This window comes from Rhipicephalus sanguineus, chromosome 4 (assembly GCF_013339695.2).
Source record: "Rhipicephalus sanguineus isolate Rsan-2018 chromosome 4, BIME_Rsan_1.4, whole genome shotgun sequence".
NCBI lineage: Eukaryota > Metazoa > Arthropoda > Arachnida > Ixodida > Ixodidae > Rhipicephalus > Rhipicephalus sanguineus.
The window spans coordinates 210,066,039-210,210,217 of NC_051179.1; the positions used below are offsets into that span (position 1 = coordinate 210,066,039).

General features: G+C 45.6%; 1 protein-coding gene across 1 annotated transcript; it reads left to right on the top strand.

The window, feature by feature from the left end:
- Positions 1-1,647: 1,647 nt before the first annotated feature.
- On the top strand, positions 1,648-87,465 carry LOC119392025 (uncharacterized). The gene is made up of 5 exons (XM_049415480.1): positions 1,648-1,764; positions 18,713-18,870; positions 20,438-20,511; positions 28,089-28,172; positions 87,338-87,465. The coding sequence occupies exons 1-5, from the start codon at positions 1,648-1,650 to the stop codon at positions 87,415-87,417; spliced, it is 513 nt and encodes a 170-aa protein (XP_049271437.1). The 3' UTR covers positions 87,418-87,465.
- The last annotated feature ends 56,714 nt before the right edge of the window (positions 87,466-144,179 follow it).

Genomic DNA, 144,179 nt, shown 5'->3' on the forward strand with positions numbered 1-144,179 from the left:
GCCACCAAGGGAACGCGGCAGACGTCTGACATTGCCTACCAGAGAAGCGGTCCCTCTGGCGGACCATAACTACGCACTAGAACCCTGCCGAAAAGTGTGCCGTAGAGGTTGCCAAATTCTTCGTTGAGAACATTCTCCTGCGTCACGATGCTCCGGAAGTCCTTATTACCAGCAGCGGTGTGGCTTCTATGGCAGACCTAATTCAAGTGATCCACTCAGGCAAGTTACTGCAGTGCAACCGCCTACCACCGGTGGACGAATGGCCTCACCGAGCGTCTAAATAAAATAAAAGCGTCGCCGTCGTGCTGTCTATCAGGTTTTCCAGGTTTGACTACTTTGTGTTAATATGGCTACTTTTTTTATGCCGGTGGCGGCAGAAAAACATCTTGGCGGCAAAAAAACAAACAAAAAAAAACAGTGTTGTTGGAAGTGAACAGGCTTTCGAAAGCGATCCGCATCCAGGACGCTCTGCAGGCATCGATGTTAGAATTAGAGTATCCGACAAGTTGTCTGTGTTATTTCTTAGAATTAGGCACGGACTGCCACCCGTGACATTCAGCTGCTCGGACTTTGTCATCGCTCCACAAACGGTTGCAAAGCTGACTACAACATAGGTTTCAGTCCCGGCAACTGTGCTTTTGAGCACACTGATCAAGTACGTATTTTTATTGCAGACACAAGGATCGTACATCTAGTACTTTTAAGAAAAGTCGTGCATTACGCGTGAATGGAGTGTCATTTCTTCTACTGCGCAAGAAACATGATGATTGTTAAAATCAACAATTTATGCTTGGCTCTCAGTAATTATGATTTTGAAGCCTTCTTAGTCCACTTATTTACATTTCCAACAAAAAGGCACTTGCATTTGGTCATTTAACTAAAAACCTCGACGTTGTTTTCACACACGCGTGGCTACTTTTGCGGCCTTTCGATCGCGTTGGACACTTTCCGACAAACTTTTTTCCAATTCATTGGTTTTTTGTCTTTTCAACCTGAATTTTCTGCCTGTTTTTTTTTTTGCTGTCTTTTCCTGTCTTTTCAACCAAATGAAATTATTAAGTATATTTCCGCTTCACTGCACGCCAGCCTGCACGCAAGCCGGGTTTCAGCCAGCTGCACTCGGCTGAAGGTAAGATAACGGACATTTTATGATGCGAGCTGCGAAAGCAAGCAGTGCTCTTTGCGCGCATACAAAAAAAAATAATGATAAGCGTTTCCTCCACGTGCACATCGGCAAGTAAATATAGCAACATAGAGCCTGCAGTTAAATCCACGCATTTTTTTTTGGGGGGGGGGGGTAGGGGGGGGGGGCATCGGTGCTACTTTCCATCGGTGCATTGGAGCTCTTGCAACGATGTATGCGGGTGCATGGAGCATAACTCCTGTGCCACGTCAAGCCGCATTATTACTGTTTTTCTCTAAAAGTTCGTCCCCTTGTTACGACATGGTTGCGGCAGTTGTAAGGGGAACAGCCAAAAAACCACGCAGCAAGTAATTTAGCTGCTAAAAGCGAGGGCACGAGACGGCGACCATTCATTTCATCCTTTCGGCCTCCCACATATCACTCTGAGCGGGCACTTTGTTTATTCGGCTCCCTTACACCTACACCCCGGTTCTTCACCACAAGTTAAAGCTGATCAGGTAGAAATGGCTCCTTCGGCTGCTATCATGATCCTTTCCTTTGCAGCAACTATTTTCCAGACGCACTGTCAAGGTTTACCTGAGAGACAGCCGGATTTGGGCGTTTATCAAGACGAATCAAAGGTAAATAACCTCCCTTGAAAGCTCCAATAGTGAACTGAGTGCTTTCCTTCGACAGTCACTGTTCGCAGGCTTCACTGAAGCAGCCCTGCGAAAACCTAACTATTCAGCGTGATGCTCTCATTTCGGGCAGTAAGACTTCGCTGAAGCTACTGCATCCCGCATTCCTCCTTGACAAGTGCATCTAGCGTGCATTTTGTGCTAATAACAAATCACAGTAACATATAACTGCAGTGGGTTACTTTACGTATCGTCACAGCATGAAACGACGCCGCTAATAGGCTTGCGCGAAGCCTTGTACTTCAAGCAAACGAAAAACGTCCCTCATGTTGCAAAAAGAGACGTGGAACATGTAACCTTAGCCCACTACGAGTCAGTGCGGTCTCTACCGGGTTCGCGGTTCTTGCCCACGGTTCTTCACCAGAATTTCTCCGAAAACTTCGCGTCTATCAATAACGAATCAGATTGATCTTGACACGGAGGGCCAAGTTTGTTCACTGATACTAGATACATGCACAGTCGAAGCGTTTCTTTCTTTCTTGTCTGGTGGCAGACATGTCACCGCCCCGTTATAAAGGGGACGCTCATAGCATCCATCCATCCATGTAAATTTACTGTATATGGTAGCTTTCGGCAGCAGAGTTCCGCGTAGGTCTGGCAAGCAACCAAAGCTATGCAGTATTGTCGAACTCCGTTTTTGCAGGCTACATATCTACCGAGTCGCCGATTGACATGTCTGGCGTTTCGAAGACCGGCGATAAACATTGGCTGTCGATGACTAGTGTTAATTCAGTTCGCTGCAGCGGCGGCGTCGAGAAATACCCGAATTAGCTAGAGCGTCAGGAGGTTCGTCTTTGGCCTTCGCGTTGGTCGTGCTTTCTTGGACTAGCGGCGGTTGTTTCTGCCGCCAATATGCAACAGCCGCCCCTTCGCTCCCGCGCTCGCGATTCGTTTTTCGTGGTCGCGTGGTTATTCGCCCCATAAATAGTCCTGCTCACTCGCCTGCCTTGTTCCTCTCAGCAGCCGACGCAGGGCGCTTTGGAAGGTGATTGTTTTATAGCTTTAAAACAGAGCACGCGAACTTCACGGTATCCGACGCTTGATCGTTAACAAACACATCAAAACATCATAGACTGCTTGAGTGGTGCGCTTTCAGATGCAGCAACCGGCGAGATTCTGGCAAAACGCGCTTTGCTATACCGAGCGGGAAAAAAGACGCCAAGTGACGGGCCGCACAGAATACGGCGGGATAAATTCGTTCCCGCGAATGATACCCTCCTTTCTGAGGTTAACGTTGCGCTGAGTACTCGCAAATGTTGTTTCGGTTAATGTTTAGGTCCCCCCTGTACTACAGCGACGTGGTTCGCGCGGTTTTGCGGGGTATAATGCATGCACAGTAATGTTACCGGACAGCTGTTATTGAGTTCGGCGTAAAATTGACACCTTTGGCTCACAGATAACGATCAGCGCGCCATGGAAACTGACTGTTACAACATTTCCACTGCAATCACTTTCCACTGGGTTCACTTTTGATCGTTGGTCTTCATGGCGTGCATGCTATTGTTGGATCTTTTTTATACTTTTGCAGCGCGACAAGCACCAAGCTGCGAATTTCTGTGAATGTTCCTCGCATGTTCTTTTTTTCTATATAACGAGATATGTGTGGCGTACCTGTTCTTAAAAGGCCCCTAAAGAGCCTCTGAAAATACAAAGAACGAGCTTGGTATTCTCTCCTGGCGTTTCTCCTCTTTTCGGCGCACTTCGTGACGCCAGCAGGCTGATTCACGCGACGTCATTAATGTACAAACTCTGAATTGGCCATTATACGAGAGATATCAGTTGTGACTTGTCTTTTACCCTGCTTTTCCATGCAGTCGCCCGCCTGTTCTTTCTTGTCTCGCATGGCTATCGTGCGCAGTCAACTGATTTCACTTCGTTTTGTCCGTTTTCGACTGCTCAGGCGGAGATAACGGTGTGTAGCCAACCAACGCGTAGTTCTGATAAGCTCAACGCTGCGCGATGACACTGTACACGTGCTTTATGAAGAAATAAGCGGCGAGGAGGAGATATCACCTGTAAGAAGGGTAGTAAACGCGAGAAAGAAACCGCTCTCTCGTCTTTGAACTCGGAGTGGTTTAGAGGCCCTTTAAATCTCATTGAAGCCATAGTGCCGATAAGACAGGGACCACAGAAAGAGGACGGGACGTGCACTACTCACAACTTAATCTTTATTTCGGAAGATATGTAGTACTTATACAGCAATGAAAAGACAGCAACCATCACCACAAAACCCTATCACACGCGCAAGCCTGCATCATCCGGATAGGCGATTTCTTTTGCACTAAGAGCAATCGAGGGTGCACTAACACAATTTGTATCTTCTTTAGCGATCAACCAGGCTTCGACAATCTCCCGCGTCCTTATCAAAGTTCCTATATAGAAGGGTGGCGGCTTGGGCTATTGTTTGTCCTATACAGAACTACACACTCATTCAACGAAGGTCGGCAGCCGCAGTCATTACAATGCACTGATGCATGCCCGTCGCGGTAACAGTTAGCCTTCTGTTTGTGCTCTCTGAGCCTATCATTCATAGCGTCTGCTCGTCTGCCCGATATATACCTTGCCGTACGAAAATGGGAATCTATAAGCAACGCTTTGAGCACAGGCCACGAAAGGGCACTGGTGCTTCTTCTCGCATCCTCGGTGTTTCTTCTGGAAGGGGTCGGTAACCTTACAAAAGCTCATTAGTTTTTGTTGAGCTGGAAACACCACATCTACTTCCGCTTTGCTGGCTTCATTCTTAAGGTTGTGGGATAACCCACAGCAATATGGCACGGATACTGACTTCCGCCTGTCTTGATTGTGCCTACTCGAGCTTGCCGGTTCTGTCAACTTTCGCAGTGCGCAAGAGTTGCGCAATGGGCCTTGGAAAGAGCAACGTGCAACTGCTGCTATACGCCACTGTACCTTCACGTGATTACTGAGAGGTGTGAGGGGGAGGGGCCAGAGCTGGCACCGTGCCAGGGCACGGACGGAAACCGACGGTCGGACACCGCGAGTATGAGACAAAAGGCTTTCGCCTTAATAGTGGTTAGAATCATCCTTGATTGCATCATGCGCGTCTCTAGTGTGTGTTTATTAACAGACAGATTACAGGAGCTTGACAATAAATACCGACACCGGATCGCGTAAGTGCCGCGCCATTCGCATTGTCTCATCGTGTCAGTACGCGTGCGTGCGTGCACAATGCAAGTGAAAACTGCACCTATTTCATGAAAAATTAGTTGGAGAACAATGGTATGCTTCGTTCGGGGCTGCAAGAACGCACGCAATTTGTAAAACATGCGTTATTCCACCTAAGGTCAACACCGCGCCAACGCTGCTTCAACCGCACTGGACCAAGTATGGCGGCGGGCCGTACGGTCGCGGTACTTTTCCCGTTCACTGACCTTAACACGGGGAAGACGACAGTGCAGGCCACCTGCGACAGAGTGCTTGTCAGCTTCGCTGGCAGTACACATGGTTTTACGAGTTTCTCGTGTTAGCTAGCCTTGACAAGAATGGCGCCTACAAAAAACAAGAAAACTCAGGGACCGTGTTTTGCGCCAGGGTGCGATTCGGGTACAGAAAATACGCGCAAAAGACATTACTTTTCCTTGCGCCGGCAGGCAGGCAGATTCCCATATTGGGAGCGGGCCCTACCAAGGTCTGACAGAGAGCTCTACAGGAGAGTTCAGCCGTCGGCGAAGAAAAATTTCACGCAAGGTAAATGCGTTGAGCCCGTTCAAGTGCTGCAAAATATTTGCGTGCTTGTGTGAGAAGCACGGGCAAGTGGACTCATTAAATGCTTTGTGGCGCTCTTGAAGACTCGGCATTTGCTTTTAGGTAAATACATTCATCTGGACGTTTTATTTTCTTGCTCGGTGTTATTTTATTTATTCTGTTTTCATCGACTATATAGAGCTATGTACCGATGCTCCCCTTGTGTTATATCACTGGCTACGTAGCCGCAGAGCATTCTGCCTTCGGGCTGCAGACATTGCAATCAAGCCTGCATCGTGCTCATAGAAAGCACTGCGGGACAGCTGCGAAATCAGATAACTAGAGAATGGGGCCTTGTAGAGCTGCCGTACTTCTTGACACATATCACGGAAAGTAGGCTGACACATGTGTTCCGCACAGTGCGCTTGCATTAAGGTGGGGTGAAGCTTCCCTTCGTAAAAAATCCAATTTTGGGATTTTGCGATCACGTGATAGAGAATGTCTTTATCTTTTAGAAAATATATCACACTTGGGCACTTGTGCTTTCAAAAATAAATTTTCGTCCTTTGTCTTTGACACGTTGACATTGAAATGCACGTGTACCCCTACATAATTTCTGCGTTTTCTTAAAATAACATTTTTGAAGTTGTTGTATCTTTTTCTCGGAAACTATCGGGTGTAAGCAAACAAAAAACTGTAGATGTGTTATTTAGTGGCATTCAGACAGCTGAAACTAGAATTAGAAGCCTAGGCGCATTTTCCTTTTTTAGCATAAAAAACCATTATAAATGGTAATTTCCACACATTGACAAAAGTAAAAAAACATAACAAATATAGTTTTTGTTGTGCGCTCACAATTTTAGATCCACTCTGGAAAGTGGTAGTAGCTACCTTTGTGCAAAATTGCAATGCTCTACAAATAGCAGATCTTTACAAAAATGTATATGTAAATAAACTAAAAAACAAAACAAAAATAAAACATACTAAACGCAATTTGAAGCTAATTTTGAGCTCCAATGGGAAGCTGAGTCTACATTTAAATACCTTGCAAATTTTACAGCCATAGCTTTTATTACCACTTCTGTATGTCCAAACTTTGAGACTCACTATTAAACTCTCAACCGCACCTTAAAAGATTGTAGGCAGTTTGCTGCAGCCCTGTAGGCAGGATTTTGCTGTAGTTGACTGCGTCGAGCATGTAAAGAATTGAGAAAATAAGTGGTTAAATTATTTTGCATTACTAGGGTTAGTTTTCTTTTGAAGGGACTCAAACAGGCGGAAAGCGAACATAAATAAAGAAATGGGACCCATGCATGAACTCAAAGAGCACCCACGAGTGTATTGTTCAGGAATTGCTGCTAATACAATTGTCTGAAGCGACGAAAGTGCCTCACTTTCTTTACAACTTTGAGCATACTGGCTCTGTGACGCCGCGGCCACAAGTGTAATGCACATCAGCATTGAATAAAAGGCAAGGCACAAATAGGCAAGGGAACTCGCACTGTCATGGTACATTTAGTAGTACGAGTGGTCCCGATGTATCATTTGTTAGCGCGTGATAATGTTGTAAGAAACTGGCGGGAACGGGGTTTCTTTTTACTGCCTATATACGTAGATAAATCTTATGAAGATGTAGATGATTTTGCCTTAACAAACATCTAAACAGTGGTACATTCAAATAACACTTCATCGACAAATGGTTGCATAGCAAGGGTTGAATTATGCATGGCTTATTTGGGCAACTAACTGGCGAAAGGTTCGCACTAATGGCGTGATCGTTTATTGACATGAGGCTATTGTTAATTTATAGAATTGTTGTTAAATGTACACGTCGATAAAGCTCTTTCACCGATTAAACGTCGCCTACATAATTACTTTAAGAGCAAAACCAAGCTGTCGGACTCACCACAGTGCGTTCAATGTAACGTCTCAGAAGACCTGCAACACGTTCTATGTGAATGCAGGCGATACGTATCAGAAAGACGATCTCTGAAGGCGGCCTTGCACCTTCAACGGGACTCGTGTTCAGAGCTGCGCCACATTGTGGGCCCATGGCAAAGCAGCACCTGTGCTTTACGCGCCACGAAAGCGCTGCTGACTTTCTTGCCGGCCACAAGCCTGGCCGAAACTTTGTAAACAGTGTAGTCTATGTATGTGTGTGTTATCAGTGTATATATCATAATCATCACCCTGGAGCACCTGGAGTAGCATGTCAGGCGAATAGCCCGGCAAACACCTCCAGCTTTTCATTAAAACATTTCTCTCTCTCTCTCACCGACGAAAATCTAGCAACGACCGACGCAAGTGCATTGCCACAAAGAAAGTTGGTGGCGCCTCCGACTAACGCCACCGCGGCGGGATCGCGAATGGGAGCCAGTTTGGAGCCGTCTTCTTTTTTTAAGTGCGACATAGATTTGCCCTTAAGGCGTAATATTTTGTGTGTATTAGGTGTGGACCGTAAGACCGTTGTTGTGTATTAAGTGAAGGAGTGTCTTGGGCAGTCTGGTATCATGTATCCAGCTATCACAGCTGGTCGTGTCGCTGTAGCGAACGCCGGCTTACAGGAGGTGATGGGAGCGTCCCGACTGTAACCTTTGGCATTCCTATATAGGATGGCATATATCTGCTTGCATCACTGGAACAGAACGTTACGGACACGTAGCATCTAGAGGTAAATGCGACTAGTTCCACGTTCAGATGACAGACTGTGTAATTGCCGCCCCAGCCCGGAGCCTCCTAAGCACGACTTCCTCCGCCCTAGTAAGGTAAGGGGGAGGGAGCAGACGCGCGGCAGAAGGGCGCGTGTATCCTTCCGGATAACTTTTTTACGGGCTCGGAGGGAGTTGAGGGGTTGAGGTGGAAGGAGAATGGATGGAAGACCTGTATCAGGAGGATAGGGGTGCTATGCAGAATGGCCCGAGCTTCTTGGGCACACGAGTTTGCTCCGTGCTCGCATTACGGCGGTCATGACAGGAAGACAGTGCGGAGCACGCAATAGCAGCGTTGATAAAAACGGCTACAAGAACGAGCATGGCGTCACTACGCATATGCGGCATTTGCGGCGGTTTTCAAAGGAACGCCGCGTGCGAACGCGTGAGCGCCGCCACTCAGTCAACATTTTGACAGTATAGCGACGTCAGCGTGATTGTCGCGCTATCTTTTTGCCAACTGTTCATCGCGCCTCCCATGGGCGTGTTCGTGGGCGTTTGTCCTCTTTCGGGAATTCTTTAGTTCCACCTGCAGCATGGAAATTTCCACTCTCGAAGGTAACAAGGCGCTCCAGCACTCTGGTGCAGCTCGTTTCGCTTCTCTGGAATATTGCAGACAAATAAATGGACAGGTTACTGCTATACTTACATTACATGTCTGAAGATATTTCTGTAGTAACGAATCGGCAGAAACAATGTCTCCACAAACAAGTAATAATATTATTTCTCGCCGCAAATCCCAGGGGCGCTTGCTTCGTGACTGAGTGGTACATCGTGAGCGCGGTGAAGTTGAATGCGAGACATCGTAGCCACGTGATGATATGACCTTTAGTTCTTCGCGCGTGTGTGCATATCTTGCGATTAAGCTGATAGATTAATCGTGCCGCTCGCTGGCGTTGCGCCGTGACGCTGCTCCTCCCCAAGAGCAAACGCGATGGGCGGACCCGATCTTCGCCGCGGGCGTCTGTAAATCAAACGACTGACGTGCGAACTCGGGCACATTCTCGTTGATTCTGAAAAGGCCCCAGTTCACTCGGGACTGTCATAGTGCCGTTATGCCTCTCAAGTGTTTCATGCAGTGGACGGTACTCAGCAGCTTCTTCGCATATAAAATAATTTGGTCAGCTTGCACTACTTGTGCAAGGCTGGCGCCATCGGAAGAGCTTGTGGTCACCTAGCTTCTTTGAGCTTATTACGTGGCTCGTCTACTTAGCTTGGTCTGCTTCGGAGTAATGAGTTCGGTCTCAATATTCATGCTATTGATAGCTAGGCTTTAATTAACATGATGTTAATTGATGTTTTAGTTAACACCGCATTAATAATCAGATTTCATTATCAAGGTCTCATTAGCACGAGTGTACCTAATTATGCTAATTAGGTAATCATAAGTACCGTGTACTGGAAGATTTTAATTAGCTTGGTTTGAATTAGCGCGCTCCTAATATGCGTTGTGCTAATTAGCATGGCCTGTTTAGCTCGGTCTTAACTAATATGATGCTGAACAGTCCTGTCTTAATTGTTGATGTTTTAATTACCACGACATTAATAACTCAGGTTAATTCGCAAGGTCCTGAATAGTACAGATGTAATTAGCATAATCCTATTTAGCACTACGGTAATTAACACAAGCTCGGTATTATCTTTGTTTTAATTTCCCGTCCTAATTGTCGTTTAATTAGTTTGTTCTTAGCTTTACACGGTTCATTAGCATGATCTTAGTAAGACGTGGCTTATTAGCTCGGCCTTAGCATGATTTGGCTTATTCAGCTTCGTCATAGCATGTCCTGACTTAGCTAGGTATACCGCCCAGCCAATTAGCTAATCAGCCGGGCGCACGTGCTCTGAGAGACGATGAGAAGAGAACGACGAGGGCGCGCGCCGGCCGAGCAACGCGCTAGAATGTACTGGCTGACCATGGTGATTATACACGTGGCCTTGGCGATTAGCTCTAGCCGCGGTGTCGTAAGGCGCTCGGTCGGAACTAATCTCAGAGGCAAAGGTGCTGATTATTCTAAAGGATACTTAGTGCAGACATTAAACGCTTGAAAATGAATTCAAACGGCCCGCGCACTTTCTGCCACTTTTCTTGCATGGGTGCACTTCTGCACTCAGTGGAACGACAAACAAATGAAAGAAGGTGCCTCTAGTTTGACGACACCACCCAACCTTCGCGACCGCCCTTGACGTGGCGCCGCGTTCCATCGTAACCAATGAAACGGATCGCGCGCTGAGGGATGGATTTCACCTTCTCGTACTGTTAGCTCGTTCAAAAGGGGGTGTCGCCAGAGCTCGGAAAGATCCCGAGTTTCGCCAAACTCGGGCCATCCTGCATAGCACCCCAGGCCTGCTGGTCAGCAATAGTGTGAGGGTTCGCAGTATGGCCTTGGATTCAGTGTAGCCTGACGCAAGTAGCTGCATTACGATTCATGGCGTGTATCGCCTCGCAGATTTCTATCGCCTTGGAAACATTCTTGAATTCCTGAATTGCCACTAAAGAATCAGTGAAGATGTCCAGTCGTTTGATTCCAGCAGCTTAGAATGGCGTCTCGCACAGCGTCATGGATGCTTGAAGTTCTATTTCTAGCGAACTGGCTTCCCTAGATAATAACGCCGGTGACCACTTATGAAATTGTGCCTAGTACTCAGAAATGATGTTCTCCGCCGTCTTGTAGTAGCAGCATCTGCGTAGACTTTGCGTGTATCAGCGCATGATGCTTCTATGCTAGTGCGTTCTTCGGTAATAGATGTCACACCTCCAAATTCTAGCCATCTTAGGTGAGCTATATTTCATGATCATCATCATCAGCCCCATAATCAACTTGCACGCTGGCCTTGAAAATGCGTGCGGTACAAAAACTCGGGTGAGCTCTTCAGCTCCCACGATGATGATGATGGTTTCTCCATCGAGTAGCCTTAAGCGAATGCATAAGTGACCCTCTGAGATTTTATTTGGTCACTTTAGCGGAAATGTTTAAATTGAGACCTTGAAGCCGCGAGTGAAAACCTAATATCTGAACTGTCTAGACGTACAAGAATAATTTTCGGGGTTTTGCGTGCCAAAACCAAGATATGATTTGAGACACGTCGTAGTATAGAAGGCTACGGGAACCTTTCGGTCAGCAGCCGTGCGCAGTAACCACTGTTCCACCGTGGCGGACTGTACAGATATTCGCTGCGAATTGTAATAAAGGTTGCATTACCTTTGTACCTAGTAGTACTAATGTGTCATTTAATGTGTCCCCAGCGTTCTTTAGAGAAACTAAATTAAAGCGTGAGCACTTTCCACTGCACATTTTAAGATGAATGTTCCCGAATGTTTTTGACGCTTGCGACGCGCTGTCTGAACAGGTAGAAAGACGAAAAAAAAACACGTGTTACACAACAGGAGTGCGAACGTGATTTTTTTGTGCGTCTTCCTTCGTGTTCAGATAGCGCGTCACACGTATCAACTGTGCACAACCAACTAGCCCCTACTCTGGCCCTTAGTGTTTTAAAAAGTGACTTCTCAAACATCTGCTTTAATTTCGTCGTACCGTTAGGTATATCGCGATTAAATAAGTTACACTGAATTGATTAATCTTATTGGCAACCGAGAAATTGCCATCTATGTACATGCTAAACCTGCATTTTGAAGTAATAATCTGCGTCGGGTAAGGTCGAGTCACGTCGATATTTGACACGCATGTTTAAACCATGAACGAGCATACATTTTTCGCGTAGGTTTCGGAGTCTGAAACACTCATTCGCCTAATGCCGAGCATTCACCTCATATGCCCCTGAGAAAGAGGAGCGCACGCGAATGCGCCCCGCGAAGCACTTCGCCCATATCGTTCCTCCTTCCGTCTACCTGTTTAGTTGCATTTTCAATAAGCTCTTCACAACGCACTACAACCATCACAGCTTTGGTAGCACTCAATCTCGGCTTCAATATCGCTGATATCGTGGTTATTGTTCAGCAAAATAAAAAGTTAGGGGTTCCTTTTTTACTAACGAGACTTCCGTAATGAAACTACCAGCCACCGACGCAAGGCGGCGCTGATTAGCACGATGATATGAATTATTACAGAGGAAGAATGCGTCTTTAAAAATTGGCCGCGTATCTGCGTGCTTCGCTGCAAATGTCGTCTAAAGACGATAGAAGGCGCTGCGTGAGATATGGACGCCATCTGGCAATACGTCGGGAAACATGAGTGCTGTGTTGCGGGCTGCTAGTCCCGGCGCAGCAGCAGGCGAAGACCGGCGGTGACCAACGCGACCGGCGGGGACGCCAGCCAGCCCGAACACGCGGTTTGGCGCGATGCGCTGAAGCAGAAGAAACGTCCGCACTCAACGAGTACTCTCCACACACTCTTTTATTTACACGTCGCCTGCGTAAAACAGGAATGCCAGAGCGGCGCCCCATGGCATTCGTACAGTGGAATACAGAACCGAAACCGAAACACAACAACGAGCTCGTGCAACGGTTACGGAGGAAGGCAAGTTTCAGCGCAGTCGCATTTTCAGCGCAGCTTAAGAAACTAGGGTCGTTAGAATTACGTAGGTATGCATTTTCTAATAAAGGAACACACCACCTAATATTAGCTAGTGATGTTGCGCCTCAGATATGCGTGACATTTACTTTTGATCGACAACGTTCACAAGTATGAACAGCCGTACCATTCAAGATGGCTGGCCCTTGGGCAAGTGGTTCAACTTTGGCCGAGTGGCTGAATCGAGTGACGTGCCGACAAACAGAAAGGCAGACCAAAATTTCTCCGTTTAAGTATCCCAAGAAAGACTATCGTCTTTAAAATTGCAAAGGCTGCGACGCATCGCATTTACGGCACCAAGTTGATGCCGCTTTTTTTTTTATCCAGCACACGACCCACTACAATGTCACTCTTTCGCTGATTGCAGACCATCACAGACAGTTACTGGTGTATCGCGCATGTCGCTCATTTTATGCACTAATTAAGTGCAAAATCCTTGCAAAGAGCTTGATATTTGTCCGCATTACTCTCAGGGTTCTTCATTTTTTTTCCTCATTTACTGATAAACGCTATTTTACAGCCACACATTTATATTTATTGCCGCAAGTATGCGGCGGTATAGCGGCTGCCCAAATTGAATAATATTATTTTTATGTCTCCGTAGTATGTAGCACTTCGTGGCAAAGTATGTGCTCAAAAGAATTTATGTGGTATAAATCGGCGAATGTCGCTACATTTATATACAGACACTTGCGCGTATTTTCAGCGTATTTCACATACTGTATGAAATTGTATTAAAGAAAATTTGACGGCGTCACATTTTACGTTTAGCTCTTTTGGTCTGTAAAAAGGTAACTGTACCCATGACTGTCGGTGGTGATGTCGCTGTGCAGTACAAAACACACTCATATCAATTCGAGTCTTGCAGTAAAAAAAGAATGTCTGGCGTCACCGTTCTTGTTCTCTCAAGAGCGTGGAAGTTCGCTCATAAAGTGATCGATCGCGAAACGACGAACACTGGAAGGGGCATTTACTTTGGTACTGCTACGTATTACATCAGTCTCTACAGCCGCTGGAAACGCGCCGCATGAACTGTACGCCTGATATTGTTGCAACTGCACACCAAATGCAAATGACAGTTACAAAGAGACACCTAACGGGCACTGATAAAGTAAGTTTTGATAGCACTGGAACTAATAATTCAAAGGCAGCTACACTGTTGCACAATCATCATCATCATTGTCAGCCTGACTGCGTCCACTGCGGGGCAAAGGCCTCTCCCATGTTCCGCCCATCAACCCGGTCCTGTGCTTTCTGCGGCCACGTTATACCTGCAAAGTTCTTAATCTCATCTACCCACCTAACTTTTTCTCTCTCCCTCGCTCTTCTGCCTTCTCTTGGAATCCAGTCAGTTTCTATTAATGCGCAGCGGTTATCTTGCCTATGCGCTATGAGCGCTACACGCCCTGCCCATGCCCATTTCTACTTCCTGATTTCGACTAAGGTGTCCTTAACCCCCATTTGTTCCCTGACCCATTCTGCTCTTTTCTTGTAAGTTAAAGGGCAGCTGCATCTTAGCGCTACTTACCTGCGGGGAAGAAACCTGGAGACTTACAAAGAAGGTTCAAAGTTATTTCATGTTATAACCTCATGTAAGGGATATCGTGTTCACAAGGATGTCCCTTTTTTTCTGCTACCACTCTGTATATTCTATGATGACATTTGTTGCACGCATTGTTCGTTCTAGTGGTTTAACTGTTATGTTGCAATGTCTTTGCTTCTCGCGTGAACTGATATTCTGCAAGACTAGATGCGTATATGCAAAGAGCGACCGTGTAATTTTACATCTTCCCGGTGCCGCAACTGGCGCCGGAAATGGTGGTGACTGAATGCTCATCGTTGTCTTCCATGACTCGCTAAGAGAAAGTGGCTTCCGAGAATAGCTTTATTTGTGCGAGGTCTCCGACGGTATTAGGATAAACGTTCTATTAAGATAAATGTTTTTATAAGTTGTAATTGATGAAGAAAAAAAAAACGCCAGGCCTGCGCGGAAAGCGCAGCACAGTCATAGCCAAAGCTGGAAGAGCGGCATTTCTAGAGCCCGTTATAAATTTTTTGTGGCTGAATCGGTGGAAAGGCCAGCGCCTCAACCGTAAACTCAGAAAGAAGGTTGCCGAGCTAAACAAGGCTATTGAGGAACACTGTCGTATCCTGTGTAGACAACAATGGGATGAGCTTTGTAATTCCGTTGATGGTCAGCTACATAACGGAAAGACATGGCAGATTCTCCGACACCTCCTTGACAGCACAAAGACCAAAACCCATCAGAGACAATGCCTCGCCAGGCTTCTCCATACAAGTGTGCGAGAACTAGGAGAGCAAGCAGTGGTCGATGTGCTAATTCATAAGTATCTTCCATTGGGCCCAGCTGTCACACACACGGATTACAGCGGTGAAGCAAACACACCACTGGACGAAGACTTCTCCAAGGAAGAAATCCGAGCAGCACTGCACGACCTCAACGGACGCTCGGCGCCTGGGCCGGATGGTGTTACTAATAAAGCGCTTCGGAACCTTGATGAGAACTCGCTAGTAAGGCTCACGGATTACATAAATGAACGTTGGAGGGCTGGAAACATACCAGTGCAGTGGAAGACGGCCAAGACAGTCCTAATCCCCAAGCCTGGCAAAACCCCCGGTCTCGACACTCTTAGACCTATCTCCCTAACCTCATGTGTAGGGAAGGAATGGAGCACGCCGTCCTCAACCGCGTCAACAACTACCTCGAGTCTACGGAAGCATACCCGCACACCATCATAGGCTTCCGGGCACACCTGTCGACGCAGGATGCGATGCTCCAGCTCAAGCATCAGGTTCTCGATAACAGGTCTCGCAACACTAAGGCGATCTTGGGCCTAGACCTGAGAGTGCTTTTGACAATGTCAGCCATTCCGCCATTCTGAGACAAATATCCGAGCTCGACCTTGGTGAGAGGATTTATAACTATGTTAGAGATTTCCTCACTGGAAGGAAAGCCATCCTTCTAGCGGGCGATATCGCAAGCGAAGAAAAGGAGCTCGGCAGCAGAGGAACCCCGCAGGGTTCGGTAATCTCTCCAATGCTCTTCAATTTGATCATGATTAGCCTTGCCAAAAGGCTTCAAACAGTGAGCAATGTCAATCACACAATATATGCGGATGACATCACGATCTGGTCCTTTAAGGGTAGCGACGGACAGATTGAGACGGCCCTGCAGGATGCCATTGAGGTAGTCGAGGAGTGCCTGGCTGGCACCGGTCTTCGATGTTCTCCCAAAAAGTCAGAACTCTTGCTGTACCGGCCTACCCTCAAGGGCAGGCCCCCCAAGAGTTTCGTTAAAACAAGAGAAAACGAAGAGATCCAATTACAGACCAAAGACGGGGGCACCATCCCTATTGTCAATCGCATCCGAGTCCTTGGAATGATTATCGAATCCAACGGGGTGAATGGTGAAACTATAAAAAGACTCACTCACAAGACCACTAACGCCGTCAGACTTCTCAACAGGATCACAAACAGAAGAGGTGGGCTGACGGAGGACAGCCTCATCAGGCTGATCCACTCCTTTGTCATTTGTCACATCGCATATGTAGCGTCTATGCACAATTGGTATAAAGGCGAAAAGAATAAGATTAACACTATCATCCACAGGGCATACAAAGTCGCCCTCGGCCTACCGGAATCCACCAGCACTGAGAGGTTACTCCAACTGGGGATCCATAACACTTTGGACGAGATAGCGGAAGCGCAAAGAATTTCACACCTCGAAAGGCTCACCATCACCAGCACGGGAAGGCATATATTACAAGAGTTGGGCATCACATATCACCGACAGCACGGTGACAAGGCGGACATACCTAAGGGGATAAGAGAGAAGATACAAGTCACCCCGGTGCCAAGAAACATCAACCCGATTTACAACCCAGGTCGCAGAAAAGCCAGAGCTACACTTCTATTGAAAGCATACTGTACCGATAAGAACGCGCGTTTCACTGACGCCGCGTGCTATCCGACGGACGAGGGTTCGCGATCGTCGTGATCAACACAGAGAAAACAACAACGCACGCAGCTAGTGTCAAGACCCGACACCCGGAGGTAGCTGAAGAAATGGCCATTGCTCTGGCCATAACTGACGCTGACACTCAGACTGTACTCAGTGACTCGCGCACAGCTGTACGGAATTTCGCTAAGGGTAGGATTTCGATCGAAGCCCTTCGTATACTCGCGAATGCCGGCCATGTTTCTCAGGCTACCTTGATCTGGTTTCCCGCCCATATGGGCGAAGTCTGCCCGCACTTCCCCAACCTTAACGAGGCAGTGCACTCCGCCGCACGCGACGCAACAACCCGTGCGGGAGGAGCTGGCCTTGTCGAAGAGTTCGCGGACCGGGATCGACTTACGGGATACAACGAACTGACCAAGACCTTCTACTTGGCCCGGCGATGCTACCCTCCGCCTCGTGGCAATCTATGCAGAGCTCAAGCGGTTACCTGGAGACAGCTGCAAACGAACACTTACCCTAATCCACTGTTATATCACCGAATATACCCGAGATCTATAACACCAGCATCTGTAAGGTCTGCCAGACAGACACAGCTACGCTTAAGCATATGCTCTGGGAATGCGAGGCTAAAGCCAAACGTATTAATCCCGATGCTCTCTCGGCGAGGTGGGAAGCCGCTCTGCGCAGCTCCAAGCTCGCCGACCAACTCTGGGCAGTCCAGCAGGCCCGTGAAGCGGCGGAGAGGCAAGGCCTTCACGTCCCGACATGGGAGACCTGAGCCCGGGCCGTTAATCTGCCGGACAAACAATAAAGTTCTTTCAATCCATCCATACTAATACAAGTGCATTAGCAACGTACCCACTACGCCACAAATCATAATTTTTGGGAAGTTGGGAAGCACCGACCACGACATTATCCGTTATTCTGCGGAGAAGCGAGGTACAGTCTGTAAGGCATTATGTGCACTTTGTTGATGCGACGGTTCATGGGTATAAAGAATTATGGCTAAGCCCTTTGTAATGGGTTGGAAGCTTTAAACAACCCACTAGTTACGTAATTCATGTTGTGTGATGCCCGGTCGTTGTTTAACTGTCCCACCACGCTTTATAACATAAGTTAAATAGAGAAACGGAGAGCGAGAGAGAGAGAGAGTTAACTTTATTGAGAGCCTGAGGAAATGGATCATGAGAGCCTTATGGGCTTCCTTGGCAACCAATAGAAGTCCTCTTGCGAGCAACCCACTACGCTATAAATCATCATAACTTTTGTGAAATAGGGAAGCAGCCATTATGCAATTTTTCGTCATTCTGCGGAGAACCGTGGTACTCGCTAAACACCTGTAAGGCATTATGTGCACTTTATTGATGCTGTGGCTGATGACGATGAAGAATTATCGCAGAGGTCTTTGCAATGGGTTGGAAGCATTCAACAACCCACTCGTTGCGCAATTCGCATTGTGTGACGCCCGGTTACAGAATGCGCTTTTGTGTGACGCCTGGTTGTTATTTTACTTTTCGACCACACTACATTACATATGGTAATGTGGTTCCTTCCCGACATGAAGCCTGTATAGGGTCTTTTTGCAACGCAGTTTCAAGCACCGGCATGGCTCCGAGGTAGAGCACCGGGCTCCCACGCAGAGGGCCCAGGTTTGAACCTCGTTCTATATATCGTGCGATAGCGATTACGGACAACGGCGGTGGCGGCGGCGGACAACTACGGCGCCAAAACGGCCGTTGAAATGATCTCATAACAGCTTTCGCTCTAAAACGTATAGATAACTGTTTCTTGTATCATAGCTGCCGTTAAAACGTACACTTTCATTGCACGTCCAACTATAATAAAGAAAGCTGCTTCTTATGCAGCAAAAAATGTGTCAACATTGCACAAACTGTACAGACGAAGACAAGGATGTAGTTTAACGAAGTACAATCGCATTTTCTCTACATACGCTCTTATTTCTTCAACAGTGCTTCCCATTCCAAGGAACCTTGTACCAGATCTACAGAAACTTTGAAGAGGACAAGTATTTCGGGGGCAAAGCGAAATGCGTTCGTAGCAGTCAATCCGGCGACACTAAAGACAGCGCCATTCCAGTCTCGTTCGAGTTGGGAGAAGGCGAACAGATGTACGTGAGGCTTCTTCATCTCTATTTGTGCAGCTCGTTTGGTTCGGCACTGGAAAAGTGAATATCTTCGTCACAGTTCTGTAGTTTCTGCGTGTTAGACTATCCAGAAAGACTGCGAACGTTCAGTGAACTTCATCGTTAGTTAAAAAGTATATATGTTGGCAAGCCCATAGCCAGGAATTTTTTAAGGGGGGGGGGTGGTCCCTTGCTGAAAACCTTGACTATTTGAGAAAAATACCTATTTTTTTATTTCTTTTTGGTAAAAACACCTACTTCACCAAAATCTCGGGCGGGGGGGTGGGGTCTAGGGTTGCCCCTCCCCCCTGGTTACGGGCCTGCATATATGTTAGTCATTATTATCCTTAAATAAGTGTTCTTGAGTACGTTTTCGCGCTGTTGTGCGTCCACGAAGTGAAGATGTACTCGCGTATGCGACCTATCTACGACTTTGAAATATACAAGCTGATTTTAACACAGAAACTTTTTAAGCACCTAACAGCGAAATAAGTACGTTGTGCAACCTAGAAAGCTTTCATTTGGGACTGCAATGTATCCTACAGCACTCAAGTGAGCGCACATACCTGTCTGGCTGTAATGTCCACACTAATTGTTTTGGTGTTACGTCCTTTGTTGCGGCGTCAATTACCCTAAGCCACAGCACGTGCTCCAGTATATATGGCTGCGTTCTTTTTCCGTAATTTGTTGAAGTTGCAAGTTCCATGTTGCTCGAGCTTCGCATGCATGCTTTTAAATTCGGTTTAACTTTCGGGCATCAGATTCTGTAGACATACGTTCAATATATCCTCTTATAACAACTAACACAAACACAAGCTTTCACCCAGCGCCAAGTTCTGTCTTTTATCTCAATGTCTCTTGTCAGCAATGCCGCGACTCATTGCATCCAACGTGTGCATCCACCACAATGAATAATTACAGCAGCAGCGCCGGACATCTTGTTCGGATGGGTCAAGCAACGTTAGTGCGAATGGCGCGTCTCTTCTAGCAACAATTTTACGGCCAATTTGGCCTGGTCGGCACGCTGCGTGTGACAGCCAGCTGCGCCGATATGTCGGCACTACGAACAAGGATCCGTGAGAAAAGTCTGTTCAGCAAAATCGCAATGTAGACCTGTTTTGGATGAGTATCGCGTACCTAATATTAGCTTATTTACAAATTTGTGTCACAGGAAGCCAGTGAACGACAATTTTGTTCGTATTAATTAAATTCGGCAACGAACCTTAGTGATATATCCTGCTTTGAAGCTCGTTACGGTACGTGCACTGCGCCACCCACTTAAACATTTTGCTTCAGAATTACTAGTTCGCCGGTAATATTGTCTGCGAAAAGATTAGAAAACTGCCCGGCATGCCATTGTTAACATATAAGCTTCCTGCAATGTCGGGCCTGTTAGACATATTTTGTGGGTTTCTATACACTATGAAGTGGCCGTCGGCCGCTTACTTGAGACGCGTAGACTTGCCCTCCCCTGCAGTTAATAATCGTATCAAACAAGTGATTTAACACTGTCATGCTATGTGCATTTTATAGCGTGTATTTCTCATTGCAGTGAAACGACTTTCCGACTTATGTCATCACCTGGTTATGATTCCTCAAATGTCCTAAACGTCACGCCTGAAGACAGTAAGTCATTCACTTAGAACTACGATGTGGGCGAGTTGGTTTGCGTACATTTTACACAATATGCAGCTCAAGCACGTACGCACTCAGATCAGATCAAAGAACTCTATTAAGTGCCTTACGAATTGGGGGGATGGGCCTGAACCCCGCCTAGGCTTCGTCGCCAAGGGCTGCTGGCCCTTCGCGGCTTCCTCGGCTAGCTGAAAGATAGGTAACACAGCAAAGGAAGGAAGGTAGACAGGGACGCACACGAGCGTTGTGAATGTTGTGTAAAATGTACTTCACGTAGCCATTGTAGCAACTGTGTTGTCAAACTGGACATCACTTATTTATGCATAGTGTCAGTATTGACCACGAGTAGAACTCGTAGGGCAAAAATCAGCAACTGGATAATAGTCACCCCATTCTGTCACTGAAGAGATGCAGTTCTTAATATAAAGTATAGTAGCAACGAATTCTGCCGTGAGTACCAACCAGAAAGGCAAGGACCAAGGCACGATAAATTCGGCATGCAGAAGAAAAAAAAAATCACAGCATATCCACGGAGTGAATGATGATGAGTGGGCGAAGCTGCGGAGGTTCATCGGTAAACCGTGAATCTTCCGTGAATTCTGCCCAGTACATCATCACCGACGTGAGATTGGGCGCGTTTATACTAAAGGTTCGATGAGTTATGACGACTTGCAGCTCACTTTAATTTTACATGTACGCTGTGAATTTTCATTGTTTAGATAACCATTGCTTTAGGAAAATCTGGCGTCTTTCGTTAAGCAGCTGGCGTCTCTTCGTCTTGCTTTAGAAACATATGGCGTTCTTTCGTTCTGCTTTAACAAAACATCTGGCGTTATTCGTTGGTTTATTTCATCGATCAACGGCGTTTTGAACAAAATTTTTATTGTTTAATCACGCACAGGAGATATCTCACCAGGCACTACCTTGGAAGTAAACAATGGGTGCTAATGGGAATGAGAGAAAGAAGAAGTCGGCTTTTAGCTAACACTTACACTTCTACTTCTACTAACGTTTCCTACTGGAACATGCCAATGGCTGCTAATGGGAATGAGAGACAGAAGAATTCGGCTTTTAGTTAACGCGCACGCTGCGAATTTTTTATAGTTCAACAACGCACAGGAAAAATCTCCCACCGGCACCACCTTGGAGGTCAAAGCGCAAGACTTGTTACGGACTACGACTACTACTACTAGTACTACTACGACGACGACGACTACGAGGGACGAACGGGTGCCGCCTTAAAGAGCTTCGCCCCTAAAACAAGACGCAGGTTGCTCATTTGGAGCATGCGAAAACGAAGGACAGATGTAGAACAATAAAATTAAGTTATAGATACGACACTAACAATAATTACCTGGCAACAAAATCGCGTGCAAACTGTATTTGGGTGTGACGACTAGTAGATCCTCCTCAAGCAGCATTCAGATATGGTCTAAAGAAGTGAAAACATGCGGCGCATTTGCGGTGTCTTGATTTCTATGGCTCTTTAGCTTGTCGTACTTGTTGACCAAAGTTTATCTGCCTGTTCACAGGGGTATCGCACAAACTAAATGGCAAACGACGGTCAGCTCTTTGCGGCGCACGTGTTTTCGCTCATGCGCACGTAAGAACTGTGGAGTACCCGGAGGTTTAAATGTATGGTGCGAGTAAGTCGCTTATGGCGCTGGATTGCTGCTCCAGGGCCGGTGGTTGCAGGGACCGTCTATTGTCCCCTTCGCTTCTGTTAGCGAACTATGCCGACTCAAGAAAGTTGTTCTGCTCTTACTGGCGCCCCCAGTGCGCAGGACGTAGAGAGTTGAAAAGTAGAAAAACAGGGAGGCTAATACTACTGCGAATTTAATGTCTGGCCTTCCTCGAGTAAACGAATGGAAATGTGCCACCATTGTCGGCACGCTGTCATGATTCCGCTTTAAGCACTTAAAGATGTTCTCACGATGCGGTCATTTCCTCGCGCACTTTGGATTGACTTGCCGAAATTTATTTTGGCCTCCCTGCCGTTGTCGCCTTCATGTCACAGCGTCATCGCCACACTTTCATGCTATCTGCTACTTGGTAGCAATAATTTTGCCGCTATTAACAAAACTTATTATCAGCGTCACCAACACCGCATAAAACTACTGCATTTTCGTTCATTTGATTTACCCGCCTATATCTGGTTGAGCTGCTCGATACCTACAGTTTGTAGGGTTTTGCAGCTGCAGCCAGCCCTGAACCCTTTAGGGATGAGGCCGAGACCCAAAGAGACACGTCTTTACTAGTGCAAGCCTCGGCCGCAACTGCCCGCTGCCAGCAGCTGCCGCGTGACACGAGTGCACATGCGATCGTCGTTGTCTTCCACGCGCGCACAGTTATGGGATTCTAGAAATCGTACATTACCTCCCCTGTCCTTCATGGCCACTTAAGAGGGCCCCACGTCGCTTCATAGAAACCAAGTGAATTTTAACGGGAAGGCTTGTGCTAGTTGGTATCCATTGCACAAGATATTGACAGCGTGAAAAGAAAATAAGCGAAGGACGACGCGAGGGGACAGAGACAAGCACTGTACGTCCAAATAAAAATTCCTTTTGAAAAACACTGTGATAAGTACAGACACATAAGTAAAACTGCGCTGCTGCGCACCTGCGAAAAATAACAAACAGTCGCGAACTAAAATGAGACACTATCCCGGAGATATATGTGCAGAAAACAGGTAATCGTGTTCTTTGGGCGAGAGGCTGTGAGAAGGCATGCTTACATAAACGCTCACCTAGTCGAACCATCTCGGCCACCTGAACAATCTCTCTCGTCAGCTGATTTGCGCTCCTGAAAAGAAGTGCACATTTATTATAAACGGGGACACACCCACACCGCTCAAAATGTACCCTTAAATACTAGGTACTGCCAGTCTGCACATTCCAAAGGTGATCGTGCAGTCGCACATTGACGCACCTTGACGTCGGCCCGGCATGCGTGATTATACGCAGGTTAAAGGAATAATATACACTACACCACCTGGTTAACACAATGTACATACAACTTCTTGTATTTGATCATGCTCCACACCGCTTTAAGCAAATCGGGGTGAACGCCGATGTGATTTTTGTTTTTTCTGCGGTCCGGGAATTGCATAGCCTGTATAAGCAAGCATCTCCCGGTTACAGTAAAATAGGCGAATGCTGGATTGAGAAACTTGCGCGTATAACGTGGCCGCAGCAAGCACAGGATCGGGTTGATTGGAGGATCATGTGATAGGCTTTTGCCCTGCAGTGGGCATAGTCCGGATGATGATGATGAGAATTTAGGACAGTTGGTGACCGCGGAGCCGAACCATGAGACTGAAGTAACCAGAAGAATAGGAATTGGGTTGAGCACGTTTGGCAGGCATTCTCGAGTCATGAATGGTAGCCCTCAAGAGAAAACTATATAACAGCTGCATCTTACCGGTACTTACTTACGGAGAAGAAACCTGGAGGTTCAGGAAGAGGACTCAACTTAAATTGAGGACGACGCAGCGAGCCATGGAAAGGAAATTGATAGGTGTAACCTTAAGGGACAGGAAGAGATCAGAGTGGGTCAGGGAACAAACGGGTGTTAAAGACATCCTGGTCGAAATCAACAAGAAATGGGCATGGGCGCAGCATCTTACGCGTAGGCAAGATAACCGCTGGCTACTAAGAATACCAGACTGGATTCCAAGACAAGGCAAGTGCGCGAGGGGGAGGCCGAAAATTAGTTGGGCAGATGAGGTAGACGTTTATTTCACTCTGACATAAAATGTTTTTTTTGGTACCAATCAATCAATCAATCAATCAATCAATCAATCAATCAATCAATCAATCAATCAATCAATCAATCAATCTGATTTTTATTTACAAATCAAAGAAAGCATTTCAAGATGTCTGCACCGTTAGCCTACATTGGCTAGTGAGCGGGGCTTATCGGAGTACATAAAAGCAGATTAGCAGAGCAGATATAACAATAAAGAAGTATATACACACCTATTTATACATATAGCTATTCTCGTATGCTCATACCTACATATATACGCAAGTGCATGCACATAATCGCATTTTCACAACAAGTATAACAAGTAAATTGGTACAAAGCATTGACTAGTGCAGGAGAAAGAGAAAAAAAAGCCTATTTACATGTCTTGATGCTGTAAGCAAAATAATTTCACATTGTGCTTAAAGTTTCTTGCCACCTTAACTGCTAAGGGTAGTAGGTTTCAAATTTCTGTCCCGTGAAATTCCGATAAGGGTTTTCCATACAAGTATAGCTTGTAGGTAAATTAAAATTGCCATTCCATGCGTGCCTAGTGTTTCGCGATGGTATTGTAAATACAGTGGAGGAGAGGGCAAAGCTAGTGCCTATAATTTTCGTGAAGAAAAAGGGCTACCCTAAAGGGCTGAACAAAAAAGGCCTTACGTGTTCCTTCAAGCATCTTCTAGACGCTTCACCTGCTTTTTCGTGGGCTTTTTCTCGTTGTTGTCGCGCTGACGCCGATATTAGGGATCAGCAAATCAGCGCTGTAACCTCCATGTAAGAACGCCTACGTATGAGCTTCGACAGTCTAAAACCTTCAGTGAAACAAGGATCGATAGTCGGGCGAGTTGGTGCGTGACTGTAGATGAAAAAAAAACAGTAAGGAAGAACGGCCTTCATTATGCGATGTTTCAGCCATGAATCTGCACGTTGACACATATTTCCAGTGTCCTTTCTGTCGGTGACCGTACGGCCACTGGGCATACCTCAACGCAGAAGACTCACAGGGTCCCTTATGCATTCACCTAAGGCAACTGCAAGATGAAAGCCATCTTCTTTTTCTTCTTCTCAGGTTATGTATTGACCCTGCCCCGCCACCCTCCGAAAGATTTCTGTACCTATCGTGGTTTGCCACTGCCTTCAGAGCCAGAGACGCCTTACCTGGTTTAGCAGTGCCTCCGTGATCTGCCAAGCATTGACCAAGCTACGATTTCAAATTATGATGTCCTCATGAGACGTCACATGGCTTCACTGTAGTTTCATGGTGACGTCATAGTGACGTCACATATTTTGGTGATTTGTGACGTGAAGATGACGTCATACAGTGACGTCATCGCGAGATGATGATCTTTTGACTCAGTGTTGACCCCGCCGAAGGGGGACGCCGACGCGGGACGCCGGTCAACTTTCGCGTTTGATGAGGCATCTAAGGCTTTCGTCTTAATAACGTTAATGACTTTCAAGCGCGGCGTCTTATTCAATGACTCTCCCCGGTTGTTCTGTTGAAGTACGAAAGCGCCTCAATAGGTTCCTAAGTCGACCACAGCTATCGGGCCAAGATCACGTGCTGGGGCGTTTATGCCATGCTTCAAGTAAGGAGGCCTCGAAATGTTGAGTAAGAGACGGGTACTTCTTTTTCTATTAAGAGCAATGCGTCTAGTGCAAAAGCTTGATGGATGAGGCCGCCCACAGCAGGACAGCCTTGCTTGTTCCTTAGAGTTGATATGAATTCAATGGGACCGAATTGAGGCTGTGCAACGCGCCTGCCCCTTTTCACACATAGTTACAAAGATGCTCTGAAGCTGAAAAATATTAGAAGCGCCTTAGTGCCTGTACTGTCTCGATGACATTGGAATTTTTCACGAGATTTGGGACGCATCTCCTACAAAACCAAAATATTGCCGTCGAGTACCTGAGTTTGCGCAGTCTACAAACATACACGAAATATTGTTTCGGCGATCTAAAACTCCTTAATGTGCTGCAGAAGAACGTGTTGTTGGGCAAGTTGGTGCTTGCTAAGGCACATAATGCAGCGCTAAAACACAGTCACTAAGAAGATGAAAAAATTCGTAAACAGGGGGTGGGTGCTGGAGGCCGGATTTTTGCACGGGTTTTTTCATCGCAAGCTTCCATCTTCCACTTCCTGCCGTTTTTTGAATCACTAAGAAGAGGAACACAAGACGACGGGACAGGTGCTGTCCCGTCATCTTGTCTTTCTCTTCTCAGTGATTGTGTTTTAGCGCTGCGTTATGCCTCCTTAATGTGATTCCGTCGTCTTTTGCCGTCCTCCCGAATTCACCGAAACTTCGTGCCATCGCTGTGTTTTCCGCGCCGAAGACATACGACAAACTAGATGCACTGTCGGGCACTTGCTTGCATTTTCGTCGTTTGATCCGCAATTCGTCTCCATCAAAAAAACCTTTGATATATTTCCGCAGTAACCGCGACCATTCGGCACAGGGCGATGTATTCAACGCACTGCGCCGGCTCTCCATGTCACATCTGATATTCTGTGCCATTTGGTGGGAATTTTTGATAAGGTGGCACCGGCGGAAGTTTAAAAGCGCGCTAACGATGCAGGGGCCTAGGCTGAAATTTTTTTCGGGCGGGGGGGCACCACCTTCATCTGAAGTGGGGGCCGGAAAGGCAGATGTGGTCGAGTGATATTTCGTGCTCTATGTGCCATGACAAAAAAAAAGCCAAGGGGGGCACGGGCCCAGTGTGCCCCCCCCCCCCCCCTTGGCTACACCACTGTAAGGATGTCAGTCTTGGCGTTGTGCGCACCCAGCGTAAACTTGTGTGTGGTAAATACTACGGCGATTCAAGGAAACGCGAACAATACGTATTCTACAGTCTCTGCTGTTTTTTCCATTTGATTTCAAGCGGTTGCAGCCTGGATGGTAATAACAAGCCAATAGAGTCATTCATAATATCATCAATAACCACTCTAGCATCTGTTTATTGTCGCAAAGGTCAGAGAGCGATGAAAACAACCACTCGCTCTGTTCGCGTTTCTTTAAATCCGCCCTGTGCGTCCGTCCTTGCGCCAGCAGTGGGCTCGTCAAAGTAGAAGATAACTCTGTAGACACGGAAAAGTGTCTACCCATGGGGAACTTCTGTACTCACCTTGACAGACGCTCTTTCAAAGCTGACGAAAACTGCCATAAGTTATTTCGTCTCGTCTCCTTCATAAATCGATCCGATAGGCTTACCTTTCGAACACTCCGGTGCTAAATGTGCGATGTTTGCCGCATTCACGAGGTTTATACTACACCAGAGTTAGCTCCCTCGGCGTACTCTTCGCAATAGTCTTTTGGTTTTCACACCTAAAACACAACAATATATCGAAGCTTTGTCGATTCTAAAAAAAAATACATGCTTTGCGGTTGTCCTCGGTATTGGTAAACTTCGGCATTAGAATTGTAAAATTCATAGAAAAAACAAATTCAATGTCAAAGCGGGAGCCGGCAGATGGAAACACAAAGTGCACATCGATTAAATGATCAGGAGAAGGTGCCTGAGATAGGTTGGCCGACGTTTCATGTGGGTTAGCTGCTGGCGTCACGTCGTCAACAGCTAACCCACATAACACGTCGGCGAGACTGTCTGAGGCGACTTCTCCTAGTCCTTCATCAACTCCACATAGAAGAAGCAAAGCATACTCGTTTGCTATATGAAGTCCTGGCGCTCGCACGAATTTCGAAGAATCTGTAAGGACAGTGAAGTTAATTGCATCATCGCTTTAGATTATGATTGACCTAGGCATGGAGCGAACAAGAAGGTACTAATATTTGCGAACTTTCAAAACACCATCCACGTTTCAGATCCGAATGATGCGTTCAACCTGACAGTTGCATTTGTAGACTGCAAGCAGTGTAAAGTGCTTCGCCATAGCTACATTGCCAATGGTAAGTGAGCTCAATATTTCATTAGCTGTTCTAAACCTGTTAACAGCAGCAGCGTCGAATGTAGTGCCACGGTATTAGGCACATCACACTACAATAATGGCGTCCCAGGTAACCATTCTTGTTAAATCACGTCAAATGTGTCAATTAGAGCTCACGTAGAGCAGTCTTCGACCTTCTGGTTCTGCCTATTGTTATCTTTTATTTTTTTTTATACGCATACTTTACAACGGATGGACGTTCTTGCAGATGTTTTACCCCGGATTCTTCTGGAGCAGGGATCAGCAACCTGCGGCCGCATGCGGCCCAGGCGGCAGTATTATGCGGCCTCCCTCTCGACGTCAGAACACCCACCCACTTGCCCTTGTCAGTTCCTGCTTGAAAGCCAACATGGCAGTTTTGATTTCAAATGGGTTTAGACAGGAACAAAGAACGATTGCTTCCAGTTGGGATCGTCCCCATCTTCACGCGTAGCCCGATAACGTCTTCACTTTCTTTGCAGGGGTCCAGATAAGGGGGAAGAAAAACATTGTGAAAATACTAGGCCAGGGAAGGACTTTCATCCCAAAATCGCCAAGTTGATGTCAAGGGTTACTCCTCCCCGCCCTCCAACACCCCTCTCCCACCCCCACACAAACACCGACTCAATGGGCGACTGTCCTCGTCGTACGCGAGTGAGAGCGACGGTGAATGAAAGTCGCATTGAAAGTATTTGTTATTTTTGCTTGTAACCTTTGTTTGCAAATTGCAGCCTTGTAACATGCGTGCTCAGAGTAAACATAATTTTTATTCCAGTTTTGTACGTTATTATCATTTCGCCGAATTTTTATCTTTGCTTGCAAAGCCCCGCTATTTGCCGTGTGGCCCCCGCCGTGTAGGCTTTATGAAACTCGGCCCTTCCACTCAAAAGGTTGACGACCCCTGCTCTGGAACAAACCCACTATTAAAAACGCTTCCCTCGCTCGTATTTTGCTCCTGTTCAATGTCACTCAGCCAGCCGCTCTATCCAGATATTGCCACTCCAACTAACCTTAACGCTGACATTAGACACCTGACACTCTCAAAGAAATTTATCATTCGGTAACAAGCGCAACTGCGGCACTCACTCTCAGCCGAATGCGACATCAGTGTACTGTGGCACAAATTTATTCGTATGGTTTTTCGTTGCGACCAAACAGTGGTTAATTAATTTCCATATCAATATATGCGAAGAAGGTTTAAATGGCTGCGGCTGTGTATTCGTACATCGCCTAACTAAATTTAATTTAAGTTGAGTTGGAGAAAGAGAGACAGGATACTCTGCATTAATATTGTGCTTCGGTACTTGTAACTACCGCTTTTGAACAGACAGCAAACACAATTTTTTAGACTAGTATAGTTGTGTCATACAAAGTGTAGACGCATTGTTTACCCGAATTCACTCGAAGGTCGTAACGTGTAGAAAAGTATAAAAGGGAACACTGCCGATTCGACTACAGATTACACTAGTAAAATTGTACATTATGTATTATGTACATTATGGATATTGTACATTATGGACAAATAGGCCTCTGAAGGTTGTCTAATTCGATAGCTGAAAAACGATAAAGAGGTAGAACAAACCCCGAAAAAGTACAACTTCATTTAACTTCCTAGCCTGTCTCAAATAGGCATTGGGATTAGCAATACTACCATGTTACGTACTTCCACATTACTCATCTATTAGCTATCCTGCATTGCGAATGCGAAAACACAGACATTTATGCTAGTAATGTTACCAAAATGGTTTAACTACCTTGCTGTGGTAATCTCTTTCAGGAGAAGGCTGCAGTTATTGGGTGACGGACCAGGCACTTGACCAACCAAATACTTGCTGCCAATTCGTTTATGCCCTCTTGTGTGGCACTAAGAAATACCAAATATACGAAGATGGCTGCTAGAAAAGCGAGTACGTGGTGCAAACACCCCATTTGGAGCTGAAGAACGCCGTTCTAGCTCGATGTATTCAATTAGAGATATGTGAAAAAAAATAAAATGAGAAAGTTTCTTCTGCGCAAGTGCTGATTTGATGAACCTGACAACGATTTTCTGTATTAGATTACATGTATTACCAGGAAGCTCAGTGAAAAGTTGTTTCGATGATACTTCAGGTCACTTAGGTCATTGCGATATTTCGACACCATGGCACAATTGACTACGACGTCATCAATGACAGCATTACCGACTCGTAGTGGCGCCGGGCACTACTTGAGTTCATCCATGTAGGGCCCCGTAGAACATCATACGCGCGCTATAGCGAAATTCTCCAACGTTATTTTGTAGCGTTAACTACGCTGGCCTAGCCGAGCCAGTTTCACGTGGCTCCTCAAGAGCCGTGCTGCGCATGCGCGATGATCAGTGATGTCATACAGCTGGCGCATCGGAGCCGGCACCTCCCGCGCACTCCGCCGCTGCCGCGCGCGACTCGCTACCGCCGGTCTGCGCTTTCCAGAGGAGTGACGTCGTAGCCGAGGTAGACGTACTGGCGCTGGCGCGCGCGCAGCAATTCGCCTTCGCTGTGTAGTCGCCGTCTGACACTGTGCTGGAGCCGCTTGATAGCGCCTCTGACTGGCGTTTGCCAGCGTGGTTTAGCCATGGAGGAGAGCGTAAATGCTACTCAAAGGCGCAGAAGAGCGGAGAAGCTTAACTCATCGAATCCTGAAGTAGTTGCCTGGTAAAATAAATATATATGTGCCACATAATATGTACACCATGTGTGTGTCATTGGAGCAGCAGTAAGCATGATAATCGAGCTAATCCTAGACAATCAGGAAAGCTAAGAACAATCAGCTGAACCTTTGCTAGGGCTACGTTATCCTGGCATAGCCGAGCTAAGCCACTGCAACATTTTTTTCCCTTGCCTTGCGTTTTCCTGTGTGCATCCTTTTGCTCGCTTTCGCGTTTGGCTTGGATCATCAGGACGATGCTTTTCCAGAGGGGGCATTGACACGCATACTTCTCTTTGCTTTCATTGTGACCATGCGTCAATGGCTAAAACTCTTGCAAGGGCTCTTTCTCTCGGCGCAGGCCTCGCCAAAATACACGGAAACCTTCGCGAGTGTTGTGCAATGTTCTGATAAGATTGCGCGCTTGCCACGAGTAATTCAGCTTATTATGGAACTTACATGTGCACCTACGGCGACACTAGAATAGATGATGCTACATGTATAAAAGCCGAGGCGTTTCATTTACCTGAATATTATAGATGACCGTGCTGGCTGCGATTATTTTAGTGCGAGTGTTACTTGCGTATGCTGTGAGTGTTCCTCTTGCTGAGCGAAGTTCATCTAACAAATAAATAGATCTTTAGAGGTTTCGTAGCTTGGTTCTTCAACTTCATGACCCTGTCGCCATTTATAAAATAAAAAATTACACCATTTCCCGCTAAAGGGGACCATGAGGTGATGCTAAGCCAGCGCACTTGCACGATCGCGTTCCATTGGTGTTCATTGGGCATGCTAGCGACCTCGCGTCGTGGAACGCGAAAAGGAACGCTACGCGCGTCTTGTCTTCCCTCTAGCCTGGCCGTTAATTCCCACAGGGCGAGCGGGGAACGCGGTCGAGAGGCGTGCGAGAGGGGGGCAGCGTAGGAGAGGAGAGAGAGAGAGGGGGAGGGGACGCGCATACGCTGGCGCTCATCGCGGCGTTGCGCAGGAGAGAATTTCGGCATGTCTAACCCGCGTTTCAGAGGAAAAGTGGAAAGGAGGAGGGGAGAGGGAAACTTGAGAGAGGGAAATGGGAGAGGGGAATTGGAGAGGAAGAGGTGAGAGGGTGAGTGGAGAGGGGAAAGGGGAAGTGGACAGAAGGAGCGGTGAGGGGGAATGGAGAGGAGGCGTGTGGAGAGGGTATGCGCATGCGAAGTAAGGGTGGTCACGCCACACACCACCGCCACCACCGGTTTGAACTCCGCTATAAGGTGCTTCGCATCTAAAACATGACAGCGCTTTAGCTGTCCAAGATGAAGAAGGGAGCCGACAGATGGTACACGTTATAGGTTTCAAAACAGGAGAAAGTGCCTCAGATTAGGCTGGCCGACGTTTCGATAGGGGACCTATCTTTGTCAAAGGCGCCTTGTCATCCGTGGCGTGTTAGCTTTAAAGGGGTTAGTGATGACGTCATGTCCAGCGGTGGCGCGTCTGTTGCTGTTGGTAATTTCTGCCTGGAAAGAGAGAAACTCGAAAGCAGAGGAGTGTAGCCCTTGCCACATTTCAAGAGAGTTTGCAAACACGTTCGGGTCTGCCATGTCAGAGTTGAAGGAAGCTGCAAAGAAAAAAAAAAAAGAAAAAAAAACGGAAAGGGGGGGGGGTACAACCAAGCGAGAGGACGAGTGCAGCCATCACAAAGAGCTGCAGAAGGTGGTGAGGAAGGAGACTACAGGCGGGGAGAAAAACCGGGCGGCTTACGTTTAAATGTCCGCCAAGGAGCTGCAGAAGGTGGTGGGGAAGGCAGCTACGAAGGAAAAAAAAAGGGTACTCGGGCGGCGTATGTTTAAAATTCCGCCTGCCTACTTTAAGTGATATTGAAAGGGTTGCCTGAAAAGCTCCTGCTTAAAGGGGTCATGAACCACTTTTCCAAGTAATGATCTAATGGCCTCAGTATCGGAGTGTACTGCCTCCCGAATCGATTGCCGCAAAAATTTCTCGAATCCGTCAAGAATCAGCGGAGTTACGAGGGTTTGGCGCCCGCTCCCAGCGCTTTCTCTCTTTTCTCGTGCCGACGAGCGCACTGGAAGCTAGACAGGGAGGGATGGCATGGGGGAAAGAAGTTACGCCAGCGCGCGTCATGAAACGCGATCGTTCTCCCGCTGTGATTCGCTTGCGCGAGTGCGGCTACCGTGTACTGAGGAGTGCGGCGCCGGCAAGTGGCGGCACCCCACGGCAAGAAGCGCATCTGATCCGAACGCCGCTCTCGATTTACGTCGGCTATCGGCCGATAAGCATGCTATGTCTCTTGCGACGTACAGCGGACAGACGCCCCGCCCACCGACGAGAGTGAGAACCGGCCTCTGCTTGAAAAGAGGGTGCCTGGGGAAACGGCGACTTCGCGCTCCGCTTGTGGCCATTACGCGGGGCGCACGACTGTAATATTTGGCAGAGCAGTTCATAGCCGTGTCAGCTTTCCGCAGGATGTGTTTTTTCAATCAGCCCAAGGGGTGCTTCATGACCCCTTTAATGGGTGAAGTAATTGGCTGGCATATGCATGCAGTGTCGTCGGTGGCTTCCACAAATTTGGGCGCCCGTCGACTAAGAGGGAAAAAAAGAAGGGAAAAGAAAAAAAAGGAAAAAGGAAGGAGGGGCGGCCGGGGGGTAACAATCGGAATAAGACTCGTAGAACTTCCTGAGAAGGCGAGGGCTGTGACAATGCTGGGCAGAAGCGGCCTTTGGAGCGCGGAAAGGGGAAAGGAAACCGTGGTTCGGAGTCACTAGAAAATGAAAACATCTTAAGAGTATAATATCTACACGTATGTGCACATTTATACATGCAAGATTAAGAGATATTAAAAAAGAATATTGATAGTGTATTATGGGAGCTGGTCGGGATTTTATTTTGCGAATAGGTTAAGGTTTTTGAAAGCTGAGCGTACTTCATCTCTTAATATTATAGGAACCATGCTATGGCTTTTAATGATTCCAAATTACCACTTGCTAGATTTATTCCTGATGGGTGTAGGGATTGAAATTTGTGTATCAAATAAGATTCCATGTATTTCCTCTCACGTGGTGACCGGAAGTTTGTTTGTAGAATGTAAATTTTGGCTTGATCGAAATTGTGGTCTTGTTGATTGAAGCGGCTGGCTACTGCTTTTGGTAAGTTGTGCTTTGTGTCTGCGCGGTGGCCGTTCAGTCTTACATGAATTGGTTGTCCAGTTTCGCCTATGTACTGTTTTTTTACAGGTGGCACACTCAATGCAGTAGATCAGGTTGTTTGAGGTGCACGTGAAGTTCGATGTTACCTTGTGAAGGTAATCGGATGCTGTGCTTTTTACGATGGTGGCTGGCTGTATATGTTTGCACGTAGGACATCTTGGACGCCCACAGGGTCCAGACGTTGATGTAGTTCTTGTTGCGAGTTTTGCATGCACGAGGATATCTTTAAAACTGGCGTTGCGTCTGTAGGCAACCTTAGGCGGTTCGGGGAAGATTTTTAAAGTTTCTGGTTGGTTGTTAGAATCGGATAGTATTTTGCGAGGATGTTGTTTATGTTCGGAAGTGCGTTGGAAAATTTTGTAGTGAGAAGAGGCGTTGTTGTTGTGGTTTTAGGGCGTGGTTTGAGTGTCTCAGTGCGATCTAGTTTTAGTGCGTCCGTGTAAGCCTTATGAAGGAACGCGTTTGGATGGCTTCTGTTTGCTAGTGTTTCTTTTAGGGTAGTAAGTCTGTTTACGTAATCCTGATCCTCTACGCATATGCGACGTAACCTTGTTGCTTGGCTCCTGAAAATGCCCTGTTTACAATGTTTTGGGTGATGGCTAGTATAATCTAGGTATTGTTGCTTGTCAAATGGTTTTTTATACAGCGTTGTCTTTAATATACCATTCTCAAGATATATGGTTGTGTCAAGAAAGTTGATGCACTCAGCTGAGGTCTCGGACGTGAACTTTATTGTTGGATAAAAGGAGTTTAGGAATGATGTAAATTTAGCTAGATTGTCCCTGCCGTGACCCCATATTATAAGTATGTCATCAATGTAACGAAGGTATGTGTGGGGTCGCACCACCGCTGGACATGACGTCATCACTAACCCCTTTAAGACTAACACGCCAGGGATGACAAGGCGCCTTTGACAAAGATAAGTCCCCTATCGAAACGTCGGCCAGCCTGATCTGAGGCACTTTCTCCTGTTTTGAAACTTATAGCGCTTTAGCTGGTCACTCTTAACGGCAAAAGACACACAGGAAGTTGTGCCGTACGGTAACTTGGCCAGGTATGAAACAAGATGTATTACGTTACGCGCATTCCTGTTCAGCTAGTGAAGAGGCGATAGCACATGGCGGTTTTCCGCTAAGAACAATGCAGTGAGTTCAGAGTACATCTCCATGGCCAATAGTTGCATGTTACGTAATGGCTCCGTTCTCCATGAGCCCGCGACGTAACCATGTATGTACCATGTTGTCGCGACTGGCCATTTCACGAAATGGGTGGAATTGTTACCTCTGCGCTAGCTGACCTCGCAGAAGTTGTGGGACTGATATTTCGAAACCTTCACGAGGTTCGCATTCCCTGCCTAGCTGATGAGGAAGAACGTGACGTACTTCGCCAGCCACGTGTCCACGGATTCCTGTGACGTCCTGGGAATTCGCCACAAGCGCATATCTCTGTATCATCGATAAGCTAAGATTACGGAAAACGTAAATAGAAATTTTAAATGTACGCTTGTTGTGCATACTGATCGTCAGAAAGACTGGGATCTGAAACTGGCCGAAATAGCGTTTGCAACTACAACGACAGTGAACCACTCAACAGGTCCCACTCCTGCTCAATTTAACCTGGACAAGGAACTGTAGTTTCTACAGGACAATACTTTTACATCGGTGAACGCTACTCGAAAATCTTACGCGAAGTTTTCAGGTGACGTTGAGCAGAGGTTGACCAATGCCCTAGAACAGGCAAGTTTTGCAGGCTCCCTGGCTAACAGGTGGGACGGACTGTATAGGCCACCCAGTAGTCTAGGTTTTAGGGGCGAAGCTCCTTAAGGCGGCACCCGTTCGTCCCTCGTAGTTGTCGTAGTCGTAGTGTGTAACCAGTCGTAACGCTAGTACCAGATCTTGACCTCCAAGGTGGTGCCGGTGGGAGGTTTTTCCTCTGCGTTGTTGAACAATAAAAAATTCGCAGCGCGCGCGTTAACTAAAAGCCGAATTCTTCTGTCTCTCATTCCCCATCAGCAGCCATTGGCATGTTCCAGTAGGAAACGTTAGTAGAAGTAGAAGTGTAAGTGTTAGCTAAAAGCCGACTTCTCTCATTCCCATTAGCAGCCATTGTTTACCTCCAAGGTAGTGCCTGGTGAGATTTCTCCTGTGCGTGATTAAACAATAAAAATTTTGTTCAATACGCCGTTGATTGATGAAATAAACCAACGAAAGACGCCAGACGTTTTCTAAAAGCAAAACGAAAGAACATCAGATGTTTCTAAAGCAAAACGAAAAGACGCCAGTTGCTTAACGAAAGACGCCAGATGTTTTCTAAAGCAATGGTTTTCTAAACAATGAAAATTCACAGCGTACATGTAAAATTAAAGTGAGCTGCAAGTCGTCATAACTCATCGAACCTTTAGTACAAACGCGCCCGATCTCACGTCGGTGATGATGTACTGGGCAGAATTCACGGAAGATTCACGGTTTACCGATGAACCTCCGCAGCTTCGCCCACTCACCATTCACTCCGTGGATATGCTGTGATTTTTTTGTGCAAGTTGAAACAATATTTCTTTAATAAAGTGTGTCGCCCTATTCATCTCTGGGATCTGAAACTTTTTTATGCACTTCAAGACACAGTTACCAAGATCCAGAAACTTTCGTCCAGAGATTGGCCTCCCAGTCGCCAACGCCGCCACGCAGGTGGTGCAATCTGCGCCTTCGGTAGCAAAGAGAAGATTACTTACGGAAGTTGGCGTCTTGTGCCTTCCCATATCTCTCTTTATTGCTTTCCGTTTTTCCCCTTCCTCCACTATTGGCGGGAAGGAGCATGCATTCATAACGCCTCCCCCAACATCGGTGCTCTGGCGAAGTTCTCTGGGGATACTCTGGCGAAGCACCAGGAATCCCACCGGCGGTCTTGGGCGTGGCTGACCTGCAGCTGATTCTTCTGAACCATTCTCCAGTCCCCACACCGCCTTTTGGAGGGGGGCGGGGGGCGGAATGTGTGGGCACAACGCGCGCCGCCATTAGTACAGTCTACCGCCATCACGAGATAGCACCGATTTCTGCGCGTTGGCATTGCGCTTATGCCAACGGCGTGGCTTAAAAAGGGCAACCTGCGCGTTGGCTGGGGGGGGGGGGGGGGGGGGGGTAGGGGGCGACGTTCCTTGGCTGCCGTGAATGATAGACGCTGCCGCCCGCGCGTGCCGATTGCTGGTGCCCGAAATGTGCTAGAAATATGCCACAGCGGCGATTCAATATCGAGCTTTTGTATTCCCTCTCCACGGCAGAACCGGAAAAGAGCTAAGTTACCATGGAAGTGCACATCAATAGGCAGGCAGGCAGGGAGGCCGATAGATAGATAGATAGATAGATAGATAGATAGATAGATAGATAGATAGATAGATAGATAGATAGATAGATAGATAGATAGATAGATAGATAGATAGATAGATAGATAGATAGATAGCACGGTGAAGGCACTCGGTGAGCGTCAACCTGGCACGTTTTCATGTGCACTAAAAGACCAAATTTCCCTTTGTTTCACAGACCAGCAATCAGTCAGGGCACTCACAATGATATGTGTGTGCATGCTAAGCACATTACGACAAATGTTTCATTTTCTCTAGTATTAAGCATATAATAATCTCGCGCTACAGAACTGTTATCGCCTTCACTAGGCGCGCCAGGTCGCCAACACTCTCTTAAATAAAAAACAGCAAAAAGCGCGAAATTTTGTTTTTTATGTCTTTCTAGTTGAAAAAGCGTGATTACTCAGTAAGGCCTATCATTAGGCCGCTTAATGTAACATTTGCAGTGCCTTCCAAAAATCTCTAGATCAAACAAAAAGGCGCCAAATACCTGAAACAGACAGAAGATCCCTAGAGATGGCATCTCTGCGACGCAGTGCCGTGACTACGCCAGAGATATTCGCAATGCCCACGAACTATAGGAGGTGCGCTGTGTGATTCAAGATGACGCCCGGAGGATGGTCAACCCGTTCGCTAGCATAGGAATAGATAGGACGTGCGGACTTACGGCCCGCGCAACCTTTACCGAATGAGGTCATGAACTGCACTGAAGTGGATATCAGGCCAAAATACTTGCTCAAACCATGAAAAGAGCGAACTTTTCGCTACCTTGTTATTTACAGCGGTGCGAGATGGCTTCGTTACCTTGCATGAACGATGCTCTAGGAAATTGTGTGTGCGCTACAGAATACGCGTGAACTGAAAAGCACTCCAAGTAAATGTACCGTGCCTGCCTGTCGGATTTGCCGTAGTAATAGGCAGCTAGCGAGTAACGCCATCGTTGCTGCACCGGACCACATGTTTAGCGTGACGATGGCTTCTAAACCAGTTGCTCCGTCATCTTTACTTGTGTGGTGGGAAACGCGGAGCGTACAGTTCACTTGTCTCGGATGTTACAGGTTTGATGAGCACATCGAAACGAACTAACACAGAAGCTTTTCGCAACGTCGAAGAATTTTAGGGGCGAAGCTTCTTCGGGTAAAGCCATGTCCCTCCCTTGTTGAGACACTCTAGTACTGGAAGCACTCGCTGTCACGCTCAGCGCTCGCTTTTGGCGCTTGCTCTGGTTGGCGAAGAAGACCAAGAAGAAGTGATTCGGCTACACGCTCAAGACACCTACCTGGGCAGCAGAAATCAAGATGCTCTGCAGAAGGCGAGAGAAAAGGTGGTGCGGATGTCCCACACAGAATATGCGAACCGTCCCAGAGAGATTCTACTCGTACTCAACAAGCCGTACATGACCGCTGCAAACATCTATGTCATAGACGCATTGGTTAAGGGGGCAGTGGGCACTCTTAGATTGAGCGAGCGAGGAGTAGACGACGAGTCCCAAAAACGGCTGTGGTTACAGTTTGACGTGCCTGCAACGGGAAAGCTCGCTCGCCTTCGTTCGAGACTAATGGTAAACAAGGCGATGCAAAATGGCCACGATGTGCACTCTATGCCGATCCGCTTTCAACCTCGAGCGGCTACGTTAACCTTAGATGGCAAGACGGGCGCTTCGTGCTAACCAAGGCAGTTTGCACAAGTGATTTCAATGTATATATCTTGGAGCCCCGCCACGGTGGTCTAGTGGTTATGGTACTCGACTGCTGACCCGAAGGTCGCGGGATCGAATCCCGGCCGCGGCGGCTGCATTTTCGACGGAGGCGAAAATGTTTGAGGCCCGTGTACTTAGATTTAGGTGCACGTTAAAGAACCCCAGGTGGTCGAAATTTCCGGAGCCCTCCACTACGGCGTCTCTCATAATCATATCGTGGTTTTGGGACGTTAAACCCCAGATATTATTATGTATATATCTTGGAAGATGACTGGTTCATACAACATATGACATCGTGATATGCTTTAAGATGCATATCGTATTATCATAAACAACTGACAACGATCACTGGGACTTGCATTGACCTCGTCTTCTCAAATTTCAGGTTGGATTTTATGCAAGAACCTTTGGCTTTACATTTCACCGATCATAAGGTGGTCATAATGAAAGGAAAACGCCGCGAACATCTCAACACCATATACGCAGTATGAATAATAAACAACATTGTATATATTGTAGACAGGTGTTGTCACGTCTTTGTATGATCGAGTGGGCAATGTACGGGGGGATTCACGGTTAATGATGCCCCGGAGCTTAGCCCACTCGACATCATTCACTTCGTAGATATGCTGTCATATTTGTTTGAACAACGACGCCGTTCTGACTGCAATGGTCAAGTTCATTTGGCAACTCAGCGGCGCGTCTTGTGTACGCGATTGGACATTTCGCTTCCACACGTCGAGCTTGTTGGCAGCGTGCGGCCACAAAAGTTACGCTACATGCATCGCATCAGAAAAATCATGATTTCATTTTCATCACAACACTATTGTACATCAAGTACTGTCAAAGTTACTTACGCTTGTGAAAAGCTTGCCGTACAGATGGTTAACGAGGAAAGCACGTTAAAGAGAATCGCTGCTGCAGCATCTACATCGACGCGGTCGCTATGCGTGCTTTCACAGCCTTCAATGTTCAGTAAAAAAAAAACTCTCTTCGTCATGGTGTACGGTCCCTTTGAACATCCATGTCAAAATCAATCTAAAGAATTTCCTCCCCCGAGAGCTGCCTCGCGTTCTCCGCGTTCTGGGCTCAGAGAACACTTTGCTGGCAGCGTGATTCCACCTGTTAACAAAGTAACAAACTTGCAGTGCAGCACTTTGAAAACAATACACGGGTAAAGGTCGACGTTGACAGCGCGGCCGCCGATCAAATTTCGCCAGCTGGGGCCCACTAACGTGGATATACATATATTCCATCAATCAACCAATCAATCAATCACATTTATTCACCGTCGGAATGCGTCAGCTGAGGACAACATTGAGCCCGCGACGCGGTTGGTACTTGGTAGTAGTTCACAGCAGGCGTGGAGTGAGCGTAGCCCCGAATGGCTGAATGGTCGCTCGCAAGATTCACACAGCTCATGTCTGACAAAATGTAAAGCGTTTCAGTTTTGCGTATCACCTGTTTATTACGAAGGCCCTGATATTATTAAGTTATAGAAGAGGACATCGTGAGCTTACGCAGGACACCGCGTATATAGATATTGGTTTCATAGACTACAAGAACACCGACGGATATTATATACAAGCCAAATGGCGCGACATCCAACACAAAAAGACAGATACTAACATTTCACTAACCTGCATGGACATAAACAACTTCGCGGACCTGAAATGTGCACGCTGTGTGCCATCATTGGCAGCACGACTTGCCCAGCGTGCTTCACCACGTATTTTCACGAAAACTTCGTGTCTCGAAAGCAAGAATCAAATTTATGTTGTCACGAGCGGCCCGGTTTGTTCACGGATTCACGAAAAATGCAAAGTCGTAGCATATCTTTCCAACCAACGCGTTGACAATCGGGCTAGCACAGCCGAACTAGGCAGCGGCCGCCGGTTTTTCGTCTGCTAACCCTCCTCCTGACATCCGCTTGGTGGCGTGACAGTCTAAGGGCATTGCCAAAACAGCGCGGCGTCGCGACGTGTCGAGACCAGCTCCAGACTCCAAGGGTGCGGCGAAACGTAAAAGCAGTACGACACGCTCATTCATGCATATTTGTATATTTCCTAGATCGGTAGTTCCTAGATCGGCGAACTCCCCCGGAGCGACAGAACCGCCAAGACGCCGCACGAACACAGGTGCGAAGACTGACCCTAGCGAGGAGGACGGTTAGTTCCCTAGACAGCGGTTTGCACACGGAACGTATCTCTGCACACGGCCTTCATCTCCCGTGCGGTTCATACCTTTGCAGACTAACTGGTTTGCACACGGCTCGCATTCATCTGCGTTTGCTCCTCGACGGTCTATCCGTTTATCGCGCTCGCCTATTGGGCTCCGTTACTGCTCTTTCGGGTAATATTGCCTTAGAGTGCAGCTATGCACATGTAGGCTCAGCTATGCACAATATTGTTGTGCTTGGACATAAAATGGCGTTCAAATGGCAATAAGAAATAAATAGTTCCAGAAGTGCGGACAGCTGGGCTTGTTGGTTGTACGTTATTAGAAAAAAAGTCACAGTTCCACCGCAAGGGCGAAGCAATGAATGCTATAGCAAGAAATTGTAGTGTTACACGAAGGGAGGCTGGCAGCTAACTGTTTTGTATCTGATCTCGCGCAACTACAAAACGTTGGTGTAAGAGAATACGGCCGCTCCAGGGAGAGATGCTCTCCGCATAGTCCCTTCTCTTTGAGAGCGCAGCACGTAGAATGGTATACGAGCCGCCCGCTGTGGTGGCTTTCGAGTTAGCGCGCGCGCCAGCGATCGCAACCGCCCCTTTAGATTCAAAGTTCAAACTGGCTGCTCGCACGACAACCCCTTCCCCCGCCCCCCACCTCATGTCTTTTTATAGTCGTTAAAGACGGGCGGGGCGTTTCTTGTCTGCTTCGACGGCATGCCTTCCGAGCGGGGGGATGTTACCGCATGCTCCCTCCGAGCGACGGAAATGGGCCGGCTCGTTTGATCTCTGCTTCGGCCGCGTTCCCCCGCTCGCGCGCTTTTACCCGCGGTAGAACATACAATGCGCGGGAGGATCTTATCAATTTGGACTTCATACCGGAAGGACATGAGGGCGATGGCAACGGCGGCGGCTAAGGCTCGTCGTGACTGTCCGTATAATTGCTATCGCAATAAAACAGCGCGAAAACCACAGGACGCACTGGAAGGGAACGCACACAGCGCTGAACTCTCGACAAATTTATTGTAAAAAATTAAGTGCATCGCATATAAATACTCATGACTACCACACGCATAATACTGCGTCACTGGACATATCGCAGATAGGCCACTCACACCACAACCGAGACAGATTACCACAAACGCCTCCGTAGATACGCCATTTCTTTAGGGCAATAATGCGATTGACGGGGTGCTGACACAGATTTCACCCAAATGCGCAATCTTATACGCTTCAACAACTGCACGTGCAGAGTCAGCGCACACAGTCAGCGCTGTGTGCGTTCCCTTCCTGTGTGTCCTTTGGCTTTCGCGCTGTCTTTTTCTATTAGATTCCTATTCTTTTACTTGGAGGTTCGGCGTCGTGTTTGTAGTTACCATAAAATGATTATGTAACCACGTGGCAACAATTGCCTGTATTTTGGTGGAATTTTTCTGCTCATTGGCGCGTGGGTACCTCGTTGGAAAAGCTAATATCATAATCGCATATCTTATATAACGACAAAAGTACTTAAAACGCAATGATGCACTTTATTTATTCGACTTGCCACAAGAAAATCGTGCAGTCTATTAGCAAAGCAGTAAGTTAGGCGCAACAGCCATCTTCTGTTGTTCGCTTTTGCGCATTGCCTTAGCGTTCAGCCCATGCCTCCTCCAGTTAAGGTGTCGATCCCAGTTGCATCAATTCTAGCTTATTCATTGGCAGCACTTGCAGGCACTGATCTTCCTTGTTCGAAAGGGCCCGCAGCCTGAGTAACCACGACTCCTGTGAAGAAACGAGGTAAATCAGAAATAACCTATATAACCTCATTACAAGCATTCCCACCAATACATTTAGCACTGTTTGGTACAATGAAATGAGGTCTAATTGGTAATGCAAGTGTAGTCGCATCTTGTCAAAACAATATTGAAATTCGTGAAATTAACTAACTTTTATATATTGTTTCTAATTCAACCTTTACATTATTTATAAATTAAAAACAGCATCGATTCGTGCTAAGAAGAACCAATTAGAGCCCCGCAAGTTTCCCAAATGTGAAGCTTCATGTTGGATGTCTTCTTTTTATAAAACGTAAGCGTTCACACATCGATAACGTTGCGACATAATATTGAGTCGTTTTGAACAGTTCTTTTCTCACCTAAAGATAAACGATGGAATGTATTCCAACTGATATTTGAGACATCGGCTTGAAGTTGTGGATTACCAATCTCAGAAAGAAAGACAGGATTGCGTTGTCACGACAGAGCCGTTGGAATAAGAGTATTTCACCTTCCCGTATGCAAGATTCCTCGCTATGTTTGAATGACGTCTCGCTGTTGAACATTACTTGTATGCAAAAGAGCAACGTTTAAGAGTTATTCGTAAAAGTTAGTTGGGTTAAATCGACTTCATGGTTTAAATTTGCGCAAGTCCTTCGTGGCTTTCTGATTGTAAGCAATTATATCTGTGGTAAGCTATAAATTGTTTGAACTCACCGTAAGCGAACACAAGAGAGACCAGAATAAATGCTGCCGCACGTCCTGCCATGGCACCCATGAAAATATGCGCTGATTTTTCTGTTCTGTTATTGCAAAGGAAACCAGAATCACGCGGAGAAGAAATCTTATGTAGATTCAGTGACACGCTTTTCAACAAGTCAGCCTGTTTTTTATCAGACAAGATGACCGCATTTCTGAGTCCGAATCAACTGAGTGCCCCTCCACTAGCATGTGCTGATGGAAATAACTAACAATTGGGCGCTGATAGCAACCACTGTGCTCCAACTATTGGCCGATATACGCAATGGCGTGCTTCTATTTGTGCTTTCGGTTAGAGTTATTATATTTTGCCAGTGCGACATCTATGACGGAGCCTTTCATGATTCCCGGCAGCGCGGGTACTCATCTCCTTGGACACTTTATCCTGTGCCACCAAATATTCTACTGCGCTGTAGTGGACAGAAAGTCGTTAAGTTCTCTCGAGCTCTAAAGGGAACTGATCGCAACATATTGCTCATCCTAATGTACCGAAATCTCAGCATGTATAGGACAACAGCTTAAGCTACTGAATGAATATACAGCTGCCGTTGCGCCAGCTGCGGGAACCATGACGCAAGACATCAGTACTTTAGAAAAGTGCCATGGTATGACTCTGTAATTTTACCTCTTTGGAATAATGCCTACAGCTTCAGAACCTACAGACATTTGTCACGTATAGACACAAATGTGTTATTGCATATATAAGTTCCTTCGTGCAGCCCTTCATTTCCCTGCAATATGGGACAGTGAAACTGAAGCTTGTAACCTCTCTATCGTCGTTGCGTGGATTACAGTGCGAGATTACATACACATTCTTTATTGACTGGCTAGAGACAGTCATAAGCCTGGATAACTCAAATACTTAAAGGAATATAGCCAGGATATTCAACCGTAGTTCGCTTTAATTCCAAGCAGCAACGACTACGTGCAAAATTGCAGGCTGTGCTAAGGGAAAATAGAAAGGATGGGCCTTGCTGGAAAGAGTCAGCTGAACGGGTACTTACGAACTCTCCCGTTGGTTTGGACAGTGGAAATAAGATGCCACTTCCAACCTATTTATACACGAGTTCTGTTATTCTCTCAAAGGAAATGGTAATTGTGCGGAAACGTCCACAGCACAATTACAATTTCCACAAATTACAATACAAGTTATTTAAATGTAATCGACGTTTGGTATGAACATAGACAAGAAACCAGGCATGCTTTGGCTGTCATGGCGAATGCCGAGTCTGTCAGCGACGTCCCTTGCATGTTAGAAACTACTTTTCTTTGCGAAGCATTACTAGGACAGAAAAGGGGTATAATGGCGACAATGCAGGATTTCCTGTCAGGTTATTTACGAACAAATGCTGCGATTTCGGTCAAAATTGACAGAATAATCTGTTTGACATGATTACGCGAATGACATGTTTACGCTTTATCAAGTTTTCCAATTCGAAATCAGAAACATGGCCGCAGGCTAATTTAGCATGACATCCTATTGATACATACATTTCCACGAAAAACGTTGTTATCCTCTTATCCAAGTGCTAAGTGGTCTCAGTAAAAAAGGAGCAAGTCCTTTGGTGTTCAAGCAACAGCTAAAGAACACTTTTCATGCCTAAATTGCAAGCTCCGGAAACAACACCATAATTTTAAGCGAACTGTAATGCGAAGAGACATCGGCGTCCGCATGGTTCTCCATTAGGGGAGGAGGGTTTAACTTTCAGCGCAGCCCCCCCCTTGCCCCTCCCCTCCTTGACCGAGTAAAAAAGGAAGAACAAGCTTCCCAATGAATACAAACATGAAGATGAAGCAATAGCGGCTTCTCAAAGCGTGCATATACATATGTATATATATATATATATATATATATATATATATATATATATATATATATATATATATATATATATATATATATATATATGCGCTCGAATAGCAATACGCTAACAGTTATATGCTTAACAGGTGCTCGCGCAGGCACCTTGACGTCTGCGCGACATGCGTCTACGCAGGTTAACGAAATAATATACACCACTTAACACCAAGTGCAAACAACTTCTTGTGTTTGATCATGTTGCACAGTGCCTTAAGCAAATCGGGGTTTTCCTGCGCCTCGAAAACTTCATAGCCTGTGGAAGCAAACTTCTCTCGGCTCCAGTAAAACAGGCGGGTTCCAGATTATGAAGTTTCTGAGGATAACGTGACCCCAGCAAGCACAGTACAGGGTTGATTGACGAAACATGAGAGGCGGTATTGCCGTGCAGTGGGCGCAGTCAGGCTGTCGATGATGACGACTTAGTTGGTCACCGCGGAGCCGAGCCGTGTGACTGATGTGACCAGAAGGATAAGAATGGGGTGTAGCGCACTTGGCAGACGTTCTCAAGTCACGAATAGTAGTTTGCCCCTATCCCTCAGTGGCGGTACTTACCTATGGAGCAGAAACCGGGATACTTAGGAATAGGTTCAGCTGAAATTGAGGACGACGCAGCGAGCGATCTAAGGAAAATGATAGGTGCAACCTTAAGGGACAAGAACATATCAGGGTCGATGAGGGAAGAAACGGGTTTTAAGGACATCTTAGCTGAAATGCAGAAGAAATGGGCATGGGCAGCGCAGTAAGCGTGTAGGCAAGATAACCGCTGGTCATGAATATTAACAGGCTGGATTCCAAGAAAAGGCAAGCGTGCGAGAGGGAGGCACAAAGTTAGTTGGGACAGATGGGATAGACCTTTATTTTCCTCTGACATAAAATTATATTTGCCTTTGGTGTTCCTTGAAGCACCTGCTGTACACCTCACCATCTTTTTCTTAGGCGTTTCTTTTGTTATTGTTGCACTGACGCCAATCTTAAAGGGGTATTGACAGAAAATTTCGCGGCCAAGATAGCCAGCGGAATGGATTCCCATGAATATGCGTATATCGTCTGCAAAATATTAACAGCAATTATCGCTTGGAATGTGTTTTACATGAATTTTGAAGTTTGCGTGTACGATCGAGCACCGCCCTCTCAAGAGTGACCCACGGTGACTCCCCTACTTCCCTCACGTCACCACGCTGCAGTGAATACAACAAGTTATGATGACGTCATAGCCGCCATTCTTCCTTTTGCCGCGTTTGTTCCATTAGACTATTACGCGGCGGCTGCTCGCGAGTCCGTGGCCACGGCGCACGCGTTGAAAATTTTGTGTTTGGCGACACTGCTGTCCCGTTTCCTCTTTGAACGGACTTCTTGATGCGTACCGTGTGGAAGTGCGTCACAGTTCTGTGTGCTGACGTTGTCTAGCACTGCACACGCTAGGTGGTGACAGTTGTACCCGGCAGCTTGTCGTTTTTGGAGCTGTCTCCGACCGAAACTGAGACTGGTCGCTAATAAGGAGCCTGTAATTGATCATCTGTCGCGTGCGGCAGCAAACGATGTTCCGTGTTACGACTAAGAGGCCCCAAGTAACACATTGCAACAAAAAAACGCGAGTCCAAAATTTTTGCGTCAGTGCCACTTTAAAAAGCAGCAAATCACCCCTATAAAGTCCATGTTTGAGCGATTTCGTGCGAGAATCGACAGCATACTACCTTCATTAAAGGGCCCCTCACCAGGTTTGACCATTTTGAGCTGACGGGCGAAATGCATACGCTGGGCGTCAACGATCACATCTGCCAAAATTTGCAACGCTACGCGCCGCGGAAATGGGTCAAATTTCAATGTGAACGCTGCTTGCCCTTCTTCTCGCGGGCGCTCGCCCAGAGAATGAGGGGATGACGCACACAATGGAATGGCCCTACGTAGATGGTAGTGCTGTGATGTCGGTCCTCTACGTAGAAGACCGCGCTCTGACGTCGCCAACAGTACTACGTGAGACTGCGATAATTATTTTACACGACATGTATAGTTAGTGCAATTTGTTACTTGAGTAGATGAATAAAACTTCAGAGAAATAATGACACACACAACGAGAACGTGTGCGTCTTTATCATTTTTTCCCGTGAATTTCAGCGAGATGCGGGGCTAATGTGCCTCCGTTTCGCATGCGTTCGTGTCCCCGCGGTTAACGCATCGAGAATACGCCAGCCCTGGAAGCAAAAGTAATGTTCTGGCGCGTTCTAACACTCATTAGGCTCGTTTATTCTCCCGCGTCTACCTAAATGTTCATGCGGCACTGGCTCGATGCCACTAGTTTTGTGCCCGTACAAATGTCGCAAATTTCATGCCTGTCCCGCAGAAACAGCCAGTACACCTAAGGAGGTTTAAAAAAATCTTGCAGTGGAAGCTCTCGCAACGCCTTGCCAGCCAAAGTGATGCCAGCTTTCGCCCACCAAAGAGCTCGGAAATACGCTCTTTTCTGGTGGTGCCTACGTAGAGATAAAATGGCTTTGGTCTGTTAGTGTAAAGACTACGTTAATTATAAAATAATAGATCGTTGTCGCCGACTAAAGTAGCCCATAGAGAGGAGTATTCGCGACTTAATCTCCAATAAAATTAGCCATGAACTCGAGGCTTACTAATTGGAGCGGTATCTGACTCGTAAAGTGTACATATTGAACTCGTCTGGCGTGCGAGGAAAACGCGCCGTTTCCATTCGCGCAACGCCGAACGCCGATGGTTTATCGTGCCACCTACTAAGATAGCGGCCGCATTCGCCATCTTTCGATGGGCACGGCTTCACTATTGAGCAATAAGTGCCACTCCAGCAATTTTTTAAGTCTCCTTGAGTTCAGCACAGAGAACGCCGACACAACGCCCACGGCCGCCATGTAAAAAAAAACAAAAAAAGAGGTCGTGGCCGTGCAACGCCACTCGCGTGCTCGGGCTGGCTCTGGCACGTCATGCGCACTTGACCATGCACGCGCATCACGTGTTCATCCGTATGTGTCAGGTGAAGAGGGTAGGGAAGGGATTTGGCTTGTGAAAGATACACGGGGCGAATGCCAAGGGCTTGAAGCACGCCTCCTCAAATCATGCTTTCACGCCGCTATGAATTATTGTTTTTCTCAGCTCGTAATGCACCGATTTGAAACCTTCTTGCGGCATAATGCTCTTCATTCGGCAAACAACAACTTGCAACGTCTAACTAAAACTTGCTACCTGACTTGGCGAGGGGCCCTTTAAAGCGAGGGTCGGTAATTGGGCGAGCTGGTAAATGATTGCTGGTGAAAAATCCAGCAAGAAATAACGGCCTTCATTAGGCCACATTTCAGCCATGACTCTGCCCGTACACACAGATTTCCAGTGTCCTTTGTGTCAGCGTCCATACTGTGTGTCTGCCACTGATGATAACATCATCGCAAAAAACTCACAGGGTCCCTTATGCGCTCACCTAAGACGACTAGAAGGCGAAAGTCGTATTCTTTTTCTTCTCAGTCGAAGTACTGACCCCGTCCCGCCTTCCGATAGCTTTCTGCACCTAACGTGGTTTTCCAGTGCCTCCAGGATCAGAGGAGTCTCACCTGGTTTTCACTGCCTCCGTGACCAGCCCAGCTATGACGACGTCACGATGTCATGTGATGACGTCATAATGCGACGATATGTCACGTGACGTCACTGTTACTTCATAATCACGTCATAATGACGTCAAATATTTTCTCAATTTGAGACTTCACGATGACGTCATAAGGTGACGTCATCAAGGGATGATCTTTGGCACCACTAGTGTTGACGCCGCCTACGGGTGGCACCGACGCGGGAAGCCGGTCCACTTTCGCGTTTGATCCGGCATATAACGCGTCCGCCTAAGAACGTGAATGACTTTCATGCGCGGCGTCATAATCAAAGTCTCCCCGTTTGTTCTGTTGAAGCACGAAATCAGCTCTGTAGGTTTCTAAGTTGACTACAGCTATCGGATCTAGATCACGTGCTGAGACGTCTCTACCGGGCTTCAAGTAAGGAAGCCTCCGACTATTGAATAGAAGCTGGGTACTTCTTTTTCTTTCAAGAGCGTAGCGTCTAGTGCAAAGTGTTGATGGATGAGGCCGCCCGCAGCAGAACAGATTTTCTTGTTCCCTTCCTTACAATTGATGTGAATTCAATGGGACGAAACTCTGGCTGTGCAATGCGCCTGCCACTTTTGACACATATTTACTGAAATACAAACACCTGTACTGTCTGAATGACATTGGGATTTTTCACGCGATTTGTGACACACCTCATTCAAAATCAAAGTATTGAAGTGAGTTACCTGAGTTTGCGTACTCTACAAAGAAATAAATAATACAGTTTCGACGACCTAAAACTCCACAATGTGATTACAACGTCTTCTGCCGTCCTCTGGAATTCACCGAACCTTCGTACCGTCGCTGTGTTTTCTTCACCGCAGACATAGGACAAACCAGATGCTCCGTCGGTCACTTGCATTTTCGTCGTTTGATCCGCAGTTTGCCTCCATCAAAAACCTCTGACATACTTTCGCAGTAACCGCGACCTTTCGGCACAGGCGATGCATTCAACACACTCCGCTGCATCTCCATGTCATATCTGATATTCTGTGCCATTTGGTGAAATTGTTTGACCAGGTGGCAGAGGCGAAAGTTTAAACGCGCTCTAACGAAGTCAGGCTAGGCGTTGTCCGCGGCCAGTGTAAATTTGGGTGTGGTGTGTACTACGGCGATTGAAGGAAACGCGAATAGCGGGGCATCTACAGTCTCTGCTGTTTTGCATTTCATTTGAAGCGGTTTCAGCCTGGATGGTAATAAAAAGCCAATAGAGTCATCCATGATGTCATCAAGAAGCTCTCTAGCATCTGTTTAGTGCCGCCAAAGTCAGAACGCGATCAAAACAGCGTGTCGCGCTGTTCGCGTTTCTTTCAATCCCTCCTGTGCGTCCGTCCTTGCGCAAGCAGGGGGCTCGACAATGTAGAAGCTAGCTGTGCGCACACTGAAAACTGTGTTTAGCTATAGAGAACTTCTGTCTTCACCTTGACAGACGCTGTCTCAAAGATGAAAAATAGTGCCTTGAGTTATTTGGTCTCGTCTTTTTCATAGATCGATCCGATCGGTACACCTTTCGAACACCTCGGCGCTAAATGCGCAACGTTGGCCGCATTTACGAGGTTTAAACTAAATCGGAATTCGCCCTGGGGCGTACACTTCGCAATAGTGTTTTGGCTTGAACACTTAAAACACCTTAATTTAGCGTAGCTTTGTCGCTCCTAAAAAAATGCATGCTTCCCGGTTTTCCTCGGTCTCACTAAACTTCGGCAATAAAATTGTAAAATCCATAGAGCAAGCGAATCCAGTGTCAAGGCGGGAGCCGACGGATGGAAACACAAAGTGCGAAGCGATTGAACGAACAGAAGACGCCTCAGACAGTTTTTCCGACGTATCATGTCGGTTAGCTGTTGGCGTCACGACGTCAACGGCTAACTCACGTAACACGTTGGCCACCCTGTCTCAGGCGACCTCTCCTAATCTTTAATCTATCTGCACTAGAGCACTGCACGGGCTCGGACCTACCCGAAAACCCGGGTAAAGTAGCTTTCACGGAGGGCCGGGGCGGGCTCGGGCCTGAAGCTCCGGGCGTAGGGCCGGGCCCGGGTTTGAGGTGGCGGGCTCGGGTCGGGCCGGGCTTGGACTTTGTTCGGTTCTTAAATGGACACTGTAGTGAAGCACTGAATCGTTTTAGACTGATATAGTGTACTCTAAGAACTCGAATGCCATTCATTTCGCCGGCAAAAACTATTATCAGACGAGAAAATGAAGGTCGAAATTCCATTTTTTTTTTAATTTCGCGCCGAAACTGTGCGCATGACGTCACGGATTTGAAATTATATGTGTCGTATTTGGGGGATATTGTCTCTACGAAATTTCTGACACTGGGTATCTTAAAGTCAATGGTCCCCTCAGAGGTCAATGTACTTCATTTCATGTGATTAGGAACTACGTAGGCCTCATAAGACGCCGTCAGAATCTAAGATGTCACGGTGTGTGCTGCGCGAATTTCGAGGGGGCGACGCCACCCGCATTTATCTTCTTGCGCGTTTTCTCGCTTACCAAAAGTCTTGTCTCGGCGAGCGTGGTGGTTTAGCAAATGCAAAATAGTAATTTACTGATAATTGAAACATTGGGTTTCTATCTAGTGCCCCTTGTTCCACATACGTTGTGCATACATGTATGTTTCACATTTTCTCTAAAAAGCAGTTTTTTATGCGGGGCAAGCTCTTGGGAGAAATTTTATTACGGAAAAGTACTGAACTCGTTTTGCTCCTTGCATATGGGGCTACTTCATTTATCTTAAACGGCTGAGCTAAAAGTAGGTATACCAGGTGCTTATATACAGTAAAACCTCGGTGATACGAATCTCGCGGGGTGACGAGAAATATTCGTATCATTCGAAATTCGTATCACCAGAAAACATGGGAAATTAGTATGCGACAAAAGAAAGTTGGCATACGTTTTGATTCAATGATTCTCACGGCCGCAGCGACGTCATGAACAGCTCTGAATGATCGCCAGTAAAGTTTTTAGACGTCAACGATCATACTTGTACTCGTAAATATACGGTGCATGCTCCCGTGTGTATAATTAATGAACCAGGTGTGTTGTGACCCGTGACCGCTAGTGGCCCCTTCCTAATCTTACTACGTTTTTCTGCATGACACTAGAACATTGCGGCGAAACTGACTTGAGAAGCGCTTTGCACGCGATATATGGAGAAAAGAAAATTTTAGAATCGCTGTCCTTTCATGCTGTTATTTTCTTATAGCGGCGGTGTTGGGGGTGCTTTCCAGGAGATTTACGGCCATGCCCGCACAATCTGGAGGTTTGCTCAAAATTCGGTAGTCGCTCGTGCAATTTGGAAAGGTGGCAGGTATGCCAACTCTCCGGTGTGCCAACTCTCCGGCAGGTGTGCCAATTCTCGGCGTATGTTGCGAGGCCTAGCTCCTTCGCCAAGACCGTCCGCTTCGTCTTTTGGGGTCTTCATCCACCTTTCATGGCGCTTCATTACGGACCCGCAGCCCAAGTTTGTCTTGTTTCATAGGACGTCTGATTGCGTGGACATGGCTTGCATCGACGTGGCAGGCACGTGTTAACACAGTACAAAGACGCTGCTGCCTCGAGCACAGGAGCACGCGTCAACGCGTCGAGGAAAAAGAAAACGCGACGTCAACGTCACCTGTAACATAAACGCGAAGGCGCATAAAGGCCTCCAAGATTCCCGCGCACTATGCCAGAGGCAATGACGCACCGCTGGTGGTCGCGCAGCGCGCGTGCCCGCGCCCGCGCGTGACTGCCGCGCCTTCCCCAACAGCGCGGGCAGCACCTGTTCGTATCTGTGCGCTAGCGTACGTTCGTATCAAACGTAACGGGGTGAAAATCGGTTCGCAACAACCGTACTCCAATACATTGCAGGCTAATGGTCGTTGGCCAGGACCACAGAAAAATTCGTATCACCCCGAAATTTGTACGAGCCGTGATCGTATCACCGAGGTTTTACTGTAGTTAACATGTCGTTATTCTGTGTTTTATTTGCACTCGTTATCATTTTATTGCGATACCAAATATATGGACACTCTTGGTTGATTTTTCCGTCGCCGTATGACGACGCCGTCATATCCCGGATATGTATATGTATGTATGTATGTATATATATATATATATATATATATATACATATATATATATACATATATATATATATATATATATATATATATATATATATATATATATATATATATATATATATATATATATATAAGCACAAAGAAACATAAAGCGAAGAAAATATTTCTGATGTGCCCTACCGCGGATTCGAACCAGCCACCCCTCGCTCCCCAGCTCGCTGCGTTCAACAACTCTGCCACACGCCATGTATGCACCGGTGAATTAACGGCGAGCTATTTATATACACCATGTACCGCTGGCGGTAAGCACATCTCGGAGGAGCGGAGGAGCGTGAGCATGTATTCTTTCACGCAACGCTCCTAATTTTCTGTTCATTTGAAAACTGCCCTTGAGTGGCACACGACAAAATGGCCCTTTTCTGCACCCACTCGGAAGGTGGATTTGAATTGAAAAGCGTTTATTAAAAAAGAAGAGGGGTTTGAGAAGCAGGTGGGTGGGGCCCCTAGACCAGGGCTCCACTGGTCTCAGCAGCCCGCCGCGCCTGGTCCAGGAGAGCCACTTGGGCCTCCTTTTCCTCGCTGGCGAGCAGGGTCTCCCACTGCTCCTTCCTGAATTTTTGCGCCGTATTCTGAGGCGAATTAATTTTTGGGGGCCTTAATTCACATTTCCACGTAATGTGAGAAAGAGTTGGCTGTGCTCCACACCACGGGCAAGAAGGAAACAAAAAAGAAAGAACATCGGGAACACCTTGCATCACACGCCCCCGCGAGGCTGGAGACGCAGGGGGTAACTGCACGGGCCAGAGTTTAAAAGAAAAAGAAATATCTAAGAGCGTCTGATTCTCCACTGTCGGCACTTGCAGACGAAGCGCTCCTAATTTTCGTTCATTTCGAACACTGCCCTTGAGACGCGCACGAGAAAGCGACCATTTTCTGTACCCACTCGGGATGTGGAAGGAAAAAAAAACATGGTTGATCCCTCTGTCATAGGAATCAGTATAACACAAAAGTGAAACGTGTCTTCACAGACGTAGTTGAGCGTTTGTTGTGGATTATTTCGGCACAAGGACGAAGTAATGAATGCTATGGCAACAAATTGCAATGTCACGCGAAGAACGGCAAGCAGCTCGAACCTTGGAACGCGCTGCTCGAGCAGATAGGACGCACGGAAAGAACATAGACAGGATGAGCGCGAACTATCAACTGTTACAGCTTGACAGTTAAAGCGCGCTGCTCAAACCCAAAGGAGGACGCACAAAACGAACGCACAAGTATGCACAGGAAGAGCGCGAACTGTCACAGTTTTAACTTATTTGTGTGTGAGCAGAACACTCCTTTCGCAAAAGCGGCCGCTGTAGTGAGCGAAGTGATCTTCATGCTCTCTGTAACTCCAACGCGAACTTGCGGTGAGACCACAAGACCTTCAAACCACCCGCCATCACGAGATAAGCGCGCGCGCATGAGCGACCACGCTCTGTAGGGGCGCGCACACGTCACAATGCGTGAGGCGACGACCTTTAAAGCGCGGCCTTCGAGGCTTTCGCGCCAACTAGCTAGTATTAAAGAAAACACGCTGAAGTTCCACCGATCTCTCAGTACCGCCACCGGCGAATAGTGTATATAAATAGCTCGCCGTTATCATGGCGAAGAATGTGCCGTTTGTGGCCTAATCGTTTCGCGCCGCGCGCTGCGGAGAGAGGGGTCTGAAGTTTGACTCCCGGTGACGGAACTTTTTCTTCTAGCTTTTTCTTTGCCATCTGTTAGTCTTTACATTTTACAACGTCATATCCGTGACGGAAATACGTCAGTGGAACCGTGGTGGACCCCGGCATAAAACACTTTCGGGTTAAAAGACAAAGAACACCGAGCACACCTTGATCAGACGCCCCCTGTGGTAGGAGAGCAGAGGGTCACTGCACGTGCCGCAGTTTAAAAGAAGAAGAAATATCTAAGAGCGTCTGAATTCTAAATATCCCCACTTATATTATCTGCCGGTTTTATGGCCAATCCCCCGTAGTGAGTAAGGTCCAAGAATTAAGGGTCAAGCAAGCAAGCCAGCATGAAAGCCTCTGATTCTCCATTGTCGACACTTGCAGGCTGTTTCTCAAGCACATAGGCGTAACAACTGTGACACTTGTTAGTTCACGTTTGCTCTGTGCATGCCTGTGCGCTCATTTAGGACGTCCTGCACTGTGCTTCAGCGGCACGCTGGAAGTATCGAGCTGCTTCTGGTTCTTCGTGTGACATTTCGATTTCTTGCTATCGCATTCATTGCTTCGCCCTTGCGGCGAAACTGTGACTTTCTATATCCAAGATGCTAATGGGGAGAGGGGCTAGGTCGCATCAAATGTCAGCTAACGTTGCCATTTAAAAGAAGAGCTTTCCGATATATCACATATGGTTCGTTTTTGAAGGGTATTTGGCGGCAGGATTCCAACAACATATAGATACCTATCTTCAACATGACTAAAATCTGGACGCCGATTTGGAGATATAGAGTTTTGTTTCACGTTTAGGTATCAACACATGGTATCCGCACGGGATGCCTCATGAGAGCAAAGTTTAGACCTGTCATTCCTGTGCAGCTTAGAGGGGTACTGACACCATTTTTCGAAGAGGAGTTTACTCTGCTATACAAATCTTGTGCATGTAGAGACGGCTCTGACCAAGTATGAAGTTCAGCAAATGCTGATAAGATATTTATTTATATTAAAGTTAATTTTTCCATGGCGAACCTGCTGACATCGTCAATAGCTTGACGTAAGGCTACAGTACAAATTCTGGTGACTTCACGCAGAAATCTGGCTAGTTCTGATGACGTTAGGTACAAAAAATTCCCAGATGGCCGCTTGTGCGTCACCAGCGGAGCCACGGTGCGAAGCGGCCGTGGAAACGTCACCATATAATGTGCGAACACGTGACGTGAAGCTCATACCGTGTTGTGACGTCAGGGTACAGTAGGAACCGAAACTAGCTTTTAAAAACATACTGTGATTAATTTTGCAGGGCGCACTCTTCTGTGCGATCTTCTGTGACTTTGAGAGTATCTATCTATCTATCTATCTATCTATCTATCTATCTATCTATCTATCTATCTATCTATCTATCTATCTATCTATCTATCTATCTATCTATCTATCTATCTATCTATCTATCTATCTATCTATCTATCTATCTATCTATCTATCTATCTATCTATCTCTAGCCGCCTACGACTTTGTGCTCCTGGCCTTTTCGTTAATGGGATGTATACCAAAATTGGTATGACATAACACATGACCGAATTAGGAACATAAATGACAGGTCATAACATGAAAATCATGACATGCATGTCATGAACAGCATGATTTACATGCCACGGTCTTGGGGCTTTTGAGTCCGTTTTGTTAAATTGATATATACCAAAATTGGTATGGTGTGACAAGAATGAATGAGGCACATAAGAGACAGGTCATGAACTGGAAATCATGAGATGCGTGTCATGTACAGCATGATTTACATGCAAAGCTCATGGTGCACTCACGGCCGTATCACTGCCTTTATATGCACCAAAATTGCTGTTGCGCGACGAGACTGTGCAATGGACGTAAATCAGCGGTGGTAACGTGCAAATCATGATTTGCAAGTCATGTACGGTATGACTTACATGCTACAATCATGGTGCACTCGTCGCTTTCGCTCTATATACACCAAAATTGGTACTGGGCGACGAGACTGTATGATGAGTGTAAATGAGAGGTGGTAGCGCGAAAATCATGATATGCAAGCCATGTACGACAGGATTTACATGCCACACTCATTGTTCGGTCGCTGCCGTTCCGCTCGCGTGATATACACCAAAATTGGCATTGCGCGTCTCGACTGTATGGCAAATATGAAGGACAGGTGGTAACTTGAAAAATCATAGTATTCATATAATTTACGGCATGATTTACATGGCCGGTCATTGTCCGATCGCTGCCGTTTCGCTCACTTGGTATACACCAAAATTGGTATTGCGCGACGCGACTGTATGATGAACGTAAATGAGGTGTTAACATGGAAATTATGATATGTATGTCATGTATGACATGATTTACATGACACGCTCACCGCGAACTGGCGGCCGAATAGCTGGCTTTATATGCACCAAAAAATTGGCAATGCTGGACGCGACTGTATGGCGAACATAAATGAGAGGTGGTATTACCTGGAAATCGCGACAAGCATGTCTTGTACGACATGACTTACATGCCACCCTCATAGTGCGCTCGCGGCCGTTTCGCTAGCTTGATATACAAAAAATTAGCCTAGCGTGACGTGACAGTATGACGGACATAAATGACAGGTCTTAACGTGCGAATCATGGCATGGATCTCATGTACAGTATAATTCACATCACATGACGCGTTTCCGGCCGTTTTGTGAGCAGGATATATACCAAAATTGGTATGGCATGACACGAGTGCTTGATGGGCATAAGTGATAGGTCATGCACTGTATATTCTAGAATATAGGTTTCATTACCATGGTATATTGCGGATTGTACATGCATGCATGCAGGGCATATATTCGATATAGAGTGATTGAGATACCATGCCATGAATGACTTCACTTGCGTCAAAGACAAACAAGGCGATGTAGCAGCTCTTTGCCGGCTGCTTCGCATTACATCGATTCCCACAGTGCGTAGGATCTGCCGTATTTTTATCTAGGTTAGTGTATTTACAACAAGGTAATAAACTTGCTTTCTTCCTGTGTCTTGCTGTGGCAAGGTGATGATCCCCATTGCATTTGCAAAATAAAAACAAAAACAAAAAAAGATTTATAATATACCATTTCCGAGCAAACATTCATTGTACACAGTATGTCCACTCAACTGTTTCCACTGTGAGCCCCTTTTTACATGAAATTACCGTAGGTTAAACTGGAATTGTTAGCAAAACTTTTGCCATCAAAGCGTAAATATTTGCTACTTAACACTTTGCTGTAGATTCTATGTTCTGGCAGCACCAGCTATATTACTGGATCGTACCTTTGTCGGGCCTTGTCTGCCCTCAGGCCGGGCTGGGTAGGCCAAAACTTTTTCTCGGGTTCAGGCTGGGCCCGGGTCGCGCATTGAATCACCAGGCCGGGCTCGGGCGGGTAAACTTGAAGGAGTTCCGGGCCCGGCCCGGGCCCGGAACTCGTTCAAGTTTACGGCCCGTGTAGGGATCTAATCTGCACATAGAGTAAGCAAAGCATACCCGTTGGTATATGAACCCCTGGGGCTCGCACGAAATCGAAGAATCTGTAAGGACAGTCAAGTTAATTCCTTCAATGCTTTGTATTAGGACTCGCCTAGGCGTGGAGTGAACAAGAAGGTACTAATACCTGTGAATTGTCAAAACACCCTCCACGTTTCTGGTCGGAATGATGCGTTCAACCTGACAGTTGCATTTATCGACTGCACGCAGTGCAAAGGGCTTCGCCATAGCTACATTGCCAATGGTAAGAGAGCTCAATATTTCATCTGCTGTACTAAACCTGTTAACTGCAAGCAGCGTTTAATGTAGTGCCATGGTGTTCGGGACATCACACTACAATAACGGCATCCCAGATAACGATTCTTCCTACATCAGGTCAAATGTGTGAATTTTAGCTCATGTAGAGCAGTCTTCACCCTTCCAGTTCTGCATAATGATATTTTTTTTCTTTCTCTACGCATACTTTTCAGCGGACGGAAGTTTTTGCACATCTTTCACCTCGGATCCCTTCCCCCCCTACATTCGTCAGATCCCGCTTGAAGGCCGACACTGCAGTTTTGAGCTCAAATGAGGTTAGACTTGGAACAGAGAAAGATCGCTTCCAGTTGGCATATTGTCACCCATCATCACACCTCGCCAGACAACGTCTTCCCTTTCTTTCTTTCCAGAGGTCGAAATAAGGGGCAAGAAAGACATTGTGGAAATGCTGGGCCAGGGAAGGACCTTCATCCCGAAATCTCCACGTTTATGTCAATGGCTCCAACCCCCCTCCTGAACTCAGTGGGCGACTCAGGTCAATTCAGGTCAATTCTAGGTCATTGCTATACTACGACGCCATGGCACACTTCACTACGACGTCATTAATGACAGTATTACCGACTCGTTGTGGCGCCACGCACTACTTAAGCTCGTCCATGTATCGCTTCGTAGGACATAGTGCGCGCGCCAGCGAAATTCTGGAACGTTATTTTGTCGCTTGCTTTGCGTTTTTTCCCTATGTGGATGTTTTTTCCTCGCTTTCGCGTTTTGTTTAAATCATCAGGATGATGAATTTTCAGAAGGGGAATTCACACGTCTACTTATTCTTGCTTCCTTTTTCCTATTGTGACCGTGCGTGAATGGCTAAAATTCTTACAAGATGAGATTGCGTGCTTGACACGAGTAGTTGAGCTTATGGAACTGATGTGTACCTGCGGTAACGCTAGAATATATGATGCTAGATTTATAAAATGCGAGGCGTTTCATTCTCCGAATGTTATCGATGACCGACGACCGTACTACCCATCCCGCTCTGCTGCGCAACGCCTCGATGAGCGGCAGCGCAATGGCGTCCCCTCCCCCATCTCTCTCCTCTCCTTCGCTCTCCCCCCTCGCGCGCCTTTCGACCGCGTTCCCCGTTCGCCTTGTGAGAATTAACGGCCAGGCTAGAGGGACGACAGGACGCGCGTAGCGTTCCTCTTCGCGTTCCACGACGCGAAGTCGGTAGCATGCCCAACGAACGCCAACGGAACGCGATCGTGCAAGTGCTCCGGCTTCGCATCGCCTCATGGTCCCCTTTAGCTGGAGATGGTGTAATTTTCTGGAGCGTGGGGGGGGGGGGGGGGGCGGAATGTGTGGGCACAACGCGCGCCGCCATTAGTACACTCTGCCGCCATCACGAGATAGCACCGCTTCCTGCGCGTTGGCAGTGCGCATAGGCCAATAGCATGGCTTAAAAGGGGCAACCGGCACGTTGGCAGGGGGGGGGGGAGGCGACGTTCCTTGGCTGCCGTGAATCATTGACGCTGCCGCCCGCGCGTGCCGATGGCTGTTACCTAAAATAGTCTAGAAATATGCCACAGCGGCGATTCAATATCGAGCTTGCGTATTCCCTCTCCGCGGTAGAACCGGATAAGACCTAAGTTACCATGGAAGTGCACATCAATAGGCAGGCAGGCAGGCAGGCAGGCAGGCAGATAGCTATCTAGCTAGCTAGATAGATAGATAGATAGATAGATAGATAGATAGATAGATAGATAGATAGATAGATAGATAGATAGATAGATAGATAGATAGATAGATAGATAGATAGATAGATAGATAGATAGATAGATAGATAGATAGATAGATTGCACGGTCAAGGCACGCGGCGAGCGTGAACTTGGCACGTGTTCATGTGCAATACAAGACAAAATTTCCCTTTGTTTCACAGAGCAGCGATCACTCAGGGCATTCACAATGATACGTGCGTGCATGCTAAGCACTTTACGACAAAAAGTTTCATATTCCGCAGTATACAGAATATACCAATCTCGCGTTACAGAACTGCTATCGCCTCCATTAGGCCGACCAGATCGCAAAAACTCTCCTAAATGAAAAAACAGCAAATAGCGCGAAATTTTGTTTTTTAGTCTTTCTATTTGTAAAAGCGTGATTACTAAGTAACGCCTGTCATTAAGTCGCCTAATGTAACATTACCAGAACCTCCCAAAAATCCTTAGATCCAATAAAAAGACGCCAAATCCCTGAAAACAGACAGCAAATCCCTGGATCTGGGGATACATCCCTTTGGTTGGCATCACTGCGACGCAGTGCCGTGACTACGCCGGAGATCTTCGCAATGCCCACAAACTATAGGCGGCGCGCTGCGCGATTCAAGATGGCGCCCGGAGGATGGTCAACCCGCACGCTACCGTAGGAAGAGATAGGACGTGCGGACATACGGCCCGTGCCACGTTAACCGGATTTGCTCGTGAACTGCATTGAAGTGGATATCAGGCCAAAATACTTGCCCAAACCATGAAAATTGCGAATGCTCGCTACCTCATCATTTACAGCGGTGTGAGATATAGCATATCGGCATCGTTACCTTGCATCAAGAATGCTTTAGGAAATGCTGTGCGCGCTACAGAATACGTGTGAATTCAACAGCACTCCAATAATACGTACTGTGCCTGCCTGTTGGATTTGCCGTAGTAATAGGCAGCTAGCGAGTAACGCCACCATTGCTGCACCGGACCGCACGTTTAGCTTGACGATGATTTCTAAACATGTTGCTCCGTCATCGTCAAACGTGAGAGGATGCCGACCAAAAAGACTTACAAATAACAAAGACAGTTCGGCTCCAGTACGGGGGCCTTCTTCACAAATGAAGCAATGAAAGAATGGGTGTTCACTATGTACGTGCAAATAGATGGCGCAAACAGCGCGCGTAAGCAGAAGGAAGGGTGCCGTCATTGCGATTAAGAGTAGTGGTTTGGATTTGGTAATGACTCGAGATGAAGTCGCGAGGTTAGATTTCTTTCAGTGGCTAGCACATGCGCACTCGCCCAGTCAATGTCATTTCCCTTTTACACAGAATGCTCGGCGAGTGCATTTGAAGACACTTTTTTTCTTTTTTAACGTCGTAACAGTGTTCCCTCAGGCGTATTTAAAAGCCGCCTGTCTCGCCGATGTACACATGGTCACAGTCTGCACAGCAAATATTGTACAGAACGCCTGTGAACTTGTCTTTAGGAGGCTTGTCCTTCACGTGTGTCAGCACACTTTTCAGCTTTTTCACCGGCACAGGCGACACGTGTATATCATAGCAACGGAGCACGCGTGCCACGGCCTCGCTAGTTCCGGAAGCTTACGGTATCGCGGCACGTTTACAGGGAGCAGGCACGGAGGAGGCACTAATAGCCGGACGGGGTAATTGGCGCTGCACAGAATTAACAAACCAATCAGGGTAGCCGTTGCCTGAAAGTTCAGCATGTACCAATTCCAGGTCTTTTTACAAGTATTCTGAAGAGCTACAGGTTTGTTGCGTGCGTTGTATGAGTGAGGAGGCGATGGAGCGTTTGTGCTAAGCCGGATGAATTGAACAGAAGTTGAGGTAGCGACCTATGTGTGCAGCCTTTCGATACACGTTAGAACGAAGTCCTGTCCCTTCACGCAGCACCAAAACGTCAAGGAACGGAAGGCGACGATCCTTCTCCAGTTCAATTGTCAAATTTATGGCCGGTTCAATTGAGTTTAGGTGTGACAAAAACGCATCCAGGGCAGGATGCCCTGGATGCAATTGAACCGGTCCTTCTTTATAAGAGAGAAACAGCCATCCACATACCGAAAAAGAAAGTTGATACCGAAGAAATATAGTTGATTATAGAAGCTGCTGATAGGAGCAGTCCTAAAAGTTTGTCAGGACTGCTTCTATAGGCAACTTCAAGTAACGCCCATGGGTGCCTCCCTCTCGGTCACCGCTGCGAACTTGACGATGGAATCAGTCGAACGCCGGGCTATGGCGGCATTCATGCCTCAACCAAGAATTTTTCTTCGGTATGAGGATGCATACTGAAGAAAAGGCATCCTTCCCTTATAAGGCATCGTTCCCTTATAAAGAAGGATGCCCTGGATGCGTTTTCGTCACACCTAAACTCAATTGAACCGGCCATAAGTTTCACAGTCAAACTGGAGAAGGATCGTCGCCTTCTGTTCCTTGACGTTTTGATGCAGCGTGAAGGGACAGGACTTCGTTTTAACGTGTATCGAAAGGCTAAACACAAAGTCGCTGCCTAAACTTCTGTTGAATTCATCCTGCTTGCCACAAACGTTCCGTCACCTGCTCACTTATAAAACGCGCGCAACAAACCTGTAGCTCTTCAGAGGACTTGCAAAAAGACGGTGACAGACGGTGCATGCTGAACTTTCAGGCAACGGCTACCCTGATTGGTTTGTTAATTCTGTGCAGCGCCAATTACCCCGTCCGGCTATTAGTGCCTCCTCGTGCCTGCTCCCTGTAAACGTGCCGCGATACCGTATGCTTCCGGAACCAGCGAGGCCGTGGCACGCGTGCTCCGTTGCTATGATATACACGTGTCACATGTGCCGCTGAAAAAGCTGAAAAGTGTGCTGACAAACGTGAAGGACAAGCTTTCGAAAGACAAGTTCCCAGGCGTCGAGTACAATATTCCCTGTGCAGACGATGACTATGTGTACATCGGCGACACAGGCGACTTCGAAATGCGCCTGAAGGAACACTGTTACGACGTTAAAAAAGAAAAAGTGTCTTCAAATGCGCTCGCCGAGCATTCTGCGTCACACGCACATGACATTGACTGGGCCAGTGCGCACGTGCTAGCCACTGAAAGAAATCTAACCTCGCGACTTCATCTCGAGTCATTACTAATCCAAACCACCGATACCACTCTAAATCGCAATGACGGCATCCTTCCTTCTGCTTACGCACGCTGTTTGCGCCATCTATTTGCACGTACATAGTCAACCCCCATCATTTCAATGCTTCATTTGTGAACAATGCCCCTGTACTGGAGCCGAAATGCCTTTGTTATTTTTAAGTGTTTTTGGTCGGCGTCCTCTTACTTTTTACCATTATCGTTTCCGACCAGACGAGCTTTCGTCGAACTCTTTCATGTTGCTCCGTCATCATTACTTGTGTGGTGAAAAACGCGGAGTGCACAGTGCACTTATCTCGGATATTACAGGTTTGATGAGCACCTCGAAACGAATTCACACGGAAGCTTTTCGCAGCGTCGAATAATTTTAGGGGTGTAGTTCCCTAGGGTCGAGCCATGTCCCTCCGTCGTTGTGACACGCTAGTACTGGAAGCGCTCGCACTCGCGCTCAGCGCTCGCTCTCAGCCCGTGCTCTGGTTGGCGAAGAAGACCAAGAAGTGATTCGGCTATAGGCTCAAGACACCTACCTCGTCTGCAGAAATTAAGATGCTTTGCAGAAGGCGAGAGACACGGTGGTGCGGATGTCCCATACAGAATTTGCGAACCGTCCCAGAGAGATTCTACTTGTACTCAACAAGCCGTACATGATCACTGCAAATATCGATGTCATACACAGATTAGTTCACGGGGCAGTGGGGACTCATATATTGTGCGAGCGAGGAGTAGACGACTAGTTCCCAAAGCGGCTGCGGTTAAAGTGTGACGTGCCCGCAACAGGAAAGCTCGCTCGCCTTCGTTCCAGACGAATGGCAAACGAGCCGATGCAAAATGGCCATAATGTGGAGTCTACGTGGATCCCCATTGAATATCGAGCAGCTAGGTTAAGCTTAGATCGCAAGACGGGCGCTGCTGCAAAAGAAGGAGTTTGTACCAGTGATTTCAATGTAAATGTCATGGAGGTTGACTGGTTCATACAACATATGACACCACGATATGCTCTAAGATGCATATCGTACGATCATGAACAACCGACAACGATGAGAGGGACTTGCATAGACCTCGTCTTCTCAAATTTTAGGTTGGATTCCATGCAAGAACCTTTGGCTTTACATTTCACCGATCATAAGGCGGTCATAATGAAAGGAACACGCCGCCAACATCTCAACACCATATACGCAGTATGAATAATAAACAACATTGTATATATTGTACACAGGTGTTGTCACGTCTTTGAATGATCGAGTGGGCAATGTACGGGGGGATTCACGGTTAATGATGCCCCGGAGCTTAGCCCACTCGTCATCATTCACTTCGTAGATATGCTGTCAATTTTTTGAACAACGACGCCATTCTGACTGCAATGGTCAAGTTCATTTGGCAACTCAGCGGCGCGGCATGTGTACGCGATTGGATATTTCGCTTCCACGCGTCGAGCTTGTTGGCAGCGTGCGGCCACAAAAGTTGCGCTACATGCATCGCATCAGAAAAATTATGATTTTATTTTGATCTCAACGCTATTGTACATCAAGTACAGTGAAAGTGTCTTACGATTGTGAAAAGCTTGCCGCACAGATAGTTAACCAGGAAAGCACGTTAAAGAGAATCGCTGCTGCAGCATCTTCATCGACGCTGCCGCTATGCGTGCTTTCACGGCCTTCGATGTCCAGTAAAAAAACCCTCTTCGTCAAGGTGTACGGTCTCTTTGAACATCGATGTCAAAATCAATCTGAAGAATTTCCTCCCCCGAGAGCTGCCTCGCCTTCTCCGCGTTCTGGGCTCCGAGAACACTTTGCTGGCAGTGTGCTGCCACCCATCAACAAAGTAACAAACATGCAGTGCAGCGCTATGAAAAGAACGCACGGGTGAAGGTCGACGTTGAGATCGAGGCTGCCGATCGAATTTCGCCAGCTTGGGTCCACTATCGTGGATATACATATATTCCATCAATCAATCAATCACGTTCATTCTCCGTTGGAATGCGTCAGCTGAGGGCAAGATTGAGCCCGCAAATGCGGCCGGTACTCGGTGGTACTTCACGATAGCCGTGTAGCGAGCGCAGCCCCGAATCGCTGAATGGTCGCTCGCAAGATTCACACAGCTCTTTTATGACAATGTGTAAGGCGTTTTAGTTTAGTGTATCACCTATTTATTACGAAGGCCCTGATATTATTCACTTTTAGAAGAGGACATCGTAAGCTCACAGAACACGCCGCGTATATAGTTATGGGTTTCGTAGACTACAAAAAAAAAAAAAATGCCACGCCTGGGCGGAAAGCGCAGCACAGTCACAGCGAAAGCTGGAAGAGCGGCATTTCCTGAGCCCGTTGTAAACTCTTGTCTTGTCTTGTCGCCTAGATCTTGGCACATACCCACAAGGGGGATTGGCCACACTGTACTTTATAATGTAAATGGTTTACACAACGCTGGCTGAAAAATAAAAAGGAGAGAAATTAGATAAGAACTATAATAACATTCCTTAAAGAAAAAAAAAAAGGTGAAAGGGGCAGAAGCTTTCGATAAACCATAATATAAAAACAAATTAGCAAAAATAAAGAAGGGGATCAAAGAATTGGATGTAACTGTAAACTCTCTTGGGGCTACCAATACAAGTACACTAGCAAGGTACCCACTACGCTAAAAATCACAATATTTGTGAAATTGCGAGGTTCCAGCTACACATATGTAAGGCATTATGTGCACTTTGTTTATGTGACGACTGAGGACGATGAAGAATTGTGGCTCAGCCCTTTGTAATGGGTTGGAAGCTTTAAACGGCTCACCAGTTACGTAATTCGCATTGTGTGACGCCCGGTCGCTATTTAACTCTCCCACCATGCAATATAACATACATTGACGTGAGAAAGAGAGACAGAGAGAAGGGGGAAGAACTTTATTGAGACCCCGAGGACAAAATGACGGGCTCATGGGCTTCCTTGGCAACCAATGCAAATGCACTTGCGAGGAACCCGCTACGCTATAAATCATAATTTCTGTGAAGTAGGGAAGCAGCTACTATGCCATTTTTCGTCATTCAACGGAGAGCCGTGGTACCCGCTAAAAACATGTAAGGCATTATGCGCACTTTGTTGGTGTTGTGCCTGATGACGATGAATTATCGCAGAGCCCCTTGTAGTGGGTTGGAAGCATCCAACAGCCCACTCGTTGCGCAATTCGCATTGTGTCACGCCTGGTTACAGAATTCGCGTTGTGTGGTGCGTGGTTGTTATTTCACTCTTCTACCAAACTAAATTACACATGTTAATGTGGTTCTTTCTGGACATGAAGCCTGTATAGCGTCGTTTTGCAAGGCAGTTCCAAGCACCGGAATGGCTCTGAGGTACAACACTGGGCTCCCACGCAGAGGGCCCAGGTTCGAACCCCGTTCCATCCTGGAAATTTTTTCTTATTTGGTTTTTTTTTCTTATTTCGAGCGATAGTGGTTACGGACACCGGCGGCGGCGGCGGCGAACAACTACGCCACCAAAAGCGGCCGTTGAAATGATCTCATAACAGCTTTCGCTGTAAAAAATGTCGCGCCATATCCACGCAATGAATGATAAGTGGGCGAAGCTCGAGAGGGGGAGATCATCGGTAAACCGTAACTCTCCCGTGAAAGTTAGCCCATTACATCATTAGAAATACGTAAGACTGTGCGTATATTATACAAAATCAACTTTTATTTTGTTCTTGTTCGTTTGTTGTTTCGTTTCTTCGTTTGTTCTTTTCATTTCGTCGCTGTCATGGCGGCTCGATTGCGAGGTCTCTTCATTATGACGGCTTTATGGTCCGTGAAATGAAGCGAGAGAGGTTCTTGTACTGGCTGCAGTAGGAAGTTTGCAAACACTAAGTCTATGCACGTCCCTCGGATCGTGGTAGGTTGCATATGGATAAATCTGAGTGCGTATTTGGAAAGCATGTGCTGCACGATCCAGTCATTGGCAATGAGGTCCACGTTGAAGTCCCCAACCAGCACAAACGGACGGTTCTTGAACTTGTTGTCGTAGTCACGTAACGCAGCGTCTATAAACGACTTGACGTCCCCGATAGACAGGTTGGGTGCGAGGTACACGGTCATGACGGCGACTAGCAGACGGCGACTGAATCGGTGGACCGGTGTTTCGACGTGGGTGGCGATTCCGGGCTCGATTGTCGGCTCCGCGATGGAGTGCCAAGCATGAAGCTTACCCTGCACCTCCACCAGTGTAACGACGTGGGACCGACGAGGACACGGAGCACGACAAACAAACACGCTTTTTTGATTAATTGATCCTATAGGAATGGCACAACCCACCACGTGGCATCGGCCACGAATCGTGTGGCAGTAGGATGTGTGAGTGGAAAAAAAAGGATAATCATAAAGAGATAAATTTAGGGAAGCGAAAATATTATTTGTGTTTGCGGTTTCCCAATTGAATTCGAAAGAGATAGAAAAAAAAGAAAGAGAAAGAGTGAGGTAAATAAAAGCATTAAATAAATAATATGTTAAATGAAATAAATGACATAAGTATGTACTAGAAATATTAGCATGGCAGTCTTTTTGATTCGTTTATATAGTTACTTACTGCCTCACATATGTCCCTGTTGCAGTGACCCAGTGCCGACGCCCCCAGGGAGAGTAATGCCGTTACGGAAAGCTGAAGCCCAAGTTTTCGGACAGGAGGTTCAAAAAATCTTTGCCTTAGATGTTGATATCTGCTACATTCTGTGAAAAAATGCTCTATGGTTTCTGCTTGCGAACAATAACAACATTGAGGGGAAGGAACGAAACCAGGCCTGTGTAAGTAAAAATTTAAAGAGGGAATTCTGCATCGCAATCTAGTTAATGTAACTTCTAATTGTCTTGTGCCACACCATGAACTATGCCATGGAAACCTAACGTGCTGAAAGTCTGCCCCTTTTAGAAAAGAAGATCTTGTGTGTTCCTCTCGAATACAAAAATATCGAAATCGTGCGATAGTATTTTGGGAGGAGGGTCTTAGAACCTTCAAAAACGGGCCCTGAATCGATGCCGCCGCCAATGTGTCCGCTGCTTCATTTAGAGTTATTCCAGTATGACCTGGCACCCAAACCAAACGGAAAATACGTACATGATTGGGCATATATGTATATAATTATGACAGGCAGCTCGATGACTTAGGTACTGTCAAAGCAGCGCAAACTGAGAAAAAATCGGTCAATATAACCACTGAAGAAATAGATGCTGGGAGTTTGCGTAATGCCAGAATAATTGTCATTAATTCTGCTTGGAATATTGGCGTAAAATCGGGCAGTCGAAGAGAAAAGGACCAGTTTAATGCTGTTGAATAAATGCCCACTCCTGCTTTCTCATCTGTAATGGAGGCATCTGTGGCTATGATTGAACTTATCCGTAGACTCTTAAGGTGGTCGTTCAACAACCCGTTTATATATCCAATAGGCAATAGTTCAGCATTTCTTGGAAATATACCATCAAATTCTATTATTGTTTTATGATTGAGTACACTTGGGAAACCTACTTCGCGCATTGTTACTTGTAACGGCTCCAACAGCTGTTGTACGAAAATTATTTGAGGACGATGTAACCGAGACCACTCACAATCAAAAAATCTGGACGGCTCGCTAAGAAATATATATTGCGAGCGTCTGTGTATGGAGGCATAGATGTTTAGAAATGTCTGGACTGTTAGAATAGGAAACCTAGTTTGCAGAGACGGCAGGTATGTTTCATGGTAAATAATATTATTAGCTACAAACTTAGGAAGACCTAAACATATATGTAATGCCTCACGTTCAATAGTTAGAAGAGGGCGTAATTTGTAAGCGGGTCCCCCACAGAATAACACACATCCAAACTCTAATATTGTTCGGACGTACATGCTATATATCATCAACAATGTTTTTCTACGCATTCCAAAACGAACGCCGCTTATTCGCCTTAACAAACCAAGTGCACGTAATCCTTTGGATGCAATATACTCAATATGTGGGCTCCAATTATGATTTGTGATGTATATTATGCCCAAATATTTTAATGAATCTACCTGTGGAATAAAATCCTGCCCATACATCAGTGCGATTCGCACAGGAGAAGTCAACGGGAACGCGAGAAGAGCACTCTTGTTAACATTAAGGGACATGTGCAGGTCACTAAGCCATACTTCAATCTCATTCATATATGATTGTAGAATATTATAGACCAAGTGTATATCATTAGAAGCTGAAAAGAATGCAATGTCGTCCGCGTAAACATATACTTGCACGCCATTGTGAGATGGAATGGGAGAGGCCTTTGCCCTGCAGTGGGCGTAGACAGGCTGATGATGAATATATTAAATAAAATAGGCGAAAGAACCGATCTTTGAGGAACTCCCCTAGTTTGTTTTTAGTGTTTAGAAGATAAGCCATTCTCAGAGCAATAAAATGTGCGTCCGCTTAAAAAATTTTGTATCCATGCAATTATATACCAAGGAAGGTTAACACTTTGGAGTTTATTAGTCAAGATGGCGTGCTCTACACTGTCATACGCCTTAGCAATATCTAAGGAACTAGTACGGCGTACTGCTTTTTGTGCCGAGCAAGCTTAATTCTGTTTTCTAGATCAACATGTACACATCGTATAGAGCACCCAGCTTTGAATCCAATTTGGGAATCACTCAATATATGATTTTCTTCTACCGATTCTTCAATATGCCTATATAAACCCGCTCTATTAGTTTTACAATGATTGATGTGAGGGAAATAGGTCTAATTTTGTCGATTGCATAGCCTGCGCCCTGTTTTTTAAGTAGTCGAATTACTTTGGCAACTTTCCGCTCGGCTTGAATCCATGCGTTTTCTATCGAAAAATTGATAAAGTTAAGAATATCGCTGGGAGACAAATCAAACACAATTTTTATCATGCCTGTAGTTAAATTGTCAAGACCTGGAGATGAAGCTGGCAGTGACTTTACTATTTCTGATATCTCTTCTAATCTGGTTGCCTTATATTCATGAGCTTTTCCTGTAACCGGCAAAGGATAGGGTAACAACAATGCAAAGCGATCTTCCAATCCCTTCTCAATTGCTTCCAATGACTGCAACAATTCTGCGGGTGATAAACAAACCGATTCTATATTTACTGGTGACGGAACAATCTTTCTGCAGTGCAGAAACCTAAAGAGTGCTTTCTTATTTTTGGTCTCTGACATATAGCTGTAATGTTTGGAGTTATAATCTTCTTTTGCTTTGTCAACCGTTTGTCTAAACGTGGCAGCGGTATATTTATAGTCTTTCCAATTACGTGGGCACTGGTTGTAGAGTAACTTCTTCCAAGCTGCTTTTCGTCGCCTATAGTCGCGATCACAGTCTGTGTTCCGCCATGGTGAATGCGTTCTATTTTTAGTTGATTGCATACTGAATTCGGCTTTTTTCCTACTGTCACCTAAGAGCTGACATAAATGAATTGCCTTTACCTGATCGCTTAATCCTGTCTGTTTATTTAAGACTGATCGTTGTGAATCTTTAAATTTGCTTTAATTAACATACTTTCGAACATGTTTGGGTAACGAAGTAAGTGGGCACACTATTCCAAATAATATTGGTAGGTGATCACTGCTTGTGGCCGATATGATGGCAGACCAGGACGAAATAATGCAACCCTAGCTTGAAAAGGTCAGGTCTATCACAGAACGTGATAGGCCAGATACATAAGTTGGAGTTCTGGAATTCGCGCAATGAACGTAATTCAAGCTGGTCCATTCTAACAACCGTTTACCACACGCATCGAGTCGGTAACCCCACGAAATGTGGTGTGAATTGAAATCTCCTGCTATGATTACCTTCTTTCTAGATGCTGCTACTGCGGAATCAAGTAAAGTAGTGTTCAGAACACCTGTAGGGAAATAAACATTCACTATGGAAAATGGTGTATATCCAGGAATAGCTACATCCAATGCCAAAATTTCACTTTCTGCCGACGTCGACCGATATGAAATTTTCGCTGTATGGCCAAACTTCGTAGAGATGAAAAACGCTAGGCTCCCTCTAAAAGAAGGGCGATCCAACCGAAAGCAGTGATAATTATTTAAATTAAAACATTTTTCTGTAGATAACCAGGTTCCATGCAATAGAATTAAATCAGGAGAAAGTTCTGCGCAAAGATGTAACAGGTCAGTTGCTGCAGCAAGAAGTGAGCGGCAATTCCACTGAAGTACCTTTAATGACCCTCTGTTGAAGGTAGGCCGGCGGTCTCAACTGCTTTCTGAAGAATGTTGTCTTTCAAAAAATCGTCCATCGTTAGTGGCACTAGTGTCCAAATCCATACTTTCAATGCTTTGTGAAGTGGTCTCGGAGTTATTACCACCCTCCTGTTCTAAACTAAATATGGGAGAATCAGTGTAGGCAAAACTGCCAGACCCAGTTTCTGTCGTGGTTTTTTCATGTATGCCCTCATGAATGATTTTTTCATTTATGCTCTCATGAATATCTGTATCAGCGGATGCTCGCCCTGCAACCTGAAAAATGTTTCATCTGAGCCGTGAAACCTTGTCCGATTGTCTCTGAAAGATTTGAAAAAATTGAGCTCAGTGCTTTCGACATAGCCTTTTCGACAGCAGCTGCCACGACTTCACCTGTAGATACATCCATGGCTTTAGAATGCCGAGCAGCAGCTTCGGCATATCCACAGGATCTCTCTAATACAATAGCCCGAGCTTCACGGCGTGAGCATCGCTTCCTGTCTATGATTTCTAAAATTTGAAGCTCTTGAGCTCTCGCCAGGCAGTTTGTATGATCAGCAGGGTGCGAACCTTGACAAAGACAGCATCTTTCGCTTTGGGAATTACATGTTCTAGTGTCATGGTCTTCTCCGCATATGCGGCACCTAGGAGATGATGAGCATCCCTTAATGGTATGATCATAACGCCAACACTGAACGCATTGCAGTGGACCTGGAGTAAGTGCTTGAACTCTATAAGTTAAGGGTCATGCCTTAATCTATGTGGGCCTATTTATGCCTGCAAATGTCACAATGACCGACTCTGTGGGAACTCTCTGATTATCAGAGACGCGAGAGCATCTGTACACTGATGTTGCCCCGGCCGCTGAAAACATTTCCGAAACCCCTGAAGCGCACATGCTCGAGTCAACACCACGGACTAAGCCTTGAAGGCAAGCGAGATGAGCAGGAATAACTGGGCTCAGCGGATGTGATGGAAACGTTCCGCACTTTAGGAGGTCAGAAACACAGGCCTGGTGCGGAGAGCAACACAGAATGCCGCCCCTTCCAAACTGTCGGACATCGGTGATGTTTTGGTAGTGTGGGGTCGCTTTCCGCCGCTCCTCCTGAATTACCTTTGGGTTCTTTACACGGATTAATCCCCCGTTGTTCGGCACTAGTGCTACTGGCACGCTGTGAATACCACTGTGCAAAAAAAGCCTCTATAGGCATGTCATTATTGGGAAGAGAGGCCGTACAGACGAAAGACCTCTGGCCAGGGGAGGAGAGAGACATTAGGTACTCACAGTACGATCAGACCAGTAAAAAGGGGGAAAACAGAACGAAAATTCACAAATACACTGCCGCCCGACACGCGACCGACTACCCGACAACAGATCGCGCCAAACCACCAGGTACTCAGAAGAAGACAGGAGTGTCGAACCAGCCGGACATTCTCTTGGACCATCGATCAGAGAAAGAAGTGCAACTTTTCTTCGTCCCTGCGCTGGTCCAAGAACACTCGCGCTGCTTCGTTGCCATCACCACTGGCACATACGCGCGGCATAGGCGGTCACGTACGAGCTAGGAGGGACAGACCCATGGCTTTAGGAGCTTCGCCCCTAAAACACCGACGGATATTATATACAAGCGAAATAGCGCGAGTTTCAACAAAAAAATACAGATACTAACATTTCACTGACCTGTATGAACATAGAAAACTTCGCGGACCTGAAATGTGCACGCCATGTGCCATCATTCGCAGCACGACTTGCCCAGCGTGCTTCACAACGTATGTTCACGAAAACCTCACGTCCCGAAAGCAAGAATCAAATTTATGTTGTCACGGGCGGCGCGATTAGTTCATGGATTCATGAAACATGCAAAGTCGTAGTCTTTCTTTCCAACCAGCGCGTTGACAATCGGGCTAGCACAGCCGAACTAGGGAGTGGCCGCCGGTTGTCGTCTGCTAACCCTGTTCCTGACATCCGCTTGGTGGCGTGACAGTCTAAGGGCATTGCCAAAACAGCGCGGCGTCGCGATGTGTAGAGGCCAGCTCCAGACTCCATGGGTGCGGTGAAACGTAATAGCCGCACGACACGCTCATCCACGCATACGTGTTTATCAATGGCACCAAGGCGTAGTGCCTAGATCGGCAAACTGTCCGAGCGCGACACAACCGCCAACACTCCGGCACAAACACAGGTGGGAAGAATGACCTGAGCGAGGAAGACGGTTAGTTCTCTCGGTTTGCACACGGAATGTACTCTGCACACGGCCTTCATCTCCCGCGCGGTTCATCCCTTTGCAGACTAACTTGTTTGCATACGGCTCGCATCCCTCTGCGCTCGCTCCTCTACGGTCTATTCGTTCATCGCGTGCGCCTCTTGGGCTCCGTTACTCCTGTTTCGGGTAATTTTGCCTTAGAGTACAGCTATGCACATCTAGGCTCAGCTATGCATGATACTATTGGCCTTGAACACAAAATGGCGTTCAGATCGCAAGAATAAATAAAGAGTTCCAAAAGGTCGGAGAGCTGTGCTCCTTGGTTGTACGTTACTAGAAAAAAACTCACAGTTCCACCGCAAGGGCGAAGCAATGAATGCGATGGCAACAAATTTCAGCGTTACACGAAGTGAGGCTGGCAGCTAACTGTTTTGTATTCGATCTCGTGTAACTACAAAACGCTGGTGTAACGGAATACGGCCGCTCCAGGGAGAGATGCTCTCCGCATAGTCCCTTCGCGTTCAGAGCGCAGCACGTTGAAAGGAATACAAGCCGCCCGCTGTGATGGCTTTCGAGAGAGCGCGCGCGCCAGCGATCGCGACCGCGCTCTTAATTCAAATTTCAAAGTGGCTGTTTGCGCGACAACCCCCACGCCCCCACCTCGTGTCTTTTCATTCTCGTTAAAGACGGGAGGGGCGTTTCCTGTCTGCATCGACGGCAGGCCTCCCGAGCGGGGTGATGTTATCGCATGCACCCCCAGAGCGACGGAAATGGGCCGGCTCGTTTGATCTCTGCTTCGGCCGCGTTCATTGCCCCCGCTCTCGCGCCTTTACCTGCGCTAGAACATACAATGTGCGTGGGCATCTTATCAATTTGGACTTCATACCGGAAGGACATGACGGCGACGGCAACCGTGATGGCAAAAAACCGTCGAAACTGTCCATATTTATTTATTTGTTTATTAGGTACCTGCTTCGCCATAAGGCATTGCAGCAGGGAGGGTACAGTACATATAATCAAGCACACAAAAATATAATCATAAAGCATGGAACAAATGGTCATTTGAACAAATACAGACAATTTCCGGTGGCAGAGTGTTCCACTCTCTTATAGTGCGAACAAAAAAAGAGTAGCGAAAAGCGTCACCTCTAAAAGGAATATCACGTATTTTTAAGTGGTGATCTCGTCTTTGAGAAACATAGTTGGGTGGATGAAAATACAATTGCCTGATGATGGCTGTTCTCGAATGATAAATGTTATGAAGGAATTTTATTCTGAGGCTTCGACGGCGGTGTCCAAGAAGATGCCAATTTAGTGTTTTTTTGCACACTGTCATACTAAGCATCCTGTCATAATTTCCAAGGACAAATAAAAATGCTCTATTTTGCGCTTTTTCAAGTTTATTTACAAGTTCCTTAGTATATGGGTCCCAGCAGACGCACGCATACTCCGGTATACTGCAGACATGTGTAAAATACACCTGCCTCCTACGTTTCTGTGGTAAACCACTGAAGTTGCGTTTCAGAAAACTCAATGTTCCTACAGCCTTGTTCCTAACATAAGTGACATGTTTATACCACCTCAAATCAGCAGTGAAAAATACACGTAGATATTTATATTCTGTTACTTGTTGAAGATTAGCGTTATTACTCGTGTAATGATTGCTGCAGTGCGAGAGTTTCCCGGCAAAGGTGACGTGGACACCTTTTTTCACATTCATCGATATTTTCCATTTTTCACACCATGCGGCAAATAAACCTAAATTGTTTTGCAGTGCTTTTTTGTCAAAATCGCTATTGATGACCCTATATACTATACGGTCGTCTGCAAACATACTAAATGATGATGTGATACCCAAAGTGATGTCATTTATGAATAACAAAAGTAAAAGCGGACCTAAGACTGATCCCTGTCGTACACCAGAGGTCACAGAAACATATTTAGAGAAACAACCGTTGAGAGCTACAGACATCTGCCTTGAGCGAAGATACTCAGCAATCCAAGCAATAACCCTACCATCCAATTTGTAATGTCGAAGTTTAGCGATCAGAATACTGTGCGTAACAACGTCGAAAGCCTTTCTGAAATCCAGAAATATACAGTCAACACTTTGTTGCTTGTCGACAGCTGAGGCAAGGCCAAGAGTAAATTCTACGGATTGCGTTGTACAAGAAGAACCCTGCCGGAACCCATGCTCTCTAGGACGAAGAAGGTTATTGGCAACAAGGTGAGACATGATGCTGCTATAAATCACATGTTCCATAACTTTTCATACCATGCTAGTTAAAGATACTCGCCGCTAATTCTCAACTCTGTCTCTCTGTCCACCTTTAGGAATTGGCACCACGCGGACCAGCTTCGAGTCCCCAGGAACAATGCTGTCATTTAAGGAATTTTGAAATAAACGACATAAATATAAACACAGAGTGCCCGAGCAGTTAATAGGAAACGATGCCGGGATATCGTCCGGACCACTTGCTTTTGTGTGTTTCAAGCCTTGCCATAATCTCTCGACTCCCGTAGCACTAAACGCAACCTCAGACATTTTGTCGACTTCGACAGAAAAATCAACAGTTCTAACTACACTAGTATCGGAAAGATTAGAATGAAATACTGATGAAAAGTAATTAACAAAAATTTCGACCTTACTTGGATCATTAATTATAATTCTGTCGGACCAGTGCAGTGGTGGAACAGAAGTGTCATACTTACCGTTTCTTTTAACGTATTTCCAAAATTCCTTCGGATCGTCTACCAGCCTCTGGCCTAAGTTAGCGAAGTATGTTTGTTTGGCTGATCCAGTGAGCTCTCTAAAGCTATGTTTTAGCTCAACTAGCTGTATGTAGCGACTATCCGATTTCTCATCCTTGCTGAGTCGATAGATTCTTCTGATTTTTCGTATTAAAGAACTGAGTTGCTTGTTAAACCACGGTTTATCTTTTGAACTTTTGGAAGAGAGTGTTCGGAGGTGAACATATTTATCTCGCAGTTCAAAAAGAATATTTTAAAGTACACCCTACAACTCTTCCCCGTTTAACTCATCTGCCAATGTGTCAAAAGTGGGAAAGTAAGATTCAAGAGCTAAATTTAGTGCAGCGTAGTTAGCCCTGTTATATGCATACTCTGTTCTAGGGGCTTTTTTCGATACAAACACATTTCGAAATGTAGCGACCGCTACATGTAGCGACCGCTACATATGCCTACAAAGGGCATATGTTTGATATAATGTTTGGTGTATCACAAAGCAAGAAATCAAGCACCTTACCAGTGTCATAATTACGCGAAGGATCTCTTACTAACTGCTATCGCAATAAACAGCGCGAAAACCACAGGACACACAGAAGTTCAGCACGCAGCGCTGAACTCTCAACAAATTTATTGTGCAAAATCAAATGCATCGCCTAGAAATACACATGACAACCGCTCGCGTAATACTGCGTCATTGGACATATCGCAGATACGCCACTAACACCACAACCGAGACATATTACGACAAACGCCTCCGTACACACTCCATTACTTTGGGCAATATTACGATTGACGGGGTGCTGACACAGTTTTCACCTAACTGCGCAATCTTATACGCTTCAACAACTTCACGTGTACAGTCAGCACACACAGTCAGCGCTGTGTGCGTTCCCTTCCTTTGTGTCCTGTGGTTTTCGCGCTGTTTTATTCTAATAAATAAAGAGATTCGTTTTCTTTTACTGTGAGGTTCAGCGTCGTCTTTGTTACTTTGAAACAATTATGTAACTACGTGGCAACAATTTCCTGTATTTTGCTGGGACTTTGCGGCTCATAGGCGCATGGGAACCTCATTGGCAAAGCTGATATCATAATAGCATATCTAATATAACGAAAAAACTACTTAAAACGCAGTGATGCACTTTATTTATTTGATTTGTCAAAATACAATCGTGCACTATATTAGCAAAGCAGTAACTTAGACGCAACAGCCTGCTTCTGTTGGTCGCTTTCGTGCATTGCCTTAGCTTTCAGCCCATAGCTCCTCCAGGTAAGGGGTCAATCATAGTCGGATCGATTCTCGCTTATTCAGTAGCAGCACTTCCAGGCACTGATCGTCCTTGTTGGAAAGGGTCCGAAGCCTGAGTAACCATGACTCCTGTGAAGAAACAAGGTAAATAAAAAAATAGCCTAAATACCCTGAATACAATCATACCCAACAATACAATACAAGCATACCCAACAACAAATGAGGTTCATCTGGTAATTCAAGCGTGGTTGCATCTTGTCAAATCAATCATAAAATTTGTGGAATTAACTAACTTTTACATATTAATTCTATTTCAACATTTACAGTATTTTTATATTAAAAACAGCATCGATTCCTGCTAACAAGAACTAATTAGACCCCCGCAAAATTCCCAAATGTGAAGCTTCATGTTGGATGTGTTCTGCTTATAAAACATAAGCGTTCACACATCGATGAAGTTGCGGCATAATATTGAGTCGTTTTGAACAGTTCTTTTCTCACCTAAAAATAAACAACGGAATGTATTCCAACCGACATTTGAGACATCAGTTTAAAGTTTTCAGTTACCAATCTCCGAAAGAAAGACAGGATTGCGTTGTCACGACAGAGCCGCTGGAATAAGAGTATTTGCCTTGCCGCATGCAAGATTCCTCGCCATGTTTGAATGACGTCTCGCTGTTGAAGATTAATTGTATGCAAAAGAGCGACGTTTAAGAGTTATCCGTAAACGTTAGTTGGGTTAAATTGACTTCCTGGTTTAATTATTTGCAAGTCTTTGACGGCTTACTGATTGTAAACAATTCTTTCTGTGGTAGGCTATAAATTGTTTGAACTCACCGTAAGCGAGCACAAGAGAGACCAGAATAAATGCTGCCGCACGTCCTGCCATGGCACCCATGAAAACTTGCGCTGATGTTTCTGTTCTGTTATTGCAAAGTAAACCAGAACCACGCGTTAAAGAAATCTTATGTAGATTCAGCGACTCTCTTTTCAACAAGATACCCTTTTTTTATCAGACAAGGTAACCGAATTTCCGAGTCCGAATCAACCGTGAGTGCCCGTCCACGAGAACGTGCCGATGGAAATAAATAACAAGTGTGCGCTCATACTGACCACTGTGCTCCGACTATTGGCCGATAAACGCGATGCCGTGGTTCTATTTCTGCTTCGGTTAGAGTTATGATATTTTGCCAGTGCGATATCTATGACGGCACGTTTCATGATTCCCGGCAGCGCGGGTACTCATATCCAAAGACTCTTTACCTTGTGGCACCAAATATTTTATTGCGCTATAGTGGACAGAAAGTCGTTAAATGCTCTCGAGCTCTAAAGGGAACTGATCGCAACATATTGCTCTTTATAATGTACCGAAATCCCAGCATACATAGGGCACCACCTTAAGCTCTTTAATAAATATACAGCTGCCGTTGTGCTAGCTGCGGGAACCATGACGCAAGACATTAGTACTCTAGAAAAGTGCTATAGTATGACTGTATAATTTTACCACTTTGGAATAATGTCTACAGCCTTAGAAGCTACAGACATTTGTCACGTATAGACGCAAATGTGTTATTGCATATATAAGTTCCTTCGTGCAGCCCTTCATTGACCTGCAATATAGGGCAGTGAAACTGAAGCTTGTAACCTCTGTATCGTCGTTGTGTGAATTACAGTGCGAGATTGAAAACGTATTCTGTATTTACTGACTGGAGACAGTCATAAGCAAGGACCGTAGCGGATAATGCAAGGGCTTAAACAAAGATAGCCACGACATTCAACCGCAATTAGTTTTAATTCCCAGAAGCAACGACTACGTGCAAGATTGCAGCCTGTGCTAACAGAAAATAGAAAGGAATAAGGGCCTTGCTGAAGAGAGTGAGTTGGACAGGTACTTACGAAATCTGCCGTTGGTTTAGACAGTGGAAATAAGTTGCCACTTCCATCCTATTTATACACGCGTTCTGTTATTCTCACAAAGAAAATGGTAATTGTGCGGAAACGTCCACGGCACTATTACCATTCCACAAATTACAATAGAAGTATGTAAATGTGATCGACGCTTGGCATGAAGATAGACAGGAAACCAGGCATGCTTTGGCTGTCATGGCGAAGGCCGAGTGTCAGCGACGTCCCTTGCATGTTAGTAACTATCTTTCTTTGCGAAGCATTACTAGGACAGAAACGACGTATAATGGCGTTAATGAAGGATTTCCTGTCAGGTTATCTGCGAACCAATGCTTCGATTCTGTCAAAATTGACAGCAATAGTCTACATTGGCAAGTTTTCGCGTTATTAAGTTTCCAACTCGGCATCAGAAACATCTCGACAGGCTAATTTACCATGACATCCTATGGATAGGCATTTCCACGGAAAACATTGTTATCCTCTAATCCAAGTGCTAAGTGGTCTTAGTAAAAAAGGAGCAATAGCTTCGGCCTTGACGCAACAGCTAAAGAATACTTTTCATGTTTAAAATGCAAGCCCCGGAAAAAAAACACCGTAATTTTAAGCGAACTGTTGTGTAAACAGACATAGGTGTGCGCATGGTTGTCCATTGGGCGAGGGGGGTTAACTTTCAGCGTTGCGCCCCCTTGTTCACCCCCCCCCTAATCCTTGATCGCGTCCAGCAATAAGAAGCAGCTTCCCAATGGATGCAAACATGAAGATGAAGCAATGACGGGCTTGTCAAAGTTTGTGTGTATATATATATATATATATATATATATATATATATATATCCTGATATGTATATCCGCCACCATGCCTTCCTATATATATATATATATATATATATATATATATATATATATATATATATATATATATATATATATATATATATATATATATATATATGTAGAAGGTCTTCCTGAATTCGGTAGAATTATAGATGCTGAAGTGAAGTGGACGAACGAACGAAAAACGATGCTTTAAGAATAAAAGGCAATTTCGACTGCGACACGAGCAATGTAATTTACTTGCTAGAATGCTCAACGTGTAACCTTCAATACATTGGCCAAACGGAGACCCCTTTCCGATTGCGCTTTAATAATCATAAGTCGCATGTCTTGGGCCTGCCTAGCCTTGCCCTGTCCAAGCACGTCGCTACGCCAGGCCACTCTTTTGACAACCTAACCGCCACAATACTCCAATCCGGGTTTTAATCGCACTACGAAAGGGAGGTTCGCGAATCTCTTTTGATTCATAAGTTTAATGCCATAGCATCTGGGATCAACGAGAATCCGGGCAGGTTAACATTTTTGCCAGTAAAAGAGATAAATTAATCATCGTAGTGCGCGTGCACGGTTGTTTGCTGCCGTGATCGAATCTTCGGTGACATCAGCCCAATCATTCAGGTGACCAGAATGCGCATGTAAACTTGCTATCATAATGTGAATCAAATGTGACTTATCAACATTCTATAGATTTTATTTTTATTTTTTTATTTTTTCATTGTGTCACAAGTGTGGTGATATTTCAACCACCCTACATACTATCGCTATTTTATGTTTGGGTTTGCTTTGTCACATTTTGAATATGTACTGCTACTTCGCTATTTATGCTATCACCATACAAAATTCTGCGCATGTCTGAATATCTGTCTGTTAACAGTGAATGCCTCTGTGTAAAAATTTGTTAGCAGTGAATATGCACAATGGGGGCGCCCCCTGCCATGTCCTTATTTAAGACGTACGCATTACAGTCATATGCACGTGTGCCCTGACGAAGGCCGGTCCCCGGCCGCAACGTTGGCAATAAAGCATCGTTTTTCGTTCGTTCGTCCACTTCACTTCAGCATATATATATATATATATATATATATATATATATATATATATATATATATATATATATATATATATATATATATATATATATATATATATACATATATATATATATATATATATATTTACGCAGGTTGTATATAGATATACAACCTGCGTAAAGACGCATGTGGGGCAGACGTCAAGGTGCCTGCACGAGCACCTGTTAAACATATGACTGTTAGCGAATTGCTATTCGAGCGTTTATACACACACACACACATATATATATATATATATATATATATATATATATATATATATATATATATATATATATATATATATATATATATATATATGTATATATATATATATATATGTATATATATATATATATATATATATATATATATATATATATATATATATATATATATATATATTTATTTATTTATTTAAGCGCTCGAATAGCACTTCGCTAACAGTCATATGTTTAACAGGTGCTCGTGCAGGCACCTTGACGTCTGCCCCACATGCGTCTTTACGCAGGTTAACGGAATAATATACACCACTTGGTTAACACAAAGCGCAAACAACTTCTTTTGTTTGATCATGTTGCACAGCACCTTAAGGAAATCGCGGCGAACGCCAATGTGAATGTTGTTTTTCCTGCGCCTCGAAAACTTCATAGCCTGCGGAAGCAAACTTCTCCCGTCTACATTAAAACAGGCGCGTCCCAGATGCGTAGTTTACAAAGAAATAAATATCACAGTTTCGGCGATCTAAAACTCCTTAATATGGTTACATCGTCTTCTGCCGTCCTCTGGCATTGCCCGAACCTTCGTACCGTCGCTGTGTTTTCTGCACCGCAGACACAGTACAAACGAGATGCCCCGTCGGACACTTGCATTTTCGTAGCTTGATCCGCAGGTATTTATTTATTTTTAATTATTTGAGTACCTTCAGGGCCCGAAGGCGTTACGGACGAGAGTGGGCACAATATATACAAAATGAAGAGAACAACAAGAAAAAAAGAGGCTGCTAAGAGTATACAGTGCTTCCAACAGCAGCCTTACAAGCAGTGACATTGGTCAGTTGGGCAATGGAGGTGAGCAGGTGGTTCCAATCAGTTGAGGTAATGGGAATAAAAGAATCGCGAACAAACTTGGTACGTGAAAAGGGAATGTGTACATTGTGTGGGTACACAGGAAGTACACATTCATCAGTTTCCACAGTAACCGCGACCTTTTGGCACAGGGCGATGCATTCAACAGACTCCGCTGCCTCTCCGTGTCACATTTGATATTCTGTGCCATTTGGTGGGATTATTTGATCAGGTGGCACTGGCGGAAGTTTAAACGCAGGCTAACGATGTCAGCATTGGCGTTGTGCACGGCCAGCGTAAACTTGTGTCTGATAAGTGCTGTTTCGATTGAAAGAAACGCGAGCAGTGCGGCATCTACAGTCTCTGCTGTTTCGTATTTCATTTCAAGCGGTTGCAGCCTGGATGGCAATAAAACGCCAATAGAGCCATCCATGATATCATGAAGAACCATTCTAGCATCTGTTTAATGCCGGCAAGATTAGAGCGCGATCAAAACTGCGCATCGCGCTGTTCGTGTTTCTTTCAATCCCCGTACACTTCGCAATAGTGTCTTGGTTTTAACACTTAAAACACGGTAATTTAGCGTAGCTTTGTCACTTTTTCAAAGTTGTAAAATCCTTAGAGGAAGCAAATTCAGTGTCAAAGCGGGAGCCGGCGGATGGAAACACACAAAGTGCAGAACGAGTAAATGATCTGGAGAAGGTGCCTGAAATGGGTTTGCCGACGTTTCATGTGGGTTAGCTGTTGGCTTCGCAACGTCAACAGCTAAACCACATAACACGTCGGCTGGTCTGTCTCAGGCAACCTCTCCAAATCTTTAATCTATCTGCACATAGAGTAAGCAAAGCATACCCGTTTCCTATTTGAAGCCCTTGGGCTAACACGAATTTCTAAGAATGTGTAAGGGCAGGGAATTTAATTTCTTCATCGCTTTATATTACCGTATTTACTCGAATCTAGGCCGACCCCGATTCTAAGATGACCCGCGAAATTCGCAAGGCGAGAAAAAAAAAACTTAGTCATTGTACTCGAATCTATACTCGAATCAAGCCGAGCCCCCACTTTCGCACATCGTTTTTTCGAAAAGAAAATATCGGCTTAGATTCAAATAAATACGGTATTTCTCGCCTAGGCGAGGAGCGAACAAGAAGGTACTAATATTTCTGAATTGTCGAAACTCCGTCCACGTTTCAAATCGGAATGAAGCGTTGAACCTGACAGTTGTATCTGTAGACTGCACGAAGTTCAAAGTGCTTCGCCATAGCTGCATTGCCTTACGGCAAGTCAGCTCAGTATTTCATCTGCTGTACTAAACCTGCTAACAGCAAGCAGCGTCGAATCTAGCGCCACGCTATTAGGGACGTCACACTAAAATAACGGCGTCCCAGATAATAATTCTTCGACTACATCACGACAAATGAGTGATTTTTAGCTCACGTAGTGCAGTGTTCAAGCTTCTAGTTCTCCCTGTTGGTTTTTTTTTTCATTTTCTACGCATACATTCCAGCAGATGGACGTTTTTCTACATGTTATCCCTTGCATTCCTCCTCCCCCCTCCCCATGTCACTTCCCGCTTGAAGGCCAGTCACGGCAGTTTTGAGCTTAAATGTGGTTAGACAGGAACAGAGAAACATCACTTCCAGTTGGTATCGTCCCCTATCATCACACCTAGCCAGATAACATCTTCACTTTCTTTTTTAGAGGTGAAGCAGCTTTTGCGCTTGGCTTTGTCCGTAGTTACATTGGCGACCGTTCGCATTTTAAAACATACCATGGCCATCTGTAACATATTGAGCGCACGCTCGCGCCAAGGAGAAGTCTTCTTCGTCTTCTTCTTCGACCACCTGGATGATGATACCTGCAGAGCACTTTAGGGACCCGGGCTGCCATATGCTGTCCTAGCTTGGCGTAACGCAGACAAAACCACGTGTGCTGGCACGCGCTAGCGCGTTCGGGCCTTTGTAAGGGGCTGGGTAAGACGCTGTGGCCTCTCCCCCTTACACTCTCTCAGCAGTCATGTGATGGCGTCGCGGAACGAGATTCTGCAGACGCGCGATGAACCCGCGTGGCGTGCTCCAACAAGACTTCGGGATGAGTTACAGCAACAGCAACTACAGTGAATTCATGGTGTGCTCCACATGCAAGGACGCGTAAAATTTGGCAAGGTGCCCGTGATGAACGGAACTTTAAGTCGACCTATGCGTTCCTTCGCATCCCCACGTGGTTCCCTTTAGTGGGAGATGGGGAAATGTTTTGCAGAGGCCCAAATAAGGGAGAAGAAAGACTGGAAATACTAGGCCAGGGAAGGACCTTCTTCCCCAATCTACAAGTTTACGTGAAGAATTACTCCTCCTCCCCCCCCCCCCCTCCAACTCAGTGGGCTACTCTCCTCGTCGTACGCCAGTGAGAGTGCCGATGAATCGGCTCGAGTGTCTTTCGACACGCCGCTTTTTCGCGGACATAATTGTTTGGGAACTAGCTCATGACAGCTAAACAGCAAATCAAACTTGCGTTCCCCACTAACCGTTGGCACCTCCACGACTTTCTGCGTCTATCGGGGAGCAACATTGATGTAGATATTTGCCAGTTGGCTCAGAATGTTCATCGCCAAAAGTCGCATTCAAGGTTTGTTATATTGGCTTGTAACCTTTGATTGTATATTGCAGCGTTGTGACACGCGTGCTCAGAATAAAGATGATTTCTATTCCAGGTTTGCACTTCATTGTCAATTCGCCGAATGTTTCTCTTTGCCTGCAAAGCCCCCCGATTTTCCCGTGTGCCTCCGCCATGTCGGCTACGTGCCAACCCCCCCCCCCCCCCCCTCAAAAGGTTGCCGACCCCTGCTCTGGATCTTAGAAGTGCTTCCCTCCCTCGTATTTTGCTCCCGTCCAAATTATCTCAGCAGGCGCTGTATTCCAGTAATGCCACTCAAACTAACTTTAACGCTGACATTAGACACCCGACACTCTCAAAGAAATTTGTTATTCGGAAACAAGCGCAAGTATGGTACTCACACTCAGCCGCATGCGACATCAGGTTACTGTGGCACAAAGTAAATCGTAGGGTTGTTTGTTGTGACCAAAGAGCGGTCAATTGATTTTCATATGAAAAAGAGCGAACAAGGTTTAGTTGGCTGCGGCTGTGTAGTCGTACATCTCCTAACTAAATTTAATTTAGGTAGAGGTGTAGAGAAGAAGAGGGAGAGGAGACTCTACATTAATATTCTGCATCGTTACTTATAAAAACCGTTTGTGAAGAGACAGCGAAAAACTTTTATTGCGATAGCAATTATATGGACAGTCTCGGCTGGAAAATGTCCGTCCCCTTCGCCGTCATGCACCGTAATGTATAAGTATGTATATATATATATATATATATATCAAAGTCCCAAAGAAAAATAATTCAGAAAGAAACCTGCGACCTGTCATTCCGCATAGCGTGACGCTAACCACTACGCCAGAAAGCGTAGATCATTCAGGTGGCTAACGGCGAGCGTTATATACACAATCTTTACCGCTGGCACGACTCAGAGATGACAGGCGCTTATAAGCGTTTCTTCATTACCAGCGACATGGCGCGAGGAGCTCGACGGGCGGATTTAAAATTCGTCGGCGAGCTCGCTCCCTTTTTATATTTGCGCAGGGAGAAGCTTGCTCTTCCGCTGTCTGCTCGCGCGTTTTCTGGTGGTGAGGGGAAGAGGGATGTTTCAAGCTTTCACCGTGATGTCCGCGCTCATGTTACGGGGCGTACGAAAGTGACTGAGCGCGAACTATCAAGTGTCACAGCTCGACACTTGAAGCACGCTAGTTTCCTTCGCTGCTTCGGCCGCCTTTGCAGCAGGAGCGCTGTTCAAACTGAGAGTATCCATTGGCGAGCCTCACTTCGTATAGCATTAGTTTCTTCCTATCGCATTCATTGCTTCGCCCGTGCGGCGAAACTGTGACTTTTTTTAGTCTAGTAGAGTGGTGTCACACAAAGTGTAAACGCATTTTTTTCCTGAAGTCACCCGAAAGCCGTAATGTGTAGAAAACTATAGAGGGGAACACCTATGCCTATGCGACTACAAATTACACTAGTAAAATTGTACATCATGGATAAATTGGCCTCTGAAGGTTGTCCAATTCGATAGCTGAAAAAAATACATAGGTAGAAGAAACACCGAAAAAGCACATCTTCACTTAACTTCTGAGTCTGTCTCCTTTACGCATTGGGATTACAATACTACCATGTTAAGTACTACCACATTAATCATGTAATAGCTATCCTGCTTTGAGAATGCCAAAACAAAGACATTTATTCGAGTAATGTTATCAAAATGATTGAACTGCCTTGCTGTAGAATTCTATTTCAGGCGAAGGCTGCAGTAATTGGGTGACGGACCAGGGACTTGACCAACCAAATACTTGCTGCCAGTTCGTTTATGCCCTCTAGGGTGGCACTAAACGATATCAAATATACGAAGATGGCTGCTAGAAAAGCAGGACCTTGGTCCTGCTTTTCCAGCAGGAAGACCCCATTTGGCGGTGATGAATGCTGTTCTAGCTCCGTGTATTCAAATATAAGTTTGTGAAATATAATAAAATCAATAAATTTCTTCTGTGCAGGTGATGTTGTGACGAATCGGACAATGATATTCTGTATTATGTTAGATGTGTTGTCAAAAGCCTCTGTGAAAAACTGTTTCGATGATACTTCAGGTCACTTCAGGTCATTGCGATACTACGACGTCATGGCACACTTCGCTACGACGTCATTAATGACAGCATTACCGACTCATTGTGGCGCCGGGCACTACTTGAGGTCATCCATGCATCGCTTCGTAGGACATCGTGCGCGCGCCAGCGCAATTCTGGAACGTTATCTTGTCACTTGCCTTGCGTTGTTTCCTTATGTGGATGTATTTTCCTGGCTTTCGCGTTTTGTTTGAATCTGCAGGACGATAATTTTCCAGAAGGGGCACTGACACGCCTACTTCTCCTGGTTTTTTTTTTATTGTGAGCGTGCGTCAATGGCTAGAACTCTTACAAGATAAGATGTCGTGCTTGACAAGAATAGTTGAGCTTATTGTGGAACTAGTGTGTACCTGCGGTAACGCTAAAATATATGATGCTGAATTTATAAAATGCGAGGCATTTCATTCTCAGAATATTATCGATGACCCACGACCGTACTCGCCGCAATCATTGCATTGCGAGTGTTCCTTGCACATGGTGTGAGTGTTCCTCTTGATGGGCAATGTTCATCAAAAAATACAGTTTTGGTAGCTTGGTTGAGTCTTGAGTTTTCGTAGCCTCGTTCTTCAACGTCACGACCATGTGACCTGATATAAAGTACTACCACCACAGTGCTTTAGCTGGCCATTCTTTAGGGCAGAAGACATACGAGAACCTGTGTTACGCGGTAACATGGCAGGTATAAAACAGGATGTATTACGCTACGCTTGTTCCTGTTCAGTTTATCAAAAGGCGCAATGAATTGGTGGTTTACCGCGAGGAACAATGCAGTGAGTTCAGAGTACGTCACCATGGCAAATAGTTGCATGTGACGTAATAGGTCCCTCCTTCATAAGCCCGCGGCGCAACCAGTGTCTGGTTGTGGTGACAGACCATTTCACGAAATGGGTCCAGTTCTTTCCTTTACGCAAGCTGACTTCGCAGAAAGTGTGGGACTGTCTTTTCGGAACCTTCACGATGTTCGGATTCCCTGCCCAGCTGATCAGGAATTACGCTACGTACTTCGCCAGCAAGGTCTTTACAGATGTCCGTGACGCCCTGAGAATCCGTGAAAAGCGCACATATCTGTATCATCCACAAGCTAACATCAGCGAAACGGTAAACCGAATCTTTATATCTATGCTTGTCGCGCATACTGAGCGTCACAAAAATTGGGATCAGAAACTGGCAGAAATAGCATTTGCAACTAAAACGACAGTGAACTGCTCAACAAGCTTCATTTCTGCTCCACTTAACCTGGGCAAGCAATTGCAGTTTCCATAAGACGATACATTTGCATCAGCGAACGCTACTCGAAAATCTTACGCAAAGTTTGCAGGTGACGTGAAGCAGAGTTGACCGACGTCCTAGAACAGGAACCTCAACGTATCACGTGTAGAACAGTCGGAACAATACGACAAGCGTCGCTGCAAAATAACCTTCCACGTTGAGACACCCGCTCAGCGATGGCTGAGCGGGTGCCTTCAGGGGCAACCTGTGCGCTGCTGGGGGGAGACGCTCCTTCTGCCGTAAAGGGTAGACGCATCCACCGCGCTGGTCGATTGCTGCTCTCTGAGACCAGGGATTATGCCTTGCTGCCCCGTACATGTCCTTGGGCCCACCTTTCCGTATGAGCCGTATCTTTAAGTAAATTGGTGCTTTTTCTTAGGATTTGAAGACTTCGTCGACATAAGGGTGTCTTACGAGGTGAATCTACGCCTTTGTGTAAATTCGGTATTAGTGTACATATTCTCCGATTAGCAGGCACGTCGACTACACTGGCTTATAAGCACTAGTTTACAGTTAGACGTAAAGTTGGCACTTACGTTACACCACAGACGCAAATTTTATCGAAACGAAGGCTAACTAGCGTTGCTTGTCGTATTCCGGCGGGAACGAGCAAAAAAAAATACTAGAGCTTGCTGAGTCATAAGAGTATATATGTAGTGTTCAGTACGTTACTATAAAGAGGATAGCAACAGTGCAACCACAAATCACATTAGAGAAGCCCTGATGCCACAAATCATGTTAGCGAACGGTTGATGTTACATGTTTATGTAAATTCTGCGCCACTTGGGATAGTTGGAGCACCTTTGTCAGCGCTTGCTTACAACATTAAAATCGCCAACTGTAACAAACAGCACTCCTTTCTCTTCCACTCCCATATAGTGTCGTATAAGATTTCAATGTCTATCGTCGACATTCCAGGGTTGATGCAGACAGTGAATCACGTTTAGCGTGTAGCGAGAGACGAGGGAGACGACGTGAAGGCGGCCAACGTGGCCGTGCCGTTGTCTCGCCACTTTATTACGGGGCTAAGCGGAGCGCCGGCGGCTGCAAGCGTCCAGGCAGCCAGAAGCGTGAGCTCCGTAATAAAGTGGCGAGCCGGTACTGTGCCGCCGCCAGAGCCATTGCCGGCACCCTCGACACGCCACCTGTGTCACCCGCCCAACCCGATGACGTTCGCACCACTGCGAACGCCAACGTAGGTCTAAAGGTACAGGCCTGGCCGTACTACGCCTACGCAACGCTCTATCTTTCAGACTCCAGCTCCCCAGTGCGCGCAAGAACCGCCGGCACCACAGCAGCCTGTGTCTGTTCAAGTTTCGTGGTGCTTTTCTGTGGGATGTCTCGGCCCTGTGCCGATTTCCGCGTTCCCGGTTTCGCTCGCTAGTGCCAACAGCGTACCTTCGTCGCTACCCTCGACCACTGCACATCTCCCAGAATCGGCCCCCACAGACCCCTTGCATTCCTGTAGTTCTTTCACGTTGACGACCTGGAGTGCCCACGGCACTTCTTGTCTCGCGTTCTCAGCAGTTTTTTAAATACGCCTCTATGGTTTTTCACTTCAGCTTCACCTCTGCGGGGGCGGGGGAAGAGGGGGGGAGTAATCTGTGGCATCATCAACACCATCATTTTCCAGTCGCCACGCCACGCCTCTCGCGCTACAAGCGCATACCAACATACCACGGGCCGTGATATGAGGTAATGCGTTGTATTGAATAGTACTTTATTAATCGTAGGCAATCGAACAGCCAAATACCGCGAAAGAAGAAATGAAGATGTGCCACGTCGCCGATTAAATATCGAGCTTTTGTCTTCCCTTTCCACGGTAGAACCAGATAAGAGCTAATATACCATGGAAGTGCTCGTCAGTAGATAGATAGATAGATAGATAGATAGATAGATAGATAGATAGATAGATAGATAGATAGATAGATAGATAGATAGATAGATAGATAGATAGATAGATAGATAGATAGATAGATAGATAGAAGCGCCTTTCGTTCGCTAAGAAATTCTTCGCAGTTAAAATGTTACAGAAGCTGCATGAAACAATGTCGTCTGTATGTGTCAACTTTTAAGATGAAAATGTCGCTAGTTTTGCATTGTTTACGATAATGTTCTGCATTTTATTTGGGAAATTAGACTCGTCATTGGTGTTGTTTTATTCTGGCCTTTTATACACTGGAGATAAACCAGAGAATTGTTTCATTATGCTCCCATGTTTTTCTTTCGAGTCCTTGCCTCTCTACTTACACCCATGCATTGTGCACTTATGAAGATGCTGTATGTTTGTGCCGCCAGAAGTGTAACAATTCTGCCACTTGCCAGAAATGAACTATCTTGTAGTTAGGCAATAGCCTAGTTTGAATAATTTGCGATGAATTATCATTGGGTGTAAGCACAGCTCTGCCTTGCAAATCAGTAGCGGTTAATTGACTCCTTTATCACTGCTGCGGAAGGGGCATGGTGCACTCGGCCACATTTTCAAGCTCCGGTGGGAAGCAAATGCGACTATGGACTCTACAAACAACGATCTCAATGTCCAGCAATTTAACTTTTACTATAGACTTGATGAACTTGATGCTGATCAGGGCAAAAACTGGATTGCCCTACCCATTCGTGAACTACGAATAACTACGGATGTTTTAATGAAATAAACCAATGTAGTTTTGACAAATTTGAACGCTGTGTTTTATCTCGGTGAAAAACCACCTGGTGAAAGGAACAACACCACCGTGAACAGCACAATCCAGAAGGACACTTGCAACTTCGTAAGGTCAAACATTATTCGAGCGAATGTTTCTTTTTATTTATTGAGAAGACGCGCGTGCAATTTGATTCATATATGACATCCTGGTTGTTTACTTGTTTGAAATGTACGTCTTGGGGCTTTCCCCAGCCAAAGAGCAGGCACACTAAAGTATCCGTTTTATTCGCTGCATGTCTGCTACGGATATAAGGCAGTTCTTAAAACGTGCGTGAATCGCGCACGAATTACCAGCGTGCTGCGCAAACACAGAAATAGAGATAGACAGGACATACCACAGTCATCTTGGAATACTAACATTAGCTGGAATCGCTTGCGTATATTTTTTACAGTAAGGAGTTCTTACTCAAGATTTTATATCCTGCTGCCCTTGCCGAAGTGGACAATAATTCAGCTATGCACAATATTGAGCATAAAAAGTGTTCAGCCTAGAATAAATAAAGAGGCCCGTTTTGTTTTAATGTGAATTTCAGCGTCGTCTTTGTTGTTACCTTCAAACAATCGTGCAACCACGCGGCAAGAACTGTCTCTACATTGTGGGATTTTTCCGCTCATATGCGCAAGGGTATCTCATTGGAAAACCTAATATCATGAGCGCATGTATAATATAACGACAAAACTACTGAAAACGCAGTGATGCACATCATTTATTAGCCTTACCAGAAGAAAATCGTGCAATCTATTAGCAAAGGAGTGGGTTGGACGCAACAGACTCCTTATGTTGCTCGATTTCGTGCAATGCCTTAGCGTTCAGCCCATGCCTCCTCCAGTTCAGGTGTCCATCATAGTTGGATCGATTCTAGCTTCTTCAATGGCAGCACTTGTAGGCACTGATCTTCCTTGTTCGAAAGGGCCCCCAGCCTGAGTAACCATGGCTCCTGTGAAGAAACAAGGTAAATCAGAAAAAGCCTAAATACTTCAAATACAAGCATTGCCACCAATACATGTGTCACTGTTTGGTATGAAAAAGTTAAGTCGAAGTTGTAATTCAAGCGCAGTCGCATCTCGTTAAATCAGTCATTACGTTCGTGGAATTAACTACTTTTATATATTGATTCTGGTTCAACGTTTGCATTATTTATAAAAAAATAGCACCGATTCCTAACGAAAAATAATTAGGCCCCCGTAAGTTTCACAATGTGAAGCTTCGCGTCGGATGTCTTCTGTTTATAAAACGTAAGCATTCATACATCGATGACGTTGCGGCATAATATTGGGTCGTTTTGAACAGTTCTTTTCTCACCTCAAAATAAACGATGGAATGAATTCCCCCTGGCATTTCAGACAAGATTTCGCAGTTGTGGATTGTCAATCTCAGAAAGAAAGGCAGGATTGCGTTGTCACGATAGAGCCGTTGGAATAAGAGTATTTAGCTTGCCGCATGCAAGAATCCTCGCTATGTTTGAATGACGTCTCGCTGTTGAAGATTAATTGTATGCAAAAGAGCGACGTTTAAGAGTTATCCGTAAAAGTTAGTTGGGTTAAATCGACTTCCTGGTTTAATTATTTGCAAGTCCATGATGGTTTACTGATTGTAAATAATTCTATCTGTGGTAGGCACTAAATTGTTTGAACTCACCGTAAGCGAACACACGAGAGACCAGAATAAATGCTGCCGCACGTCCTGCCATGGCACCCATGAAAATATGCGCTGATGTTTCTGTTCTGTTATTCGAAAAGAAACCAGAATCACGCGCAAAAAAAAAATCTTATGTGGATTCTTTCACACGCTTTGGAACAAGATACCCTATTTTTTGTGATCAGATAAAATAACCGAAATTCCATCTCCGAATCAAAGGTGAGTGCTCCTACATCAGAATGTGGTGATGGAAATAACTAATCATTGTGCGCTAATGCTAAACACTGTGCGCCGACTATTGGCCGATATACGCAATCGTGCGGTTCTATTCGTGCTTTCGATTACGGCTGATATTTTGCCAATGCGACATGTATGACGGAGCCTTTTAAAATTCCCGGCACCGCGGGTACTCACATCCATGGATCTTTTAGCCTGTGGCGCTACAACATTTTTTTTAGCAATAGTGGACAGACAGCCGTTAAATGCTGTCGATCTCTAAAGGGAACCGATGCAACATATTGTTCTTTCTAATATTGCTAAATCTCAACACATACAGGACAGCAGCTTAAACTACTTAAGTGGTCTACAGCTGCCGTTGTGCCAGCTGCGGGAACCACGACGCAATGCAGCCATAATTTAGAAAGCTGGAAACTTGACGCAACGCATCAATAATTTAGAAAAGTGCCATCGTATGACTCTGTTTTATCTCTTTAGGAATAATATCTACAGCTTTACAACCTACATGCATTTTTCACATAAAGACACAAATGTGTTATTGAATATATACGTTCTTCCGCGCAGTACTTCATTGGGCTGCAATATACGACGGTGACACTGAAGATTGCAACCTCTCTATCGTCGTTGTGGGGATTACAGTGTGAGATTGCAAATGTATTCTTTATTCACTGACTGGAGACATTCTTAAGCCTGGAGAATATAAGGGCTTAAAAAAAGATAGCGATAACTGTCAGCCGTAATTAGTTTTATTTCCCGGGAGCAGCGACTACGCGCAAACTCGCAGTCTGTGCTGAAAGAAAATAGAAAGGAATGACCTTACTGAGGGAGTGGAGGAGGAGGAGGAGGAAGGAAATGAAGGAAAGGCAGGGAGGTTAACCAGACGCGCGTCCGGTTTGCTACCTTACGCTGGGGGGAAGGGATGAAGGGCTTAAAAGAAAGAAAGAAGAGGGAAGAAGGCACTGTCAGGGTACATATGCACCTGTCCATTGAATGCCTACAAGCGGTCGTTTAAGCCGGTCGATTTTAAAAACAGCAGTTGATCGGGTACCTACGAACTCTTCCGTTGGTTTGGACAGTGAAAATAAGTTGCCAATTCCATCCTATATATACACGAGTTCAGTTATTCTCAAAAAGGAAATGGTAATTGTGCGGAAATGTCCACAGCACAACTAATGCCACAAATCACAATACAAGTATGTAAATATGATCGACGCATGGTATGAAGATAGACAGGAAACCACGCATACTTTGGCTGCCATGGCGAATGCTGAGTCTGTGAGCAACGTCGCTTGCATATTAGTAAGTATTTTCCTTCGCGAAACATTGCTAAACCAAAAAAGACGTGTAATGGCGATGATGCAGGATATCCTGTCAGGTTATTTACGAACAAATGCGTCGATTTCGGTCAAAATTGACAGGAATAATTTACAGTGAGATTAAGTGTTCGCTTTACGAAGTTTTACTATTTTACATTTGGATAAGAGGGTAACCTTGTTACCCTCTTATCCAAATGCTAAGTGGTACAAACAAGTCCTCTGGTCCTCACGCAAAACTGCGCAAAATGCCAGCTCCGGGAACAACAGCATAATTTTAGGCGAACAGGTATGTGAACAGACATCAGCGTGCGCATGGTGCTCCATTAGGGGAGGGGGGTTAAGCTTTAGCGCAGTGCTTCCTTGCCCCCCATCTTCCCATTGATTGAATTCAAGAAAAAGCTTCCCAATGGATGCAAAAATGAAGATGAAGGAATGACATGCTTCTCAAAGTTCTTTTGAAAGTTTTTTCAAAGGATCTTCATTCTTGCATCCTTTGGGAAGTATTCATATAAATATATATATTTGGAACATTTCTGCGTCTAAAGAGGTGTCGTATGCATCCTGCACATGCGATATTTTCAAGGAAACGGAGGCATGTCTTCGTTCCCAGGGTGCGTAGGTGTCGAAACGTCTATGTCATTTGGTTATGATTTGTTTTGTTAAATCGGCGTAGAACTATTACCATCGTGCACTCACCCGCCTTTTGGAACATTTTTAAGTCTAAAGAGATGGATGCATCCTACACCTGTGATTTTCTCATGGAAACACAGCGATGTCTTCGTTCTCAGCCCGCGCGGCACATGGTTATCTCATCGTTTCATAGCTCTGACACAAGGGCACTCTAAAGTCCTTTACCTGAGGGGACATGTTCCGGAAAGGCGTTCATGGATGGCGACACACGACAAAGGAGTATCTCCCTCCGGGCAATGTTTGTTCACGGGAAAGCAGATCCCGCATCGATTTTTTGAACGTAAATGGTGCTTTCGTACACAGCGTGCACGACCTCAACAGTGTAGCCTTTCAACGAAGACTCCGTGGGTGCCACCTAATCCCCTTCGTGATGTTGTAAATATCCGTGACCCACCCGAAACTGCACTGCCGAGACAGTGACGTCAACCTTTGTACGACCGCATCTGGTTGCTAGCGCCGCCATGTTGAATTCGGGCAGTGCTGATTTAACGACCAGTGCCTCTTTTTTTCGTTTCTTTCACTGTCTTTTTCTGTGGCGCTCATCTGAGAAGCCGCAACTAATCGCTGAGGCCACGAACCACCTAGAGAACTTAGTGCGGTGCCGTGTGTTATCGACGCAACTTTTCTGCAAAGGGTCCTCAGAGCGACGAAATGGGCGTACTGTGAAGTACTGTATGCTTTGCCCGTACGTGAGGGGTATTAAGTGAAAAGACGAAAAAGTCTGTATCGAAAACGACTCCGCGCTGTTCGCACAAGGGCAAGGCAACGAAACGTCTCTTGCCAGCTCTGAAAGACGACCACACTCTTTTACAGCGAAAGCTGTTATGAGATCACAATAATGGCCTTTTTGGCGCTGTAGTTGTCCGCTGCCATCCACGGTGTGCGTTACCGCTATCGCGCGAAGTAAAAAAAAAGAAATAAAAAATATACAGGGTGGAACGGGTTCGAACTTGGGCATTCTGCGTGGGAACCTCAGAGCCATGCCATTCCACCTCAAAGCCATACCGGTGCTTGAAACTACTTTGCAAAGAGACACTATGCGAACTTCGTGTCGGGAAAGAACCACATTAACATATGTAATAGAGCGTGCTAGAAGAGTAAAATAACAACCAGGCGTCCGACAACGCGAATTCTGTACCCAGGCGTCACACAATGTGAATTGCGCAACGAGTGGATTGCTGAACGATTCCAACCCATTACAAAGGGGTATGCCATAATTCTTCATCGTCATCAGGCAGAGCATCAAGAAAGTGCACATACTGCCATACAGGTGTTTAGCGGGTACCGTGGTTCTCCGCAGAATGATGAAAAATGGCCTAGTGGCGGCTTCCCACAATTATGATGATTTATAGCGTAGTGGATTCCTCGCAATTGCACTAGTATTGGTTGCCAAGGAAGCCCATAAAGCCAGCATGATCCATTTCCTCAGGGTCTCAATAAAGTTATTTCCCTCTCTCTCTCTCTCTCTTTCTCACGTTAACATATGTCATATAGCGTGGTGGGAGAGTGAAATAACGACCGGGTGTCACAGGATGCCAATAACGTAACTAGTGGATCGTTCAAAGCTTCCAACCTATTACAAAGAACTCAGCCACAGTTCTTCATCGTCATCAGCCGTCGCATCAACAAAGTGCACATAACGCCTTACAGATGGTACCTCAATTCTCCGAAGAATGACGGATAATGGCATAGTGGGTGCTTCACAACTTGACAAAAGTTATGATTTGTGGCTTAGTAGGCCCGTTGCTAGCGTACTTGTATCAGTAGCCTCAAGCGCGTTTATAACGGGCTCTAGAAATGCCACTCTTCCAGCCTTCGCTGTGAATGTGCACTGTAAAAAATATTTTGTGAAAAAAACAGAAATTCTCTGGCAGCTCTCTTGCCACAGAATTTCTGTAAAGCTATGTTTTTTGCTTTGAAGTTTTCTGTGTTTTAACATATTTTTTCGTTTTAGTTTTACAGAACTTTTACAGAAATTTTCTGGATAAACACAATTTTCTGTTTTGCGTTAGAGAAAACAGCTCTGTTTTCTGTTTTCCTCGTTTCGGTTATTTCACTGTTATTTTCTGCTTTACTGTACAGAAATGTCATGTTTAAAAACATGTTGCAGTTTTCAGTCACAGAAAAACCTGTTTTCTGTTCTCATATTCCTGTTATTTCGCTACTAGTCTCTATTTTCGTTTACAGAAACGTTATGTATGAGTGAATGTTTGTATATAGTCAGAAAGACTATATATTTTCTGTTATTGCCTTCCTGTTATTGAATTAGTGCCTTCTGTTTCGTTAATGGAATTTTTGTGCATAAAGATTAACTTATATATTGTCTTACAAAAGCTTTCCACAGTACTAAAATGTAGTTCTGTCACTTGTAAAAGCGACATGCAAGAATGGTTTTGCTTAGCCAAATGCAATGGCAAGAATACCAATATATTGCGTTTCCATAATCCACATACATTCCAGATTTCTTAATAATAATATTTGCGATTTTGCGTGCCAAAACCACAATTTGATTATGAGGCACTCCGTAGTGGAGGGCTTCGGAAACTTCGACCATCTGGTGTTCTTTAGCGTGCAATGACATCGCACAGTACACGGGCCTGCGAACGCCGCGGCGCGAATGGAACCCGCGACTTCCGGGTCAGCTGCCGAGCGGAGTAGCCACTGTACTACCACGGCGGACATTGTAAAGTTCTTGGAACTACACCCGCGAAGTGCTTCCAACACCCTAGTAAGTAACGCAATAAAAGCAGGCACGTTTCAGTGGTGTCTCCTTTCATAATAAAAGAAACGAATCTTTATTTAATTACAGAAAATGCGGCAAGTAAATAAACAGCTGAAATTATGAAAACAGCATACAACTTGTCACTGTAGATTCAAACCGGCTTTCAGAAATGGATACACGCACACACACACACACACACACACACATATATATATATATATATATATGCATGATGACAATGAAAAATTTCCGGTCAAACATTTAAAATTCGTAGTTTCGTAGAGCTTTGACTAAGTTCGCCACTTTTGGTGTGAGGCAGTGCTGCTTCCTTGACTTCTGGACCTTGCTCCCTCTGTCTGGGTTGATTGCTGCGATTGCCCTAAAAGCGAATAATGACGGTTTTATATGCATCATGCTGCTGCTTGAATATGCTGAACTTAATTAAGCACACTGAGAACAACAGTGATTATGTGGTTAAAGCGCTCAAGAAACCCTCGCATTGCCTCTTTAAGGTCTGCTGTGTGCAATCAGTAAAAAAAAATTAACATCATGATTCAGATGATAGTTAATTTCTAGAAAATACATTATGGTTCATACAATGTCAGTTATTGCAGTGTAACGACTGAAACGAAACAATGCTCTTCACGGAACAAGGTCTCATAGAACAATACACACAGACATGCACACACATATACATATGGTTCATTCCATATCAAGTGTACCCGGTAAATTTTCGACCATCTCCGATCCTGCTGAAATAAATTGGGCTGGTATGTGTGAATGTCAGATGTAGTTATTGAGGTGTTATATTTCGGGAAAAAAAATTGTGTTGCCCAGAGGGCGCTTCGAACTTTGGGCACGGAAGTGAAACTGTGTCGTACATAAAAAATTTATATAAAATCACTGGTTCGAGTCATTACTATGAAACAATTTTTTTTCTTAATTTCAAGGCGCTGCTCTTTCATGACTATGATAGTTCATTCATTTCTGTTTCAACTTTCATTATTTTTCGCCTTGACGAATAGTCGCAAGATGCTGCATGTTTAGCATTTCTTAGAAAGAGCAGCGATTTTTCCGCGAGTAATATATTCACATTGGGGGCTTTTTAGGTTCCTATAGTAAGTGATAAAAATACCGCGGGATCGAAAGAAGAAGAAACGTTGCCACAATATTTTGACAAAGTCAGAAAAAATAGCGTTTTGACCCATATTGAGACTTCATTTTCACAATGTAGCGGTCCAAGTAAAAATATGAATTTTGCATCGTTGTGTAGTATGCTTTGTGGGTGTGACGTACAGGAAGTTTGAAAAGAGTAGTTTTTATTATAAGACAGAAAAAAATTTTTAGGTCATACGAGGTTTTCCTTTGCCTCGCCTTCACTGCATAGCACGTCAGCGGATGATTCCAGCGGGGGCCTTTTCGCAGCAAATAATGCAAGTCATAGAACTGCTTGCCACTTATTTTAGTAATACTGCTGTACAGGCCCGTAGCCAGGAGGGGGGTTCGACCCCCTCCCCCTCGTACGCCAATGCCTGCCTGTTACATGCTGCATAATCCATAACATGAATTTCGGTTCTCCACACAAGAGCAAAACAATACAAATGCTCAAAATCCATTTACTAACGTTGTAAGTGTTAACAAATAGAAGAGCAGTTCTAATGAACGATTCGATTCATTCAAGTTATGATGTGCTTCAAGGAGTGATTGTTTTCTTCAGTCATAATACTTAAGCAATTACTGTTTATTTCTAATTGCGTCATTCGGCAGGAAACAGCACCTTCAAATAAAGAAAGCACATCTCTCGCGGTAGCGTAGCTAGCTTGACACACAAAGCAATCCGTCATATGCGAGTCGGCTGATCAGCGCATGAGCCGGTGTTTTGTACAACTGCCAGGATGCTCTTTTTGCGGCCCAAATGTCGACAGGAGGTAGTACAGCTGTCCTACCAAAGCTGTCTACCAAAACCTGCGACAGCCTTTTCAGACGCCCTAAACCTCTCGCGCGATATAACGTGCGTCTAAAAAAGGTAAAGACCTCGCTTTCGTCGATGAGCACCTCGCGACTGTGTTGCATCATTCAAAATTTGTATCGGTACCTTTATTCGACAATGGAAGTGCGATCGCTGCTACCGTTAAGCACTGGTGAACAATACAGGGACGAGAGCCAAAGAAAGATGCATTCGCCCTTCAATACGCCACTAACAACAAAGTCCGCTTCTCCAGATCCCGGGATTGTTTAACAGTCGTCACGATCGATGTCCGCAATGTGCCTCCACGCGCATCTAGAACAGCTCAGCCAGAACAGCTCCACTGAGAGATCACATGTGACATGCGCCACGGATCACTGCCTCGAGCGCACATGAGCCCACTTTCCAGAGATGTTCCCGGTCTCACGCCGCTGTGTGTAAACCACGGATAACAACGTCGTATTTCATACGAGCTGCAGCAGGGAATATGCTAACGCGAAACGCGCAGAGGTCTCCTACCGAGAGGAAGACGTGCTTCACCGCAGCGCAGGAGGAGCGATGACGCAAGATACCACATGAACTCGTCAGGCCCGAGTCCCATGGGCTAGCTGCTTGAAGTAAAAGTTTGCCGAGTGAACGTGTTCCGGACGTCTGGTGATCTATTCTAGCCCGGAATTCAGCGCTTCGTAAGGGAGGTGATGCAATGATACTAAACCAATAAGCTCTACGTTCTCACATTCCCACCAGTAATGTTAAGGGTACATAGCATTATACAACCAAGTAGAACTTGTCATGCAATGACCACTACAAAGCACTAATCGCCGCACACCAAGCCACAACATTATTGCTCTGTCTTATGTTTACTATGCAGGTGAAAGCTACCTATTACGGCTAGACGCACGCACAAAAAAGAAAACGTTTGCACTTTCCATAAAAAGAAATTCTATGATCCGTGGGTAACGTTGCTCGGTGAGCTGATTTGGCACTTAAACGCACTTCATTAGTTTTTGGAGGAGATCGGGCCAAGCAAGAAAAAGTAAATAAATGCAAAAACACAAAATACACAGGTATAGTGTCATAAAGAAACAAAGCGGATAAGGCAAACAAATACATCGCATATTCCTGTACAGCAAAAGCTCGTTACTGGTTGACCGCAGGGAACGCGCATTAAGTGCGTAGCCAACGCTGTAGGATGCGCACTGCAACCGTCCAAGTAGAGATTCTCATACTTTGACGTATGTGGTCGCTACCAGCAAAGGTATCATTGTGGTACAACAGCAGGCGTTCACTCAAGCATCCGCTTACAAGGCCTCATCAGTAGTTCGACAAAAGCGCCGAAAAAATTGCGGATCTCGCACAACCGTGCGATCGCGAGCGCTGCCCATGCCAAGCTGAATTAGAAACCATGCGAGAGCGAACTTCGAAAGCGGGCAGATACGATCTACGAGCTCTTACGGCAAGGAACTTTTGTTAAAAGTAAACCACCTACCTTTCAATGGCGGGCACACAAAAAAACACGAGCAGGAGGGTAGCGCAGCCGTGCTATAGTGAACTGCAGAACACTTTACACCGCAGCCGTGCGTAGCCGCGCTTCGACGTGAGCGGTAGCCATCTTGGAAATGCAGGGGCCCGCGGGGCACGAACGTAGAACCGCAGAAATTTCTTTGAACATCAATCACGCAAAATAGCTTTTTGCGTGAAACCAGAAAAACATAAAATGTTATTTTATTGCCATTTGTAATTTTAGAACAATTTAAAACCGTCGAGGCTCAACTTTGAGTTGTTTCATTTGCTAAAACTCGCAAACAACAGAAAATTTCGGTTTCTTTTTTTAACAGATTTCCGTCATGGCACACTTACAGAAAAGTTCTTTCGCGGTACAGAAATATTATGTATTTTATCTGTTAATTTACAACTATTTTTTACAGTGTGTTGCGCTTTCCGCGCAGACCTGGCGTTTTGTTATGAGCAGAGGAGAGTTCGTGCATTCATAATTCAGGCCATAGCACATGCGTGCGACCCCTGCGGAACACAAGGAAGACAAGAGTTCAAGAGCAGGCAGGGATTTCGAGGAGAAAGACGACTGTTCTCTGGAACACCTAGGGGAATTCTTTTAGCCATTTCCTTCTCGGACACAGGTTCGCCCACACACTTAAAGTGTTACTATCCTGTTAGCAACCGCAGGTAGTAACGAGAAGAGGAGTAAATGTCACTACCCTTGGAGTTACAACCGCAATCTTTTTAATAACGGTCTAACTCTCGAGCGTCAACATCACAATATAACTTCGGGTAATTATGCACAGAATGTGATGACTGAGAAGAACACACATACATAACGACAAGGCTACGCGACGTATAGTTAGTGAGCGGTTCCTGGAGTATTTATAGACCTAACCCTGGGGAACGCAGCTGGCGCCGGTGAGCAGCAAGTCTTAAGTATGAATAAAAAACTTTTGCACCTATATTTATATAGCGTACAATCTGATGAGTTGTGCGAGGCGACGTAGCGTAGGACTGTTAATCAGGCGTGTTTAACATTATGTTACGTCTATTTTGCATCATACTGCCACAACGAGGCTCAGTGAAGGTTTGCAAAGGAAAAAAGCTGGATGCAGTTACTATACGCTAAAGGCAGCAAGTACTACTTTGCTACGGAAAGGTACCAATTATGTGCAGAATGTTGTACCCTTTTGGGTCTGTTACTTCTTACATTTCGCGACGTAATAGTCTGCTCCCTGACCTGCATTGTCACGAGCTTCCTTAATTTTCTATTCTGTAAATACTGCCAGTCCTGTATCACTTTTCGATTGACATAATGATTGCTTCATTATATTAGAGCTATCAACCCCCCCCCCCCCCCCCGCTCCCGGAAGTCGCGAGGGTTAGGGGAAACCAACCAGCCTTTCCTTTTGGACAAACACTGCTGTAAAATAATTTCACAATAGGATTCCTGTTGGTTCTCGGGCATGTCAATAATAACACCTACATCGAGCGAACGTAGTGCCAACAGGGCTAGTGGAAGTGCAACAATGTGCTGAAAAACAAATACACACCGCTGCTACAACTGCTCATTTCCATAAATGAGTACTCAGAGGGAACGCGGACTATGACAACACAAACATGCTCCCTGCCCCCCTCCCCCCCATCCCGCTCTTGCAATATCTTATTGCTAAAATGATATCCAATTATAGCCCTTTTGGTGAGTTTGTTCCCATTTACCTTGCGTATGAAAACGCGCACAGTACTTCCCTTCATTTCATTACCTTTTGCTCCTCCGCTTTCAGAATAGCGGGAAAGATGCTTATACATTGTGGTCGCTAAGTTGTAAGAAAAGAACTTGTGGTTTTCCGCTTGATACAGTTGATATTTTTTTCGTCCGGTTGCGATAAAAAGTGGTACTTCGAGATGACTCCAGTTACGAACTTCACACCAGGTAGTGATGACATATTCATTCGTAGTAAACAGGTGCATAACAAAATGTACGGGTATGCAAGAGGTAGTAACCGTTGCAACGTTTAAATATCTGCTAAGGTAGGTAGTAAACAGGCAGCAAGGAGTACGTTATGGTCCAAGAAAGGTAGTAGCAGCTACTGTTACTACCTATTTGCTTGCAATTACTTGCTTTTTTCTAACTTTTTATGCGTACACAGATCAAAGATGAAGTGGTTCTGCGGTAGCCTTACGTCCTGTAGCGACATATCTGTAGAGCTAATCTCGAAGTCAACAGCCATCGTAAGGTGGGTTTTATGATAGCTTTTATCGTTTTGTGCAATAATAAGCATTCATAAAACGTAAAGTTTCTTCAACCACTGATCGTTTTTTAATGTGCTCCTAATACGCGTACGACGAGACGTCCATTGTATTTGGAAGCCTTTGCGAACGCAGCCCGACACCATCCTCTGCAATACCCCTCGGAGGATCCCTGCAAAAAGGGCGCACACAACTCGTGAGAAGTATGCTGCCCACTCAACGCATTAGGAATTCTGGCTTCAGGAAGCGGAACGAGTCGGGAAAGTGTGCCAAGCCTCGCAGTCGTCTTCAAAGGATCCGTATGCGGTAGCCATGTGAAAATCCTTGGTGGGCTCTCGCGAAACACTGCGTGGGCCGCATATTATCTGCGAAAGGATGAGTGGTCGGTTAAGTACAGTGCCATACAAACATAAGATGGGTATGTCCAGAAAAGATCGAACACGAGGTACCGATCACCATTCCCGATTGTGATGAAATTTAGTTGAGGTCTAGGCCTTACACCCAGAACAATGGTTTCGCAGTTAGTATTGCGAAAAAAAATTTTGTTCACCTGAAAAAAAAATATACAAATTTTGGCCGCAGAAAGCGCTTTCCGCCAATTTCGCGATTTCTGAATTTTGAGCGCACCCAGGGAAAAAACGGTGCACTTCTTCATCACAATATTTATTCCCCTTAAAGAACAAGTGAAATACAATCTTATGAGTCTATTATTTCCCTTGCTTGTCGAAGCACGTTTGAAGAAACAAATCACAAACTTGGCAAATCACACAAAATACCTCTATTGGAGGAATTTATTGCTGCAAGCAAGTTAAAGTGAGGATAATAAAAATCGGTACATATTAGGTTTGGTACTTTCGCTCCCTTTTAAAATAATTTGCGTGGTTTTATCGTGCCCCGTTTCACTCGATAATTGGGCTGAAACAGAAGTGATTTAGCAAAAACGCCGAAATTTTCAAATGATTTTCTCGAAAAGGCCATTTTTAATTTTTTTAAATCCCACTGATTGAGGTCAAGGACGTCATCTACCGTTCTGCAGAAAAAAACGTTGCATTATTTTGGTTGCTAACAAGTTATAGTGCGTCAAATGTGACCATGCCAGCCTAGCGGCCGCGTCGTTCGTTATGGGCTGAAACTCGGATATAAATGCTAAAAATACTTGTACGTGACATAATCACAAATCAGTAGCTCCACACCAACAAATGCACAGCCCGGTGTCATGGTTAAGTAAGCTTTGTCTTGCGATAAGCCGCTTGACAAACCCGCAACTGCGGCCGCTCGATGCTGCGGGCGCTGAAATTACATGAGTGCCGCTTCGACTGCCGATGAGCTCCGCTTGAGCGCCAAACTACGCTCAGAGGACATTTCGAGAGAAAGAATAGATCACTGTGAAAGTTAAAGGCCGATAAGTGCCAACAAATGTCATAATATGCAACGAAAACTCTGGCGAGAGCAATATTCTGAGCTAATCTAGAATTGGCCATCTGCTTCAGTGTAAGCGTAGATGCGTTCATAGTTGTGAACATCGACCACTTCATAAATTACCAGCTTTACCGCCAGAATCAATCTAGTTACGGGAACATCTGACGCTACACGTATTTACCGGGTCTCTCCGATAAGTAGTGTCAGTGAGTTGATTAATAAAGATGTATTGATCCCATCAGTACAACACAATTAAAGTTTTCAATATAGGCTCCTCCTGCGATGACCCATTGCCTCGAGTGAGATTTACAGGTATCGAAGGCGTCACGGTAGGCTTCCTCCGGAATGTTTCTTAAGGCCCTGGTGCAAGCCTCTGACTTCGTCAACTGTCCCGTAATGAAGTCATTGCATAGGAGTTATCAAAACAAAGAAGTCAGGAAGAGTCATGTCACGACTGTAGGGTAGCTGGGGAACCCTTGGCACCTTTGAATCGACGAGAAAGCGGGTCATGACGAAGACGATGTGGATCGACTGGCGCGTTGTCGTCGGTGATGGTCGTTGAAGGCCGTCCAGGGCGGGCGTCATCGTCGACCTCTTTACGACCTTCTGAAAAGGCCTTATGCCACCGGTACGCTTGACGTTATGACTACCAATTATCACCTAATGTCTTTTTCATAGGAAATGTTTACACTCCGGACTTGCCAAGTTTCACACAAAACTTGATGGCAATCCTTTGATCCAAAGAGAGCTGCATTGTGGCTTGCACGGAAAATGAAATCGAGCTTCACGGGCAAGTCTCCGCTTACTCTCCAGATAGTAGCGAACGACAGTGCTACAGCGCCTGCGTAAGCTATCTTCACCCTCCACCATATCAGTCGTTCCGAGTGTGTTGTGAGGTATGCACTATTTACAATATATTCGCTGACATTACTTTTTGGACAAACCCTGTAATTTCGTTCACCTTGTCGAAGTTATTGAAATAGTAAATGAACACGAGTACCACTATTGTGGTGATGGTTTCTGGTGGAGGATTTCAATAACGTGTACAGAGTAATGAACGTGCAGTTATGTAACGTTTTCAAAATATTCCTGCGCATGCGAAACTGACACAGCGTCCGTCTTACTTTTCAGTAGGAAACCATGATCACATTAAGCTAACTTGAACCGAATAACAGCCACCATTTTTTGTTACGTTCCGACGACGCAGAGATGCAGAGCGGGCGATGGCCTTCTCATGCCAAGCCGCAAGATGAGTGGAATATTGCATAGCCCTAATAGAACGCACGCAGAAATGAGCAGTACGGATGTACAGTCAAACCCGACTATATGGAACTGGTATAAATCCAATTGTCCTATAACTAATTTGGAACACGACGATGCTTTAACCTCTAGCATAGGAAAGTATACAGCTGCATCAAAGAAAAATAACCGGGACAGGAAACAGTTGGTACACCGAACATCGGGCTCCGTGAAACGCCCCAAGAAGTTGGCCCTCTCTCCAGAGAGGTTCGCTTTTTTCACGGAAGCGGTCTTCCCGCACGCATTTACAGAGCCAGTGTACAGATTAGGAGGGCGCTGCACGGAGCGAGTAGAAACTGCCACTTGCCATCAGATGCTTTCTCCCATGAACCTGCCGCTGCATGTATCACCCCATCCTCCCCAACTTCAAACCACGAGGAATAAAAACTACAACAATATGGCGCGCCTATCGCCGCGATGCCGGATTCCCTGCATTACCGTAAAGCGACGGCATGAAGCCTATATCTTATATCGCTGACTAAGTTATATAAAGCCTATAACGAACCCGCATATAAATCGATATATGCGGGTTCGACTGCATTACGTAAAGTCCTCGGAGAGCAGCGTGAAGTGTATGCCGAACAGTGTGAGGCTGATCAGCAAGAGAAGGGTGTTATTGAGATCACGATGAAGCGTTCCCGAGTCTTGTCGATTACGCTGTCAAGAAAAAAAAAAAGCAGACATGCGTTGAATAAATCAAAGTGCCACTTTCGTATGCCACTTTGTCTACTATAGTTTACGTAGAGCTATGAAGGACATATGTGGTTGGAAAAGGGAGTATGGCAGTAGTACCGCAAAAGCCAGCAACCATTGCAATAGGTTGCTTATCAAACTCCCAAGAACGGCAGCCCTGAATCTGCAATAGCTGCACTTTTGTTATGAGTTAGGAAAAACAGGCAAATTAAGGTAATGCGTATATATATATTGTGCATATATAGCCATGGGTTATCTGCGACGTGCTGGCTCCAGTAGCTTAGTAGGTGAGGTGTTGCAGTGGTAAGCTCGAAGGTGCGGATTCGATTCCCGGCCGCTCAGGCGGATTGCAACAATGCTGTTACTTCGAGTTAAGTGAATGTTAAAAAACAACAGGCTGCTAGACTTGTGGGTCCCCCAGTGGGCCTCGATCGCATCGAGGTTCTGGCGCAGAAATGATTATTCAGGACGCAGTGGCCCGCTGACTCAGTCGTACCCAGCTGTCACTAATGACGTTTAAGAGCGAAGCTGTTCAAGCTATCGGGAACTTGTGCTCCGTCGTGCTGAACACCACAGGTGGGTGTGCGCCACACGAATTGGGCAAGACCAACTACCGAGTGCAGCAGGTGCGAGCGTTAAAAGAAAACTGCTTGGCGAAGTGGAGCACGTGAAACACGTGAAAGCGAGAGAGAGAGAAAGAGATATTGAGGAAGTGAAAATAGAGAGAGAGAATGAAAGAGCAATTGAGAGGGAGTGAAAGAGGAAGAGAGAGAGAGAGAGAAAGACAGCAAAAAAGAGATAGAGAAAAACAAAGAGAAATAGAGGAACAAGAAAAAAAAGAGATAGAAAGACAGAGAAAGGCATAAAAAGAGAGAAAAATACACTGAAAGAAACACACATGAGAGATATATGAACAAACAGACAGCATGACAGACAGAGAAATTAATAAACAGAAATAAAAAAAAGCGGGATAAGGCAAATACAGAGGGAGAAAGAGAGAGAGGAAACGATAAATAGAGAGATAAAGAGAAATAAAGAAATGGAAGAAAGAGAAAAAAAGCATGGTTGATCCCTCCGTCATAGGAATCGGAATAACACGCAAGTAAAACGTGCCCTTACAGAAGTAGCTCACTGAAATTAAAAGCAGAGCACAGAAAATACGGGACAAAAGAGACAAGAAGACGGCACAGGCTCACTGCTTACTGTACATTGATATAAGATAGTTTGCACCAGGTATTTTGATGTCTGGCAGCTATAACACCGTTTAACGTGGATGCACCCACTTTGATGCTTCGTGGTAAATCTCTATCCAGACGACTAACGTCCATGTTCAAGTATTAAACAAACGCTTGTGGTAGCTGTAGTAGTTAACGGTGAAAGCGTGATCAGAGAATGACGTGTGATAGCCAGCGTCGCACACTGGACGCAAAAGTCGGTCGCCATCCCGCGGCATGCTAAACTGTGATTGAACACCACGGCCGGAATACACGGAAACGCAAAGCGCGGCGTGCCGCCTGTGTAACCCAGCGGCGATTTTTCTCGGGGCGAGCGTAAGCGGGGAATGTTATTGTCAATGCGCGGAATTTTGCGCTTTGCCTACAAAGCCCCCCCCCTCCTCAGAAAAACCGTGTGGCCCCCCGCCGTGTCGGGTTCATGCAACTCGGCCCTCGCCCTCAAAAGGTTGCACACCCCTGCTTTGCAGCAAACCAGCTGCTTAAAGCACTTCTCTCGCTCGTATTTTGCTCCCGTCCAGTTTACCTCAGCAGGCGCTGTATCCCAGTCATGCCACTCCAACTAACAATAATGCTGACAGCAGCCACCCGACAATCTCACAACAATTATTATTGGGTAACAAGCGCAACTGCGGCACTCACTCGCAGCCGCATGCGACATGAGTATACCGTGGCACGAAGTTAATCGTATCGTTTTGGGCTGTGACCAAAACGTGGTTTTTTAATTTTTATATGCAGAAGCGTGAGTGGCTGCGGCTTAAGGCTTAAGTGCCTGCGCCTGTGTAGTCGTACATCTCCTAGCTAAGTTTAATTTAGGTAGAGGTGGAGAGAGAAAGAGAGAGAGAAGGCTCTGCATTATTATTGCCCATCGGCACTTATGAAAATAGCTTTTGTGGAGACAGCAAGAAACTGTTTTTTTATTCTAATATAGTGGTATCATACAAAGTGTTGACGCATTTTTTTACCTCAAGTCACTCGAAAGTCGTAATATGTAGAAAAGTATAAAAAGCAACACTCCCTATGCGACTACAGATTAGCCTAGTAAAATTGTACAGCATTGATAAATAATCCTTTGGCGGTTGTCTCATTCGATAGCCCAAAAAATACACAGCTAGAAGAAACCCCGGAAATGTACATCTTCAATTAACTTCCGAGACTGTCTCCAACAGGCATTGGGATTAGCAAAAGTGCGCGTTGCGTACTTCCACATTATTCACGTAATAGCAATCCTGCATTGAAAATACCAAAAGAAAGACATTTATTCGAGTAATGTTACCAAAATGATTGAATTACCTTGCTGTGCTATTCTGTTTCAGGCGAAGGCTGCAGTTATTAGCTAACGGACCAGGCAGTTCACCAACCATATACTTGCTGCCAGTTCTTTTATGCTCTCTTGTGTGGCACTAAGAAATATCAAATATGCCAAGATGGCTGCTAGAAAAGTGAGTCTATGGTGCAAACATTCCGTTTGGCGCTGAGGAATGTTGTTCTAGCACTAGGCACTTAATTATAAATATTTGAAATAGAATAAGGTGAAAAGGTTTCTTCTGCGCAAGTGATTGTTGGGATGAATCTGACAATGATTTTCTGTATTAGGTTACATGTATTGTCTGGAAGCTCATTGAAAAGCGTTTTTGACGATATTTCAGGTCACTTAAAGTCATTGGGATACTTCGATGTCATGGAAAACTTAACTGCGAAGTCATCAATGACAGCGTAACGAACTCACAGTGGCGCCGGCTATTACTTCAGGTCGTGCATGTCGCGCGCCCTAGGAGATCATGCGCGCTCTAAAAAAATTCTGGAACGTGTTTTTTCACTTGCCTTGCGTGTTTCCCTGTGTGCATTGATTTTCCTCGCTTCCGCATTTTTTTTTTGATCATCAGGACGAGGCTTTTAAAGAGGCGCATTGACAGGCCTTCTTCTCTGTGCTTTCATTGTGACCATGCGTCAGTGGCTAAAACTCTAACGCGTGCTCTCTCTCGGCGCAGGGCACGGCAGAAGATAAGAAAATCTTCGCGAGTGTTCTGGAATGTTCTGACAAGATTGCGCGCTTGACACGAGTAGTTGAGCTTATAAGGAACTTAAATGTGCACCTGCGGCAACGCTAGAATATATGATGCTACATGTATAAAGCCGAGGCGTTTCATTTACCAGAAGATTAGAGATGACCGATGACCGAGCTCGCCGCGATCATTCTAATGGGAGTGCTACTTGCATATGCTGTGAGTATTCCTCTTGCTGAGCGAAGTTCATCTAAAAAATAAATAAATCTCTAGGGGTTTCATATCTTGGTTCTTCAGCGTCATGGCCATGTGACCATATATAAGGAACAAGCATGACCGTGCTTTAGCTGGTCATGCTGGAACCAGTGAGGCCGTGGCACGTGTGCTCCGTTCCTATGACATACACGTGTCGCATGTGCCGCTGAAAAATCTGAAAAGTGTTATGACAAGCGTGAAGGACAAGCTTCCTAAAGACAAGTTCCCAGGTGTCGAGTACAATATTCCCTGTGCAGACTCTGACCATGTGTACATCGGCGAGACAGGGGACATTCAAATGCGCCTGAAGGAACACTGTTACGACGTTAAAAAAGAAAAAAAGTGTCTTCAAATGCACTCGCCTAGTATTCTGTGTCAAAGGCACATGACATTGACTTGGCCAGTGCGCATGTGCTAGCCAATGAAAGAAATCTAACCTCGCGACGCCATCTCGAGTCATTACTGATCCAAACCACTGATACCACTTTAAATCGTAATGACGGCATCCTTGCTTCCCTATACGCACGCTGTTTGCGCCATCTATTTGCACGTAGTACATAGTGAACCCCCGTTCTTTCATTGCTTCATTTATGAACAAGGCCCCGTACTAGAGCCGAAACGTCTTTGTTATTTTTAAGTGCTTTTGGTCGGCGTCGTCTTACTCTTGATCATGATTGTTCCCGACCAGACGAGCTTTCGTCGAACTCTTTCATGTTGCTCCGTCATCATTACTTGTGTGGTGAAAAACGCGGAGTGCACAGTTCACTTGTCTCGGATGTTACAGGTTTGATGAGCACATCGAAACGAATTCACACGGAAGCTTTTTGCAACGTCGAATAATTTTAGGGGGGAAGCTCCTTAGGGTCGAGCCATGTCCCTCCGTCGCTGTGACACGCTAGAACTGGAAGCGCTCGCACTCGCGCTCAGCGCTCGCTCTCAGCCCGTGCTCTGGTTGGCGAAGAAGACCAAGAAGTGATTCGGCTATAGGCTCAAGACACCTACCTCGTCTGCAGAAATCAAGATGCTCTGCAGAAGGCGAGAGACCAGGTGGTGCGGGCGTTCCATACAGAATTTGCGAGATGTCCCAGAGAGATTTTACTTGTACTCAACAAGGCGTACATGATCACTTCAAATATCGATGTCATAGACAGATTGGTTCACGGGGCAGTGGGGACTCTTATAGATTGTGCGAGCGAGGAGTAGACGATGAGTTCCCAAAGCGGCTGCGGTTAAAGTTTGACGTGCCCGCAACAGAAAAGCTCGCTCGCCTTCATTCCAGACGAATGGCAAACGAGGCGATGCAAAATGGCCATGATGTGGAGTCTACGTGGATCCCCATTGAACCTCGTGCGGGTACGTTAACCTTAGATCGCAAGATGGCCGGTGCGAGCAAAAGAAGGCAGTTTGCACCAGTGATTTCAATGTAAATGTCATGGAAGATTACTGGTTCATACAACATATGACACCACGATATGCTCTAAGATGCATATCGTATGATCGTGAACAACCGACAACGATCAGAGGGACTTGCATTGACCTCGACTACTCAAATTTCAGGTTGGATTTTATGCAAGAACCTTTGGCTTTGCATTTCACCGATCATAAGGTGGTCATAATGAAAGGAAAACGCCGCTGACATCTCAAAGCCATATACGCAGTGGGATTACTAAACAACATTGTATATATTGTAGACAGGTGTTCTCACGTCTTTGCATGATCGAGTGGGCAATGTACGGGGGGATTCACGGTTAATGATGCCCCGGACCTTAGCCCACTCGACATCATTCACTTCGTAGATATGCTGTCATATTTGTTTGAACAACGACGCCGTTCTGACTGCAATGTTCAAGTTCATCTGGCAACTCAGCGGCGCGGCTTGTGTACGCGATTGGATATTTCGCTTCCGCACGTCGAGCTTGTTGGCAGCGTGCGGCCGCAAAAGTTGCGCTACATGCATCGCATGAGAAAAATTATGACTTTGTTTTGATCTCAACGCTATTCTACATCAAGTACAGTCTAAGTGACTTACGGTTGGGAAAAGCTTGCCGCACAGATAGTTAACCAGGAAAGCACGTTAAAGAGAATCGCTGCTGCAGCATCTTCATCGACGCAGCCGCTATGCGTGCTTTCACGGCCTTGGATGTCCAGTAAAAAATCCCTCTTCGTCAAGGTGTACGGTCTCTTTGAACATCGATGTCAATATCAATCTAAAGAATTTCCTCCCCCGAGAGCTGCCTCGCCTTCTCCGCGTTCTGGGCTCAGAGAATACTTTGCTGGCAGTGTGCTGCCACCTATCAACAAAGTAACAAACATGCAGTGCAGCGCTATGAAAACAACACACGGGTGAATGCCGACGTTGAGAGCGAGCCTGCCGATCGAATTTCGCCAGCTGGGGTCCACCAACGTGGATATACACATGTTCCATCCATCAATCAATCAAGTTCATTCGCCGTCGGAATATGTCAGCTGAGGTCAAAATTGAGCCCTCAACGCGGCCGGTACTCGGTGGTAGTTCACGATAGCCGTGGAGCGAGCGCAGCTCCGAATCGCTGAATGGTCGCTCGGAAGATCCAGACAGCTCTTTTATGACAAATGTAAGGCGTTTTAGTTTATTGTATCACCTATTTATTACGAAGGCCCTGATATTATTCAGTTTTAGAAGATGACATCGTGAGCTCACGCAACACGCCGCGTATATAGTTATAGGTTTCGCACACTACACAAACACTGAGGGATACTTTATACAAGCGAAATAGCGCGAGTTTCAACACAAAGAGACAGATACTAACATTTCACTAACCTGCATGAACATAGAAAGCTTCTCGTAGCTGAAATGTGCATGCTGTGCGCCATCATTGGCAGCACGACTTGCCCAGCGTGCTTCACCACGTATTTTCACGAAAACCTCCCGTCTCGAAAGCAATAATCAAATTTATGTTGTCAGGGGCGGCCCGGATTGTTCACGGATTCACCAAACATGCAAAGTCGTAGTCTTTCTTTCCAACCAGCGCGTTGACAATCGGGCTAGCACAGCCGATCTAGGGAGTGGCCGCCGGTTTGTCGTCTGCTAACCCTCTTCCTGACATCCGCTTGGTGGCGTGACAGTCTAAGGGCATTGCCAAAACAGCGTGGCGTGGCGACGTGTCGAGACCAGCTCCAGTCTCCATGGATGCGGCAAAACGTAAAAGCATCACGACAAGCTCATCCACGCATACGTGTATACCAAGGGCACCGAGGCTTAGTTCCTAGATCGGCAAACTCTCTGAGCGCGACACAACCGCCAACACTCCGGCGCAAACACAGGTGGGAAGAATCAGCCGAGCGAGCAGGACGGTTAGTTCCATGGACAGCGGATTGCACACGGAACGTACTCTACAGACGGCCTTCATCTCAAGCGCGGTTCATTCCTTTGCAGACTTACTGGTTTGTATACGGCACGCATCCCTCTGCGCTCGCTCCTTGATGGTCTATTCGTTCATTGCGAGCGCCTATTCGGCTCCGTTACTCCTCTTTCGGGTAATTTTGCCTTAGAGTACAGCTATGCACATCTAGGCTCAGCTATGCATGATACTATTGGCCTTGGACACAAAATGGCGTTCAGATCGCAATCATAAATAAAGAGTTCCAAATGTGCGCAGAGCTGTGCTCCTTGGTTGTACGTTATTAGAAAAAAGTCACAGTTCCACCGCAAGTGCGAAGCAATGAATGTGATAGCAACAAATTGTAGTGTTACACGAAGTGAGGCTGGCAGCTAACTGTTTTGTATCCGATCTCGCGTACCTACAAAATGCTGGTGTAAGAGAATACAGCCGCTCCAGGGAGAGATGCCTACCGCATAGTCCCTTCACGTTCAGAGCGCAGCACGTAGAAGGGTATACGAGCCTCCCGCTGTGAGTGCTTTCAAAATAGCGGACGCGCGAGCGATCGCGACCGCGCTTTTATTTCAAAATTTCAAAGTGGCTGCTTGCGCGACAACCCCTACGCCTGCCACTCGTGTCTTTTCATTGTCGTTAAAGACGGGCGGGGCGTTTCCTGGCTGCTGGACGGCAGGCCTCCCGAGCGGGGTAATGTTATCGCATGCACCCTCCGAGCGACGGAAATGCGCTGGCTCGTTTGATCTGCGCTTCGGCCGCGTTCGTTGCCCCCGCTCTCGCGCATTTATCCGCGCTAGAACATACGATGCGCGGGGGGATCTTATCAATTTGGAATTCATACCGGAAGGACATGATGGTGACCGCAACGGGTACGGCTAAAACCCGTCGCCACTGTCCATATAATTGCAGTCGCAGTAAAACAGCGCGAAAACCGCAGGACACACAGAAGGGAACGCACGCAGCGCTGAACTCTCAATAAATTTATTGTGAAAAATCAAATGCATCGCCTGGAAATACACATGGCAACCACTCGCGTAATACCACGTCACTAGACATATCGCATATAGGCCACTAACACCACAACCGAGACATATTACGACAAACGCCTCCGTAGATACTCCATTTCTTTGGGCAATAATATGATTGACGGGGTGCTGACACAGTTTTCACTTAACTGCGTAACCTTATACGCTTCAACAACTTGACGAGTAGAGTCAGCACACACAGTCAGCGCTGTGTGGGTTCCGTTCTTGTGTGTCCTGTGGTTTTCACACAGTTTTATTCTAATAAATGAAGAGATTCGTTTTCTTTTACTGTGAGGTTCAGCGTCATCTTTGTTCTTACCTTAAAACTATTATTAAATCACGTGGCAACAATTTCCTCTATTTTACTGGGACTTTGCGGGTCATAGGCGCATGGGAACCTCTTTGGCATAGCTGATATCATAATAGCATATCTAATATAACGAAAAAACTACTTAAAACGCAGTGATGCACTTTATTTATTTGATTTGTCAAAATACAATCGTGCACTATATTAGCAAAGCAGTAACTTAGACGCAACAGCCTGCTTCTGTTGGTCGCTTTCGTGCATTGCCTTAGCGTTCAGCCCATAGCTCCTCCAGTTAAGGGGTCAATCATAGTTGGATCGATTCTCGCTTATTCATTAGCAGCACTTGCAGGCACTGATCGTCCTTGTTGGAAAGGGTCCGAAGCCTGAGTAACCATGGCTCCTGTGAAGAAACAAGGTAAATAAAAAAATAGCCTAAATACCCTGAATGCGAGCATACCCAACAATACAATACAAGCATACCCAACAACAAATGAGGTCTAACTGGTAATTCAAGCGTAGACGCATCTTGTCAAATCAATCATAAAATTCGTGGAATTAACTAACTTTTATTAATTACCTCCATTTCACCTTTACAGTATTTATAAATTAAAAACGGCATCAATTCGTGCTAACAAGAAATAATTAGACCCCCGCAAGTTTCCCAAATATGAAGCTTTATGTTGGATGTCTTGTGTTTATAAAACGTAAGCGTTACACATCGATGACGTTGCGGCATATTATTTGGTCCTTTTGAACAGTTCTTTTCTCACCTAAAAATAAACGATGGAATGTATTCCAACTGACATTTGAGACATGGGTTTGAAGTTTTAGATTACTAATCTCAGAAAGAATGACAGGATTGCGTTGTCAGGATAGAGCCGCTGGAATAAGAGTATTTAGCTTGCCGCATGCAAGAATCCTCGCTATGTTTGAATGACGTCTCGCTGTTGAAGATTAATTGTATGCAAAAGAACGACGTTTAAGAGTTATCCGTAAAAGTTGGGTTAAATCGACTACCTGGTTTAATTATTTGCAAGTCCTTGACGGCTTACTGATCGTAAACAATTCTATCTGCGGTAGGCTATAAATTGTTTGAACTCACCGTAAGCGAACACCAGAGAGACCAGAATAAATGCTGCCGCACGTCCTGCCATAGCACCCATGATAATATGCGCTGGTGTTTTCGTTCTGTTATTGCAAAGGAAACCAGAATCACGCGGAAAAGAAATCTTGTGTAGATTCAGCGACACTCTTTTCAACAAGATACCCTTTTTTATCAGACAAGGTAACCGAATTTCTGAGTCCGAATCAACCGTGAGTGCCCCTCAACGAGCACGTGCTGATGAAATAACTAACAAGTGTGCGCTCATACTGTGCTCCGACTATTAGCCGATATACGCAATGGCGTGGTTCTATTTCTGCTTCGGTTAGAGTTATGATTCCCACATGATTCCCGGCAGTGCGGGTTCTCATGTCCCCGTGGCACCAAATATTTTATTTCGCTATAGCGGACGTAAAGTCGGTAAATGCTCTCGAGCTCTAAAGGGAACTGATCGCAACATATTGCTCTTTCTAATGTACCGAAATCTCAGCATACATAGGACAACAGCTCAAGCTACTTAATCAATATACAACTGCCTTTGTGCCAGCTGCGGGAACCATGACGTAAGACATCAGTACTTTAAAAAAGCGCCCTGGTATGACTGTAATTTTACCTCTTTGCAATAATGGCTATAGCTTTCGAAGCTACAGACATTTGTGACACAAATGTGTTATTGCAAAAATATGTTGCTTCGTGTAGCCCTTCATTGGCCTGCAATAACGGAGAGTGAAACTGAAGCTTGTAACCTCTCTATCGTCGTTGTGTGGATTACAGTGCGAGATTGAATATATACCCTTTATTGACTGACTAGAGACAGTCATAAGCCTGGACAATACAAATATCTAAAGGAAGACAGCCAGGATATTCAACCATAATTAGTCTTAGTTCCCAGCAGCAACGACTACGTGCAAAATTGTAGTCTGTGGTACCAGAAAATAGAAAGGAAGGGCCTTGCGGAAGAGAGTGAGTTGGACGGGTACTTACCAACTATCCCGTTGGTTTGGACTGTGGAAATAAGCTGTCAAATTCCAACCTATTTATACACGAGTTCTGTTATTCTCACAAGGGAAATGGTAATTGTGCAGAAATGTCCACGGCACTATTACCATTCCACAAATTACAATAGAAGTATGTAAATGTGATCGACGCTTGGCATGAAGATAGACAGGAAACTAGGCATGCTTTGGCTGTCATGGCGAAGGCCGAGTCTGTCAGCGACGTCCCTTGCATGTTAGTAACTATCTTTCTTTGCGAAGCATTACTACGATAGAAACGACGTATAATGGCGACAATGCAAGATTTCCTGTCAGGTTATTTGCGAACAAACGCTCCGATTTTGGTCAAAATTGACAGCATAATCTACAATGGCATGTTTACGCGTTATCAAGTTTTCCAATTCGGCATCAAAAACATGGCCACAGGCTAATTTAGCATAACATCCTATGGATATACATTTCAACGGAAAACGTTGTTATCCTCTTATCCAAGGGCTAAGTGGTCTTTGTAAAAAAGAGGAAGTCCTTTGGTCTTCAAGCAACAGCTAAAGAAGACTTTTCATGTCTAAAATGCAAACTCCGGAAACAACACTGTAATTTTCAGCGAACTGTTATGTGAACAGGCATCGGCGTGCGCATGGTTCTCCATTAGGGGAGGGGGGTTTAACTTTCAGCGCAGCCGCCCCTTGGACCACCCTCCTTGATCAAGTCCAAAAATAAAGAACAAGCTTCCCAATGAATACAAACATGAGCATGAAGGAATGACGGCTTCTCAATGTGTCCATATATATATATATATATATATATATATATATATATATATATATATATCTGTGTGTGTGTGTGTGTGTGTGTGGGTGTGTGTGTTTGATTTTGCCTTTATTTGATGCTTGTTTGCATTGCCGGTTTGCACGTCTCATTTATCCTTGTTTGATTTTATGTGAATTCGCAATTTTTTCCATTTGACTTTTATATATCTCATTTTATCACTTGTCAATTTAATAATAATTTTTTTATTTATGAATAGTGTTCCCTTCTATTACGGACGCACTAGAAATTATATAAAATATGTGACTCACTGTTTGCCGAGATTTTTGTAACCCCCATTTAGTTGTTGTTAGGAGGTCCCCTGATAGTTTTTACTTCGGGACCTCCGAATGTGCAATTATATGTCTACGTTCTTGTATTTTGTCAAATAATTGTAGAGCCAATGGTTTTTTTCGAAAACATATATATACATATATATATATATATGTATATATATATATATATATATATATATATATATATATATATATATATATATATATATGCGTCTGCGCGACATGCGTCTACGCAGGTCCATGGTATAATATACACCACTTGATTAACCCCAAGTGCAAACAACTTCCTGTGTTTGATCATGTTGCGCAGCGCCTTAAGCAAATCGAATTTTTCCTGCGTCCCGAAAACTTCATAGCCTGTGGAAGCAAACTTCTCCCGGCTCCAGTAAAACAGGCGGGTTCCAGATTATGAAGTTTGCGATGATAACTTGACCCCAGCAAGCACAGAACCGGGTTGATTGACGAATCACGGGAGACGCTTTTGCCCTGCAGTGGGTGCAGTCAGGCTGTCGATGATGACGACTTTGGTACTGACCGCGGAGCCGAACCGTGAGACTGAAGCAACCAGAAGAATAAGAATGGGGTGTAGCGCACATGGCAGGCATTCTCAAGTCACGAATGGTAGATTACCCCTATCCCTCAATCAAAAGTAAATAACAGGGGCCAATTACCGGTACTTACCTCTGGAGCAGAAACCTGGATACTTACGAATAGGTTCAGCTGAAATTGAGGACGACGCGGCGAGCGATGTAAGGAAAATGACAGGTGTAACCTTAAGGGACAAGAACAGATGAGGGTCGGTGAGGGAACAAACGGGTGTTAAGGACATCTTAGCTGAAATGCAGAAGAAATGGGCATGGACAGGGCATGTGGCGTGTAGGCAAGATAGCCGCTGGTCGTGAATACTAACAGGCTGGATTCCAAGAGAAGGCAAGCGTGCGAGAGGGAGGCAGAAAGTTAGTTGGGCCAGATGAGATAGACCTTTATTTGCCCCGCCACGGTGGTCTAGTGGTTATGGCGCTCGACTGCTGACCCGAAGGTCGCGGGATCGAATCCCGGCCGCGGCGGCTGCATTTTCGATGGAGGCGAAAATGTCTGAGGCCCTTAGATTTAGGTGCACGTTAAAGAACCCCAGGTGGTCAAAATTTCCGGAGCCCTCCACTACGGCGTCTCTCATAATCATATGGTGGTTTTGGGACGTTAAACCCCAGATATTATTATTATAGACCTTTATTTCCCACTGACATAAAATGTTATTTGCCTATGGTGTTCCTTGAAGCACCTGCTGCACACTTCACGAGCTTTTTGTTAGGCTTTTCTTGTGTTAATTTTGCACTGACGCCAATCCTAAAGGGGTATTGACACGAAATTTCGCGGTCGAGATAGCCTGCGCGATGGATTCCCGTGATCATGCGTACATTGTCTGCAAAATATTAGCAGCAATCATACCTTGGAATGTATTTTACATGAATTTTGAATTTTGCGTGTACCAACGAGCACCGCCTATCAAGAGTGACCCACGGTGACTCCCCTACGTCCGTCACGTCACCACGCTGCAGTCAATACAACAAGTTATGATGACGTCATAGCCGCCATTCTTCTTTTTGCCGCGTTTGCTTCAACAGACTACTACGCGGTGGCTGCTCGCGAGTCCGTGGCCGCGGCGCACGCGTTGAAAATTTTGTGTTTGGCGACACTGCTGTCCCGTTTCCTGTTTGAACGGACTTTTTGACGCGTACCGTGAGGAAGTGCGTCACAGTTCTGTGTGCTGACGTGCACTGTGCTTTGTTCACTGCACACGCTAGGTGGTAAGAGTTGCACCCGGCGGCTTGTCGTTTTTGGAGATCTCTCCGACCGAAAGTGAGACTGGTCGGTAATAAGGAGCCTGTAATTAATTATCTGTCGCGTGCGGCAGCAAAACGATGTGCCGTGTTATGACTAACAGGCCCCAAGCAACACATTGCAACAAAAAAAACGCGAGTCCAATGTTTTTGCGTCAGGGCCAATTTAACAAGCAGCAAATCACCCCTGTAACCTCCATGTTTGAGCGATTTCGTGCGAGTTTTGACAGTATACAACCTTCATTAAAGGGCCCCTCACCAGGTTTGACCATTTTGAGCTGACGAGCGCAATGCATACACTGGGTGCTAACGATCACGTCTGCCAATTGGCAACGCTACGCACCGCGGAAATGGGTCAAATTTCAAGGTGAACGCTGCTTGGCCTTCTTCTCGTGGGCGCGCGCTCAGAGAATCAGGTGATGACGTACACAATGGAATGGCCCTACGTAGATGGTAGTGCTGTGACGTCGGTCCTCTACGTAGAAGACCGCGCTCTGACGTCGCCAACAGTACCACGTGACACTGCGATAATTATTTGGCACGACATGTATAGTTTGTGCAATTTGTTACTTGAGTAGATGAATAAAAAAATTATGACACACAGGAAAAGAATGTGTGCGTCTTCATCATTTTTCCCGTGAATTTCAGCGAGATGCGGCGCTAATGTGCCGCCGTTTCGTTTGCGTTCGTGTGCCCGCGGTTAGCGCATCGAGAATACGCCAGCCCTGGAAAGAAAGGTAATGATCTGGAGCTTTCGAGCACTCATTAGGCTCGTTTATTCTCCCGCGTCTACCTAAATGTTCATGCGGCACTGGCTCGATGCTGCTAGTCTTGTGCCCCTACAAATGTCGCAAATTTCATGCCTGTCCCACAGAAACAGGCAGTACACCCAAGGAGGTTTAAAAAAATCCTGGAGTGGAAGCTCTCGCAACGCCTTGCCAGCCAAAGTGATGCCAGCTTTTGACCACCAAAGAGCTCGGAAACACGCTCTTTTCTTGTGGTGCCTACTTACAGATAAAACGGCTTTGGTCTGTTAGTGTAAACACTACGTTAAGTACAAAATAAAAGATCGTTGTCGCCAACTAAGGTAGCCTAGAGAGAGGAGGATTCGCTTCTTATTCTCCAATAAAATTAGCCATGACCTCGAGGCTTACTAATTGGAGCAGTATCTGACTCGTAAAAGTTGACATATTGAACTCGTCTTGCGAACTCGTCTTGCGTGCGGCCTAATGAAGGCCGTTGTTCCTTCCAGGTTTTTTCCCCAGCAATCATTACCAGCTCGCCCAATTACCGACCCTCGAATTAAAAGGCCCCTCACCAAGTCGGATAGCAAATTTTAGTTAGACGCTGCAAATTGTTGTGTGCCGAATGAAGAGCATTATGCCGCAAGAATGTTTCAAATCGGTTCATTACGAGCTGAGAAAAACAATAGTTTATAGCGGCGTGAAAGCATCATTCGAGGAGGCGAGTTTCAAACCCTTGCCACTCGCCCCGTGTAGCCTTCATAAGCCAAATCCCTTCCCTACCCTCTTCACCTGACACATACGGATGAACACGTGATACGCATGCATGGTCAAGTGCGCATGACGTGCTCGAGCCAGCCCGAGCACGCGAGCGGCGTTGCACGGCCGCGATCTCTTTTTTTTTTTTTACATGGTCGCCGTGGGCGTTGTGACGGCGTTCTCTGTGGTGTACTCAAGCAGTTTAAAACAAAATTGCTGGACTGCCAAATATGTAGGGAAAAATTTGTCCTTGCCTAATATATGAAGAAGAGATTTTTTGAAAACGCATTTTCCGAGCCATAGTTTCGAGCTTTCCGAAAAACTTCACACAGGTTTTGCGGCACTGAAATTTTTTTTTTGCTAAAAATATTTTGGCGGAAGGCTTCTGGTTTTGGATAGATAGTCCTCAATCTTTTTCATTCAAATCGCAGATGGTCGAGCGCCAAGGCTGGGACAGTTGGCGTGGAACGACCCATATACCAAAATTGGTATGGCGTGACAAGAGGGTATGAGGAACATAAGAGACAGGTCCTAAAGTGGAAATCATGACGATGATTTACATTACAAGGTATCGGGGCGCTCGCGGACGCTTAAATGAATGGATACATAACAAAACACGTATGACGAAACATTTCTATATGACAAACATAAACTAGACATGGTAACACGAAAATTATGATATTGCCGCAAGTCTTATATTTCATGAGTTGAAGCTTCACCCACAAAGACTGTGGGCAACGCGCTGCGCAGGCCTCGCCGTGATGTGTAGGAAGCTTCGCGATTGTTTTGGAACAATCCGTTAAGATTGCGCGCCGCACGAGAATGTTCCAGCTTTGTCGAGAGATAACGCCGCCAACAGCGATATCGCTGGAAAGTTCGATAGCACCTGTATAAAAGCCGACGCACTTCTCCGCTTGTCAGTTGATCGACGGACGACGCCCTGTTCGCCACTATCATTGTACAGCGTGTATTGTTGTAGTTCTAGTTCTCATTTTCCCGGCCACAAGTTCGGTCAAAATAAAGAGTTTCATTCTGCAAACGCCGACTGCTTTCTTCGTCGACGTCACGACCACGTGACAAGATGCATGTCATTTACAACATGATTTACATGCAACGCTCGTGGTGCACTCACGCCCGTATCGCTGCCTATATATGCACCAAAATTGCTGTTGCGCGACGAGACTGTGTAATGAACGTATATCAGCGGTGGTAACGTGCAAATCATGACATGCAAGTCATGTACGACATGATTTACCTGCTACGGTCATGGTGCACTCGTGGCGCTTTCGCCTTCTTGATATACACCAAAATTGGTACTGGGTGACGAGACTGTATGATGAGTGTAAATGAGAGGTGGTAGCGAGAAAATCATGATATGCAAGCCATGTACGACAGGATTTACATGCCACACTCATTGTCCGATCGCTGCCGTTCCGCTCGCGTAATATACACCAAAATTGACATTGCGCGTCTTGACTGTATGGCAAATATATAGGACAGGTGGTAACTTGAAAAATCATAGTATTCATATAAATTACGGCATGATTTACATGCCCGGTCATTATCCAATCGCTGCCGTTTCGCTTACCTGATATACACCAAAACAGGTATTGCGCGACGCGACTGTATGATGAACGTAAATGAGTTGTTAACAAGAAAATCATCATATGCATGTCATGTACGACATCAGTTACATGCCACTCTCATGGCGAACTGGCGGCCGAATAGCTGGCTTTATATACACCAAAAAATTGGCAATGCTCGACGCGAATGCATGGCGAACATAAATGGGAGGTGGTATAACCTGAAAATCGCGACAAGCATGTCTTGTACGACATGACTTACATGCCACCCTCATAGTGCGTTCGCGGCCGTTTCGTTAGCTTGATATACAAAAAAATTAGCATAGCGCAACGTGACAGTAACACGAACATAAATGACAGGTCCTAACATGCGAATCTAGACAAGGATGGCATGTACAGTATGATTCACATGGCACTTGCGTTTCCGGCCGTTTTGTTAGCAGGATATATACCAAAATTGGTATCGTATAACACGAGTGCGTGGTGGACATAAGTGACATGTCATGCATTGTATATTCTAGAATATACGTTTTATTAGCATTGTATATTGCGGATTCTACATGCATGCATGCATGGCAAAAATTCGATATATAGTAATTTACATACCATGTCATGAAACACTTCACTTGCGTCAAAGACAACCAAGGCGCTGCAGCAGCTCTTTCCCGGCTGCTTCGCATTACATCGTTCGCCACAGTGCGTGGCACCTACCGTATTTTTTTATCTAGGTTAGTGTATTTACAGCGAGGTAATAAACTTGGCTTTCTTTCTGTGTCTTGCTGCGCAAGGTGCTACAATGATGCAGACAAGTGTTACACATCCAGAAGCCGGGTGCACGATTGCATTTGTCGTTGGAGCCTGTTTGAAGTTTCAATAAAGAGCGCAATGAAAACAAATTGAAAAGAGCGTTCTGTTCTCTGTCTCCTCTGTTTTTATTCACTTCCTATCGAAACTGAGCTCATGCTACAAATCACTTTCCTCGCTATAATATCTCCTACAAGACGCTCTTGATGATCCCCGTTGCATTTGCAAAATGAAAAAAAAAATCCAGAGCATACCCACGGCGTGAATGATGATGAGTGGGGCGAAGCTCCGGAGGAAATCATCGGGAAACCGTGAATACTCCGAGCGAAAGTGAAAGCACGCCAACAGCGAGCTGATTTTATTACAACGGTCCCCCTAGCGTACGTCGCCGCACTAAATCGAATCGATTGCCTTCCGCCAATGACACGCGCCATATGGGAATCTTCCGCAAATTCTGCCCAGTACATCATTAACGACGTGAGATGGGGCGCGTTTATACTGAAGGGTCGAAGAGAGTCATGCCTACTTGCAGCTGACTTTAATTTTACATGTACGCTGTGAATATTTATTGTTCAATCACGCACAGGAGAAATCTCACACAGGCAATACATTCGAGGTCAAAATCCATTGCCTATATATACGGGGTGGTCAGTGAACAGTCGGTTTTTTCAATTAAGAAACTCGCTAGCAGACGCTGCCTGCGTCGGCCTTGCGAGGTGAGAGAGAGGGGGGAGGGGTAATAGAGCACGCATCAGCAACGCTGCGAGCGTGGAGCGTCGGCGTCGCGAGGCGAGAGAGGGGGGGGGAGGACTTTACCGATCGACGCTCGCCCGTTGCCGATCTACTTCGCCCGTTGCCGATCGGGCGAGGTGGCTACATACTACTACTACAGAGGAGGGAACAACCCACACCCTAAGGAGCTTCGCCCCTCAAACAAAAAAAAAAACAGTTATAGTATACCCTTGCCGATCAAACGTTCGTTGTACCCAGTATGTCCACTCAACTGTTTACTCGTGAGCCCCTTTTTACATGAAATTACCGTAGGCTAAAGTAGAATTCTCAGCGAAATTTTCGCCGTCAAAGCGTAGATATTTGCTACTTAACACTTTGCTGTAGATTCTATGTTCTGGCAACACCACCTATATTATTGGATCGGACCTCTGTCGGGCCTGATCTGCCGTCGGGACGGGCGGGGCCGGGTAGGCGAAATTTTTTCTCGGTTTCGGGCCGTGCCCGGGTCGCGCATTGAATCACCGGGCAGGGCTCGGGCGGGTAAACTTGTACGAGGTCCGGGCCTGGGCCGAGCCCGGGCCGAAAATCACGGCCCATGCAGTGATCTAATCTGCACATAGAGCCAGCAAAGCATACCCGTTTGGTATATGAAGCCCTGGGGCTCGCACGAATTTCGAAGGATCTGTAAGGGCAGTGAAGTTATTTCCTTCATCGCTTTATATTATGACCCGCCTAGGCGTGGAGTGAACAAGAAGGTACCAATATCTGTGAATTGTTAAAACTCCTTCCACATTTCTGATCGGAATGATGCGTTCAACCTGAGAGTTGCATTTGTCGACTGCACGCAGTGCAAAATGCTTCGCCTTAGCTGGATTGCCAATGGTAAGCGAGCTCAATATTTCATCTGCTGTACTAAACCTGTTAACTGCAAGCAGCGTCGAATGTAGTGCCATGATGTTCGGGACACCACACTACAATAACGGCGTCCCAGATAACCATTCTTCCTACCCCAGGTCAAATGTGTGAACTTTAGCTCATTTAGAGCAGTCTTCAACCTTCCAGTTCTGCCTATTGGTATTTTTTCTTTCTCTACGTATACTTTTCAGCGGACGGAAGTTTTCGCACATGTTCCACCCCGGATTCCTCCCCCCCCTTCCATTCGTCAGTTGCCGTTAGAAGGCCGACACTGCAGTTTTGAGCTCAAATGAGGTTAGACAGGAACAAAGAAAGATCGCTTCCACTTGGCATCGTCTATCTTCGCGCTTAGCCAGGTAACGTCTTCACTTTCTTTCTTTCCGGAGGTCCAAATAAGGGGGAAGAAAGACTCTGTGGAAATGCTAGGCCAGGGAAGGACCTTCATCCAGAAATCTCCACGTTTAGCTCAAGGGTTACAGTCACACCCCCCCCCCCCCCCCCCAAACTCACTGGGTGTCTCCTCGTCGTACGCGAGTGAGAGCGACGGTGAAATGGCTCGAGTTTCGTTGGGCACGCCCCTTCTTCGCGGACATGATTGTTTGGGAACAAGTCCTTAACAGCGTATCAACAAATCAAACTTGCGTTCTCGACTAACCGTTGGACACCTCGACGACTTTCTGCGTGTGTTGGGGAGCAACCTTGATGTAGGTATTTGCTATTTGGCTGAGAAGGTTCAGCACCAAAAGTCGCATTGAAAGATTTTGTTATTTTCGCTTGCAAACTTCCTTTGTAAATTGCAGCCTAGTGACATGGGTGCTCAGAATAAACAAGATTTCCATTCCAGTTTTTTACGTTATTGTCAATGCGCGGAATGTTTCTCTTTGCCTGCAAAGCACCCCCCCCCCCCCAACTTTTCGGATTAGCCGTGTGGCCCCCGCCGTGTCGGGTTCATGCAACTCGGCCCACCCCCTCAAAAGGTTGCCTGCACCTGCTCTGGAGCAAACCAGCTGCTAAAAGCACTTCTCTCGCTCGTATTTTGTTCCCGTCCAGTTTGCATCAGCAGGCACTGTATCCCAATCATGCCACTCCAACTAACAATAATGCTGACAGCAGGCACCCGACACTCTCACAAAAATTATTATTTGGTAAGAAGCGCAACTGCGGCACTCACTCTCAGCCGCATGCGACATGAGTATACTGTGGCACGAAGTTAATCGTATCGTTTTAAGCTGTGACCAAAAAGTGGTTAATCAATTTTTATATGCAGAACGGCGAAGAAGGCTTAAGTGGCTGCGAATGTGTAGTCGTACATCTAGCTAAGCTTAATTTAGGTAGAGGTGGAGACAGAAAGAGAGGCAGGAGGCTCTGCATTGATATTGCCCATCGGCACTTATGAAAATCGCTTTTGTACAGACAGCCAGAAACTGTTTTTTAGTCTATTATAGTGGTATCATACAAAGTGTCGACGCATTCTAGGGGAGCGCTCCCTATGCGACTACAGATTAGCCTAGTAAAATTGTACATCATTGATAAATAATCCTGCGACGGTTGTCTCATTCGATAGCTGAAAAAATATACACAGCTAGAAGAAACCCCGGAAAAGTACACCTTCAATTAACTTCGGAGTCTGTCTCCAACAGGCATTGGGATTAGGAAGAGTACGCGTTACGTACTTCCACATTATTCACGTAATAGCCATCCTGCATTAAAAATACGAAAAGAAAGACGTTATTCGAGTAATGTTACCAAAATGATTGCATTACCCTGCTGTGCTATTCTGTTTCAGGCGAAGGCTGCACATATTGGTTAACGGACCAGGCACTTGAACAACCAAATACTTTCTGCCAGTTCTCTTATACCCTCTTGTGTGACACTAAGAAATACCAAATATACCAAGATGGCTGCTAGAAAAGCGAATCATTGGTGCAAACATCCCGTTTGGTGCTGACGAATGCTGTTCGAGCTCTGAGTACTTAATTATAAATATTTGAAATAGAAAAAAAATGAAAAGGTTTCACCTGCGCAAGTGATGTTGTGATGAATCTGACAATGATTTTCTGCATTAGGTTACATGTATTGCCAGGAAGCTCAGTGAAAAGCTGTTTCGACGATATTTCAGGTCACTTAAGGTCATTGCGATACTTCGATGTCATGGAACACTTAACTACGACGTCATTAATGACAGCGTAAAGAACTCATATTGGCTTGAGGTCGTCCATGTAGCGCGCCCTAGGAGATCATACGCGCGCTAGAAAAATTCTGGAACCTGTTTTTTCACGTGCCTTGCGTGATTTCCTGTGTGCATGGATTTTCCTCGCTTCCGCATTTTTTTTTTATAATCAGGACGATGCTTTTAAAATGGCCGCATTGACAGGCTTACTTCTGTTTGCTTACATTGTGACCATGCGTCAGTGGTTAAAACTCTTTCAAGTGCTCTCTCTCGGCGCAGGGTACGCAAGAAGATAAGAAAATCTTCGCGAGTGTTCTGCAATGTTCTGACAAGATTGCGCGCTTGACACGAGTAGCTGAGCTTATATGGAACTTAAATGTGCACCTGCGTCAACGCTAGAATATATGATACTACGTGTATAAAGCCGAGGCGTTTCATTTACCAGAAGATTATAGATGACCGATGACCGTGCTCGCCGCGATCATTGTAATGCGAGGGTTACTTGCATATGCTGTGACTATTGCTCTTGCTGAGCGAAGTTCATCTAAAAAATAAATGAATCTCTAGGGGTTTCATATCTCGGTTCTTCAACGTGAAGACCATGTGATAAGGAACAAACATGACAGTGCTTTAGCTGGTCATTTTTTGGGGCAGAAGACAAACGACAAGTTGTGCCGTACGGTAACTTGGCCAGGTATGAAACAGGATGCTTTACGCTACGCGCGTTCCTGTTCATTTTGTCAATAGACGAAGGCACGTGATGGTTTACCGCTAGGAACAGTGCAGTCAAATTCAGAGTACGTCGCCGTGGCAAATAGTTGCATGCCGCGTAATGATTCCGTTCTCCGTTAGGCGGCGACGTAACCAGTATCTGGTTGTTGTGACTGACCATTCCACGAATTGTGTGGAATTTTTTTTTTTGCGCAAGCTGACATCGCAAAAGAAGTGGGACTGCCTTCTCGAAACCTTCACGAGGTTCGCATTCCCTGCCCAGCTGATCAGGGAGAACGTGACGTACTTCGCCAGCCTGGTGTTCACGCATTCTCTTGACGCCCTGGGAATTCGTCACAAGCGCACATCTCTGTATCATCGACAAGCTAACACCACGGAAAGCGTAAACCGAAATTTTAAATGTATGCTTGTCGCGCATACTGAGCATTACAATGACTGGGATCTGAAAATGGCAGAAATAGCATTTTCAACTAGAACGACAGTGAAACGCTTAATAGGTCTCACTCCTGCTCAACATAACCTGGGCAAAGAACTGTAGTTTCTGCAGGACAATACTTTTGCATCAGCGAACGTTGCTCGAAAATCTTACGTGATGTTTGCAGGTGATGTTGAGCAGAGGATGACCGATGCCCTAGAAGAGGCAAGGCAACACCTCAACGTATCACGTGTTGACCAGGTGGAACAATACAAGTGTCACGGCAAATCTAGGTTTTCCTGCAAGTTGAAAGATTGTTTCTTTAACAGAGTGTGCGGCCCTATTCATCTGTGGGATGTACCCGCTAAACATCTGTACCCGCTAAACACCTGTATGGCACGTTAATGCATTAAGCTGGGCTAGTTGGTATTGATTGTATGCTTCCATATTGCTAGCGAACACACACAAAGGACGACATAGAAGGAGACAGGACCACCGCTGGTCCTGGCTAGCCGTGGTCCTGTCTCCTTCTATGTCGTCCTTTGTTTGTGTTCGCTAGCAATATGGAAACCTGTATGGCAGTATGTCCACTTTCTTGATGCTCTGCCTGATGACAATGAAATTTACGGCAGAGCCCTTTGTAATGGGTTGGAATCGTTCAGCAATCCACTCGTTGCGCAATTCACATTGTGTGACGCCTGGGTACAGAATTCGCGTTGTGAGACGCCTGGTTGTTATTTTACTCTTCTAGCACGCTCTATTACATATGTTAATGTGGTTCTTTCCCGACATGAAGTCCGCATAGTGTCTCTTTGCCAAGCAGTTTCAACCACCGGTATGGCTTTGAGGTGGAATGGCATGGCTCTGAGGCTCCCACGCAGAATGCCCAAGTTGGAACCCGTTCCACCTTGTATATTTTTTATTTCATTTTTTTTATTTCGCGCGACAGCGGTAACGCACACCGTGGATGGCAGCGGACAACTACAGCGCAAAAAAAGGCCATTGTTGTGATCTCAAAACAGCTTTCGCTGTAAAAGAGGGTGGTCGTCATTCAAAGCTGGCCAGAGACGTTTCGTTCTATTGCCCTTGTGCGAACAGCGCGGAGTCGTTTTCGATACAGACTTTTTCGTCTTTTCACTTAATACCACTAACGTACGGGCAAAACGTACAGTACTTTACAGTAGGTCAATTTCGTCGCTCTGAGGACCCTTTGCAGAAAAGTTGCGCCGATAACACACGGCACCGCACTAAGTTCCCTAGGTGGTTCGTGGCCTCAGCGATTAGTTGCTTCTTCTCAGATGAGCGCCACAGAAAAAGACAGTGAAAGAAACGAAAAATAGAGGCATTGGTCGTTAAATCAGCACTGCCTGAATTCAACATGGCGGCGCTAGCAACCAGATGCGGGCGTACAAAGGTTGACGTCACTGTCTCGGCAGTGCAGTTTCTGGTGGGTCACGGATATTTACAACATCACGGAGGGGATTAGGCGGCACCCACGGAGTCTTCCTGGAAAGGCTGCATTGTAGAGGGTGTGCAGGCTGTGTACGAAAGCACCATTTACATTAAAAAAATCGATGCGGGATCGATGGCGGGAGGGAGATAATCCTTTGTCGTGTGTCGCCGTCCATAAACGCCTTTCCGGAAGATGCCCCTCAAGTAAAGAGCTTTAGAGTGGCCTTGTGTCAGAGCTATGAAACGATGAGATAACCATGTGCCACGCGGGCTGAGAACGAAGACATCGCTCTGTTTCCATGAGAAAATCACAGGTGTAGGATGCATCCATCTCTTTAGACTTAAAAATGTTCCAAAAGGCGGGTGAGTGCACGATGGTAAAAGTTATACTCCGATTTAACAAAACAATTCATAACAAAATGACATAGACGTTTCCACACCTATGCACCCTGGGAACGAAGACATGCCTCCGTTTCCATGAAAATATCGCAGGTGCAGGATGCATACGGCACCTCTTTAGACGCAGAAATGTTCCAAATATATATATTTATATGAATGCTTTGAAAGAACTTTCAAAAGAGCTTTGAGAAGCATGTCGTTCCTTCATCTTCATTTTTGCATCCATTGGGAAGCTTTTTCTTGAATTCAATCAATGGGGTGGGGGTGGAGGGCAAGAGAGCACTGCGCTAAAGCTTAACCCCCTCCCCTCCCCTAATGGAGAACCGTGCGCACACTGATGTCAGTTCACATACCTGTTCGCTTAAAATTATGCTGTTGTTTCCGGAGCTCGCATTTTGCGCAGTTTTTAAATGAGGGCCAAAGGACTTGTTTCTACCACTTAGCATTTGGATAAGAGGGTAACAAGGTTTTCCGTCACAACCTATATCCATAGGATGTTGTGGTAACTTAGCCTGTCGCCATGTTTCTGATGCCCAATAGTAAAACTTCGTAACGCGAATACTTTTCTAATTGTAAATTATTCCTGTCAATTTTGTCCAAAATCGACACATTTGTTCGTAAATAACCTGACAGGAAATCCTGTATCATCGCCATTAGACGTATTTTCTGGTTTAGCAATGTTTCGCAAAGAAACATATTTCCTAATACGCAAGAGACGTTGCTCACAGACTCACGATTCGTCATGGCAGCCAATGTATGCGTGGTTTCCGGTCTATCTTCAGTACCAGACGTCGATCATATTTACATACTTGTATGATGATTTGTGGCATTAGTTGTGCTGTGGACATTTCCGCACGATTACCATTTCCTTTGTGAGAATAACAGAACTCGTGTATATATAGGATGGAATTGGCAACTTATTTTCACTGTACAAACCAACGGAAGAGTGCGTAAGTACCCGATCAACTCACTCTCTCCAGTAAGGTCATTCCTCTCTATTTTCTTTTAGCACAGACTGCAAGTTGCGCCGTAGTCGCTGCTCCTGGGAATTAAAACTAATTACGGTTGAATATCGTCGCTATCTTTGTTTAAGCCCTTGTATTCTCCAGGCATAAGAATGTCTCCAGTCAGTGAATAAAGAATATATTTGCAATCTTACACTGTATTCCCCACAACGACGATAGAGAGGTTACAAGCTTCAGCTTCACTGTCGTATATTGCAGCCCAATGAAGTACTGCGCGGAGGAACGTATATATTCAATAACACATTTCTGTCTACATGTGACAAATGCATGTAGGTTGTAAAGCTGCAGACATTATTCCTAAAGAGAGAAAACAGTGTCATACGATGGCGCTTTTCTAAATTATTGATGCGTTGCGTCATGGTTCCAGCTTTCTAAATTATGGATGCATTGCGTCGTGGTTCCCGCAGTTGTGCCAACGGCAGCTGTATACCACTTAAGTAGTTTAAGCTAATGCTGCTCTACGTGTGTAAATTTCGCAATATTAGAAAGAACAATATGTTGCATCGGTTCCCTTTAGAGCTCGAGAGCATCTAACGACTGTCTGTCCACTATTGCTCAATAAAATGTTGTGGTGCCACAGGGTAATAGATCCATGGATGTGATTACCCGCGGTGCCGGGAATTTTGAAAGGCTCCGTCATACATATCGCATTGGCAAAATATCAGCCGCAATCGAAAGCACGAATAGAACCGTGCGATTGCGTATATCTGCCAATAGTTAGCGCACAATGATTAGTTATTCCCCATCAGCACATTCGGATGTAGCGGCACTCACATTTGATTCGGAGATGGAATTTCGGTTATTTTATCTCATCACAAAAAATAGCGTATCTTCTTCCAAAGAGTGTGAAAGAATCTACATAATATTTCTTTTATGCGTGATTCTGGTTTCTTTTCGAATAACAGAACAGAAACATCAGCGCACATTTTCATGCGTGCCATGGCAGGACGTGCGGCAGCATTTATTCTGGTCTCCCTTTTGTTCGCTTACGGTGAGTTCAAACAATTTATAGCTTACCACAGGTAGAATTGTTTACAATCAGAAAGACAACAAGGACTTGCAAATATTCAAACCATTAAGTCGATTTATCCCAAGTAACTTTTACGAATAACTCTTAAACGTTGTTCTTTTGGATACAAGTAATGTTCAATAGCGAGACGTCATTCAAACATGGCGGAGAATGTTGCATGCGGCAAGGTAAATACTCTTATTCCGGCGGCTCCATCGTGACAGCGCAATCGTGCCTTTCTTTCTGAGATTGGAAATCCAAAACTGCGAAATCTTGTATGAAACGCCAGGGGGAGTACATTCCATTGTTTATTTTTAGGTGAGAAAAGAACTGTTCAAAACGACCCAATATTATGCCGCAAGGTCATCGATGTGTGAACGCTTACGTTTTATAAAGAGAAGATATCCAACATGAAGCCTCACATTGTGACACTTACGGGGGCCTAATTATTTTTCGTTAGGAATCGATGCTATTTTTTTATAAATACTGAAAACGGTGCAACATAATCAATATATAAAAGTAGTTAATACCACGAACTTATTGACTGATTTTCCAAGATGAGACTACCCTTGATTTACCACTTAGACTTAACTTTGCTTGTATTTAAAGTATTTAGGCTTTTTTATTTACCTTGTTTCTTCACAGGAGTCATGGTTACTCAGGCTGCGGGACCTTTCGAACAAGGAAGATCAGTGCCTGCAAGTGCTGCCATTGAAGAAGCTAGAATCGATCCAACTATGATGGACACCTTAATTGGAGGAGGCATGGGCTGAACGCTAAGGCAATGCACGAAATCGAGCAACATGAAGGAGTCTGTTGCGTCCAACCCGCTGCTTTGCTATTAGATTGCACGATTTTCTTCTGGCAAGGCTAATAAATGATGTGCATCACTGCGTTTTAAGTAGTTTTGTCGTTATATTATACATGCGCTTATGATATTAGCTTTTCCAATGAGGTCCCCTTGCACATATGAGCGGAAAAATCCCACAATGTACAGACAGTTGTTGCCACGTGGTTGCACGATTGTTTGAAGGTAACAACAAACACGAGGCTGAAATTCACAGTAAAATGAAATGGGCCTGTTTATTTATTCTAGGCTGAACACTTTTTTATGTTCAATATTGTGCATAGCTGAATGATTGGCCACTTCAGCAAGGGCAGCAGGATATAAAATCTTGAGTAAGAACTACTTACTGTAAAAAAATATGTGCAAGCGATTCCAGCTAAATGTTAGTATTCCAAGATGAATGTGGTATGTCCTCTCTATCTCTATTTCTGTGTTTGCGCAGCACGCTGGTAATTCGAGCACGATAGATTGACACTACATTCCGGAAGCCTAAGTTCACGCACGTTTTGAGAACTGCCTTATAATGGTAGCAGACATGCAGCGAATAAAACGGCTACGTCAGTGTGCCTGCTCTTTGGCGGGGCAAAGCCCCAAGACGTCCATTTCAAAGAAGTAAACACAACAGGATGTCATATATGAATCAAATTGTACGCGCGTCTTCTCAATAAATAAAATGAAACATTCGCTCTAATAATGTTTTACCTTACGAAGTTGCAAGTGTCCTTCTGTATTGTGCTCTTCACGATGGTGTTGTTTCTTTGCCCAGGTAGTTTTTCGCCGAGATAAAACACAGCGTTCAAATTGGTCAAAACTATATTGGTTTATTTCATTAAAACATGCGTAGTTCTTTGTAGTTCACGAATGGGCAGGGCAATACAGTTTCTGCCCTGATCAGCATCAGGTTCATCAAGTCTATAGTAGAAGTGAAATTGCTGGACATTCGGATCTTTGTAGAGTCCATGGTCGCATTTGCTTCCCACTGGAGCTTGAAAATGTTGCCGAGTGCACCATCCCCTATAGCAGCAATGATAAAGGAGTCAATTAACCGCTACTGCTTTGCAAGGCAGAGCTGTGCTTACACGCAATGATAATTCATCGCAAAATATTCAAACTAGGCTATTGCCTGAAGACAAGATAATTCATTTCTGGCAAGTGGCAGAATTGTTACAGTTCTGGTGGCGCAAGCATAGAGCATCTTCGCAAGTGCACAATGCATTATCGTAAGCAATGCAAAACTAGCGCCATTTTCACTTTAAAAGTTCACACATACAGATGACAAATCGTGCAGCATCTGTAACATTTTAACCGCGAAGAATTTCTTAGCGAACGAAAGCGAATCTATCTATCTATCTATCTATCTATCTATCTATCTATCTATCTATCTATCTATCTATCTATCTATCTATCTATCTATCTATCTATCTATCTATCTATCTATCTATCTATCTATCTATCTATCTATCTATCTATCTATCTATCTATCTATCTATCTATCTATCTATCTATCTATCTATCTATCTATCTATCTATCTATCTATCTATCTATCTATCTATCTATCTATCTATCTATCTATTGATGAGTACTTCCATGGTAACCTAGCTCTTATCCGGTTCTACCGCGGAAAGGCAAGACAAAATCACAATATTTAATCGGCTACGTGGCACATTTTCATTTCTTTTTTCGCGGTATTTGGCTGCTTGATTGCCTACCATTATTAAAGTACTATTGAATACAACGCATTACGTCATACTAGGGCCCGTGGTATGTGGGTATGCTCTTGTAGCGCGATAGGTGTGGCGCGGCGACTGGAAAATGATGGTGATGATGAGGCCACAGATTACTCCCCCCCCTTCCCTCGCCCCCGCAGAGGTGAAGCCGAAGTTAAAAACCATGGAGGCGTATGTACAAAAGTGTTGAGAACGCGAGACAAGGGGTTCCGTGGGCAGTCCATGTCGTCAACGTGAAAGAACTACCGGAATGCAAGGGGTCCCTGGCGGCCGACTCTGGGCGATGTGCAGTGGTCGAGGGTCGCGACGAAGGTACGCTGTTGGCACTAGCGAGCGAAACCGGGAACGCGGAAATCGGCACAAGGCCGAGAAATCCCACAGAGCAGCACCACGAAACTTGAACAGGCACAGGCTGCTGTGGTGCCGGCGGTTCTTCCGCGCACTGGGGAACCGGAGTCTGAAAGATAGAGCGTTGCGTAGGCGTAGTACGGCTAGGCCCGTGGCTTTAGACCTACGTTGGCGTTGGCGGTGCTGCGAACGTCATCGGGATGGGCGGGCGACACAGGTGGCGTGCCGAGGGTGCCGGCAACGGCGCTGGCGGCGGCACAGTACCGGCTCGCCACTTTATTACGAAGCTCACGCTTCTGGCTGTCTGGACGCCTGCAGCCGCCGGCGCTCCGCTTAGCCCCGTAATAAAGTGGCGAGACAACGGCACGGCCACGTTGGCCGCCTTCACGTCGTCTCTCTCGTCTCTCACTCAACGCTGAACGTGATTCACAGTCTATATCAACCCTGGATTGTCGACGATAGACATTAGAAATCTTATACGACACTATATGGGAGTGGAGTGGTAGGAGAGGAAGGCGTGCTGTCTGTTACATTTGCGATTTTAATGTTGTAGGCAAACGCTAACAAAGCCGCTGCAACTATCCCAAGTGGTGCAGAATTTTCATAAAAATATATTACAAAGATGGGATCGGGCTCATTCGGCAAGCATTATCAAATCATGAATGGTAGTCTACCACTATCTCTCAAGAGGAAGGTATATAACAGCTGCATCTTACCGGTACTTACATACGGAGCAGAAACCTGGAGACTTACAAAGAGGGTTCAACTTAAATTGAGGACGACGCAGCGAGCGATGGAAAGGAAAATGATAGGTGTAACCTTAAGAGACAGGAAGAGAGCAGAGTGGGTCAGGGAACAAACGGGGGTTAAGGATATCATGGTTGAAATCAAGAAGAAGAAATGGATATGGGCCGGGCACGTAGCACGTCGGCGGGATAACCGGTCGTCATTAAGGGTAAAAGACTGGATTCCAAGAGATGGCAAACGCGTGAGGGGGAGACAGAAAATTAGGTGGGTAGATGAGATTAAGATGTTTGTATGTATAACGTGGCAGCAGAAAGCACAGGACCGGGTTGATTGGCGGAACATGGGAGAGGCCTTTGCCCTGCAGTGGGCGTAGACAGGCTGATGATGATGATGATGATATTACATCAACCGTTTGCTAACATTATTTGTGGCATCAGGGCTTCTCTAATGTCAGTTTTGGTTGCACTGTTGCTATCCTCTGCATAGTAGCGTATACTCTTATGACTCAGCATCCTGTAGTATTTTTTTTTGTCGTCCCCGCCGGAATACGACAAGGAACGCTAGTTAGCCTTCGTTTCGATAAAATTTGGGTCTGTGGTGTAACGTAAGTGCCAACTTTACGTCTAACTGTAATCTAGTGCTTATACGCCAGTGTAGTCGACGTGCCTGCTAATCGCACAATATTTATACTACTACCGAACTTACACAAAGGCGTAGACTCACCTCGTAAGACACCCTTAGGTCAACGAAGTCTTCAAATCCGAACAAAAAGCACCTCTTTATTTAAACATATGGCTCATACAGAAAGGTCGGCCCAAGGACATGTACGGGGCAGCAAGGCATAATCCATGGTCTCAGAGAGCAGCAATCGGCCAGCACGGTGGATGTGTCTACCCTTCACGGCAGAAGGAACGTCTCCCCCACGCATCGCAGAGGTTGCCCCTGGAGGCACCCGCTCAGCCATCCCTGAGCAGGAATCTCCAACGGGGACATTTATTTTGCAGCGACGCTTGTCGTATTGTTCCGGCTGTTCTACACGTGATACGTTGAGGTGCTGCCTTGCCTGTTCTGGGACGTCGATCGCCTCTGCTTCACGTCACCTGCAATCATTGCGTAAGATTTTCGAGTAGCGTTCGCTGATGCAAATGTATCGTCCTATGGAAACTGCAATTCCTTGCCCAGGTTAAGTGGAACAGGAATGAAACATGTAGACCAGTTCACTATCGTCTTAGTTGCAAATGCTAGTTCTGCCAGTTTCAGATTCCAATCTTTGTGACGCTCAGTATGCGCGACAAGCATAGAATTAAAGATTCGTTGTACCGTTTCGGTGATGTTAGCGTGTGGATGATACAGACAGGTGTGCTTTTGACGGATTCCCAGGACGTCACGGAAATCTGCGAAGACCTTGCTGGTGAAGTACGTCGCGTATTCCCTGATCAGCTGTGCTAGGAATCTGAACATCGTGAAGGTTCCGAATAAACAGTCCCACACTTTCTGCGATGTCAGCTTGCGTAAAGGAGACAACTTTATCCATTTCGTGAAATGGTCAGTCACCATAACCAGAAACTGGTTTCGGGGAGGGCTCATGGAGGAGGGAACTATTACGTCACATGCAACTATTTGCCATGGTGACGTACTCTGAACTAACTGCATTGTTCCTCGCGTTAAACTGAACAGGAACACGCGTAGCGTAATACATTCTGTTTTATACCTGCCAAGTTACCGCGTAACACAGCTGCTCGTATGTCTTCTGCCCTAAAGAATGACCAGCTAAAGCCCTGTCGTGGAAGTACTTTATATCAGGTCACATGGTCGTGACCTCTAAGTACGAGGCTACGAAAACTCAAGACTCAACCAAGCTACCAAAACTCTATTTTTTCGTGAACATTGCCCAGCAAGAGGAACACTCACACCATGTGCAAGGAACACTCGCACTGCAATAATCGCGGCGAGGACGGTTGTCGGTCATCGATAATATTCTGAGAATGAAACGGCTCGCATTTCATAAAATAAGCTTCATATGTTTTAGCGTTACCGCAGGTACACACCAGTTCCATAATAAGCTCAACTACTCCTGTCAAGCGCGCAATCTTATCTTGTAAGTGTTTTAGCCGTTGACGCAGGGTCACAATAAAAAAAAGGCAAGGAGAAGTAGGCGTGTCAATGCCCCTACTGGAAAATCATCGTCCTGCAGATTCAAACAAAACGCGAAAGCCAGCAAAATACATCCACATAAGGAAAAAATCGCAAGGCAAGTGACCAAATAACGTTCCAGAATTTCGCTGGCGCGCGCACGATGTCCTACGAAGCGATACATGGATCACCTCAAGTAGTGCCCGGCGCCACAACGAGTCGGTAATGCGGTTACTAATGACGTCGTAGTATCGCAATGACCTGAAATAGATTTTCGCAGAGGCTTTAGACAATACATCTAATCTAATACAGAAATTCATTGTCCGATTCGTCACATCACCTGCGCAGAAGAGACCTTTTTATTTTATTATATTTCACAAACTTATAATTGAATACATGGAGCTAGAACAGCATTCACCAGCGCCAAATGGGATGTTGGCACCAAGGTCCTGCTTTTCTAGCAGCCATCTTCGTATATTTGATATCGCTTAGTGCCACACAAGAGGGCATAAACGAACTGGCAGCAAAAATTTGGTTGGTCAAATCCCTGGTCCGTCACCCAATAGCTGCAGCCTTCGCCTGGGACAGAATTCCGCAGCACGACAGTTCAATCGTTTTGTTAACATTACTCGAATAAATGTCTTTGTTTTGGCATTCTCAAAGCAGGATAGCTATCACATGAGTAATGTGGTAGCACATAACATGGTAGTCTTGCTAATCCCAATGCCTATTGGAGACAGACTCAGAAGTTGAGTGAAGATGTGCTTTTTCGAGGTTTCTTCTACCTATGTATTTTTTTTCAGCCATCGAATTAGACAACCTTCAGAGGCCTATTTATCCATGATGTACAATTGTACTAGTGTAATCTGTAGTCGCATAGGCAGCGTTCCCTTTTATAGTTTTCTACACATTACGACTTTCGAGTGACATCAGGAAAAAAATGCGTCTACACATTGCGTGACACCATTATACTAAACTAGAAAGTTTTTTCTGTCACTTTGTCACGACTTGGAGCCGAAGCACAAGCTTCTTCCATGACGTGGCATGGGGGTTGGGCCTCTGGTGTATGGCTTGCGCCAATCGACGGTATGAAGGAGTCAAGTGTCTTCTCCAATCAAAGAACAACAAGCTTTAATAATGTGTTTAAACAAAGATAAAGATATTTACACAATAACCGAACAGTTGTTTAGAATACTAGGGTGAACTAATTATACATTCCACAATTATTTGGATAAGTGGAGCATGCATGAAAATTCAAATATTTCATGACACTTAGCAGTATCAGATGAATTACCAAACAGCAAGAACCGAGCAAATAATTAGAGTCCGCAGTCCACTAAGTTCAAGCGAACTTAGTGGACGGTGCTGGGTGGCTGCGTTGTGTACCAGGAGTTGCCCAGCGTGGCTCTCTTCTCCGGCGCAGAGCAGACTGATGAAGCATAGGATAGGGCCGATTTTTATACGTATACGTTTCTCCGGGCGCTGATCCCAGATTCTAGTGTAGTTTCGATGCATCCTTGAAATGGTAACGTAGGCACTGGTTGCTATCGTGTATGCTTCACACTTCACTTTCGGTGTCCTTCACGGGCGAACCATTAACTCACACACAAAACACCAGTCACGCGGTCGCGTAGGCCCACGGTCTAAGACGTAGCTCGGATACAACGCTCCGTGGTTCAGATTCCGCTGTCGGTGAACTTTACAGCAAGCTGTTTAATAATAGACAAAACAAAAGCACATGATCTCAAACGCAGCTCGGACACAACGTCCGGTGTTATCAGACAAAACACAAACAAAAGCACATGATCTTACACGTAATTCGGATGCACGTCTTAAGGCTCAGGCTCTGCTGGCTGTGACCTACACGGCAAGCAGTTCAATACTAGACAAAACAAAAGCACGTCACGTAGCTCAGATGTTCGTCTTAAGGCTCAGGCCCTGCTGGCGGTGACCTTCACGGCAAGCAGTTCAATAATAGACAAAACGAAAACACATGATCAGGCATACAGCTCGGATGCTCCTCTTATGGCTCACGCTAACACACACTAAGCGGTGCACGTACGCTGACGGCACAGCATCCGTAGAGAAGAATTAAAGCGCTTTCTTCTTGGGCGTAAGAAAAGAAAACCCTTTTCATGGCGTACCTTTTGTGACACACTTCACAAACGGTTTTTTAAGTACCGATCTATAATACGAATGCAGAGTTTCCTCTACCTCTTCCACTCTCCACCTCTACCTAAATTAAATTTAGTGAGTAGGTGTACGACTACACAGCCGCAGCCAACTAAACCTTCTTCGCTATTCTTCGTATGAAACTTAGTTAACCACTCTTTGGTCACAACGAACAACCATACGATTTAGTTTGTGCCGCAGTATCCTGATGTCCCATGAGGCTGAGAGTGAGTACCATAGTTGCACTTGTTACGCGATAATAAATTTCTTTGAGAGTTTGGGTGTCTAATATCAGCGTTAAAGTTAGTTTGAGTGCCATTATTGGGATAAAGCGCCAGCTGGGGTAAATTGAACGGGAGCAGAATACTAGCAAGGGAAGCGCATCTAACAACTGGTTTGATCCAGAGGAGGGGTCGGATTCTTTTAAGGAGGGAGGAGGGCGGGGGGCGCGAGTTGCACGTTGCCGACATTTTGGGGGCCGCACGGCAAATCGGAGGGCTTTGCAGGCAAAGAGAAAAATTCGGTGAATTGGGCGAATTGACAATGACGTGCAAACCTGGAATAGAAATCATGTTTATTCTGAGCACGCGTGTCACAAGGCTGCAATATACAAACAAAAGTTACAAGCCAATGTAACAAACCCTCAATGCGACTTTTCGTGCTGGACATTCTGAGCCAACTGGGAAATATCTACATCAAGGTTCCTTCCCGATAGACGCAGAAAGTCGTGGAGGTGCCCAACGATTAGTGGGGAACGCAAGTTTGATTTGTTGCTTCGCTGCTGCGGGAACATTTGTGCCTGCAAAAAAGCGGTATGTCGAATGAAACTCGAGCCAATTCATCGTCACTCTCACTCGCGTATGCCGAGGAGAGTAGCCCGTTTAGTTGGGGGGGGGGGGAGAGGAGGGGGGGGAGGAGTAATTCTTGAGGAAAACTTGTAGATTTTGGGATGAAGGGTCCTTCCCTGGCCTAGTGTTTCCACAAAGTCTTTCTTCTGCCTTCTTCTCCCAAAAACAGAAAGTGAAGATGTTATCTGGCTAGGTGTGACGATGGGGGACGAGGCCAACTGGAAGCCATCTTCCTCTGTTCCTGTCTAACCCCATTTGAACTCAAAACTACCGTGTCGGCCTTCAAGCGGGAAGTGACATGGGGAGGGGGGAGGAGGAATTCGCGGGGAAACATGTACAAAAACGTTCATCTACTGGAAAGTATGGGTAGAAAATGAAAAAAAAAATACCGATAGGCAGAACTAGAAGGTTGAAGACTTGCACTATGTGAGCTAAAAATCACTCATTTGTCGTGATGTAAGAAGAATGGTTATTGGGACGCCGTTATTTTAGTGTGACGTCCCCAATACCATGGCGCTACATTCGACGCTGTTTCCTGTTAACGGGTTTAGTACAGCAGATGAAATACTGAGCTCACTTGCCATTGGTAATGTAGCTATGGCAAAGCACTTTGCACTGCGTGCAGTCTCCACATACAACTGTCAGGTTGAACGCATTATTCCGATCTGAAACGTGGACGGTGTTTCGACAATTCACAAATATTAGTACCTTCTTCTTCGCTCCACGCCTAGGTGAGTCATACCGTGTTTATTCGAATCTAAGCCGATGTTTTTTTTTTTCGAAAAAACTATGCGCGAAAGTGGGGGTTAGGCTTAGATTCGAGTATGGATTCGAGTACAATGACTCAGTTTTTTTTTCTGGCCTTAGGAATTTCGCGGGTGGGCTTAGAATTGGCGACGGCCTAGATTCGAGTAAATACGGTAATATAAAGTGATGAAGAAATTAACTTCCCTGCCCTTACAGATTCTTAGAAATTCGTGCTATAGCCCCAGGGCTTCATATAGCAAACAGGTATGCTTTGCTTACTCTATGTGCAGATAGATTAAAGGTTAGGAGAGGTTGCCTGAGACAGGCCGGCCGACGTGTTATGTGGGTTAGCTGTTGACGTCGCGATGCCAACAGCTAAGCCACATGAAACGTCGGCCAACCCATTTCAGGCACCTTCTCCTGATCATTTAATCGTTCTGCACATTGTGTTTCCATCCACCGGCTCCCGCTTGGACACTGAATTTGCTTGCTCTAAGGATTTTGCAATTTTAATGCCGAAATTTACCGAGACCCAGGAAAACCGGGAAGCATACATTTTTTTTAGAATTGACAAAGCTACGCTAAATTACGCTGTTTTAAGTGTTAAAACCAAAATACTATTGCGAAGTGTACGGGGATTGAAAGAAACACGAACAGCGCGATGCGCAGTTTTGATCGCGCTCTGACCTTGGCAGCAATAAACATATGCTAGAATGGTTCTTGATGATATCATCGATGGCTCTATTGGCTTTTTATTACCATCCAGGCTGCAACCGCTTGAAATGAAATACGAAACAGCAGAGACTGTCGACGCCGCACTACTCGAGTTTCTATCAATCGAAACAGCACTTATCAGGCACAAGTTTACGCAGGCCGTGCACAACGCCAATGCTCACATCGTTAGCCGGCGTTTAAACTTCCGCCGGTTCCCACCAAATAAAACAGAATATCAGATGTGACGCGGAGAGGCAGCGGAGTGTGTTGAATGCATCGCCCTGTGCCGAAAGGTCGCGGTTACTGTGGAGACTGATGAATTTGTACTTTGTGTGTACGCACACAATGTACACATTCCCTTTTCACGTACCAAATTTTTCCACGATTCTTTTATTCCCATTACCTAGAATGATTGGAGCCATCTGCTCACCTCCATTGCCCAACTGACCAATGTCACTGCTTTTAAGGCTGCTGTTGGAAGCATTGTACATTGT

Excerpts from the sequence above, each read along its gene's own strand:
- LOC119392025 (XM_049415480.1), top strand. The coding sequence starts at position 1,648 with ATGGCTCCTTCGGCTGCTATCATGATCCTTTCCTTTGCAGCAACTATT. Across the intron at positions 1,765-18,712 it reads TTTATCAAGACGAATCAAAG|TGCTTCCCATTCCAAGGAAC; the intron begins GTAAATAACCTC and ends TTTCTTCAACAG. Across the intron at positions 20,512-28,088 it reads AAACGTCACGCCTGAAGACA|ATCCGAATGATGCGTTCAAC; the intron begins GTAAGTCATTCA and ends TCCACGTTTCAG.